The sequence below is a fragment of the Echeneis naucrates genome, chromosome 15 (genome assembly GCF_900963305.1).
Source record: "Echeneis naucrates chromosome 15, fEcheNa1.1, whole genome shotgun sequence".
NCBI lineage: Eukaryota > Metazoa > Chordata > Actinopteri > Carangiformes > Echeneidae > Echeneis > Echeneis naucrates.
The window spans coordinates 20,362,025-20,467,624 of NC_042525.1; the positions used below are offsets into that span (position 1 = coordinate 20,362,025).

Consider the following 105,600-nt stretch of genomic DNA (forward strand, 5'->3'; position numbering starts at 1 on the left):
ACAATATCCCAGGTAGGAACCTCATACAAAGGCTCCTGCCTGGGATATTAGGACTTACCACTACAGTTCCACCTTATTTTTTGCTTTCCATTGCTAGGTCAGCAGGATATCAGTACACCGACAGAGTGACTCGTCCCTGGATTTGATCCTAAAAATACCCTACACCAAGTATACGTATCAAAGGGGGCACCAAGACCTTCACGAATCCCTCCCCGGTATTTCACCTAGAGCCGCTCAGAGGAGGAGCATGCAGCGTGAGCCAAGGCAGCAGGAGCTGTGCGGAACAGAAGGCTGGCTCGGGTTTCAGAGACGCGTACTAATGACCGAGCAGCGGCGCGCAGAGGGACGCTCCGAGCGAAAGCAGCGGATGGGACAAGCAAAGCGGGGAAACGGAGTGTACGAGTCCGTCCTGTGAGCCAGGAATATCAGTGACTGACTGATAACAGCCTACAACACGTCTCCCATTTTGACATAAATGTAGACGTAAACTGGATGCAGTAAGGCAGAGGAGAGGACTGTGAGTAGAAAAGGGCATCTGCAAATCCCTTTACCCAACAGAGACAAAGTTCCAAAGTTGTCTGGAAAACTCTTGCGTGCGTCTCTTTGCCAGATGAAAATCGGAATATCTGCGTGGATAAAATAGAGCTTGGCTGTTTAACATGCAACAAGATCGGAAGTGGGGAGTCACTGGTAAAGTGGGTGAGGACTCGAAGAATCTCGGCGAGAAGGAGCAGAAAAGGTGGAGAGATATGTCTGCTGTAGCGATTTGCATCACAGTGTCAGTCTTGTGCCTTGGAGTTTGTGTTGTGGTTTTTGTGCGCTCCTCGGAGCTGCAGTCCAGGATACTAAGTCTGGAGCAGCAGCAGCTCTCCGCCTTGAGGTTGTCTTTGGAGCAGGTGGAGCCCATAATCATGGGCCAACTGGAAAAGATCCTGGAGGAGGTGAGTTTTACTAAAGAACTCAATCTGAGCGTTTTAGGGATATCAGTTTCTCATGACTGGGTTTATTACTTCTTTAGCCTATTAGGAACAGATTACATAGAATAATCTCACAAATGATATGTATGAAACCAGGACCCTGCAACACCCTGAGTGGGATGCCTGCTGACATTGGTGGGGGTGGGGGTGTCATTGATTTATTGACTTCGCTGTTTTGACCCAAATTTTAAACCATTATTTTTGTTTTAATTCTCCCTTTTAGCTTAATAACACTTAGTTAATGTGTCCAGCAAGTAATGCAACAATTATATAACCTCAAATTCACATCATGCTTACATGGAACATAAGTAACCTGGTTTATTTGTCATTCTTACATAGTGCGAGCAAATGAACCCTAGAGATGTAAAAGCAGAAAAACAACAGATGAGGTGTGTGTCAGGCTTCATAACAGACCGTGTCAAATATTTTGTGCTGTGTGAAAAGCATTTTTTAAAAATAATTGCAGAATATTAATGGTTGATTTTCTATTTTGATCAGGGTAATCAATTGAAGTAACAGCGTTATAGTCATGATTTCGAATGGGCCTTTAGCGTTAGGCCATACCACATTAAGTTGATGATGACTAATGTTCAAAGAAAATCTCCAAATGATTTTTGTAGGTAAATCACACGTCAAAAGAATTGCCAAACATTTTTATTTCTGGTGTCTTACTGAATTATATCTCTTTATTAAATGTATCATTTAGCAAGCTGTCAGTAACTTAGACAGTTCTTAAAAGCTGCTTCATTAGAAAGCACTTCCATTTTGTAATTTGTCTGTTGTCATCTTGGTCTTTTGAAAACAGAACAAAATATAATTGGAGGAATAGGTGGAGCTTAGGAGTACTGAGGGGTTGACCTGAACTGCTCATGACTTTCAGGCAGATTGCTGTGTGTGGTACAGTCAGTCAGTCACTCACTCAGTAGCTATACCCTAATGCTTACCCTTCATTAAACTATATTTACCTCTATCACGAAAAAAATGAAAATGAAATGAATGACTTGAAACTAGAGACTGAGACAGTAAACACAGTAGGAAAAATACTTATTGAGATAATAAACCAAGTGAGAAGTAGGGCCATTTTTACATAGAGTAAAATACAATTGGAACCATTTGAATCCCTTCAAAGAGTCCTTCGCTAGAAAGCAGGCGTAAAGCAGAAACTTACACAAAGTGATTCAACTCCTGCAGCAGCTCTGTTTTACTGTCTTGCTTTGGCTTGGACCAACATTTATCACCCCTCTCTGCCCAGACTTAGTGTAATGCATCTCTGTAATTGCAAATAGTAAACTAGCTGGTTTCACTGTAATTGGATAAACTGTTTTAATTTCTCATAAAACGTCTAACTGACTGGCTTAAAGCAAAACGAATAAACAGTGCCATGGCTTTCTGATGCTTTTCGCCTGCTCTGAATGGTCATGATGGAAGAATTAACTGCACTCATGTAATATTCTACTGTTGTGTTGTGAGCGCTCAGGGACCAAAATTACACACTGTAGAAGAACCAAAAAGCAAGCAGAATAAGAACGGGAAGCAAAATAACTCAATGAGCTATGGCAGTGATCATTCACAGCTGCAGGACAAAGATATGGACTTTTGTCGTTCTGTAAAATGGGAAACATCCAAATTGTGCACCGTTAGCACACTTCCTTACTAAACGTGATTTTTTTGGAGAAATAACTTTGTCCCAAGGTTTTTTTTTCCATAGAAACCATTTAACACTCTGTGATCCAAGGAAGTTATTTCCACAATATTTAGATGTCGTACTCCTCGACAAACTGATCTATTCACGGTCATAGCTATATTCAATCAATCATGCTGTTGTTAATTGTAGTGCTGTTTTAGGGCCTAGTGGGGGGAGAAGCTATTAGTTTTCATCTCCAAATTAACCTCAGGTGATGCAGCCTTTTTGTTTAACTCTGTGTGTATAAATAGTCCTTATTAATGGGACTCATGTACAGATGTGGTCCTCTATAGAGAGAGCGTAAGGAATCTTTGGTACTTACATCTAACAATGACCAGAATCCACCTCCTTGTCTCCTTCAATGATGACCAGTTTTCCCTGTTATGGAAAAAGTGTCCCGTTCCAGCAAACAGAGTTGGTCCTGTTTTTAGTTATGTTTCCACTTATTTTTCCAGGTTTTAAATATGTTGGGTCTCTTTTAATAATTTTATAAAGAGTTTGGTCTAGACCTGCTCTTCATGCAAAGTGCCTTGATGTAACTTTGTTATGATTTGGCGCTATACAAATAAATCTGATTTGATTTGATTTGAAATATCTAATGCCCTCTAATAACTGCAAAAAACAAGTTCTGAAGTTAAAAAACTTTACTGTGATTTTTGAATTTATCCTCCTCTACAATAATTGTCATATCATCAACAACACACTGAAACCAGGATGACCCCCTTGACCGTCCAATAGTCTTTTGTTATCTTTCCCTCAACATGGCCCCAACACTTACAGTTAACCACGAAGAGCTGTCTGGTGCACAGGCATTCTGGGATCTTGAGACCACATTTTGAGTACTAGAAATGTAAATAACACACACTTTTCACGTTTCCTCTCCTCTCTATGTATTTGCATTCTATATATATGTGTTTGGGACTGTACAGGTAGGACGTATGTGCTAGTGTGCTGCTCTGACAGCCGAATGCAACTGGACCACTTGCTTAAAAGTGCTTAATCTCTGCACTTTGTCAGGACAAACATAATCATTCATTCACTCATTCCACATATATATGCACACACATAAACACATTGAGAGTGACTGATACATTAATATATTATAAGCAAGCTTGATATTAAGCAGATATACTGACAGATGCGTCCACAGTACAACAAGGATTTGTGGTGAGCTATCGTCAAATGTTTTCATAATGAAAAATTTTGATTTATGTCAACAAGAAATCAACATGTCATTTCAGGACAGGTTATTAAATACTTAAGACTGTGTGATAGATGACGTCTATGTGTCAATATTATGTTAGCTGGATTAATCAACTGTATTTGAAAATTGTTGCAATATGGTTGCAGTAGCCCGTAGCTCAGTGGTAGAGCATGCAGAGGTCCCCTGGCTCAAACCCCAGCCACAACTAGTGCTTGTGCCGGTCCCAAGCCTGCATACATAGGAAGGGTTGTCACAGGAAGATCATCTGGTGTAAACACTGTAGCCAAATCAAACCATGCCAGTTATGGAGCCAACTTGCTGTGGTCGATCCCAAACAGGGAAACGCTGAAAGAGGAAAAAAAAAGCTGAAAATGGTGGGCTGTCAAAACTCTCATTTGCATCTCTGTTGTATGAAATGAATGCTGAAACCAACCATTACTGACTATCCATTAATCTTCAGGATTCAAGAGTCAAGATAATTATTTGTCAAGTGTGGTGCACTCACAGTGAAATGTATAGATAGATAGATAGATATAACTTTATTGATCCCCAAAAGGAAATTCACCTAGTCAGGAGCTCATCAAAATAAAAATAAAAAATATTAAAAAAAAAAACAAAACAAAACATTATCCAGTCAGCAGGGGTTGAAATCTCCAGATATTAATACAAGTACCTCAGAATTTTTAGTCTGTATCCTGGCAAGAGTTTCATGGAGAACTTCACATGGAACTTCAGCAGTTGCCTTGAGTGGAATATACACAAGTATTGTTATGATATGACTGAATTCTCTTGGTACATAGTATGGTCTCATACCAACTGCCAATAATTCAATATCTGGACAGCACATCTTCTCCTTGACAGTAACAAAGCCAATCCTCCTCCTTTCTTATTTCCACTGGCTTTAGTGTCTCTGTCTATCCATATGAGAGTGAAGCCAGGTAGTTCCACACAGGAATCAGAGATGTTTTGATTCAACCAGGTTTCAGTAAAACACATAAGGCTGCACTCACGGTATACTTTCTGAGTCTTCACCAATATCTCCATCTCACCACGTTCGCATGTTCCATAGGTGTTTTAGAATCAGGATATGCATATCTGTATATGCATACAGAAACCCTGTGCAAACTGTGCATGTAGGAGAAATAATTAAATAAGATAAAATATGAAAATAAAGTATACATAAGAATACAATATAATATAAATATAACTATAAAATATGAAAGACAAAATATAAAATATACAATTTACATAAGGGAGGAGTGAAAATGGTGTGTGTTTGGAGGGACGGAGGAGCTAGGGGGGCTGAGTGGTTATCTGGAGGGTTGAAAGTTCAGTGTCCTGATGGCCTGGGGGAAGAAGCTCTTCCTCAGCCTAATTTGGGCAGCAGCCAAGAAACTTGCTGGAAAACATTGCGTGAGGGTGTGTATCTGACCATTTTTAGTAGCTGTGAGCTTTGTAAATGCCCAAATTAAACTAGAAACCTCTAGTGACAAATGTATATCAGTGCAGTATAGCTGTGCCATAAAGATTATAATGAAACTGAATGTGAACTTCACTTCAACTCTTCAACTTGAAAACTCATGTTTTTTCTATCATGAAAGGAAAGATGCAAAGTGAAGAAAGTGTACTATTAGTAAAATTAATTGTATCGAAAAGTGTGCCATGCTCCCAAAGTTGTAAAATTAGACCATTGCTGAGGCGCCTTCAACCTGCATTTTCTCTAATGACCATCAGGTGGTGGCTCACTTGGTTGTAATAATACCTCAGTTTGAGTTGAAGTCTATGTGAATTTTTCCCTAATTTTCACTTGATTGCGTGCCTATTACCTATAGCAACAGTGGCAAGGAAAAACTTCCCGTAAGAGGCAAAAACCTCAGACAGAAGTCCAGGTGGGTGGAATCATCTGCGTTGACTGGTTGGGTTAGCGGGGGTGGGGGTGATTTAGAGAGAACAAGAGGAGAGAAAATACAATAAAAATGCTAGTAAAAACATACAGATTTGAAGATGATAGCATAACTAAAGAGTAATTAAACTCACACAGACTTTGTAATAGAAGAAGGTTTTATGCCTGATTTTGAAAGCTGCAAAAGTCCCCTACAGACTGCTGATTTTACTGGGAGCCAATGAAGAGAAGCTTAAACAGCAGTTTGATTTTCTAGTTCCTGTTAATACTTGTGCAGTAGCATTGTGAATCAACTGAAGGATTTTCAGTGATTTAATGGGACATTCCGATAGTAATGAATTACAGTCTAGAACCTAGAAGTAAATCACCGCCTGCAGGATGAGGACAAGGAGAGGGAGGAGAGGAACTGGGTGAGACGAAGACGAAGACGAAGACGAAGACACACCAAGCACAATGTACAGTACAGTACATTGTGCTTGGTATGTCAGCGCATGCAAGGGGGAAGGAGAGAGACATACATCAGAAAATACAGACAGAGAAGATCACCATTCACCAAATATATTGGCTCAGTTATGTTATGATGTTGCTTTGTATCAGCACAGGGAGCCTAGAATCTGTGAAGGTACAGTGAAATCAGAAGATTATCAAAGAGATGAGAAATGCCGAGTGTCAGAGAGTCCTGTTGTGATGTCATGACTGCTCTAATAGGATAACAACTGCAATAAATAAATAAAAAATAGGAGGTAAGAACACAAAGAAAACACTGGACCATCTTAAAGTAACCTGCTGTGAGTCCTGGTCGTAATTCACTGTTCATTTAGTTGCATTTTTTGTATTATTTTGGAAAATATGTTAAAATCAGCGTAGCACGGTGGACGGTGACTGGTTGTGTACTTCTGGTTGTTGGTCCTGTGATACACTGGCAGCCTGTGTAACCTGCCCTTACCCAATGTCAGCAGGGATTGGCTCCACTCCTCTGCAACCCTGAAAGGACAAGCAGTTTATATAATGGATGAATGCGATGGCTGTTAAAATCGAAAGCAACATGTGTATTCTGTTAAATGTGAAATAGACAGCTAGTGTGGTCAGTTTGTAAATTTTCGTGTTAATTTTGTAACATTTTCGTGAAAGTAGTAAAACTGAAATGAAATGAAATGAAATTGAAAGTACATTTGTACTTTCTGAATCCAGCAAACATGAAAACATAAATATTACTTGCAATGTCTGACTGTGCAATTATTGACCTCTAATCTAGTGTAAATTAAAGTTCTTTTATTTGAACCTATTTGAATTAAGTCTCCATTATGCAGTAATCAGAGTTATCACAGTTGGAAAATGTGTTTTTCAGTTTAAGTTGGAGAAGAGAAAGCTCTGGCGTGCGTCCTCTGGATTGATCTTGCTAAAGACTTATCCAGTGGTGATTGGAATCTGCCAGTATCAGCCAAATAAATTCTTGTGAATATTCTTGTGACTTTTTTGAACTGGTCCTCATACCATATCATATTTTCTGTTCTGTCACAGTCAAAGACACACACTAACCCACACACACAGCTACACTTAAACACACTAACTGACTAATTTAGTTTTTTTTTTTTTCTTCACTCTCTTCTCCCACATGTTTACTCTTTGGCAATTGTTATACTTTTATTCACTTTTCTTGTTACCACTTAATTAAAAAAATACAAGTATATATTTACCCATTGAAATGTTGCATATTTAATGAGTCCTAAGTGAATCCATGGCTGTCAACTCTCATATCAAGATAACAGACGCATTGAGGAAACAGGCAGTACCCAGAATACTGCAGCAGTGCTCAGAATGACAGTGCCTTCATAACATTCCCTTCAGCACCTGTTGCAGCCCTCTAAACCGCCTGCTCTGCCATTCTTCAGCTAGTAATCTCCACCAGTGGGACCTACTGTTATGCAGGGGAGAATGTTTGGCTTTGTATTTTGCTCCTGGTCAAATCACACACCGGCAGTTGATGGTCTAATGAGATCAACTGTCACATGTGTGTTCACATCACAGGTTGTTTTTATCTTGTGGTTATCTCTCACCATAAAATATATTTTACATTTTACTAAGAGTCTGGGGTAACTACTTTTTCCATTTCATATATGGACTATAACAACAGAGTTGTAACAGAATTAGCTGCAAAAAATTGTCCTAGTATCCCATTAAACCCATCATATGTAGAGATTGTGGATACTTACAAATTGTGTTTTAACAATACACATTTCAAGTTGGGTACAACATGATGTTAAAATGATGCTTATTGTGTTCAAACGTTCACCTTCTTCACTCTTTTTTTGTGTAGAAGCTTGCAGAAAAACTGCCGAAGACTCGGGAGGTGAGGGAAGCTCCTTACAGCTGCCTGTGTCCCCCAGGTATGTTCCCCACATTTCATCCATTCAATTCCTCTCACTGGCACATTAATTTAGCACATAAATAACATGGGAAAATGAACTTTAGCTATTAAATATGTTATCACTACATATAATGCAAGATAAACTTCATAATGAATGTCTTGACATTATAATGACATCTTCATGTCATGTGTTAAAAATTTTTAAAAATTTTCATTTTAATAACAATGTTTTGAAATAAGAAAGTTGCAGGTTCAGTTCCCGGGCCTGGGGCCTTTCTGTACAGTGTGCATGTTCTCCCCGTGCCTGCGTGGGTTCCTCCGGTTACTCTGGTTTCCTCCCACCACACAAAGACCAAAGACGTGCATGTTTAGATTAATTGGGAGCTCTAAATTGTCCGTAGGTCTGAGTATAAGTGTGAGTGGTTGTTTGTCTGTCTATGCGTCTGTGTGTTGGCGCTGTGATTGACCTGTCCATCGTATTGTATCTGATAGTGTCCATGTAAGTTAGTTACAATGACTCTTTAGAAGCATGATAATGGCTAGACTCATGGACTCAGTAGTCATGTTTTTTGGAAAAAATAAAATAAGGGGTTGGTCAAATCATATTGTCTAATATGACAACAGCATAATTAAACAGCATAGGAGCAGAAAATTCTGGGCTACCATTGCTTAATTTTTGTGCATGTGACAACCCTAACAATGTTAGTATTTGGATGGGACAGTAGTCTTCTATGGGATGGCCCGTCAACACCTGCTAAGTAGGCGATTTGCTTGCAGCCTCAGAGGATGTTCTCCAGGTGTCAAAGTCTTTCATCTCAGAGCCAACAGATGGTTTGACACTGTGAAAGCTTCTTGACTGAGTGTGGGAAAAGGAGGTTTTTTGTATTGTCTGGCATAACTGACATACAATGTAAAGCAATTATTACAATGTAAAGCATTGTATAAAATGCTGAATACTTTTCATCTAGTTTTACTGTTGATTCCAAAACCTTCTGCAAACTTGATCCAACATATAATGTATTCACCATGTCAAGTTTTGAAATTACTTTCTATCTCTTTACCTGCAATACCAGCCGAACTTTTTCCTGCCAATACCAGTCAACATTCCAGGCAAGGGCAGGGTACACCCTTGACAGGTCACCAGTTTACCTTGGGGCCAACACAATCAGACTGACAGAGACATACAAAGATGAACAACCATTCACCCTCACACTCAGACCTACAGGAAATTTAGAATCACAATCAACCCTACTCTTTACAGACTGGACTGTGAGAGGAAACTGGAGTATCTAGCGTACCCACCTGCACAGGCAGGAAGCAGGCAAACTCTACACAGAAGGGCCCCAGGCCTGGGAATTGAACCCACAATCTTCTTGCTGTGGGGCAACAGCACTAACCACTATTGCATGCTGCCCCGTTTTGAAATATTAGATGATGATTTTATTGATGATTTTAACATTACATTAAGTGCCAAATAATAAATAAATTGCATGATTATGCACAGTAACTTCAGGAAATAATCCAATTATTATGAGAACTTTTTCTGAAATTATTTTATTGCACTGTTTACCTCTTCAGTAGCTCTGTTTAAAGTCTCTACTGTTAACTCGTTTTGCATCTAGTTTTCCTATTTTTGTGATGGTCTATCCTGATGTCTGAAGGGCCAGTACATACATACATGTATCCCTTGTACCTCATATTACTTATGTGTATGTTCCTTGCCTAAATAATATACATCTTGTACTATCATATACCTCATGTTCCTCATATTCATCGTATTCGTCATTCCTTTTCTTGTTCTTTATGCTCCTCATGTCCTGTCACTTTCCACCATTTGTGCAAGTCTTTTGTCACTTTCATACCTGATTTTGGTTTTTCCACTTCTCCATATCTATCAATTTTTTGCTTATTATAATACCTTCCCTCATTTACTTCTTCTTTTTGGCAGCCCTGAGGTCTGGTAAGTGTAATTATTCAACCTGTATCTTTCTTTTACTGTGGCTAAATCAAGCAGTTGTCAAAATGGCAAGCCTGTTTCATAATGCTGTTTTTCTCATATTGATCTTATTTGAACTTTGCTCTACCAAGTAATCAGACTCAAGGTTGGTGGGGTCTGCCTTGATTGGTTGGGTTTGAGAAGGCATAGGGAGATGTGGGAAAGAGAGAAGGAGAAATTTAAGTTAAATTTTTTTAAATAATTAACGTTTGGATAAAAATTTTATTTATTGACATGAATATAATTTAGAATATAAACCTAAAAAAGCATGTTATGGTAGCTCTGTAATATTTTCATAGCAGAAGAAATGTTCTTTGTGTTTGTGTTGCTGTGGGTAGGATTGATTTGTTGGTTGGGCACTGAGCAGGACCTTGCTTGCTTCCATGGTTGGTCGTATTAATTTGTATGAAGCTGAATGAAGACTTAGAAGGCTGGAGGTCCAGTTTCTTACCTCTTTTGTTAATGAGGCCAATGAGTTACGTTTAAGTTAAGGATAACTGGTTTTCATTTTCAAGTTCAAGAATTATGAAAGATTTATCTTGTTGTGGCATACCAGTTTATTAGTAAATTATTATTCTCTGTGTAATTAACAATGTCAGCCATTCTTGGTGTTCTTCTCTAATAATTAATATCAATAACAATAAGATAAATGCTGTAGTGCTGTGTTGTGTTTTGTACTAAAAGTAAAACAAGAGTTATTCTTACTTATTAAACATACATCTTGAGGCCCTGGACCAAGCAGATATTGAACAGTATCTGCTCCATGCTGATATGACTGTATCACTTAATTTTTTGTTAATTTGTTGGCTGCACATTCAAGCTGATCTCATGTTCTACTACATCCTCAAGGAGGTCTATTAAGCCCATGACTGAAGACTAACCGGAACTCAGTGTCATGTTGAAAATAGTTTGAGAAGGCTTTATCCTTGTGATGTGTAAAACTATTCTGCAGGATGTAACCATTCGAAGATGGCAAACTATGGTTTTTAAGGAATGAGCAGGGTCAGCACTCAGATAGACTGTGGAATTCTGACAAGGACAGTAGGTATAAAGGCTTAAATTGAGTCAGAAAAAATCCCTATACCATCACACTGTCACTACTACTATCATGTGTCATCGTGTTGTGGTTATTTTTTTTATTGCAGAACTGTAACATGATTGGATGAGGTGTGTTATCTCTGTGTAATTTTTAGAACATAGCTGTGGAAAATCTAGACCAGTGTGTATCTTGAAGTTCAATGGATGTCTTTTTTTCACTTGAAGGGCTAGGAGACTTATCCTGAGCTTTACATGTTTGTGAGCATGCTTTGAAAAATGAACTGAGCAAGTTGCTAAAAGCAGAACAGCAGAATGACTTCAGGCCTCAAAGACTCTGAGGTCTCTGAAATCAATTTATCATCACCATGACAACAATAGGCTTAAATACATTATGCTGATGGAGATGACTTACTAAACACATGGCTTACTGTATAGTTGGTGGCTGTCATCAATATTGAAGGCCGGGAATCAAACCCGCAGCCTTCTTATTGTGGGGCGACAGCGCTAACCACTACGCCGCTGTGCTGGCCCCGCCCTAACTTTTTACGCAAAAATTCATTTCTGAAAATTGAAATTTTCTAAGTTTGAAAGGTAGAACTTAAATATATTGATTATTAGATGTGTTAAATTTGTACTTACTGTTTATGGTATGAAAAATATTTGACAATAAAAAACATTACCCAAATTATTATTATAATATGCCAAATTGGAAACTCATAAAGAAAACATTTTTCTTTTTCTGGTTGTTGTGAGTGATACAAATAGTTATTAGATTTGATGCCTAATCCCAATTGTTTCATAATTGTGCATTAATATAGAACTGGAAACAAAGTCAGATGTAGGTGGGAACTTCAGCTGCCTAGTAAGTGAACTTTAAAACAACGGCATTATAAAATAATGCAAACTTTGGTACTTATTTTAGTTGTGAGAGCACAAAGTTCTCTTGTGCAGTGTAGGATTATGAATGACTATTGCTTTCCAAAAGGCAGGCCAATAACATGAACTCTTTGTGGCTCAAACACAGCATAGCTGTGAGGATGGATTTGTCCTGTTTAAAGACTATCATGGATTTAGTGGGAAAGAGATGGAGAGGCTTGGCGTGGGCTTAAGGACACTTAAAGACCCCAGCTTCTGAGGAAGGAAGTGGGCTTTGACAGTTTATCTGGCTGGGATCCCAGGGAAAGCAATGTGTGGAAAATAGAAGCATGCAATCTGACCCCAGCCCTCTCACCCCATCCCTTCCATCCCCTCCCTGCCAGTCGTGCATCTTGGCTGCCTGGCATGGCAAGCATAGTTCAGGCCTCATCCAGGACTGTTAACTACTCACATGATACAGACAACACCATCATTGATTGATAATTTTTCACCCAATGTCAGATTTGAAACCAAAATAGTGGACAGAAAAAAACAGAAAAATCATGTGTGATTTGAAAGCCTGTGGATGCATGTGCACATATGTGTATCTTCATGTGAGTGGATAGGTTGTTGAATTGTTGTGTGTGTGTGTAAAATAAAGGAGGTGAGATACATAGCGTTGGAACTGTGTGCTTCTTTAAAATATAATTTGAGATAAATGGACTTTAATGTTACCTGAAATTGTCCATTGGAATAATGGGGCTATTTCTGAAAAAGCTTTTCAGCCTTTACATATGTGAAACATTGTGAGTGGAAACATTAACAGACTAGGTTTGTTGCGCTCTGCTCCTTGTGACTCAGTTATGGTGTGGAAGATTTATGATCAGGTACAGCCCTGGTTCCCCAAAACACTACATGTGACAAAACAGATGGAGAAACAGACAAACAGACTATAGCTAGTGATGCTTTTTCCTACAATGTCCATTAAGGGGCTTAACTGTACTTGTATCTGTGAGATGTAAATAGCACAGTGGTTAGGACAGGAGAACAACCTGTGTAGATAGTGCTATGCAAGAACAATGTGACTTTTTATATTGCTCAAAGTATAAACACTGGACTGTGAGGTGCTGGTGCTGTTGGAGGGGAGCTGGATCTTTGGGAACTCAGAATATTCCCAGCAGTCTGCCAGCTGACAGGCTGCTGCGGTCCACAGCCTGGGATCAAAGAGAGCAGCATAGTGTGTGCGTGTGTGTGTGTGTGTGTGTGTGTGTGTGTGTGTGTGTGCGCGTGTGCGTGCGTGTGTGTGTGTGCGTGCCTTGTGTGTCTTGTGTGCTGAATTTAATGGGTGAGGCTGTGTGCCTCTTGAAAACATGGATTACAACACTCAAAGCATAATGGCATTTAACCTTCAAACTTTAGCAATACATTTGTAATCTGAAAAAAGTGGGCTCAGAATTTCTGAAGACAGACATCTCTGCACATATTTAATGCACATTGATGAAATGCAGCAATGAGTAATTCTACTGTCAGCATCTAGCCTTATTTCCTATGTCACTTTCCTAATTTCTCCCAGTTGAATTTACTATGCCCAAGGACATGAAATAGTAAATAATAAGGGGGTGATGATTACCTGATATAACCAACAAAAATCATCTGCAAAGATTTTTAAGAAAAAAAGATTCTTCTTTTTCTACAAACTGTCTAAATGTTGTATTGTGAACATGGTACATTTATTTGCCTTTTAATTTTGTGGATACTATTTCCAGACCAGATATGTGGGATGACATGCATCAAAGCATCCCCAGATGGACTCAAATTAGGGACGTTGCAATTACAGAGACAACGCCTTAAACCCTTAAGCTACTAGACCATCCAACATACTGAGCCTCAAGTGTATCACCTCTTATGTTAACTTTTGTTCGGACGGATTTATGCTCAAAGTCAAAGAGATTTTAATTAATAAAAAATATCAGTCTCAGACTGATTACTTTTTAATTGTAAGTTGTGTTCAGCTGTTATTGAATCACTGCACTGCACCCCATGGTCTGTATTATCTGTATAGTTTTAGAACCAAATCACTGACCATATCAAATTGTTTCTAAGAGTAATACAGCCATACTCATTTTTGAAAGTTTCAAAATTTGTTTTTCTTTACATGCTGAAATAAAACTGAAATAAAACTGATATTATTCATCAAGGAAATTGAAAATATGTTGTATAAATGTTGTGTTGGCTGTTGAATTAGCTTTAGCAAGAAAAGAAACCCTATGATGTCCTTGTAAACCAGAGACTTCCTCTAATATGTGGAGCTGACAGCCAGTGGGGTTGAGTGTGTTGGGGGGCTCCCAGGGTCTTGGAGCCGGTTATTTAAGGAGCCCAAGTTCACCTTGACATCTGTGCTGACAGGAAGAGAGCACAGCAGATCCCCTTTCTTCTTTCATGATAAGTTTACAGTGCAGCTGCCAGTGCGCAGCCATACTTGGAGGAATGTAGCAGGCAGAGACAGATAATGTCAGTTAAACAGACAAAGAGAACAAAAAGAAATGATTAAAAGTGAAAAAATATAGGTAAAAACAAAAAACTGTATGCACCTTTACTGGGCTCTCTGGTATTTGGAGGAATTGCAATTTTCCATTTCTAAATCATACAAGCAATCTCATTACAAATTGTGTCATAATAAACCTGTTTTGTGATTGGTTTTTTGTTTCAAGATAGGAAACTGTGATATGCGCAAACACGTGCTAAATACTATCCAACTTCCAGCTGGCTCAACTCAAAGCCTTGCTTCAAGATGTGGTGTGGTCTGACAGCAGGGTGAGGTGTGGATGTTTGGGAAAAATCAGCAACAGTGAAGTCACTCATTGGCAGCTGTTAATAATGCTTTATTTGTTAGTTTTTACTTCAGAATGGTGGAAACATTTGCAAAAAAGTTTGATGAAGGATTTTCTTGTTTTTGGCACAACATTTAGCAGGTGCTAAATTTCCCACAGTGGTCAGTCAAGTCAATGAAATAAAAAATCAGTTTAGTTAGATTATGAGGTTACCAAAGATGAGACCATTTGCAGCTTCGTGCTATCATAAATGTTGGTAGAAATTACTGTGGTTTAATATTCCTGTTTAAATTAATTCACCATAACAATGGCTGATTATTGTATAGTGTATAGTAAGTTGACAGGTGACAGATGTGTTTAGAGTTAGGATTCTGAGAGACATTGCCGAAGATAGGTAATGTTTGGATATCGATGTACTTTTGGATAATGCTTTCTTCCTGGTCTTCATCTGCAACACTGATTTGTTGTTATTTTAATGTTTATATGCTTTTAGTTGTTTTTAGGGTTTGTGTTTTAAACCAGTTCAACAAAAAATAATACAGTGATAATACTGATAACGGAAAACTATAATCATATTGCATTCTAATACAACTTCATCTCTACAGGCTAAAATTTCTGAATCATTTATTGTTGAAATTATAGCAGCATTTCAAATTGTAGGTATAATTAAGTGTTCCTCTAGACTCAGGTTATGGTATTTCAGGGGCAAGCCCAAGATCTTCACAGACTCTCCTACAGCTCCTGGATTCCATTTGAAAGAAGTGATTGCAGTAGATGAATGAGGGAAATGCACCATCTGGTTTCCTCATAGTAAATTTAGTAGTGAGCTTTCAGCTACCCGATCTCCTCTCGTTCCCAGTGTTCCAACTTGAACACAGCACACACACACTCAGCACCACTTATGTCCTAAACATGTTAGCATAATGCTTGGAAAGTTTTTACAGCTAACTGTGTTTCGAGGTTTGAATTTATGAAATGCAAATGGAAATGTGTGCATTTGTGTGTGTATATGGCATCCACTCAGCAAGTTCATATCCATGCACATGAGGAAAAATGTATTCAAAAAAATGATTTGCTTGTTGTTTGATTAGTGTTCAATTAGGTTTTTTCCAAATAAAGCCTGTGGTATGTTTCATTTCATGTTGGCACATTCAATGCATATTTGTGTGAATGGGAGTAGAGTTGACCACAAATAAGGGGCTTTTCCATAAAAAAGCACGATAGTGAATACATTAATGTGAGATTAGATGTAATAGAATCCTTTCCCCTAATGCACACCAATCCCCAGCTACAATAACAATTTAGTTGCCTCTTATAGGGAAAACAGATTCCAAATTGAGTTTGGCTGTATTTGGTTGTATTGAGTTTTCCTTGTGGTGAACAATGGAAAAACAAAGGGATAAAAAAAAAAATATCTGATAAATTGAATGCATTTTTTAAACTGGCCATTCTAAGCAGTTCGGCTCTTGAAAGACATTTTCAGCAAAGTGGAAAAAACAAAAACAAAACACGGCTTAAGATGTTTCAATGTAATTCAGGCTTGTTCATTTTTGTTCAAACAGGTGTCAATCAGCCTTATACAATCAAATATACAAAAAAGACTGTTTAGTAAGTATTTTTGTATTTTTCTTTTCTTTTCGGGCGGGTTGTTTGGCCGGGAGATTGACAGATGAATTGGTACAGTGTCAGAAGTAATGCAGAGACTATGCCACTGTCATGGTAAAGCGGGAGTTGAGCCAGAAGGCGGGGCTTCTGCTTTATCAGTCAAATCTTTGTTTGAAATGGACTTCCCCAGTAAGGTGGCCCACCTCAGCATTTCAGATAGGATAAAGAGCTTCAATATTTGGAGGAAACTTGGAGAAGCATAGATGCTCCTTTGCGTCCAAAGGAGCTAATTGAGGTGGTTTGGGCATCTGATACGGATGCCTCTGCAGCGCCTTCCTCTGTAGGTTTTCCATGAAAGACTATGGGGTAGACCTAAAACTAGCTGGAGGGGCAACATTTGCCATTTGGCTTGGGAACATCTTGGGGTCCCTCAAGAAGAACTTAAGAGCATTGCTGATGAGAGGGATGTTTGGAATTCCTTGCCTAGACTGCTACCACTGTGACCTGGCTTGAGATAGGTGAAGTAGCAGCAACTTAAAATCACTTTAAATCTAGGATTGCACATCTCTGTGAAACTCACTAAGACATCTACATATGGCTTTTGTAACCACAGTTTATTTTGTTTCTTCCTCTTAGCGTTGACAAATTCATCCTGCTGTTTTGTGTGAGATGTCTTCAGAGGTGTTGAAATTTCTAGTGCATTTGCTTGAAATTAGCCTTGGATACTATACACACTGACCTTTTGCTACGGCACGCTCTGTCTTTTAACCAAGAATAACAAAGAAGATTTGCTTCATTTTGATTTCTTCATTTTGACATTGGAAGCATTTCTCATGCTATTACCACAAGTAATTTGAACTCAATACAGCACAACTATAAAATAGTTTTGTTACTCTGCCTTACATCCTATGACACTACAGCGATAACAAAACTCCTCCACAGACAGAGAGACATAAATAAGTGTCAAAGGGCAATGGTTGTTAATCCACCAGGTGTCTTGAGGATCACATTTTGTCATGATGTCACACACAGTGTTCCCATGAATAGAATTATGTTTATAAAGAATACCTGGATCATGGGTGCTAAACTGTGTTTTGGTGTGGGAGGCAGGGAACTTATTCAAAATGGACTGCTTGTGCACACACACTCACACACACACCCACAGGTATTAGACAGAAGCCTAACGTGAAGGCGGTGACACCAGCAATCTGTCACAACATCTAGTTAAAGATGTTCAAGATGCATGAGATTCAAGACGAATTTAGAACAACGTGTTTATAATGAAAAGTAACCCTGAACCCGCTGATTGTTCCTTTATTTATTCATTCATTCATCTTCAACTGCTTTATTCATTTCCGGATCGCGGGGTGCTGGAGCCAATCCCAGCTCTCATTGGGCGAGTACAGGGTACACCCTGGACAAGTCGCCAGTCCATCGCAGGGCCAACACACAGAGATAGACAGAGACAAACAACCACTCACACTCAGACCTATGAACAATTTAAAGTCACCAATTAACCTAAACATGCATGTCTTTGGACAGGGGGAGGAAACCCATGCAGGCACGGGGAGAACATGCAAACGCAGCACAGAAAGGCGTGCAACCTCCTTATTGTGGGGCAACAGTGCTAACCACTATGCCACTGTGCTGCCTTCTTGTTCCTTAGTTTAATCTAAATTGAGCACAACATCATCTGAAAGTTCAGAAGTTCAGTCTTAGACTATTTAGAGCAGAGGTGATGTTGGGGCTGCTGTACTACACAGTAAAATACTGTCAAAGAAGAAGCCCTGTCGCAAATCATTTTGTACAGTATTATTTTTTAATTTCCATCATCAGTCTATGAAAAAACAAGATATTCAAATTTTTGATCACTTATAAAATAAAAAAGAGAAATACAAGAGCCGATAAAGAGCAGGACAGATGAGCAGAACTGATAGTTGTGCTCTTAACCAATCCCTACTCCCAATCCAAGATTTGGTGCTCTGTATCCTAACATAATTTTTGCTCCTCTAATAAAGTGCCCCGACAATGAAATATAACCAGATATAGGTTGCTTGCACAGATGACTGGGGTAAAAAGGTGTAATGCTAACAAACTATTTAGTTTTCTCTTCAAGATAGATTCAGGATTCAAAAAATCTGATGAAAATACAGTGTCTCTTTTTATGTGACATTCCAGATTAACTTGACTGATGTAAACATAAACATTAAACATGTAGTTCTTTCTTTGGCATTCTCTCTGCTGCTGTGTCCCCAGGCCAGCTCTGTTACCATAAACCCTGTATTTTGTATACAAGACCAAAATGGGTGAAACATGTAAAACTGGACTAAAGTCACATACCTTGTCTGCAATGTAAGCTCAGCCAATATCTGCCATTAAGATAGGTTTATTGTATAATGGCTGTTTACAGGAAGCAAAACAGAATAAAAATTGTGCAGTCTCTGAGGTCTTTGTTTGATTTGCTCCAGACATATTGTGGGTACAGAAGTTATTTTCCAAAACCCAGAGCGAGCATGCTCTCAAGTTAATAGACCTGGGCTGCCTGCCAACAACAGCACTTTTCAGAGGCATTTTAGGAGTGGAATTGAAACTCAGCTAGCATCAGTGAAGAAGGATAATAGTGGTTAAAACTGTAGCAGCTCATTTGCAAAGGGCTACATATCACATTCACAGATCAGTTGTAATTAGGGGGACTTGAAAGACTGGGCTCAAGGGCACACACACTAGTGATCATCTATTTTTTGATTTAGTCTAATAAAAAAGACCATGTTATTAATTTTTCAATCACACTTTTATTTAAATCAATTTTACTACATAGCATTTAAATCTAGTTAAATTGGATGAACACTAGCAGTTTTCTCATTTTTATACATCAGTAGACTGGCAGAAATTTTCAATCTCATTCAGTCGAGAAAAAAACGTTTTGAATCGGATTTCAACCCACTGATTTTAGTCCATCCATCAATCTTCTACTGCTGTTCCATTTCCAGGTCGCCAGAGAACATGCACAGAAAGGCCTTAGGCCGGGAACCTTCTTATTATGGGGCAACAGCGCTAACCACCACGCCGCTGTGCTGCTGTTGCCCCACAACAAGAAGGGCATTGGTTCTTGGGACGTAGGGCCTTTTTATGTGTAGAGTTTGCATCTTCTCCCTGTGCCTTTGTGGGTTTTCTCCAGGTACTCTGGTTTCCTCCCACAGTCCAGAGACATGAATGTTGAGGCTATTTGGTGACTCTAAATTGTCTGCAGGTATGAGTGTGCATGTGAGTGGTTGTTCGTCTTTGTCTTTGTCTATGTGTTGGCTCTGTGATGGACTGGCAACCTTTCCATGGTGTACCACCGCCCTTGCACAATGTAAGCTGGATTGGCTCCAGCACCTCCCGCGACCCAGAAAACGGATAGGCGGTAGAAGACAAATTCATTTCTGATGAATACAAAGAGTAAGAACAGGATGAGCAGTCTGAAAAAGTTTCCTCATATACATGACCTAAAGATATACCAGAGACATTCTCAACAGCTTATTTTGGAGGCTTTTTAATTCGAGAGGAAAGAAAGACTTGTGGACATGTCTAAATTCTTCTTAGTAGCCCAAGAATTGGCTGCCATGCAGGAGCTATGTATTTGTCCTGTTTTCATTAGCAAGGAGTTAAAAGCCCAAAGTGGTGGAACTCTTGATGACTTGAGCATTTTAATGTAAAAAGAGGGAAGTGAAAGAATCTTTATTTAAGCTCTCAGGTTACAGCGTCATGTGACACCGTACTGTACAGAGCTCAGTTGGGCTGTGTTGATCTATCATGGTAAAGAGTAGTGTGCAATGGACGACACATTTGGTATTTTCCATTGCACTTCTATTTTTCAGGTTTCCTGCTCACACAAATAACCCATCTGGAGCTTAAAACAAGCTTAAAAACAAGCTTGAAAAGTTTGCTCTTTTACTGGCAAGGTTTGAGAACCATGTCACAGGAGACTGGGGCTATAGTCAGGGTAAGCTTTTCTCCAGACACTTTGCAGTTGCCTAAGAATAGTTTGGTGTTTGCTCAGCAGCACCTCAGACTATGGGGCTGTGAAGTGACCAAAGGCTTCCCAGAGTCCTGCCATCAAATACCCCTCAGAAGACAGACAGAATGCCTGCCAGACTGGGGTCAGCTATTAAAAAGACCATGCTGGGGAAGTCATGTAAAGCAATCCATGACATGCTGATGTTAATAATAACTGAGATGTTTCAATAAGAATATCTTGCACCCATGCAGAGGATGTTAAAACGGATTAAAAAAGGATCTGATATTATGCTTATTCCTTCTATATTTAAAAGAATAATAGATGCTGTGTTATTACACTGTAACACAGAAGTTCAGTATATGTAGTATAATATTTTAAAAATACTTTTTTTGCTCTGTACTCAAACTATTAGATGGATTGTGAGCATGTGAAAATAGCTATACAATACACCCTAATTATTATCTTGTTTATATATATATATATATGTTTCTGTATTTTTTATTTGAGGTCAAGAATGGCTCCCTTATCCTCCATCCAAGATGTTCAAAAGTATTTGTAGCCCTGCTCACGGTAGAAAAGTTGCAATGTGACTTTGACGCAAACAGTATATTAATCAACATCAAATGTAAAAACATCATGCCCTGACTTATGACAACTAATGACATCCTTGTTATGAAAATACCATTATCCAGTATTCAGAGCCCTGTGTAGTTAACTATCACTTAATGCACCAAGCTGTTGACCTGTAGTTTGCAGGCCAGAGATCAAACCTGGCAGAGGCTGTGTGGGTGGATGGCTAGGGAGTGCTGTTGAGTGATGCCCTGCTGAGGGCAATCCAGTTGGTTTTCTCATTTCGTTGTTAAGCAGCTCTTTGATGTTCCTAACATAAACAGGCTTATTTACAGTGTCAGAGGAGCTGATGTTTTGTCAGACAGTGGTGTGTTTTACTCGTTTGGCATTGTGTGTACTCAGTGAAAGTGAATGGTGCACCATACTGTTATCTAGCAGCAATGTACTCCAGTATAACCACACTGCTTTACTGTTTGTCCTCAGCAGCAAGTTTACACAACGAAAAAGTCACCACATATTCAAAATTAGCATAAGTCATTCATTATTAATCATGTCACTCAATAAAGATTTTTCTTGCCTGGAATAACACATAAACTTAGAAAAAGTGTAAAACAAACATTGAATTTTTTTATTATACAGATAAAACAATGTCAGCTATAATAACCAGAAGGTTACTCGTGTTTACTCGTTGTTTTACACTATGTCTTTATTTGATCATAAATTTTGCTTATATTAAGTAATCAGGAAAAGTATGCACCAAAACCTGTAATGCTTTAAATATCTTATTTCCATATCTCTCTCATCAGTTATAACCTCCAGGTCTTAATCACTTCTCTGGATACACATGACAACAAACACACACACACACACACACACACACACACACTGTGATTAACAAAAAGAGAAAATATAGCAATGATGGCTAAGGGTGCTGTTCTTTTGAAGAACAGCAAATCTCATAAGGTTTGATGCTCGGGCACAAATTTGATTACATAAGATAATCACTTTGCTTTGTTTCTTTAAAAAAATCAGAAATTGATTTATTGCCAGGTATGTGTAAACATACTAGGAATTTGACTCTGGTGTTTCAGACTTGGACATGGGAAAGACAGAAATAAGATTTAAAACATATATATATATATATATATATATATATATATATATATATATATATATATATATATATATATATACATTGAAATTAGATTAGATTGGCTTATGTGGAAATCTGGGAGACAGCCTGGGGGAAGAAACAGTTTTTAAGTCTGGTAGCTTTGGCGAACAGAGGTCTATAGTGCATACCAAAGGAAAGCAGTCTGAATAGATTGTGAGTGATTGATTGATTGATAGTAACTGCCCAGCTCCTGACTGTGGACCCGTAAAGGTCCTGGATGGGGGGCAGGTCAGCTCCAATGATCTTCTCTGCAGACCTTATAGTTCATTTTAGTCAGTTCCTGTCCTGCTTGGTGGCCGATCCAAACCAGACAGTGATGGAAGTGTAGAAAACAGACTGGATGATGGCAGTGTAGAAGATGACCTGCAGTTCCTGAGGCAGCTTCCTGAAATCCACTGTCATCTCCACTGTCTTGAGTGGATTTAGCTCCAGGTGGTTCTGACCACACCAGACGACCAGCCACTCCACTTTGTGCTTGTAGGCAGACTCATTGCCGCCCTGAATGAGGCTGATGACCGTTGTGTCGTCTGCAAACTTTAGAAGTTTCACAGACAGGTGCAGTTCTTGGTGTAGAGTGAGAAGATCAGCAGGGAAAGACCACACCCCGGCGGGGGAGTCTTGGAGAGGATGCTACCCAGCCTCACCTGCTGTCTCCTGTCTGTGAGGAAGTTGTAAATCTACTGACAGGTGGAGGCCTTGATGGTTCCCAGGAACATGGATCCATGTGTATGGCCCTGGGGATTTGAGGTGTTGGGGGATTAAGTGCAGTCCCATGTTGATTACATCATCCACAGTGAAAACCGACAGTAGAAGATTTTCAGTTTGTCTGCCAGTTGTTTGTTCCCTACAGGGTGGGTGGACGGGCTCCTGTAGTTGGTCATGTCCTGCAGGCCTCTCCAAACTGAAGCAGAGTCACTAGCTGAGAATTTGCTCTTCAGTTCCTCAGAGAAGCTCCGATTAGCGGCTTCGATTTCTCTCGTCAGTGTGTTCCTGGCCTGCTTGTACAGGGCACGCTCCCCACTTCTGAAGGCCTCCTCCTTGCCTAGCTGGTGTTAAATCACAGTTTGTTGTTGTTGTATGTGCAGAAGGTTTTGGTCTGCACACACGAGTCCTCACAGAAACTGATGTAAGGTGTTACAGTGTCAGTCATTTCGTTGAGGTCCATTGCTGCATGGACCTGATGTTGCTGATATTTTTTCTCCACATCTGTTACCTGGTCAGCCAGGTGTTGTAAGGCCTCCATTACACAGGCCTGTGGTTTGCAGTTCATGAAAAGGGACTCCAAGTGAGGGCTGCATAATTTCTTCAACGCTGTGACATCGGTACACCAACCTTCATTTATAGAAACGCGTGTTCTGGAGTGGTGAAAGTATGAGTTTATGGAGTTCAGCAGCAGCAGTTCGTCCATCTTGTTGTGCAAGGAGCAGACATTAACCAGGTGTATCGCCAGTAGTGCAGCACGTAGTCCAAGCTGCCTCAGCTTTATGAGTGCTCCTGTGCGCTTCCCCCACCAGCATCTGTGTCTCCTGGCAACTCCGTAGAGAGCTGCTGCAGCTCCAACCAAGATCTCTGAAAAACTTTCGGGGTTTGTGAAAATTGGCAGGAAAATACGCAGACATGTGTCTCATGTTTAAGAGTGGAGAGAGACATTGAGGCCATCTTTTCAGTAATATTTATTGTATTGTAGTAAAGCGTTTAGCGTAGAGTGCTGAAGTTTGACCGTTGGTACTTGTCAGTGTTACTTTTCCAAAGCTGTGAGAACAGCCAAAAGCCTAAAAAGAAGAAGGGGGTAAATCACCAGAACATATTAGCATAGGCTACCATCCAGCCCATTTCTTCCTATTAATTTCACACTTTTAGATCAATATTTCCAATGCAAAGACAAACTAGCTTGAAAAACCTTCTTCAAAAGTGACAGAGGAAGTTGATGTGGGTTTTATTTGTTTGATGAGTTACTTGTGGCTGTAGCTTAATTGTGTGCAACATCACTATGGGTAGGAACATACCTGCTGCCATTAGATGCCCGTAGAGAGGCATCTATCACACATGGTAAATATCACTCACGACATGAAAGGGGGTCTTTATACAGGTGCACCATCTACATGTAAAGCAGCCAAAATTTTATTTAACACTAAGTGTGCTGAGTAGTTGTATATGAGCCATATGAGAATATTTTTTTCAACCTCTGCGTTGTCATGAGGTTATTTTCTGGATGATAGAGATAAAAAACAAGGAAGAGCAGACAGGGTAGCTGGTGGTAGATGAAGAAATGTTAGCGTCTTGCCTGTCAAAATGCTGCCAAACTGGAAGGAAAATACAGTGTTTGCAGCCAGACCTGTTTTTCTCATTACTGGCTTCTCCATACGAAACCTGATCCATCAAGTGATTTAACTTTTCATTCTGTTTGTCTTTGGAGTGGACACGCCATCTTTCATCAGGCATTACTGTTTATTTTGTAAGGCAGTTTGGGATAGAGATTGGGGCAAGCTGCTGGATATTGACCTTTAAGATTTGCCACAGAATCAGAATGCCCCACTACGTGGGTAAATAGTAATTTCCTATATCGCTGTTAGTGATTAGCAGGGATGTGTTGTGTAGGGTAGATAGGATAGATAAGGAGTACATTATCTATCCTAAACAAAAACAAATAGTCTGTCTGTCTAGCAGGAACACTGCTAGTGCTGGTATTAATCCAAGATGCACAATGTGGATACTGTTGCTTTAACCTATACATAAATCACTTGGAGAACACACAGGAGAATTTGTTATCTTACTATTTGTTGAGATGCCATATGTCTGGGCAGAGCAAATGTGCTGTCAAGCAAAGGTGGGGTTTCCCTCCAACACCCACAGACTGTTGTAAACGTTTGGCTAAGAGGAAGAGGGTGGTTCCTGTGGACTGCTCACATTAGAGCTGCCAATTGCTCGGCTTAGTAGAAAGTCCATTCAGCAGATAAGTAAGAATAAAGTTGTCATGTGCTTGATAGGTTTCTAGTGCTGGATACTCAGTGAAGATTACATTTTGAAGAAGTAAAGAAAAAACTATTGGACCTCTGTTATCTTATTTTTGTGGCATGAATCTGTCTGTAGAAATAATTTATAGTAGAAATTGCAAAATCTATAAATCAAAATAATTTAAGCCTGGAAAAAATGAATTGTGAAACTGATACTACTCAGGGTCTCTGAATGAGTTCCTCAGGTGTGAGTGACGTAAAGGAGATTTCCATTTGTTAAAGACATACTTCAGCTTTTTTTCAATATTCTCCTTCTTAACAAGAATGTGATGAAAAATTTGAAACCAGTTCCATGTTGCTTCATTATGTCCTGCATAAGAACCCGAAAGCTGTTGCTCTTTTAAATCACATTAAACTAAGAAGAAGCTAACCTGGTTCTATTCATAGTTTAAAGGTTTAACTCGTGCACAACAAGGCATTTTGTAGTTTGAGGGAAACTGCTGGTTCATGCTCCCTGCCTAACACATCTCATGAGGTAAAAAATAATACGCTCAATTTCCAGAATACATTTATTGTATTCACATTGTGCTAGTTTTATTTTGCAATGATAATAACTATGGAATACCATCACAATTAAATCATCTGCCTTAATACAGCTTCTTTTGAAATGTCTACCAGTTTATTCTCTCCTCCACCCATGTAGAATTTCATTTTCGTTATCCCACCTCAGACATCCACCCACCCTCGTCCCAGTTTCTGGGCAGCGGCATCACTAGCCACAGGATACATTTGAATAAATTTTGCAGATTTTAAGACTCCAACAGTTGGATTGTGGATTTGTCTCTCCACTGCTCTCTCTGTTTTCTGTCTGTCTCTGACCTGCGGCTCTGACACTTCCTTTCGCTGGGTGGCACAGAACAGAGGAAGTGTGCGGTGGATGACATATTGGCTATCATGACAGGCCCGTAAACTTTTGAAGGTGATTTAACAGCAAAGGGGCCCCTCTTGGGTTACAGTCTGGGAAGTGGGTTCATCCTAGCCAAGTCTTTTTCCAGTGGCTGTTCGTGAAATCCTTCCTACTTCTTCCTTTTTCCACTATGTTTCTTCACACATAATCAATCAATATTGGGGCAGAAATGCTTTCTTATTCTCCTTGGCACATATTAATCCCTAATTGTAACCTCTTCTTTTGAGTTTACATGCCTTCCTTTCCCATTCACTGGCAGTTTAGATTATTTTACTTTCAGCTTGAAGGCAAGTTTTCTGCTGGAAATCAAATAATATTGGTCAATTTCCTAGACCACCTACCTTTCATTTTGTCAAATCAAATTAATTTCCTCTCCTGCAACAGATCTCTGGTGTCCTGAATAATTCTAACCCTAAGGTACAACAGGTCACTGTGCACAAAGCAAAGTTTTACCCCCCTGGTTGCAACCCCACTATTAACTCACTGGGACTGCAGGCTCATTAGAATCTCTGGACTCTTGCAAAAAGGCACTGACTGTATTTCTAATTGTTAGCTATATTAGTAAGTCAGGGAAATAAAACCCTGTATCCTGCAGCACTGCCATTTAGCCTATTTTCTTAATGATAGAGCTTGAGAAGGTAGTGAAACCATTGGTCTATGTTAAAGTGCTTGTTACATGGGAGGATGAAACAACTGTAGTGAAAAATATTACTGAGGACACCCTCATTGTAAAAGTACTGATATTACTCGACAGAGCTTGTTCTTGTTTATGCTGCACATTTCTAAGACTTCACCAGCATTTACCCACAAAATGGAGATTATTCAGCTTTTGTTCATTTAGTTTGTTCTTTGCTTAAGCTACAATTTGATTCTACTTTTTAAAGCTGCTTGAGGTTTTCACAGATGCAACTCATTTGGGTTTACACAGCATTTTAGTGTCTTTTCTGTGCGTTAATTTCTTTTGCACCACTGGTACCCAGGAGCTAGACAAGAGCAGACTGACAAAATGAGCTATTATTTTGAGAAGGCCCAACAGCAGTGGCCAAAGTTACAAAGTTTCCTATCATTTTCAAAACTAAGAAGTAAGTGAACATTAGAGTTCATTCATCAGATGGCTAGAAAGATCAGTTTTTGATTAGCATTCACCAGCAGGTTTCGAGGTTGATAATACATCGCATGTGTCCCACTGAAAATATTAGTGCGTGTTTATGTGGTTAAAATTGAGGAAAGGGAAATGGGCTAAGTTAAGAGGTATGTGCCTCTATGCCAGTCCTACTCATTTTTATTTTTTTGTCTTAACAGGAAGCTGCTTTTCAGTGAAGATGTAGACAGGTGGGATTTTATTAGTAACTACTTTTCTCCCCCCAGGAAGCAGTGACACTCATTCATTTCCCCCCATTCAGTTCCACTTTGTTTTGGGGAATGAGATACCATAAGGTACTTTCATTGAAACAGTAGTTTTAATAAATCAGCATGAAAAACATGTTCTCAGTCTAAATGCATATTGTTACGCAGCTGCTGAGAACTGAACCCACAGTGCAGACAGGGAGGCTGAGGCAGGTTAATGATTTTAATTGCAGGAACAAAAACAGGGGAAATCTCTGTGCAGAATGTTGACAGAGGCTTGAGGCACAAGGCTGAGGATGTAGCTGTTGTACACCTGACTTGGTCAAGGGCCCTCTACATTCCACCTCAGCTGACTTGACCACCAAAAAATACCCTCCCTTCAACACTCAGCAGTGAGATTGTCTGGTCGACATTTCTTGAGTTCCCCTCTGGGGATCCATACTCCTTCAGCATCTCTTCCTCTTTGCCAGATCACTTTCAAGATCTTCCAGAGGTGCCGGAGAAGGAGAGGTAGGGTAAGCCACTTGGGTCTGGGATAGATGCTGATCAAGCTGCCTTTATGACCTCTTCAACCTCCTTTACTCTAGGTTCCTTCTGATATAACTTTCTGAACCTTCTGATTGTTGTTGGGAGGATGGGATTGATAAGGGCTGAATTGGCACCCAACTCTCCCTCACTGGATCATTTGAGATGTCTTAAAGGAAGTGATTCACTTCCACTGCTGAGCTCTCAAGGTGACCACTGCGTCTGTCCCCAAACAGTTGTTTTATAAAGCCAAAGGGATATGACGTGAAGGCTGGTGGCTTCCTGGCTGTCTCTCTACCCCATCTCATGTGCCACTCTGCTCTGCAGAGGACCATCAGCTTCTCTTGCAGGATGTTTTGCAGTTCTGCCAATGACTACTTCTTCTCACCAGTAGACTGCTTATACTGTTTCTTGAGGGCACAAAGCTCCTGACGCAGGTGGTGTATTATGGTGGCCCTGCATTTCATGCTGCATGAGGTGGTCTTGGTGTTTGCCTTCTCAATCAGGCCAAATCTCTCTGAAGCATAGCTGATGTTGATGGTGATTAGTGTTCAGAGTTTACTTTCATCCTCTCTTTTGGTTGTTTCATGGATGATGTTGGACACATAGTCAAACTGCAGCCGTCCACTCCATTTGCTGGCTGGCCACTTAATCCACTGTAGAACTACTCTGCCAGGATTGGGAGGATCTGTTACGTTGAGGGACTGGGTATCTGTCTCTTGCCAGCCTCCTCCTGCGTCTCACAACGTACAAGACCTATCTGTTGTGTAATGGTAATGTCACTTCCTTACATTTGACCTACTTGGGATACCCAACTTCCTTTTTCCTCACCAGGATGTCAGATCCTTTTGGGTTTTTAATTGCAATGTCTAGACCTTTTAACAGCAACATACAAAACCCTGCAGGATACCTCAGGTGTAGACCACACCCAAGGGAGTCAGCACCGGCATCTACAGCAGACCAGATGGTGTGAAAACACACCTTTGGGTTGGGGGGTGTTCCTCCAAATATAAATGTTGGGTCTTTCTTCATTTTTACCGCTCGTGTGATGATCGAACTTTTCTTTGCAAAGAAAATAAAAACTTGTTGGCTGGCAGAAGGCTCTATTTCATTCTTCACCAGCAGCAGAGAATTGACAGTTGCACCTTACTTCCACACTCCAGACATTTCATTCTTGTCTGATGGATTCTTAGGACATGTTGGATCTTACACCGTTTTGCATGTTCTGTACGTCAATAGGTCTGCCTAGGTACACCTGATTGGAGATTTCATCCACCCCCATTCAGGAACTCCTGTGTGTATCTTTCTTTAGATTAAGGTGGTTTAGGCACATATAGGACAAAGAGTAAATCCCCCCACTATATGCACAACACCATCTTAAATTCATAAAGCATGAGAGCATGAAAAAAATTCCATAGTCTTTGATTTCTTTTTTCCTAAAGTTCCCTTAAAGTTGTGCAGGTGTCAGCACATTTGTGGATGACATCAGATGGAATGTTGCTTGTTTGCAGTTGTGCCACTGCACCATTGTGCCATCCCAATAACACCAATTTTAGAAATTTAAAAATTGTGTAATTTTGTCAGAAATATCCCATAACCTTGTACTACATTTGAGAGCATAAACACATTGAACTGTATAAAATGAACACTTAATTGTCCATATAAAGGCATACTGGCACCACTGCACAGCCGTAAAGATGTCAGTATGCCTGAAACTGTTACACGATGGCCACTCAAATTTTAACTGAGGATTTTCCGAATAAGGTATCAATACCTTTTTTTATTTGATGCATTTTTCTGGTTTTACTATCTACCATCATGAACTAGAAATTTGTCAACAAATGCATTTGTGCTGGTCAATCAAGCATTTACAAGGGCAACTGGAAAAGTAGGCAGTCCAAGAGAGCAGTGGACGGTGGGGAGGTTTTGCTGAAATATTGTCAGATATTCCACCTGCCAACCATACCAGTTTACTCTCTGCAACATAAAAGGTTAAGTAAACTGAGAATACAAAAGGCATTTCCACCATTGTTTTGTATGTTGTTTTGGGAGGTTTAGAATTATTGCATGTCTTATTTTGGTACAGAAACTTGTTGTCATGCTCTTCACTTCCTTTCCATTATTTGTATAGAAAAGTGAATAAAAATCAGAAGTGGCAGTGATTGACTTTAAACAGGGAGGGGGAATTCCCGTGACTGCATGTTTGCATGAAATATAGATCTCCACTTCCATCAACATCCATCCTGGCACTGTAAAAATAAGCATAAACAACAGGTGTTAGCAATAGATAGACAGCATTAAGCCAAGCAGAGGAGAAGTCATGGAATAGATGCTATCAGTGTAGTCCAGCAAGTTCCCTTGTAGTATGTGTGTCTGTGTGTGTGTGTTTATGAGCGTAGAATTTATTTCATGTTGTTGCACAAAGACCTGTTGCTTCAGTGGCCCCTAGTCAGGCGCCAGTCCATGCGCTATATTTGAACTCCCTTCCCCCAGGCCCCCCAAAGTGCCTTTGGATCAAGGTGCTTCACTGTATGTCCCCTGGGTGAGCAGTTCCTGCCAACAGGATGTAATGGCAGGCCCAGAATGCAACAAGAATCTTGCATCACTGTTTGCTTCCCCTCTCTTGCATGCAGAGAAGGTTTAAGCTTGCTTTTTAAAGAGTGGATCAGAACTGCACAAGTGATTGGAATAGCCACGCACTGCTGTAACAGAGAATTCATTGTGCAGATCTCTTTTCATGAAAAAAAGTTCACAAATTATAAGATTTTTTGTGCTTTCATGTGTAAAAGGTAAGCAAATTAATGTACCTCTGTCAGCCAGAATTCCAAAAGTCTTGTAACGTTTATGTCTGCCTGTAACTAGCAAGTGCCATTTAAATCACCCCTTAGAAATATATAGGTCTAGTTTAGAAGTAACTACTAATTATTGCAGTCTGTACATGATATTTTGACTTGATTCACTTAATACAATCTGGAAGCAATTAAGGTACCAATGGCTGCGCTTTACCTCAAAATCATACTCATGACCCACATCTGTTGAAAACAGCAAAACTGCTTTACATTTTCTCTGAGGAGAAAACAAAGTGAACACATTGAACTGACAGTGGGTTTCCAAGCTGGAACGGTCCTCAGGAAAGGCAAGCAGAATAAAACGGGATTTGATTTGCCATAGAGGTATATTTGCTGTTATATGATTTTCCATTGTTTCCAGTGATTGATGTAACTGTATCTTTAGTGACCTCTCTCTCAGCAGCAGCTGATTAAGACTGAAAAGGTCCAACTATCTCATTGTGCTCAGGAAAAGGTCATGAGGATGTGTATTGGTTTTTGTGAAGGTTTATTTTAAAGCATTGAGTGAGTCATGGGCTGGGTCTGGCAGTCTATCCCTTCGTGTTTTTGAGCTGGGTGCAGTCTAACCTACCAGACAGGGAAGTGTTTTTCTGCCCCTGTTGAAAGGTACCAATAAATTCAACTGTGTAGTAAATTCGCTATTTCGTATTTTAAGAAATAGTATAAAGTTCATTTGATCTTAGGGCTCCACCAAAAGTTACCGGAAATGTTACCGTATGATATAGAGAAGATGATGTTATTGTCTACAGGGGAACTCACACAGGCAGTAATGGAGGTCCAAGCAGACGTTGCTATATTTAGCAGGGATCAAAGGAAATAATTATGCCCATAGGCTCACTTATATAACACCGAGAGCAGATGACTAAAAGTGGCTCAGAAATAGAGAGGCAAGGGACAATGCAGACATGAAAAGAAGAAGAGGTACAGATAGTTGATAATTTACTCGCTGAACCATTTATAGACAGGGCAATGATTCCTTTCTCTGGCAGCTTTCACGAACCAAAGATTACACAAAATCCAAGACCATAAAAGAAATAGGTTAAACATAACTGTGAAAAAGATAAGTAAGATGTGAACATTACAACTCCTAAAACAATCTAACATGAGGGAACATATATATAGTGGCTTAAACAAAGCAAATATCCATAAAAAGGGGTAAACAAGAGGCGCACTAACTGTAATTAAATGCTAGTGATAAGGAGTCCACATTAAAAGATGGATGCCATTGTAAACATACCGAGACAGGGATAGCAAAACCCATATTCATGTAGAATCAAGTCAGTGTATCAATCAATACGTCATGTGGTTAGCGCTGTTACCCCACAATAAGAAGGTGGCAGGTTCAGTTCCTAGGCCTGGGGACTTTCTGTGTCTGTCTTTCCCATGTGCTTGCATGGGTTTCCTCAGGGTACTCTGATTTCCTCCCAAAAACGTCCATGTTAAGGTTGATTGGTGACTCTAAATTGCACCTAGGTATGAGTGTGAGTGGTTTTTTGTCTCCGTCTTTCTCTGTGTGTTGGCCCTGTGATGGACTAGTGACCTCTCCAGGGTGTACCGCGCCCTCATCCAATGTGAGCTGAGATTGGTTCTAGCAACCCCCGCAACCCAGAAACGGATACCCGGCTTTCTTTGCACAAACTGTCTTGCATAAATTCAGCCTGTGTGGTGAAAATTGCTTGATTGATATTTTTGCTTTACTTTGTTCTCAGCCCAGGCTACACATGATGATGAACAGTATGACCTGGGATGTCCTTTGATTTGTTTTTCCTTCTAAGTTTCGTGGCTTATTGTTTTTGTGGGCTTTTCGACAAAGATGATTAAGACCCCTGACAGTGATTCTGTAATTCATTGTTGGATGTTTAGGATACCAATCTAACCTGACTGCAGCTGGGTACTGTCTGTGTCTTATTGTTGAGGGAACAAATTTAGCACAATTTTTGTCAGGTACAATATGAATCTATTGTAATGCACAATACTAACCAAACACAATCAGACTGGCTGCATGTAGTGTTTGTTGTCAAAAGTTGTGAATGTTAATGCTTGATTCTTTTTCTCTCTCTTGTCTTGCAGGACCCCCAGTAAGTAGACCAGTGCCGTGTGTGACCTGCATGTGGTAAAGTGTGGCTAATTTTGTATAATGGTGTGAAGATGCATCAGACATATCTGATGCAGGTTAAATGCCTGATCCAGATGTACTATTATGAACCTAAACTCTTATGATTTATACTAGGGGTGGCAGGGCGATTGCCTAGAAAAGTGCATACTGTGCCTTGATGGTTTTGTTAACCTCACTGACACAAGCTTGACTCTGACAGACAGTACTGCATTTCATCCTTGCCTTTTCTGCCTTGTCTGACTGACTGATCAGTGAAATGACTCGTCTCATGAACTGAATAAGTGACTTACATATTTGCTTGACTGCGTGAAAATAGTTAAATTCAAACTTTTGGTTTGTGGACCCCTGACTCCTTCAAGAATGTTGCTTCAAGTGTCAGGACAGCACCTACATTGTTTAAGCAGCAAATGCACTCAATTATTCATAAATCTAGAACATTAGTGTTCTAGATTTATGAACCGTAACAATTACAAAATCAAATGTCAAATATCCTGTGGAAAATTTGAGGGATAATTCCTTCAGTGGAGGTTTTGAGTTATTAGGTCAGGGAACATAATCCATTCTTGATTTTGATATGCTTCCATCTCCTCAACATCTATGCTCCAAGAAATATTAACATTCCACATGTGTTAAGTCTCGCTTGACACAGTATGGCATTCCACCTCTACCAACGGGGTGATATAGCCCAGCATCTGAGGCTTTTATCACTTTTTAATTTTATTTTACAAATAAAAGTAATTTTCATCTGGTCAGTACTGCAGTAGAAAGAGGTCTTGGGTCCAGAGGTATGAATGGCAGAAGCCAATTTTATTTAAAGAACAAAAAACCACTCCAAAGGAGGGAAACAAAAAAACTCTCAGACTGCGAGGCAAAAGGTAACAAAGCAAAAGGGCTAAGCAGGTTAACCAGGAGGATTAACTGTGGTTGCGGTGCTGGCAGGACGAAACAATCTGGCACTGGACAAAGGGAGGTGCAGACCATATACCACTAAATATTGCCTACCCCGGTCCCGGCAGCGTACTGCCAGCAGCCGCTTTACCTTGTAGACGGGGCCACCATCCACAAGTTCAGTTGGGGGTGGGATGGACAGACTTTCCTTGGCTGGCTTGCCCCAGCTAACATGGGAGGTCGGATGAATAAAAAGAGACTGGGGCAGTTGAAGACGTTTTGCTGCAGGACCGATGGCCTTGATGATAGGAAATGGACCCACAAACCAAGGTGCCAGCTTTTTGGAGGGATCCTTCAAACAGAGATCTTTAGCTGATAGCCACACCCGCTGACCTGGCTGGTAGGTGGGGACTGGCTGTCTCTTGCGATCTGCAGCTTTCTTGACCCAATCCCCTTTGCAAATCAGTACCTGCTGAGCTGCTGCCTAGATGCAGTGACAGAGGCAAACCATGGCATAGGCAGATGGCACAGACACTTTGGGCTCATTGTCTGCGAAAACAGGTGGTTGATAATCAAAAGCACATTTAAAAGGAGAGAATCCTGTGGCAGAGGTGGGCAGTGAATTATGGGCATATTGAACCCAGACCAGGCCAGTTTTCATTTGCTGGTTGAGGCGTTCCATCTGGCCATTGGCCTCTGGGTGATATCCAGAAGTCAGGCTGGCCTAGACTGCAGAATTCCTTTCAGAACCGTGATACTAATTGGGGTCCCTGGTCAGAGGATGTCCTAAGGGAATCCATGGACTTGTGATTCATCATGATCTCAGCAGTTCCTTTGGCTGAAGGCTGTTTATGCAGAGCAATGAATCTAACCATCTTGGAGAATCTATCCAACACTGTGAGAACAGGGATGTTACCTTGTGAGGCCGTGTGCCCTGTGATGAAGTCCATGGAGACTTGGGCCCACGGTCTGGAAGGAATGGGGAGCGGTTGTACCAGTCCCACACGCGACCTGGAGGATGTCTTGTTCCTGGCGCAGACCGAACAAGCCTCAATGTACTCCCAGACCTCTGGTTCCATAGATGGCCACCAGAATCTCTGTGAGACAGCGAACATCATTCTCCAGACTCCAGGATGGCAGGAAAGCAGCAAAGTGTGGGCCCAATGGATCACCTGTGGGCGCAACTCTACGGGGACAAACAGTCGATTCTCAGGGCATCCACTAGGTGGCGGAGCCTCACCATTAGCCTGCTTTGCCTCCTCTTCTATCTGCCAGGTTAGCACTGCAACCACACAGGTCAGTTGAAGGATGGGTTCAGGTTCCTTGGAAACAGGTTTGGGGTCGTATTGTCAAGACAGGGCACCAGACTTGATGTTACGGGATCCTGGCCTGTAAGAGAGCACAAAAGAAAATTTGTTAGAAAACAGTGCCCATCTGGCCTGGCAAGAGTTCAATCTCTCAGCTTTTCTCATGTATTTAAGTTCTTGTGATCATTCGAGACAATAAAGGGATGGTCAGTGCCCTCAGGCCATTGCTGCCACTCTTCCAAGACCACTCTCACCACCAACAATTCACGGTTGCCAAAATCATAATGTTGTTCAGCCTTGAACAACTGTTGTGACAGGAAGGTGCAGGGATGCATCTTTCCATCCTCCTCCAATTGCTGGGAATCCCCTTGTTGGAAGAGTTTACCTCAATAACAAATTGCAGCCAAGAGTCAGGTAGGGTGAGGATGGGAGCAGGGTGAAGCAACGCTGGAGGACCTGAAAGGCCATCTCCACCTCTGGTGAAACCGCACCCGAGGAGAGGTAAGAACATTGAGTCGGGCAGCTATAGTGCTGAAGCTTCTAATAAACTGCCTGTAAAAGTTATCAAGCCTAAGAAACTGCTGAACCTTTTCACGACTATCTGATTTGGCCACTCAGTCACAGCGCTCACTTTAGCTGGATCCATATGTACTCTTCCAGGGGCTACAATGAAGCCTAGGAAGGAGACAGTGTCAGCATGAAACACTTCTCTAATCAGAATCAGAATCACCTTTATTGGCCAAGTATGTGCACATACAAGGAATTAGACTCCGGTTTTTTCTTTGCGAGCTGTACTTAAACGTGAGCATGAGCAAATAAATAAACATAACTTAACAAACATTCAACAAAGAACAAGGACAACAAGAACAATAAGATCAATAAGTTACAGAATGGAAAATTACAATTATGTACAGGCATAATCTGACATTGTGAGACATATAAAGTGCAAGTGAGTGATTTGTTTTGGGGTCAGGGGGTTACTGAAACCTGGTGACTGATTAGGTGTTTATCAGTGTGACGGCCTGCGGGAAGAAACTGTTCTTGTGTCTGGATGTTTTGGTGTACAGTGTTATGTAGCGCCTGCCAGAGGGGAGAGGTTCAAACAGGTTGTGTGCAGGGTGTGATGGGTCTGCAGAGATGTTTCCTGCTCATTTCCTGACTCTGGAAGTGTATAAGTCCTGGATGGAGGGCAGGTTTACACCGATGATTCTCTCTGCAAATCTCTCTTGCACTGTAGAACAGAATCAGCTCCTGAACTTCCTGAGCTGACGCAGAAAGTACATCCTCTGCTGGGCCTTTTTGATTATAGAGTCAATGTTGGGTGCCCACTTTAAGTCCCAGGAGATGGTAGACCCCAGGAACCTGAAGGTTTCCACAGCAGACACAGATCTATTGAAAAAGGTGATGAGGGGCAGTGTGTGTGTGTGTGGGGGGGGGGCGGGGGGGGTTTACTCCTGAAGTCCACTGTCATCTCCACAGTTTTAAGCGTTTTCAGCTCCGGATTGTTCTAACCACACCAGAGGGTCAGCTGTTCCACCTTCTCCTCAACATGAGTCATGACTTCATGACCACAGACGTCAAGGTCCACGGGCCTGTAGTCATTAAGTCCAGAGATAGCCGGTTTCTTTGGGACTGGGAATATTGTGGAGCATTTGAAGCAGGAGGGGACTTCACACAGCTCCAGTGATCTGCTGAAGATCTGGGTGAAGATGGGGGCCAGCGTGTCAGCACAGAGCTTCAGGCAGAAGGGTGACACGCCGTCTGGGCCTGGAGCTTTCCTGGTCTTTTGTTGCTTGAAGAGCTGGCAAACATCCTCTTCACAGATCCTGAGTGTTGGTGGGACGTCAGAAGGGAAGGGGGCAGGGGGTCGGTGATGGTTGTTTGATGGTGGAGTGGGTGATGGGTGTGAACATTGGCTTCTCAAACCTGCAGTAGAAGACATTCATGTCGTCAGTCAGTTCATGGTTCACTGCAATGTGGGGGGATGGTCTCCTGTAGTTGGTGATCTCTTGTAAACCTCCCCACACTGACGCAGGCTTGTCAGCTGAGAACCCGTTTTTCAGCTTCTCAGTGTACCACCTCTTTGCCAATTGGATCTCCTTTGTCAGCATGTTCCTGGTCTTGTTGTACAGGACTCTGTCCCCATTTCTGTAGGACTCCTCCTTGGCCTGGCGAAGAATCCTGAGTTTTGCAGTGAACCAAGGTTTATTGTTGTTGTATGTGCAGAAGGTTTTGGTCAGCATACACAGGTCCTGACGAAAGCTGATGTAGCATGTCACAGTGTCATTGAGTTCATCCAGGTCTGTAGCAACAGCCTCAAAAACACTCCAATCTGTGCAGTCAAAGCAGGCCTGTAACTCCAGCTTTGCCTCTGTGGTCCATCTCTTCACAGTCTTCACTACAGGCTTTGCAGATCTGAATTTCTGCCTGTAGTTTGGGAGACGCTGAACCATGCAGTGATCAGAGATCCCCAAGGCTGCACGGGGGACAGGGGTCTAGAGTGTTTTTGTCCCTGGCAGGACACTTAACCTGCTGTCTGTATCTTTGCAGTTCTGGCCTGATGTTTGCTCTGTTAAAGTGCCTAAGAACAATGAGCAGGGAGTCAGGATGTTTCCTCTCCATCTGGTCGGCCAGGTGTTGTAACACCTCATTTATACAGGCCAGGTGGGATGTAAACACCAACCAGAATGAACGAGGAGAACTCCTGCGGTGAATAAAACGGCTTGACAGATGTAATGTTGTGTCCGGGATGAGCCAGGTTTCAGTAAAACACAAGGCGGCAGATCTGCAAAAGCCTAGTTTCTACTGTTAATAAGCAGCAGTTCATCCATTTTGTTGTTCAGGGAGCGGACTTTTGCCAGGTGTATTGACGGGAGCGCTGTTCGAAATCCCCGCTGTCGGCTCGTTTGACCCGTCTGCATCTCCTGAGCATCCTACAGAGAGCTGCTGCTCCTCCAACTAAAAGTTCTTTAAATATCAGGGTAAGAGGATAACAATTTTTAATAGTTATATCATTGAGGGGGCTTTCACAAGGTGTGAGAGAAACATCCTTTTTTTTTCAACAAAAAAGAATCCTGCCCCAGCAGGGAAAGGAGACAGACAGATGAGCCCTGCTTTCAGAGAAAGCTCAATGCACTCCCTCATGGTCTCCTTCTCCGGCCCCTGAGACCAAGTACAGCAGTCCCTTGGGGATGGTGAAACCAGGAATCAGGTTGATGGCTCCATTGTAGGGTCGGTGAGGAGAAACTGACATGGCTTTTCCTTAATCATTTTTATTTATTTTATTTAAAGTCTTGTGCATTCTATTACTTAAAACATTTTAAACCTTCACATTTCTAGACATTTTATCATTATTGTCTGTTTTTATTCCATAGTCTTAATCTTTTAGTTTTTAGCTCCAGTGTCTCCCCCTGGGGGCCCTCCACAGAGGTAGTTGTTTCCGATCTGCCCATTGGGATGTCGTCCTGGAGATCGCTCAGACCTAGGGGACTGGGGGGGTTCTGCAGTGGTTGTGGAGTCTGCCCTGATCTGCCCGGGCTTGGGGGCGGGGGGGGGGTACGGACTGTGGTGCCTCTCTGTGTGGATGGCCACCCATGGGTGGATTCTCCTCACCTGGATCCTCAGTGCCATGCCATATCACCAGTGCGTGTGTGCGTGTGTGTGGGGGGTCTGGTCTATATGTGGGGTGGTAAGGATGGGCTTTCATTTTTTATTGTTGTTTGTTTTATTCTGTGAAGCACTTTGGGTTGTATCTTCCTATGTATGAAAAGTGCTACATAAATAAATAAAGTTTAAGTTTGTGAAAAACTTCCTGGAGGTGGTGGTAACAGAAAGGGTGTCAAACTCAATTCAGGGTATTCAGAGTCCGGAGAAGAGTTATCAGAGACAACATTAAGTTCAGTCAGACTTTCCCCCCAGGTTGCAATGTTAAGACAATGGCTCTTACAACCCTCCCCCTACCCCATGACAACACCAGTTTACCAGTTGATGAGGGTTGTGGTGGAGTAACCATGGATGTCCCAACACTAGAGAGAGTGAGGTTGAGCGGAATAGATAAAAGTTCATCCATTCATAATGTCTGTCAACGTGTATTTCAAGAGGTTCTGTGGTGTGTGTAATAGTAAATAAGGGGCTTCCAATAAGTGCACAAACTTTGATGGGTTGAACCAAACGTTCAGTTGTCAGATCAAGTTTCTTAGCTAACTCCCAGTCCATCATGCTTTCATCAGCCCCCGAGTCTATGAGCGCTTCCAGGTGTGTGGTGGTGGCGTGATGTATTACCTTGATAGTGGTGGGCTTTCGTGAAGTGGATACTGAGGCTGTGAATTGGCTCACCATTGAAGGTCTCTCGGCGAGACATGTGGCGATGAGGTGACCAGACTCCCCGCAGTAAAAGCAGCGGTCCTCCTGCGTCAACCGAGCCCTTCACAGCTGCATGGGTTCCCACTCTTCTGTCGAGGGGAAGTGACATTCCCCTGGCGGCAAACGTCGGCGAATTGGCCATTCAGGTGCTTCGGAGCGCAGGGGTCTCTCTGTAGGTGCCATCCTGGCACTGCTTACTGACTTGAGCTCTTGCACCCAGTTATCAGTCTGGATAGCGAGAGCAATGAGAGAATGTAGGTCTGGGGGAAGATACAGCAGCACCAGGAGCTCTTGAATGGAGAATCACTTGAGGAACACATCATACAGATTCACCCACTCTCTGCAGCTAAGGTGCGGAAGTGGATGGCATAGTCGCAGACTGATCGGTTGCCTTGCTTCAGGCTGCTCAGCTCTCTGGCTTTTTCACAGTTGGTAGACACCAGGTTAAAAATCATCTGTAGGGATCTTTGAAAGTCCGTGAGAGAGCTGAAAAATAATGAACCTTGGGACCACTCTTCAGTGGCCCAAGCCTGGGCTCTGCCTGCCAAGTGGGATATCATAAAAGCTATCTTGGACCTGTCAGTCGGGAATGCCAGGGGCGAATGTTCAAAATGCATAGAGCAATCTACAATGAATGGTTTGCATTGTCAAAATCTCTCCAGAGAAACGTTCTGGAGCAGACAACTTAAAGCCTCTCCCAACTGTGGGCACAGCTGTGGCAGGCTCTGCCGTGACTGTGTTCGGGGGGGCCAAAAGGTGTGGGGTTAACTGGTACCTTGACAAGATTTTCCAGCAGGCCCTGAACACAAGATGACAGATGACTAAGTTTGAGAAGCCATGGCTGTCTGAAACTCATCCTGACGAGAGATACAAGTTTAAATAGCTGCCGTCATCAGACCCATCTCTGCTGAATCCATACTGGCCAGAGTGTACTGTCAGGTCAGGTCAAGGCAGGCTGACCGGTGACGCTAGAGGGAAGGGCAAGTGACCTGCAACGAGAGGGCAGTTAAATTTCAAAATAAAACAGCAAGTCACGAGACAGGACAAGAACACCACAACATCTCACTACGTTTTGACACATCTAAAATCCATTTGCAATAGGACAGTTTAGAAAACATGCACAGTATACAACAACTGCAGAGATTCAAATATACATCTGGATCATAAAGTTTGAGTCTTGCTTTGGACATTATGGTAATACAGTCCAAATTCAGTCAGATAATCAGAAGCTGTAAATCTAGTAGGGGTGGTAATGTATTCCCATTAAATGGCATCCTTGGTAAAACATAATATCCCGACTGCTCACCAGTCACATTTCACAGTTTGGACATTGTTTGCTATGGGCGCTGTGCATATAACACACTTAATAATTTGAGATGATTGGAAACATTTTCAGATTAAGAAGAACGAAATAGCGACAGGGCTCCCTTGCAAACTGACAGTCAAAAGCTCAAAACAAAAGCACAATGTATGATATCGATTGGAAGCCAATATTCCCTTTAGCTACACAAAAGGCAGCATTACCTGATTATTTGCTAATGTTTTCCTTTTTGCTGATGTATACAGTTGTATAATAACAGAAGTCAAAAACATCAATAGCAGTGCAGGAAATAAAAACTGCCATCACATGAGTTATTGAGTTGAGAGGTATCCAGGACGCCACATTTCCCACACATGATGGCCAAATATACCCCCCGCCCCCCCACCCCACTTTTCAACTCATTCAGCAGTTCTTACTAAATGGGAGCCATATGTTTAATTGTTAGTCTGTAATCAAAGTGTAAGGTTCCTTTTGGGATAGTGTCATTTTTTCCCCCCTTCAGAAAGCCCTTTAAGACACACTAACTAATGGGCAGACACCTCAGTACAGCACGTTCACACTCATCAGCTGGCTCTACACTGGCCTGCACTGCCCTCATGTTTATGCTCACCATATATGCAGCAGAGTCAGGAGCATAGCTGTTTTGCACTTTCCTGTGTTTGTGATATATTTCAACAAGGATCCCTGTGTTTTCCATCCATCTATTATCAATATGGGCTATACATCAGGGCTATTGGGGTACTAGAGCCAGTCCCAGCTTCTCTGGATCAGAGAGAATCAGAATTGGAAATACTTTTTTAATAGTAGGGGAATTCTCTTGTTTGGTAGCTTATCCTATAATAGTTAAGGAGTTGTGAAGTCTAATGGCAGTGGGAATTAGAATATGGAAGAGCAGGGCACAGAGATTACAGCATATACGCTTTTAACACATGTATCATTATTGTTGAAGGAGGAAGAGGAATGGTTTAAAACCCAAGACACCAAGTAGAGAAAGTGGAGAGAGGGAAATGAGAGAGAAGTCATGGGTAATGAGGCCTCATATTACCACTGTGAGCAGTTCAATTCTTAACTTTAAATAGGGGGACTTAGACAAAATAAGTTTGGTATCTTCTGTAGTAGTAAATAAAGACTGAACTACTGTGGATCCACATGACACATGACAGAGACAAGTTAAAGATATTTAGTCTGAGACAAAGCCTCACTTTGAACAGCATATACATTTTGTTTTAAGTCCTTTCTCCAATAATTTTTTTTAATCACCAAAGCCAATCAAAACTCAGAATAATATTTGAAGTTTCTTCCGTGTAGGATTAGAAAAAGATATGAGAAGGATTTCTTGATCTCTCCTGCTGCTGGCCAAAACACACGCACATAATCACTCTCTTGTTCTAGGAATCATGGTACCCTCACTGAACTCCTCATTGAGGAATATTGATGACTTTCAGGCAATCAAGAGCAGGCAATGATGATTTTTTTCATTTAATTGACAGTGCCTCAGCGGTTTTGTCGGAAAATGTGAAGAGTTCCTGTTTTGACTTCTAACCAATTATCCTTCCATGCCTTGCCAAAGAGCAGCTCACATAGGAAGTTTTGATTTGGGTTCTGCTTGCTAAATGAAACCTCAAAACTGCAATGTGCTCTTTATTGACCCTGAATAGATCTGAGAGCCTCGAAATGTGCCATATCCACATTGGTATTTTGATTGTTTTATGTTCTGAAACAATGACTTTCATTAGTTTTCTTCCAAAAACTAACCGTTGCATGACTTGCCATGAAGAAATTTTTCAGAAATGAAAAGGTTAAAATGTGATTAACTGATACCTTTTGACCAGAATTGAAAGCAGCATGTCACTGCCCAGGAGTGTTTTTGAGTGTGCATTTACTGATATGAAGAGGCCAAAATAAAACAGAAATTGTAAGAGCGATGTGGTAGTACCACGTGGATGTCAAGATACTGATAACCTGAAGGTATCTGCTTACCAAATTTCTCGTAATGTGACATCCATAGCTGGCTTCTCTCCCACTTATTTTATTCTGGCCTACCGCAAGTATCTTTCGTTATGTGAACTGTACATTAACTAAATTACCTGTGAAATTTACTCTTTCCACATTGTACCAATTCTCTTCCACCCCTTTTTCAGGGTCCACCGGGACGAGCAGGCTTTCCGGTAACTCTCTTTTTAACTGGTGTTTTTCTGTTGCTGCATAGAGCATTTGCATATGTGATCACTGCAGTATTGATCTCTCTGCTAACTCCTTTGTTAGGATTACTACATTGGCTTACAAATAATATACAACGTGAAGTTAAATTTCTCCAGCTGTTGTTATCATATTCTTCTAACACAACAATGTCCCAAGCAAACCTATGGTATAAATCTAACTTGCAAAATTAAACTTAATTAAACTTTGAAGGAAACATAATCACTGCTTTAAGCCAAGTAACGTTTTGCACGTCAGTTTGTTGAATTATCAAGTACACGAGTACACAAGTACACAAGTATAGTAGTACACAACTACAGTAGTACAAACAGCAGAAAAAAAAAAAAATCTTGAAATAATCATAAATCATCAGTCAAATCAATAATCAAAGGGAAAACTGGATTATATACAGTCATGTTTTTGTGTCCTGTAGTGTGGCATACACATCACTTTGGGTATTCCTGTACAGGAAACCTACATCTTCCCTTCTTGTCAGACAGTACTGTCAGTGTGAGGTATTGTCCCAGCAGTCATACTTAGCTATATGAGCCGAAGGCCCCTCCTCTTCTTGTCACACACGTGCACTTGACAATGTGCAATTTAAAACTTGAAAGAAAGGTGCACATGTTCACGTCTCATCATTCAGTTGTCAGCACAATCCTCTAGTTGATCCAACATCTCAACATTGCCATACACTTTAATTTGAAAACAAAGTAGTGGTACCACTTCTTTGACCTGAAGCCGGTGTAATATGAATCACTCATTGAATCCAACAAGTTGACACCTCCCATGTGCTTACTGAATGGTGCTACAGCTGCGGGGAAAGGCACCTTGATGGTTTTCTTTTGGCGTCTGTCCCACATGGGTGGCTGAGCTCCTAGATAGCTACTGGGAAAGGTGACTGCCATGTTTAATATCATGTATGAGTATCTTAAACACATTTGGACCCATACTCAGATCTTTTCACGTTGGTGCCTGGCATTACAGTATGGCTCTTGAATGTGTAGAGATCCCTTGCTGGGAGCACAAGAGCATCAGCAGACCTGAGCCTAACCTGTTGTCAAAGTATACCATGAAATTTCCTTGCTCTATTGGTTATACCTACAACAGGACAATCAGGCAGTTTTTCCGGGTATAAAATTGAAGGAGCAAGGACCAGTCTTACCTACCAGATAGGAGTTTTGCTTGCTCAGTAATGACTGGAATTGTGAATGTGTCTAAAAAGGTAAATAAGGTAGGATAGAACTTAGAGCTGCGTGATATGGAACAAAATCCTATCATATTTCATATCAGTTGATATCGATAGTCGATATATCGCGATATAAATCAAATGACTATAAGTTTAAAGGTTCTTTTTTACTCATGTGAGATGTGAAGATACCACATTAATGTTGGTTTAAATATTATTTATTTTCTGTCAGAGGTAAATATGAAATGTACCACAGACCTTGTAGAACTGTATTTCAAATAAATAAAATGATTATATAATGAACTAAAATCTTAATTCTGGCCAGTCAGAATTCAGACCAAAAATAAAATAGGTTATACAAAATAGAAAAGTCCCAATCTGACGATTCAAAAGCTTTCAGGTTTTACAGGAGAACACAAACTAGATTCTTTGGTCAGTTCCAAATAAATAAAGTAGGTATTAATACAAAATAAAATCTATTAAAAAACAACAACAACCTCACCGTATCCTTTGTATATATTCAAATAATTGTAATTGTTAGAAAGCAAACCCACAAATAAATAGACAAAAAACAAAAACATTCTGTACATATCCGACAATTTGCAGTGCACACTACTCTGCTTCTTGCCAGACTTTAAATAGCTAAAATATCCCCACATTACCGAATTCCTCGGACCTCTCTTCTCAACAATGTCCTCGTCTTTTGAGCCTTGGGCTCTGTCTGTTGGGGTGTCTTCTTCAGGGACGCTGCCGCTTATGTTAACATTTTGTCCCATTTTCACGTATTTCGCTCCCACTCCTAACGTAAGCACGTGTGCTTACACTTAGGTACTGGTGGTAGGTACCAGCTTCATCACCGACTCTCTGTATGTGTGTGTGAACCGAGCACGACGTGGCTACAAATCTATTCCAGCTGCGTGATTGGCTCGGCTTCTCGTTATCATTGGCTGTTCGTGTTGTCTGTCAAAACATGGATGGCATGAGTTGTATTGACCGTGTTTTATATTTCCATTGAGAAAAAGTTATTTCGCGATAATTATTATCGTTTTATCGCCCAGCCCTAATAGTACTTTACTTATCCCACGTATGTGGAATTTGTCGTTACAGCAGCAACCACAGGTATAGAAAAAATACAATAAAAACAAGTACTTGAAAAAAATATTAAAGAAAACCCAACAAAGTGGCAGTGATAATGATAAAAGTGACAGTAAAGTGATACAAAAAAATAATATATATAAATATAAATATATTTAATATGGCGGAGTGCGGAGTTTGCATGTTCTCCCCGTGTCTGCGGTTTTCCTCCCACCATACAAAGACATGCATGTATAGGTTAACTGGAGATTCTAAATTGACCATAGGCGTGAATGCCAGCATGAGTGGTTGTTTGTCCTTGTGTGTTGGCCCTGCGATGGACTGGCGACCTGTCCAGGGTGTACCCCGCCCCTCACCCGATGTGTGCTGGGATTGGCTCCAGCAGCCCTGCAACGCGGATAGGGATAAAGCGGATGAAGATGAGTGAGTGAGTATATATAATATTTAAGATGAAAACACAGAACAGGTTGAGCTTCGTAACAATAAAAGAGGTTCTGCTAAAAGCTTTTCTCCATTTCTCCCCTTCCCCTCATTGGGGCCTAGCACTCACTATCCCAACTTGCAGTTTTTCATCCATTAAACAATCTTATCACTATGTAAGTGTCAAAATTTGCTAAAAGAAGCTAAGTCACTTTGTCACTGGAAAAGCTGAACAAAAAAAAAAAACTTTCAAGAAACCATGCAGTGCTCGTCCCCATATATTTTGAAAAGGGTCATAAAAAACAAATTATCTCACTTCTTTCAAGTCACAACTGTTTCATCTAAACAGGATTATGTTTCCTTCAAAAACACACTTGCTTCTGTACTTTAATTGTGTATCAGAGTATTTTTAGGGAAACAGGATAAAAATTAAAATTATTTGGACAGAAGTGTCCAAACAAATTAAACTTGACTTCATAATAATATCTGATTTTTATATATATTTTTTTTTTCTGTGATCACGTCAGGAACCTCTGAGATGTCAGTACAGCAGTGGAGCTAAGCACTTTAAAAACTTAACAGTATCTATTTAACACACCATAGCTTCTTGGCTGTTGTAATCGTGTTGCTTTCCTGAAGTCATTCTGAATCTAACATTGTCCTACTTTTTCTGCTGTCAAAAACTAATGGCTCTGATCATGAAATCATTAAAATAGGTGGCCATCTACTATCTGACCCTTGACTTATGATGCCAGCTATAAACAGCAAGCTTGTGACATTTTATGTCAAAGCGAGCATGAGATCCTTTGTGATCGATTGTATCTGTAAAGTAGCAGGAGATAAAATTACAAGCAGGTTGAAAGTGAGAGGAGAAAGTTTTTTTTTTTTTTTTTTTTTTTTTTTGTGGGCCTGGAAGAACTGAAAATCAGGGAGCAATATTCCATTGGAGGTGTATATGCAAGTCAAATCAAATCAGATTTATTTGTATAGCGCTGTAGTACAGAATTCATGAAATATGGGACCAGCAGGTGTTGCAGGAACATGAGATGGAGATGAGTCACCACCTGCAGGATGAGGACAGGGAGAGAGAGGAGAGGAACTGGGAGAGACAGAGACTTTGGCAGAACATGGTTAGTAAATGCAGTATAAATGCTTAGAACTGGGTGAAACTGTGTTTTTTAAGAAGGATGGTTCTTATCAGCGCATGCAAGGGGGGAGGAAAGGAGAGCGAGCAAGAGGGAGGGAGAGAGAAAGAGGGAGAGGGGGAGAGACAGACAGAGAGAGACAGGGAGAGACAGAGAGAGAGAGAAGCTCAGTCCTTCCCCCAGCAGCCTAGGCCTAAAGCAGCATAGCTAAAGAGTAGAGGACTTTAACTTTTTAACTATAAGCTCTGTCATACAGGAAAGTTTTAAGCCTGGTCTTGAAAATTACTAAAGAGTCCGTCCCCCGGACCGATGCTGGAAGTTGGTTCCATAGAAGAGGAGCCTGATAACTGAACGATCTGCCTCCAGATTTACTCTTGGAGACTCTAGGAACCACAAGTAAACCTCCATCTAGAGAGCAGAGTGGCCTGCTAGGACAGTAAGGAACTATGAGCTCTCTGAGATATGATGGAGCTTGGCCATTAAGAGCTTTATATGTTAAAAGAAGGATTTTGAAATCTCCTCTATATTTTACTGGCAGCCAATGAAGAGCAGCTAACAGGAGAGATGTGATCTCTTTTCCTAGTTCCTGTTAATATTCGTGCAGCAGCGTTCTGAATCAACTGAAGGCCTTTCAGAGATTTGTTTGGACATCCAGATAGTAATGAGTTACAGTAGTCCAGCCTAGAAGTTACAAATGCATGGACTAGTTTTTCTGCATCATCCTGAGAGAGGATGTTTCTGATTTTCCTAATGTTTCTCAGGTGGAAGAAAGCTGCCCGACTAACTTGTTTTATGTGAGGGACAAAGGACATGTCCTGGTCAAAAATTACTCCAAGGTTTCTTACAGTGGAGCTGGAAGCCAAAGTGATGTCGTCCAGACTGATGAGATGATTAGATAGTATTTTTCTGAGGTGCTTAGGACCGAGTACAATAACTTCTGTTTTGTCAGAGTTGAGAAGTAAAAAATTTCCAGTCATCCAGACTTTTATGTCTTCAAGACATGCCTGCAGTCTGACTATCTGAGTGACTTCATTTGGCTTCATTGATAGGTACAGCTGAGTATCGTCTGCATAGCAGTGGAAGTTGATGCTGTGTTTCTTGATAATGTTGCCTAGAGGAAGCTGATAAAGCGTAAAGAGGATTGGTCCAAGTACCGAACCCTGCGGGACTCCATGACTGACTACAGTACATGAGGAGGAGCTGTTGTTTACATGAACAAACTGATGTCTATCTGATAAGTAGGATTTGAACCACCTTAGTGCAGTTCCTTCACTTCCAATTTCATGTTCCAGTCTCTGTAGTAAAATATTATGATCTATGGTGTCGAATGCAGCACTAAGATCTAGAAGGAGAAGTATGGAGGCTGATCCATTGTCTGAGGCCATTAGAATGTCATTGGAGACTTTAACCAGTGCTGTTTCTGTGCTATGATGGGCTCTAAATCCTGACTGAAACTCTTCAAACAAACTGTTCCCATCCAGATGCTCATGTAGTTGTTTTGCTACAGCTTTCTTAATGATTTTAGAAATAAATGGAAGGTTCGATATGGGTCTATAGTTTGCCAAAACATCTGGATCAAGATTAGGCTTTTTAAGATGGGGTTTGATGACCGCAGTCTTAAGTGCCTGAGGTACATAACCCAGAAATAAAGTCAGATTAATCAAATCTAGAATGAATGGCTCAATTAAATAAAAGATCTCTTTAAAGAGGATAGTTGGTACTGGGTCTAATAGACAGGTTGACGGTCTGGATGATGAAACTATAGAAGCTAGCTCTGATGAGATTCAGAGGTGAGAATGATTCCAGATGTAAAAGAGGCATCGCAGCTGATTCAGGAGTTGCTGTATTCAGTAGGAGATTTTTATCTAACGTAGACAAGAGCTGATAAATTCTTTCTCTGATCGTGACAATTTTATCTGTAAAAAAGTTAATAAAATCATCACTGCTTAGAGCTAAGGGGATCACTGGTTCAACTGAGCTATGGCTCTCTGTCAGCCTGGCTACAGTGCTGAAGAGAAACCTGGGGTTGTTCTTGTTTTCTTCTATGAGTGCTGAGTAATATGAACTTCTAGCACTGCGGAGAGCTTTTTTATATGTTTTTAGGCTATCTTTCCAGGCTCTGTGAGACTCTTCTGACTTACTGGAACGCCAGTTTCTTTCTAATTTCCTTGATGTCTGCTTTAAGGCACGGATTTGGTAATTATACCAGGGAGCCAGCCTCCTCAGATTGAATACTTTCTTTTTGAGAGGGGCGGCATTGTCGAGATTCGAACGCAGTGTGGCCATAGTGCTAGTCACAAGGTCATCAACCTGCATATGGGAGAAATCCTCATTTGAATTTAGATATGACATTGTTGAGAATGAAATGTTCTCTTTAAATTTAGCCACAGCAGCTTCAGATAAACATCTTCTATAGCTGAATTTATTCCTCAATGCTGTGGAGCCCATGAAAGTAAACTCAAATGTAATAAGGTAATGGTCAGTCAGGAGAGAGTTTTGGGGAAGAATTGTTAGCTTGTCAATTTCAATGCCATATGTTAGAACAAGATCAAGGATATGATTGTAGAAGTGAGTGGGTTCATTCACATGCTGGGAAAAGCCAATTGAGTCTAGTAGGGAAAGAAACCCAGAACTAAGACTGTCGCGTTCTACATCTACATACATATTGAAATCTCCCAGTATAATGATTTTACCTGTACTGAGTACTAACTCTGATATAAACTCAGAAAACTCTGATAGGAATTCTGAGTACGGACCAGGTGGACGGTATACTGTAACTAACAGAACTGATTTTTCACCTTTCCAGTCTGAGTGGGAAAGACTAAGAGTGGCTTTCAAAAGACCTGCAGCCAGATTTTGGTCTGGGGTTGATTAATAGGCTTGACTGAAATATTGCAGCCACCCCCCCTCCTCGACCTGTGGTACGAGGGATATGAAAGTTAACATGAGTTGGGGGTGTAGCTTCATTAATGCTAACATACTCATCCTGCTGCAGCCACGTTTCAGTTATACAAAATAAATCAATATGATGATCAGCTATGAGATCGTTAACTAGTAGAGATTTTGATAATAATGATCGAATGTTCAACAGTCCACATTTGATCGCAGTGTTATTTGAGACTGACTTTGTGGCTGTTTTAATTTCCGTTAGATTTCTGTTTTTAGCTCCTCTTCTGTTTAGTTTGGGTTTATTAACTTTTCTAAATTTAGGTGGTCGGGGGACAGACACACTTTCTATAGACCTAAACATAGACAGAGACTCTATTCTATTCTCGGCAGGTGACCACTCTGACCACTCTGACTGAGGTACAGAGGAGCGTGTTAAACTGTGGCTCTGCCTCCTGGTCTCTAATCGGGATTGTCGGGGTTTTGGATTTCTAATAAAATCGGCCATATTCCTAGAAATGAGAGCGGCCCCGTCAACGGTGGGATGGACACCATCTCTCCTAATTTCACCAGGTCTCCCCCAGAAAGACTTCCAGTTATCTATGTAGCCCACGTTGTTTTCGGGACACCACCTCAGCAGCCAGCGGTTAAATGACGACATGCGGCTGTACATGTCATCACTGGTCCGATTGGGGAGGGGGCCGGAGAAAACTACAGTGTCCGACATCGTTTTAGCAAAAGTACACACCGATTCCACATTAATTTTTGTGACTTCAGACTGGCGAAGTCGGGTGTCGTTACTGCCGACATGAATAACAATATCAGCATATTTCCGTTTACCCTTAGCCAGCAGTTTCAGATAAGACTGGATGTCGCCTGCTCTGGCCCCCGGGATACACTTCACTATGGCCGCCGGTGTCGCTAACTTCACGTTCCTCAGAATAGAATCACCAATCACTAGAGTCGGCTTTTCAGCAGGTGTGTCGCTGGGAGGGGAGAACCTGTTGGAAACGTGAACTGGTCGGTGGTGAACCGGGGGCTGCTGCCTACGACTATGCCTCTTGTCTCGGACAGTCACCCAGCCGCCCTGACTAGATCCCGGCTGCTCAGGAGCCACTGATGGGAAGGAAACTATCTTAGCTGCCGTATGAGCTCTTCTCGGTCGGCCCGCACTGGCTACAGGGGGAGGCTAGCTAAAGTGCGGAGCTTCTAACTCATTAATTTTCGCCTCCATTTCTACCATCGTCCTACATCTATGACAAGAGGTGCTATCATAAAAGGAGGCAGAAGAATAACTACACATGAGGCACAAAGAACAGGAGAGGAGAGGAGGAGGAGGAGAAAGAGGACATGGTTAATCGGGTAGTTTGATTAGTGGAGCAGAAGCGGTTATAATCTTTGGAGAAAGGGGAGATATTGACTTTTAAACCTAGTGTTGGTGTGAAAAGAATTTGCTATCAGATTAATCGAGTGAATTAGGAAATAATAGCAGAAGAACAGTGGAAACAACACACGAGATGACAGAGCACAACCGCCAGTGACCGGAAATGACGCAACATGCTTACCGCCACGCAACCTCACTCACTACCAACCAACCAGCTGTTCGCACCAGGCAAGTGATATTGTACTTATTAAAGGAGGACACACACACCCTCTCTCCTTGCGTTGTATAAACACTCAATTTATCCTCAAGAAAGCTCATTGTGTCTTCACTATTTCAAAAAAACTTGAGTGCAATTTATGAAATTTAAGATTCAATAATTTATTCCTTTTAAGGGGCAAGGTTAGTATTAAGCTTAAATTCGGGTTAGGCTTAGATATGCATTTCATCAACAATTACCCCCAGAACTAACATAGCTCATGCATGTGTGTTGTGTGTGCATTCTAGATCTAGAGAATCTAGGGTCTGACAGGCACTACTTTGGGCTGTAAATCTGCGTCACGCAGCTTGATCTTCCACCCCCTTGCAATAATCTCTCTGACTAGTGTGTTCATCAGCACAAGACCGAATGTCTTGTATGTACTGAGCCACCAATGAATGTAGAACTTCCAAGGCAGTAATAATAATAATAAATAGAAAAAAAAACACCAAAGAAAATTGATGACACTTTGAGGAAATGGTGAACTGGTGGAATGATGTTTTCAAGCAGGAGTGGTTTAAAGAAGACATGCTCAGGAGATTTGGCATGAGGAACAGTGCAGGTTTGTGCTTGTGGAAGTGTAGTAAGACACATGAACTGAAAGTACATTTCCAAAGGACTTGTCTAATGGTTACTGAACCTTATTTAATGAAGGATCTTTTTTGTGGTTAGACTGAATTACACATTAGGCCAATACCATGCATTAGAGAAATTTTCGGTGGGCCATTCTTCCAAGGTCTTGGTTTAAATCAAAGAACCCATCAAGTACTTCGACTATTTCTGGTTGTAGAACTTTTATTTGAAGAATATGCCACATACTAATGGCAGAGAACCCACCCACCAAATCTCCCAGTCTGAGAATAAGTGACGCCCTGTTCAACCTCAGTCTACACAGGACAAAACAGGAGTGGTATAAATTTGTTTGAAGTACCTTCATTTATCATAACTCTATGGGTTTACTGCTTGTGAAAAGGCGAACAACAACCATTCTTTGAGCTGCTTGCTCTGGCCTTGACATTCAGGGTTGCTATTGAGGCAAAACAGAGTCAAATAATATGCATTGGCTTTGTGGTGTACTGGGGTAGTGGCTTTAAGGTATTTAAAGCCATACATGCATTGTCCAATGCCAGGCCATATGTAAGGTGCCAAGCTCAGTGATATGATTCTGCTAAGATTAATATTAAAATCTTCTTGTTTAGTTTGAAATGATGCATCCACATGCTATAACATTGTTTAAATATAAGGCAAACATGACTTTATAAACTGTGTAATGTGAGGTATCCTCCATCATAAAATTTAAAACTCAAATACAGAGTGCCATGAAACATATAATAATGTGTGTAAATAATGTATTATTATTATTACCAAGTAGCACGGCGGAATAGTGGTAAGCGCTGTTGCCTCACATCAGGAAGGTTGCCTGTGGCCTTTCTGTGTGGGTAATCTGGCCTCCTCCCACAGTCCAAAGACATGCATATCTAGGTTGATTGGTTACTCTGAATTGCATAGAGGTCTGAGTGTGAGTGTGAATGCTTGTTCGTCTTTGTTTCTATGTGTTGGCCCTGCAATAGACTGCCAACCTGTCCAGGGTGTACCCTGCCCTCACCTGGAATGTTGCCTGGGATTGGCTCCAGCACCCCCATGACCCTTACAGATAAGCGGTAGAAGATGAGACAGTATTATTATTATTATTATTATTATTGTTGTTGTTTTTGTTATTGCTGTTGTTATTAACAAAAGGACAAACCTCACACAGACATCGTGATTGATGTTGATGAATCCATATATATACTGTTTGCTTTTCTGACGATAAGAGAGCAGCAGTTTTTGTGTCATTGCCATGGGCCATTTTGAGCAGGGAGTGGATATGCGTTAGAAAAAGAAGCAAAGTCCGCACACCAGCCACAGCTCCAGAAAATAAATTTATAATCACTAAAAAAGTAAGTAACGTTTCGGGTCAGAAGACCCTTCTTCAGACTTGAGACAGGTGAAAGTACAACCTCTACTTATAACCCAATGATGGGTCACCTAATGAATCATGTGACTTCTTTTTCTAATGCTTCCTCTTTTTTTTTGTCTGGCACCCAGCATGGAGATTTTGGGATGTACGTGCTTTTTGTTGTTGTTTTTTGGTGGATTTGGATTTGGTGAAACGATAACTTCATTTTAAATTAATTTACTTAAATTTTTTTTTTACAATTTTTTTTTTTTTTTTAATTTAATTAAAAAAAATGTAATTTTTTAAAACTTTTACATTTGCAGATATGTTTCATTGCACCATCAGTACTTATGATAAAACTGATCTTTAAAAAAATTTGAAACAATGTTTTGCCATTTAATATTTGAAGAGAACCAGTTAATGTGTCACATACTTTCAGAAGCATATGATGTAAGTTGTTAGTTCATTATTGAGCAAAGTCACAAGCAGACAACAAGCAGATTCTTTTCAGGTTTCTCAGTCAGGCCACAGGTTGACATTAGGCCCGACCTGCAGAGAAAGAAACATAAAAAGGCTTCATAAACATATTCCCTCATTCAAGTTATTTTGAAACAACCTAAAATTCGTATTATCTCAAGTGGTGTGAAGACAAGCGCAAAGTTTAACAAAGTTTCATAGAGCTATTGTAAGACTAAAACTGAGTATGTGTCAGAGGGCGGTTTTTGTTCTGGCCATTCAGGCCTATCAGGAGTCTTGGGTTGTGCATGACTGCATCAGAGTAGCTTTTTCAGTCGCAGTTAAGTAAAAAGCTTTTCTAGTCTTGCATCCAGGAAGTCCTTTCAACACAAATAATTGTATTATTAAATAAATAAACTGGATACCATGGCATTAGGACTTTTGCAACTGTTTACACACAGTATTATTATCCCCTTCCCAAAAGTAAGTTTAATAATTAAAAACAGTGCTGAAAATCAGTGCTAGTTAATTCATTTTTATAAAATGAGATTACATTAAAAGCCTTGAAAATGACAAATAGCCTAAGTCTAAATGGCAAGGTATCCCTTTAGGACCTCACATCAGTAAAATGTTCTTATTGACCCCTTTTTCTTTTGAATTTGTACTGGTCAATAGGGTGGCAAAGGAAGTATGGGAATTCCAGGGAAAATGGTAAGTAATTTGGGTTTGTCTATAAAGCAATTGCTTCATTCATCTGCGGGCTCCAGTGGAAAAAGGGAATTGGTGACTTAAGATGAATGCTCTTAGTTTTATGACTAAAATGTATTCAGTCGTAAAAGCCTTACACCTATAGTACATAGGATACTGTTAAAATACTCATAAGTGGTTTCCTTCACCCTCTTGTCTGCTGAGTTGCATCTATACAGTTACAACCATTGATTGCACCATGAAGGCCTGAAATATTTTATTATAATATTTTTCTACAGTAAACAAATGGTTCTAATGTTATTGTAAAAAGCTCAACTCATATAAAAATGTGTGTATTCATCACTGTTCTGATAGGGGGTTACCAAACAATTTTGTTATTTTTTTAAATTTCATTTGGTCATTTGAGTACAGCCACATTTCAAAGAATTTCAAAATTGCCATACATGGATTATATTTAACACTGGTCTTTCTAGATTGCAGAATTAAGGGTAGGTAAGGAATTTTCACAGCATAAAAACTAACCAAAACAAGAGATTGAATATTTATTGCCAAGAGCAATGAGTAAGGGTGTTAGTATGAGATGTTTTATATTAAACATATCCTTAATGTTATTTGAAAGAGCTTTTAAAAGATGGATAGTATTAATTAGAAAAAAACAACTAAGTACAAAGTTGACCCTACTATAGTTGTGCTATTAACCAAAATGTATTGTATTCAGTACATCAAGGAGAGACCAGTTTTAGTAAACTGACATTTTGTCTGATTTTGATCCCAAAATTGAAGTACATTTTCTGTCTTTCAGAGGAAGAGAAATGTAATGGCATGTTTATCCTGTAATCGCATTAGGTTGTGCGACAGCATCTACTGAAATCCAATTTCATGCTCGCACATCAGGTGAAATCAAGGACCCTTATTCACCCCACAATGAAATTTATTTGCAGTCAGGACCTCCAGAATGAGTGTCTGAATACACATGGGTAATATTAAGTGCAAATAGAGCAGTTTGGGCCATAAGTTGTACAATCTGAGCATTTAGGAATTATATATTTAGCATTTTAGCAATTTTATTCAAAGACAGAATAAATGAAATAAACAATTCACTAGAATAAATTAAATTCCATCTAACAAGAGCAAAGACCAAGCAGGAAGAAATATACAGACAGCATTTAACTAAGTTGCTCACCTGCATAGCTTTGTAGATGTAGTAGGTAGTATGTAGGTGAGTAATCTGTTGTGCTGATCAAAATGCTGTTTGAGGACAGCTTCAGAACATGGACGGAAGCACATGCTGTTTGTTGAGTCCAGTTACATGTAGCTCCTTACAACACAATAATTCTAAATGTCCTCGTGTGTGACTATAAAATTCCATTACACCACATCTAATTGCAAAAAGTCTTCTCTTGAACTACATCTCTTTTGCATGTCATGTTCTATTGTGATTAATTTTACCACTTACAACAATGCACTATATATCTCTTTGAAAGCATTAAAGCATTATTTTACAATGAATAGTTGGAACATTGATCCCAATGCCAGAAAAGATGTTTTAGATGCTGTTTTACAATTTCATGAGCACTTATTTTGAATCGTATTGAGGTACTGAGCCTGTAGTTCGCTTCACTTAATTTACATATATAATAGTGTCTTTCACTTCCCCTTCCCAGTCACTAGTCCTGGTGGATACTGCATGTCCTGAACCGTCTCCATGACTCACCAGTTCCTTTCTCTCTTGTGTCTCTCTCCACCCTTCACACTTTTTGCATGCTACTGTGTCTGCTGTGACTGATCCCAGGGCTTAAAAGGACAAGCAGGGGAGAAGGTAAGTTTAGGGGCATGTGCAGGGTTTTGTAATTTATGCCTATTCAAATACAAACTACAAATTTGCTCTACAAATGCCTTGGTTTGTCTTGATCTGTATTGAATTTGGTAACCTATGGTCAATCCACTCAAGTAGGATGAGTGGTAGAGAAATTAGGAAATAAAAATAGATTGTCATTTGATACATTGCTTGAATGTGGCTTAGTGGGTGGTGGGGTTGGTGATTAGAAGGACTGTATTGTGTGTACAGATAGCATGTGATTTATATTAGGAACTCAACTAAACTCAACTTATATCTGGAAGTATTTTTAAACAGCAACAGGATTACATTGAAAGACATACTGAAAGTTCTGTGGAGAGATGTTTTAGAGAGATAACAACGGAACACAAGAAAAGATTCTGAAAAGAAAGACAATTCTGTTAGTGGTGTATCATGCTAAAGTTAAATCTTACCTATCTATCACGTTGAAGTTCCAATAAATAAGAGATGCCAGCTGGGAACAAAAATATGGTCTCAATATTGAAATTACATGAAAAGCAACTTTTGCTGTAGGTTTCAACATCTCTCATTCAGGTTTCAAAATTGTGAAGTATATCAAGAGAGATGGTGTATAAAGGGTCTCAAGTACAGGGATATAAATATCAATTCCAAGCAAAAATAATGAATGTTACCTATTCCAATGTGTGATGTCTGCTTCTCTTCAAAGCTTGTCAAAGCTTGATTTTCAAGTCAGTTCAATATTCATAAACACCATGTGTTGATTGAAATACAACCCTGCTGTTTGAACCTTTGATCAAAGCTTAAACTAATGTAAACCGTTGAGTTTGTCAGTTAGCCTTTGAAGCAATGCTTTTAAAGTTCCCTACACATTTTTGTTCTTGTGCACGCATACAAGGACACAGATGTTTGTGCATGATGCATAGTAATGGCTTCATCCCATTCCACAGATCAACAGGAGATAGTAATGTGCCAAGAAATGCAGTGAATATGCAAAAAACAAAAACAAAACGTGGCATAGTGAAGGAGCCAATAAATGCAAGGAAGACAATATATTCTACACGGCTACTGAGCCTCAATGACGCACACAATGATTTCTTTGTCTTTACTTACCTAACACTGACTAAACTGACCACATGACTTATTTTAATGAAACTTCAGAGATTATCAATTACTGTCCACTCAACCCAACATTTTAGCATCTTTAACCCGCACCATTTTGCTTCTCAAGCAAGCAAATTTATTTTCTTAACGACTTTGTTTACAGCAATATCACCTGCCAAGGGGCCAACAGCAGACACCAGTATGTTTTTAGCTGATGAAGAAAATGAAACATTTAGTACCTATCCTTTTCTCAGAAATCGCTGGAGACCAAAGCAGATTTTTGATATTGGAAATATTGGATTCATTCATTCCAAGGGGATGATTATGTTGCTCCCTGTAACAAGATGGTATATAGTCACTGGTCCACTGTTCTCAGAAAAAGCAAAAATAAATGGAACCATTAAGTAATAAATTTACTGAATGTAAATTAATTAATCTAGCAGTCTTTGTCCATTGCGGCCTTAGATTTCTGGCCTTGGTGACAAGAAGAGGAACTTATTGCTGTCTCGGCAGTTTTAATTGTGAATGTTTTCTGGTCAAGACAGTATGAAAATACTGGTTGTTTGAGTGAGTAGCTGATCTGTCAGCTCTAAGTAGTCTCTCCATCAGTGGTGTGCAGTGGTGTAATTTTAAAGGTCAGATCAAGCATGGGCAACAGTGTTTACTTAGTTAAAGCTAAAAATAGACATCAACTACAACAACAAAGTAAAGTCATGTGTCTCTTTACATCTGACCTAAGAACAGTGTTCTATCCAGTTGTAAGACCAACCATTCATTTCTGAAATGCTTTTTAAGCCTTGAGGTAACAAATTTGTTGTCGCCAGTTGGCTTTTAATGAGAGAAAATAATATTTGGAGAAAGTGGCACTTAGCAGGAATGATGGGTGTAATTAACTGCCCTCTTGTGGCATCTAGCTTGACTTTCTGCCATAGTACCTATTTTTTCACTCATGTTTATGCCTCCACAGAGACTTGTGTATGAAAGGTCAGGTGATTGAACATTTTAGAAGTATACAAACCAGCCATCTAACAACCAACAGTAAAAGACTGGGATCGCTTTTTCCTATTTCACTATCTAACCTGATAAATTGTCATTAAATTATTAAGCTTCTTTTCCTATTTCACAAGAGCACAAAGATTAACTGCTGTTGAACTTTCTAGACATAACAGAGCTTCACATTTTGTTGGATGTCCATCATGGCTGACTGAGAGGTGGCATTTATATGTTAGAATTACATCCACAAAGATGTGCCACAACCTCCAATTTAGCTTCTAGGAATGTACTGATGTGCTGAATTTCACTGATCTCTGGAGTGGCTGCAAAAGTAAAACAAATCCTTTATTCAAGTCAAGCTTTTTTCTTGTATCTGTTTACAGGGAGCACCAGGCGAGCCAGGTCTGTCTATCATTGGACCAAGAGGACCTCCTGTAAGTGTCCCCACCTGTTCATACACCTAATAACCCTCTGACTGCCTGCAGCCACACTCTACCATTTTATTCGTGGCTGGGTTATTATGTGGTTATCAGATAGAAGACATTTTGCTGAGACAAACACCTACATGAGCAATAGAAATGAGGCATGCAACCACACATGAAAAGTAGCCCTAAAACCTATTGTTGTGGAAACCGATTTTATTCTCAAGACATTTCCAAAGCTACTTTCTGTACTGGTACCTATCTTTCTTTCTGCTTTCCCTCACTTAACTTGTTACCAGGTTGAGTGCTTTGTTTGCCTTTGAGCAGAGGTGGCAAAAATATTCATATTCTGTACTTAAGTAGAAGTACAAATACATGTGTAAAAAAATACTCAGGTAAAAGTACAAGTACTGATTCAACTCCTTTACTTAAGTAAAAGTAAGAAAGTAAAGGCTCTGAAATGTACTTTCAAAGTAAAAGTAAAAAGTAAAAATGAATTTTTGCCGTTAATGAAACACAATACATCCTTTGATAATTTCTGCTACTGTACAAGTTCTCGGTTCTCTCTCTACCGTTGCCTCACTCACTCGACTTCTTCCCGCAGTTACCTGTCCCACCCTCTTCTTCTCCCTTTTTCCTTCTCTAGTTCGTCACGTCTTTTACAAATGCTTTTACGTCGTGTCGTCATCCATGGAGGTTTTAAAAAAAAAACAACAACTAACGAGTCTGTATGTATGTAAGTGGTAGAAAAGTACATATTTTTGTGTATAAATGTAGGGAGTAAAAGTAAAAAGTCGTCAGAAAACTAAATACTCAAGTAAGTATTTGCACTTCATTACTTGTCGCCTCTGCCTGTGAGCATGGGAAAGATACATCTATCTATCTCCTTCTGTTAATTGACACTAAACATAGGGGGAGCTACTTCACAGTCCTCTGCATTTACCTCGAACTGTCTGTCTGTGTGTGACATCTTAAATTTGACAACTGGAGAAACTTATACCTCCTTTCAGCCTTGTTGAATACTTTTTTCAGTTTTAGTTATTCATGCAAAATTGTCTTCATTGCCCGGGAATGGGTGAATGCAACACAAATTCTCGAATAAAAACAACAACAACACTGCCATAACGTAGTCTGTGTAGTCTGTATTATCACAGTGTTGTTGTTCAAGACGTCTAGAATATGAATTGGACATAAGATAGACATAAGACATAAGATAGTCTTATTTGGGATGACATTGTAATGCAGTGATTTCCACTGTCTAACTGTCTTGCCTCATAGCAAGTAGGTTAGGGATGTGAACCCTGGGCTTTGGGCCTTTCTGTGTGGAGTTTCAGTTACCAAGACACCAGACATTAATGGTTCCTTGATTCTGATGTTGTTATATCTCAGTCCTGGGAGGACAAATGAGTTTAGTGATTCATCAGTTTCACAGTGTTACCTAAGAAAGAGAAAATGTATGGAATATCCAGGAGTCAAGCTAAGTTAAATGGAGTACACATCGGTTGACGGAGTTGATCGTTAATACAATGTTTGCCTGCACGTGCCCATGCTTCCTGGATGTCAACTTGCATTTCTATTGAGTAACAAAATCCTCAACACAGCGAGAGCTAAGTCCCAAACTTAGACAGTTAGTCAGACGAAAACCCTTTGGACTAGGCCAGACTGCTGACTTCACTTATGAATTTCAGGCTTGAAAGTTCTTGTTTTCAATTTTATCACCATGTTGGCAAACTAGAGTTTCTTTCTCTGTCATTTCTCAGCAAAATTTTTAAAAAAACTGTCGACAATCTTACATCAGACTCATATCAACAGCATAACACTGAAAATTTGCTATAGTTTCATTGTCAAGGCTGAATCTGAAAGTATCAGTGACATGAGAAAAATACACTTTTTTGGTCTGCATTTGTCTTCATAATTTAACACCACAAGGGTGTTACAACTTTTTACGAGATTGATGCAAATATAGTCTTGCAGCTAAATATTTCATTATTTCAGTGCATGTGTGTGACCAGCCCTCTCTAGTTTGTTGATCTTTATTGAGTGAAATGACCTTTGTGTGGCTGGGAGGGCAATGCTCACCTTTTAATATGGGGGGCAGGCAAGATGGTGCTGGTAGGAACTGGTGGAGTGAAAGTTGCTGTGCTTTTCCTGTCACCTCTGAAAAAATATACCATTTAGTAATTGGATTCATTCATCTTCTACCACTTATCCGTTTCTGAGTTGCAGGAGATGATTAGCCAATCCGAGCTCACATTTGGTGAGGGTGCACCCTGGACCCATTGCCAGTCCATCGCAGGGCCCACACACAAGGACAAACAGAGACAAACAACCACTCACACTCACATTCACACCTACGGTCAATTTAACACCACCAGTTAACCTAGACATGCATGTCTTTGGACGGTGGGAGGAAACCCACGCAGACACTGGGAGAACATGCACTCCGCACAGAAAGGACCCAGGCCGGGTAACCACTACGCTGCTTTTTTTTTTTTTTTTTTTTTCAAGGAGAAGGAAAGCGAACAGTAGTTTTTTTCACTAAGGTTTTCTTGGGAGCTGTCTACACTAGACTTTTAGAAGAACAAACACACTGACTGTTTTTTTTTCTGCTTTGTCCAAGGGGCAACCTGGAACAAGAGGATTTCCAGGATTTCCAGTAAGCGCTGAGCATGTTTTCTCCAAGACTGATACAGCAAATAATGCTTGATCTTTTGTGTAAAGGCTAGAAGTTCTGGATTTGACTTTACTTAGTAAAATACAGTAAAACTCCTCTACAAAAAGTATACCAAATGTGCAGGGCACAAAACAACGGCCAAGGAATATAGTTTAACAGTATATAGCAATCAAAATGTAACTGCAAATAAAAACGTGAAAAATAATTAACTGGTAGTTTGTAAATAGTTCCTGAATGTGTCATGTTATTGCAGATTGTAAATAGAGTGCTAGAAGATATGCATATAAATCATGACATATGGACCTTGAACTACTGCATCTTACTTCTTTGTTTGCAGGGCAATGCTTACTATGTTACTGATATTATGTTAAAGTACAAAAAATTTAACATACTTCTTGTCAATATTTGAGCTCTTGAGTAAGTGACATATTGATGTTCTGAGTGTCCTATGCAGCCCCCTGATAGGCCTACAGATTGTATGACAATCATGTTTTAGGACTAAATGTAATTTGAAATTCACTTTACTTTGCAACTAAATTTTTACATTAACTAATGTATGTATGTAATATAAAATCTAACTATGTATGTATCTTTTGAGATTGAAAATCGCTGCTATCGCTGATCCTCCTTTTTCTTTTATCCTAGGGTCCAATTGGGTTAGATGGCAAGCCAGTGAGTCAAAAAGGGAAATAACTAAATAACTCCTCTTTTAATTCCCAGATCCCCTCACTCATTTTTATTTATTTTTTTTTTCACAGGGACAGCAGGGACTGAAGGGAGACATGGTAAGTGTTTCTGAAATTTGTCATGAAAATAGTTTCACTATAACACTAATGATAATAAAAATAAGTTAATTGAACCTTGTTTTGCCAAGGTCTGCCAAGGTTGCGTAAGGTGTTTACTCTGAACCCAAATATATTAAAAGAAAACAGGGTAAAGGTCTGACAGTAGGCAACAACAGTTGCATATACAAAAAGAGAATGTTTTTGTAAATGAGGAAAAGTCTATCCATATGTGAACATTAGTTATACTTGGAGTCATGGTTGGTGAATAAAACCTCCTGGGCTTCTTAGCCAACTTGTAGGCTCAAAAGTAACTCAGACAGCAATAAACACTGGGCACGCCAAAGGCCTGGTGGAAAATCAAAGAGTGCTATTGCCCATAATAATTGCAATAGGCAATTATTACCTTGATTGATTACCTTGACCTTGACAATTAATACCTTGTATATCATCACCCTCTTAAAATAATAGCCTAAGTCATTTTTTTTTACAAAAAGTATATATTTTTCTTTGCATAAATATCATATATTCAACAAATGGTTCAGTTTTTTTTGTTTCCTGAAAAATCTGAAAAAAAAAAAAAAAATCACTTAGGCAATTATTTTAAAAAGGCGTCGATACTTATTTGAATAGGTTGAATAGAAAATTAGTGCCTAAATCTGACTTACTGTTTTGCTGGTGTCTTTCAGGGTCAGCGTGGTCCTAAAGGACAGCAAGTAAGTTTACAAAGTCTGAAATAAAAATCTGTTAGTCTTTCAGGCTAATTGCATTGTGACTCACTTGTTTTTCTTTTTAGGGTGAAACTGGACCCAAGGGGGAAAAGGTAAGACATGCTTCACAGCAGTTTTCAAATGTGGCTATTCGATAATATAATCCAGCACTCATGAGAATGTTTTCATTTACTTTACTGAAGAGACTATTAACATTTTGTGTATTCTTATTCTTTCATATTGTAGTTGTGGCAACACAAAAGAATGAGAAAGTGAATTAAAAAAGACAGAATCAACATTTCATTTTGACTTTAATGAAGATGTTCACACAGATTTGTCAAGGCCTCTCGACACGTGTCTTTCCAGTGGGTGAATTTCTCTCATCATAACTGATCAAATTATGTCAATTTGGAGGAGGACAGGAGGGGTGAGGCCAAGTGTGGGAGAAAGGGAGGAAAAAAGAGAGACTGATGAGAGAAAATGAGAACAGTTGGAGAATGCAATAAAACTGCAAGCAAAAACATACAGGGGAAAGGAGGGATTAATGCCTGGGACCACTAGGTCCATGTTCATAAATATGAGCAAGAATGGTAGTATAGTAATGTAGCTATTGCAGCACCAGGTATTGAGCAAGAACTGATACTCACATCTTCTGCTTCATTAAATTCTAATCTGATATAACAAAAAGTGAAAAAAACATGACAAATTCCTATTTCTGATTCCTCTTTTTTTGTTGTCCTCAGGGTGTATGTGGCGACTATACACACCGGGTAAGAAAGTATTATTTTATGTGTTGTTATTGTAAACATTGATCTGCTGTTCATAGTGTTGAACATTATGCACCACACGTCCTGTCAGAACAGAAACATCTGTAGAATTCCTTGGCCCTTGATCTGCAAGGTATGAATTGTTGGAATACCAATGAAGATAAGCATTAATAAGAATTAGACATCTCAGTTATCAAACATGGGCTAGGGGGAGTTTACATTTGTTTAAATTCTTAAATGTTTTATGTCTTGATATTAGGAATATGTCATGTTATGATGTACATCTATCAGCAGCAAATGAGTGTGGCTAGATCATGAATGATAAAGAAACACCTGGAGAGAATTTGAGGTTTATGACAGTAAGATACAAAGATTTCAAGGAATAGCTCCAAAATATCAAATTACAAGTTATTTTACAGTCTTATTCCCATAAAATTAATGTGATAACTTTTGAATTATAGTTTTGGTCGGCATTTTTCCACTATGCACATTGTCATAGTTATTTCTTTTAGCTGAAACAATATTAAAATTAGATGTTAGAGTCAACTCAGACATGTCGTCTTTTGTGCAGCTGAATGATGGCTTGTCACAGTTATTTCAAGCACTGAGCGAAATTACCAATTCTTTGGTGTGCGGGGACTCTTTTTGTAAGATCTTCCATTGAAAACCCTAGGTGCCTTGCACTCCAATCAAGCTGTGATGTTCAAGGTTTGTGGATGCCTTCAAACACACTAAATGATTTTCTGTACCCAAGGTATGACCTTGTTGTGCCACAAAGAGAGCCAGTGCCCCAGAGCTAAGGCTCTCCTTAATCCTCTGCTCTGCACCCAAACCAGAAAAATCAATGTATTAACAAGGATCTTGATAGGTTTTCATCACATACTCAAGCACAGCGATGCCAATATTCAATAGATTACTGAATTTATTTGGAATAGATTTGCAGATAAAAAATACATATGTGCACACATAGATTTTTTTATGGATTTTTGGGTCATTGTTTTTAAGTATAAGTCAAGTAGGTTCCAAACATAATTACTTCATTGGTATGGAATTCTTGGTTGGAAATTAATTGTGTTCTGTAATCACAAATCATTTGTGATCAAAGAAACTGGAAAAAAAATCATCTAGCCTTTTATAAATACATTGGTTCATGTACACACAGAAAAATGAAAAGTAAAATTTCAGTATTTGCTGCCCTTGACTTATTAAATTTACTATTTTTTCAAACTTTTTACCCGGTTTTGTGGTGGGTAGTTATAAATAGTGAGGGACAAAGCGGCACACTTGCCTACTTTTGTAAAAGTAAAACAATACTTACACTATATTTACACGTAACATGCTGTATATATTTCCATAAATATGCTTCTGCTGTTATTTTTAGTCTGTGATTGAATGTATTTTCTCTGGTAGAGATTGCTACATGATAAAAACTGTGGAAGTATGTACTCTTTTTTTTTTTTTTTTTTAAATTAAAAAGTAGGCAAGTTGCATGCAGCTGGTTCAATTTGTCGTTGGGGAAAGGTATGAGCGGGCTCTCACCTGGACTACCCTCTCCTAAACCTTTATGTGATTATGCTGGTCATCTCAACAGAAGCGACGTATTGTACAGGCCTGTGTTGGACAATTGGCTACAGTAAGTTTGGATGTGAAATGCATCTATCCTGCGATTCACGCTTTGTGGCAAGACTGGCACCAATCTCTTTTCTCTACCACAATCTAGGGGCCTGGCTTACTGCTGATGGGCAAACTGAAGCACACAAATTCAGATTAGGGAAGCCCTAATCTGTAACTAACTGACAGTACCACAGATGTTTGAATGCTTTTACCTTCTTTGGATAGAAAATTCACTTCAGTAAATTTATCTTCGAACTTTTCCCTCCAGGCCCATAGATTGCTGTGCTGGTGCCTCTTTACTTTCTTCATCCTTTTTCATTTTTCTCTTTTGCTTTTCAATTTTCTTCCTTTTCACTGTCATTTTCTCTTTATGTTTCCTTTATATCCCAATCCCTCCTCCCATCATTCTTTTTGCTATACCCTTTTTCTTTTCTCTGGCCTCGTGGTGATCCTTGCCCTGTGACATTTTTTCATCGGTGGCCACGTGTGCTTTGTGACACTCCCTGGCAGATGTTGCCCATCACCGTGCGAAACATGCCCTCAATAAGCCCTTTAATCTTAAAACGCCTCAAGGTACAATTCTCTCTGCCCTTACCTGCACCCTCCTCACTGTCTGCTCTGTGGATGCCCACCACTGTTATGCTGTAATTAACCAAGTTTTGGTTGCTACTACTTCTGAATGGTTAGTCATTTTGAAGTGAAAGGTCTGATAATGTGTAGCAGGTTCACAGAAAGCGGGCTTTGCAAATTGATTATTATCCGTGGAAAAGGTAAAAATCAATGATTGTCCAAAAATCATATTTAAATATTCTTCAGTCTTTCAGTCTGTAATATCCAAACATAAAGAACACGATTAATCCTGTGAAACCACTGTAAACTACAGAAATCATGCCAGATTTTCTTTAATTCTAGGGCCAGCTCATTTCAGTTGATATTCTGAAACTAAATGTCTTACAGTAACTTGGATATGCATAGGAAAGGGATCTTTCCTTTCTTGAATCCACCCCAGAATCAGCACCTGATTTAATAGGTTCTTTCTCTCATAGGAATTTGCTCAGTAGTTTTTATGTAGTCCTGCGAACAATCCAGGGAGCATACCAGATCAAAAACAAAGGGATTTGTCAAATATGCTAAGAATATGATATGATATGATATGATATGAAATGATATGATATGGCACTTACTATCTGGCATTGCAATAAGTGTACTTTCACATCACATCATTGCTTGCTAGTCATGGTCTCATATTCATAGACACCGTATATTCAGTGGTATTTCTTTGATAAATACCTGTTGCATGGGTCATTTATCATGTCCTGACACAAGATCAACTTATGTTCCCTGAAGCCTATAATATACTAAAAGTACTAAAGCCTAGGTATTAGAGTATTTAAATCCGAGAAAGTGTTTCCAATTATGAATTTTTGTGTTCAAGCATTAAAACCAATTGCCTGGCTCCCCATCTAATCTTCCCTGCTGCATTAATTTGCATTGTAGTGCAAGTTTGTTGTGTAGGCATGGACAGTGTGCAAGTTTCTCTCCAGCATGGCAGGTTGTAACTCAAAGTCTCTCAGCAGGGCGAGCCTGGAGCGCAGGGACCACCAGGACCTCCAGGACTTCCTGGGCCTCCAGGAACACCAGGTTTGAATGGAGCTAGTGGCTCACCGGTACGTTTATCCAGAAATTAAAATACAACTTATACACCATAAGAATTCATTCATTCATTCATTCATCTTCTACCACTTATCAGTTTCTGGGTCGTGGGGGGTGCTTGAGCCAATCCCAGCTCACTTTGGGCAAGGGCAGGGTACACCAGGGTCGCCAGACAGATGAACAATCACTCACACTCCCACTCATACCCATGGGCAATTTAGAGTCACCAATTAACCAAAACATTTATGTCTTTTGACGGTGGGAGGAAAATCGGAGGAAATCCACACAAGCATAGGGAGAAGACGCAAACTCCACACATAAAGGCCCCCGGCTTGGGAACCAAACCCATGACCTTGTGAGGCAACAGTGCCAATGTGCTGCCCAACCGTAGAAATCTTTTACACAAACAACAGATGTTATCTTTTCAAGCAATTAACAGATAATCTTCTTTCTTTTTTTTTGATTATTTTTTGTGCTTTTTATACATTTATTGTAAATGTTAAGTGCCAAGGAGGCTAACAGGAAGCAGGAAAGAGAGAGATGACTTGTAACATAGGTCATGGGTTGGAACCAAACTCAGGAGGCTGTGTTAAAGTGGCATGTGCTTCAACCACTCAACTACCCTTGCTTCCAGATAATCAATTTTTCTCTCATTTTTACATCAGTGATCATTCAAAATCTGTCTGTCTGTCAGTATTGACTGCCATGCTCTTTCTGTGGCCCTCAGCTCCAGGTCTACTGGTTCCAACTGCAATCTTTGGATTAATTACAAACTAAACACAGTATTTGTTCCTTATAAGCTCAAATTTCGGAAAGGTGAAAACACGTTAATACAGTGTATATTCGTCAATACAGTGCAATATTTGTCTACACAACTTCACTTGCTCAGGGACCATCAAAACCTGGACATGCTGCTTTCAAATATTCAGTTGTTTGTATACTGATACTGATATTACTTTTATGCTGGTTTGAAAAAACAAAATCTGTCAAAAAACCTTAAAGGTTTCCAGTGAGGGAAATGGTCTGACAAATTGTCTGTTGATGGGAAGAATTATTTTTCTCTTCATGCAGGGTAAGCCTGGTGAGCCAGGAAAACCAGGGAAAGACTCAAAAGTAAGTTAAATTTCTGGACTGCTTATTTATTTTTCCAGAATCTTGTCATTAGTGGAAGTTTGTTGGTTTGAAATCTAACTTTTTATGCTTTCATTGTCTCTGCAGCTTTTACCAGGACTGAAGGTAGGTAAACAGAAGTCTCTTTTCAGCCAAATGGTGAATTTACAAATTTGAAAACTTCACTTACGGCACAAGCCAAGAGCACAGGAAAGGACCCAAAAACATTCACCCTCACAGTCAGGTGGACAAAATAAATCACAGCTTAGGGGCAATGCTACTGGAGTGCCCTCGAACAACACTGGTATTGACTGAAAAATATACCCAGCATTCATATAATCCACTTGAGAATGAAAAATTATATATAGCTATAAAGAAAGCTAATAAAAATAAATGAAATGCTCGTGCTGCTTCCACAGAGTTAGAGGAAATGAAAGCTAACTTAGCTACATTTTCATAGCCATAGCCTGACAAGGCAGACTGGCTTCTCCAGTAAAAGGACGTTTCCTGCATTTCCTCAACAGAAGCAGGTAAACAAACTAATTTAACACAAAAACATTTAATTTACCTGCTGTTTTGGAGTGATTACAACCCACTACAGAATGGCAGCATCTTATGTAACTGAGGTGGATGTTTTTCTGAATTTGCTAATATGAATTTGCCACCATACAAACCACGGTAATATAAACACATTGTTTTGAAATCAGGCAAAACCATATATGCTTTGAGCCTTGTTAAAAACACTGTATAACACTGTATAAATGATATGTATGTTGTCTATGTACAGGATGGGTTTAGCACGGCATCTCTGAATGACGATAAATCAGATAAATCAGCAAATAAAATCAGAAAAGAATTGCTAAAAAAATTTGGGCTTTAAATTAGCAAATACTGGGAGCAAATCCAAAAACAAATGAACTGGAAAAAGACAGACTGTGGCTGAAACTGTGAGGTGAATTATATTTGGCTTAATCATGAGTTGTAATTGCTCAGCTGAGAATCACGATCAGAATAGAATCTTGGGTGAATACAGAACATTCTACTTTACAAATCAAGCATCATCCTCATTATTGTTTGCACATTTCCATTTGTTATACTAGCTGGATATATACTTTGTGCATACTGTCTTTTCTCTCCAGGGTGAGCCAGGTGTGCCAGGACAAAAGGTGAGCTCCCTCTTGTTTTGCACTTTTGTAAAAGGATATCCAGGATGTATAATCAGGATTTGCAAGAAATTGCTTAAACCTGTATACACTTTCCTGTACAAATTACTCACTGACTGTTTGATACATTTGTAAACATTGTAAACATAAGGCACTCTTTTTTTATGTAATGGTAGACTAATTACATTTTAAGTATGTATGGGGAGTAAAATTTAAATGGAAGGAAGCAGTATTTTACTTGTTGTTTTGCTTTGGCTGAAAAACATGAACTCTCTAAGCAGTACTTCCTAATAACTGTAGGGTTTCCTAGTAATTTGTGCACAAATTTATGAAGATGTAGGTGTGAAGCTTGAGTTAATATTCATTAACTCTGGGTTGATAAGTGCGGTCAGAAGAGAAGGGACATAACAGTTGGAGCTGATGGAAAGGCTACTCACTCAGGTAGCCATTCTCTAGAACTGCGGTAGGCAGAAATCTACAGACTCAACAACAATCCCAACTTTGTGGTGGTTGGACAACAAAAGCATAGACCAAAACAGGTTCCACGTCCTGACAAGAAACCTGAGATTGCAGTGGACACAAATCTACCAACAGTTGAAAACCCTGTCAGATGGATCTGGAGATCTGGAGGCAGCTGACATTAGGGGCAGTGACTGAATTCTTGGACCATGGTGGCCTTGTGTCACAATATCTTCGCTAGTACCACTCAATCCTGGCTAGTTTTACACCCTGGGTGAACCATCCATCTATGAATGAAATACAATTTATTTGGAAGCAGCAGTTTGTTTTGTGTGGCCTGCGAACATAATCATCCAGATCAATCATGGTTTTACTGCCACAGTTCAACTGAGTATTGTTGCTAACGTTGTAATTTCATTAACAAGACAGTGAGTTTAATGTCTGTCAGTGGATTCCCCAGCTACCAGGTGTGAATCCCACTGTACACGTTAAGGATATTGTAGAATTAGAGATTTGCAACATGATTATGCAGCTGACAAGTTTTCAGAATTCTACATCTGGAAAAATCTTGGTGTATTTCCAACATTTTGTGGAATCTATAACATGAGGAACTGAGGCTAAGGTTACTATTCACTTTAACATGATTTTCCTAACAAACTGCTTGGTGAATGACATGAAAAACTTTTAGTACTACTCAGATTTTTATTATTATTTAGATGGATTTGTATGCCATTATTACGTGATGATAGTGAAGATGGACAGAAAATGTGAAGTATAACAGGAATGACAAGCCCCAAATCTGATTTGGGAAGACTGAAAAAAATTGCTTTTACAAATAATTTGTCTCTTTGCTTCATTTATGCCCAATTTGCATAGTAAACTTTTTGAGATCAGTGTTAATATTTGTCTTTTTGTGTCTGCATAGGGTGATCAAGGTGACATCGGCCCACCAGGTCTGGCGGGCCAAAAGGTAATCCACCATGGGTGCTTTAGAACATTTTCATGTTTGAATATGGATACCTGTCTTCAAAATTCTGAGAGCAAAATCTCCACTCCAAATGTTGATGTGGCAGCTTAAACAATCAAACATTGAACTCCATTTTAGTTGAATGTTTAGAGGCAATATTTATATCTCAGGAAGCTACTATTGCTAAGTAAGGAGACAAAGAGCAACATAAGCATTAATTTGGAGCTGGCCAGCTATACCAGTGCAATATTGTTTTTCTTTCAAGCAAAAAAGTGTATAAATGCAGTTTGGTAGTGAGTACTTTGCACTAAATCATATATGTGTTGCAAGATGCAGCTACTTTCAGCGGTACTTGTTCTGCTTCAATAGTAGAACTGTACAGGAAATGATATAGTCACCCAAATCAAATCAAATCAAATCAGATTTATTTGTATAGCACTAAATCATGACAAAGTTACATCAAGGCATTTTTACATATAGAGTCGGTCTAGACCAAACTCTTTATAAAATTATTTAAAGAGACCCAACAGATCCCCCGATGAGCAAGCACAGTGGCAAGGAAAAACTTCCTTTAAGAGGCAGAAACCTCGGATTTTGAATTCTACTCTATATTTTACTGGCAGCCAATGAAGAGCAGCTAACACAGGAGAGATATGATCTCTTTTCCTAGTTCCTGTTAATATTCGTGCAGCAGCGTTCTGAATCAACTGAAGACCTTTTAGAGATTTGTTTGGACATCCAGATAGTAATGAGTTACAGTAGTCCAACCTAGAAGTTATGAATGCATGGACTAGTTTTTCTGCATCATCCTGAGAGAGGATGTTTCTGATTTTCCTAATGTTTCTCAGGTGGAAGAGAGCTGCCCGACTAACTTGTTTTATGTGAGGGACAAAGGACATGTCCTGGTCAAAAATTACTCCAAGGTTTCTTACAGTGGAGCTGGAAGCCAAAGTGATGCCGTCCAGACTGATGATGATTGTGCAAGATGATTAGATAGTATTTTTCTGAGGTGCTTAGGGCCGAGTACAATAACTTCTGTTTTGTCAGAGTTGAGAAGTAAAAAATTTTCAGTCATCCAGACTTTTTTGCCTTCAAGACATGCCTGCAGTCTGACTATCTGAGTGACTTCATTTGGCTTCATTGATAGGTACAGCTGAATGTCGTCTGCATAGCAGTGGAAGTTGATGCTGTGTTTAATGATAATGTTGCCTAGAGGAAGCTGTCGCTTTCTACATCAACATGTATATTGAAATCTCCCAGCATAATGATTTTATCTGTACTGAGTACTAACTCTGATATAAACTCAGAAAACTCTGATAGGAATTCTGAGTACGGACCAGGTGGACGGTATACTGTAACTAACAGAACTGGTTTTTCACCTTTCCAGTCTGAGTGGGAAAGACTAAGAGTGAGGCTTTCAAAAGACCTGCAGCCAGATTTTGGTCTCGGGTTGATTAATAGGCTTGACTGAAATATTGCAGCCACCCCCCCCCTCAACCTGTGGTACGAGGGATATGAATATTTACTTGAGTGGGGGTTGTAGCTTCATTAATGCTAACATACTCATCCTGCTGCAGCCACGTTTCAGTTATACAAAATAAATCAATACGATGATCAGCTGTGAGATCATGTACTTGTAGAGATTTTGATGATAATGATCGAATGTTCAACAGTCCACATTTGATCTCAGTGTTATTTGAGACTGAATTTGTGGCTGTTTAGTCATGTTTTTGTTTTTAGCTCCTCTTCTGTTTAGTTTGGGTTTATTAACTTTTCTAAATTTAGGTGGTCGGGGGACAGACACACTTTCTATAGACCTAAACATAGACAGAGACTCTATTCTATTCTCGGCAGGTGACCACTCTGACCACTCTGACTGAGGTACAGAGGAGCGTGTTAAACTGCAGCTCTGCCTCCTGGTCTCTAATCGGGATTGTCAGGGTTTTGGATTTCTAATAAAATCGGCCATATTCCTAGAAATGAGAGCGGCCCCGTCCACGGTGGGATGGACACCATCTCTCCTAATTAGACCAGGTCTCCCCCAGAAAGACTTCCAGTTATCTATGTAGCCCACGTTGTTTTCGGAACACCACCTCGACAGCCAGCGGTTAAATGACGACATGCGGCTGTAGATGTCATCACTGGTCCGATTGGGGAGGGGGCCGGAGAAAACTACAGTGTCCGACATCGTTTTAGCAAAAGTACACACCGATTCCACATTAGTTTTTGTGACTTCAGACTGGCGAAGTCGGGTGTCGTTACTGCCGACATGAATAACAATATCAGCATATTTCCGTTTACCCTTAGCCAGCAGTTTCAGATAAGACTGGATGTCGCCTGCTCTGGCCCCCGGGATACACTTCACTATGGCCGCCGGTGTCGCTAACTTCACGTTCCTCAGAATAGAATCACCAATCACTAGAGTCGGCTTTTCAGCAGGTGTGTCGCTGGGAGGGGAGAACCTGTTGGAAACGTGAACTGGTCGGTGGTGAACCGGGGGCTGCTGCCTACGACTATGCCTCTTGTCTCGGACAGTCACCCAGCCGCCCTGACTAGATCCCGGCTGCTCAGGAGCCACTGATGGGAAGGAAACTATCTTAGCTGCCGTATGAGCTCGTCTCGGTCGGCCCGCACTGGCTACAGGGGGAGGCTAGCTAAAGTGCGGAGCTTCTAACTCATTAATTTTCGCCTCCATTTCTACCATCATCTTGCATCTATGACAAGAGGTGCTATCATAAAAGGAGGCAGAAGAATAACTACACATGAGGCACAAAGAACAGGAGAGGAGAGGAGGAGGAGGAGAAAGAGGACATGGTTAATTGGGTAGTTTGATTAGTGGAGGAGCAGTAGCGGTTATAATCTTTGGAGAAAGGGGAGATATTGACTTTTAAACCTAGTGTTGGTGTGAAAAGAATTTGCTATCGGATTAATCGAGTGAATTAGGAAATAATAGCAGAAGAACAGTGGAAACAACACACGAGATGACAGAGCACAACCGCCAGTGACCGGAAATGACGCAACACGCTTACCGCTTACACAGAGTTAGCACTGAATGTTACTGATCATCTGGTTACCATGCATGCTCCTTCGCATTCCTTAGTGGATGATCCCAAACATGCACCAAGCAGCAAAGACAGAAAGATTTTCCAGAAATGTTGCTTGTTCATATTTTACAAAAACTGATTAGTGGCACTAATCGAATTGTGATTTACTCATTATCCTAAATTTTGATAGTGTTTTCATTTTCTTAAAACTGAATTGAAGAGCATGTATTAATAACAATTCCACAATATGTTGTATAAAAGACCAGGACATGGATACACTGGTTAAAGTATAACTCACATATTGCATAGAGCTCAAGTTAGTGCGCAAAATGTTTTGTTTTTTTTTTTTTTTAGTCTCTCCATCTTATAGTTTGTCTAGATTTGCTTCAAAAATCAGCATCTCTCTACCAAGCACCAGGTGGTTTGTATTACCTAGTTTATTCTTTAACTTAATGAATGGTGCAATAATTTTTTTGACTGAAAGTAGACAAACAAAGCCCTACCAAAAATGTCTTTATTAATTTGAACATGTGTTTCTTTCAATTAACCCTACGTTGAATACAGTATTATGTTAATGCTCATAGAGGATTTATTAGATTAATGTTGTGAACATTGTCTGTGTTCTTAATTGTAATATGTCTCTCTTCTCTGCTCCCAGGGGAATAAAGGTGACCAAGGGTTTAAGGTAGGAAGATTCTTCAATTTTTCTTTTGTTTCACAAAATAGTAAGGCCAGCTACCTGTCTTCTGTGTTGTCTAGAGTCTACCAGTGAGAGAATCTTTCTCACCCTCCGCTTTGTTGCTACCAAATTATTTTCTTGCGCTCAGATACTTTATATTTTTGAATACTTAATTTTTAAGGTTTTGTTGTATAGATTATTTTGAACACCAGGTTCATTCAGTTTAATCATAAAAGAAACCTTAAAACTAGGGCATGGAGGAAAAATAGGGCTAAGGTAGTCCTTATCTGTAAATCCTTTCACTGGATGTATGATAATTGAGTCTGAATCTACATCTAGAATAATGTAATGTAAATCAGCGTTTCATAATATATTCAACATTCATACAGTCACTTTACTTGTTTTGTATGGAAAAGTGGCTTCTATGATAGTTACTGTTTAATTGCTGCAAGTGCAAATGGACGTTGTGGTCCAGGGAACAGCATCATAGAAGGTTAATGTGATCTATTTGTTTCAGCCCTTACTAAAAATCATCAATCAGTCATTTATATTTCAAAACTCTGTATTCATTGGCTTTTGGACTACAGAACTTCAGGGGACCTCAGTGACCTACACCCACAGCTGCTCCCCCTGGTCATGGTAGTAAGGCACGAGTAGTTGCAGCCACATGAATGTGTGTTTTCTTCATTAAGCCTTAAAGATAGGGAAAGAAGACAAAACGTAAAAAAAAACTTCAAGGAAAGTGCATACTTGTTGGTAACCACAGGAAATTGTGGTCTGGAAATGCATTTTATTGTCTAATAATACAGAAAAAGTGCTTTTGCAGGCTGCTCCCTTGATTTTTGGGTACAACCTTTCAAGGAGTTGAGGCTTCGATCAAACTGGGGGAAATCTGTTCAATATATAACCTCTGAGAGTCACTGTCAGCATCTTGTAGGGGAAATAAAGTAGGCCAGGTAGAATTATTGTAGTGTACACAATGACCTTAATATCTATATAATGCAAACATTAGATAATGACTTTTCAAGACTTAAGACACTTAAGATCTAACTCACAGCAGGCAACATACTCAAATGCTTTTTTTATAGCTTGATCTGACAAAGTAGGTCTTTCAAAACATCTTTATCTTCAAGAACTGAGAGCAGTAACAGAAAAATTAGGATGTGTGCCAAGACTGACTGAATTAAAGCCTTTCACTAGCTAGGTAATGAGCTACAGTACTCAGAGGCTTCAACCTTCGTTCTTTCTAATGACCATTGTGGATGATGGCAAAAATATATCAGTCTGTATTGAAGTCTATAGGAAATGGTGTTGTTCACTTGATGTATTACCAGGGGCGGATCTAGAAAAATATTTATGGGGTGGCAAAAGGGGGGCAGGAATTTTTGAGGGCTTGCTATATATGGCAGATGTATATACTGAATTTAATCACAGTTATCACAGTTTGATGAGAAATAGTAGACTGATATAATTTACACTCAAGCATTTCTGTTTGCAGGACTTTATGTAACTTAGAACATGTATCTCATGTCTGGATATAAGGGCACGGGCTGCCATTTACAAACTCATACTAACTTAATCTCATGCAATCAGTGTCTTCCATTTGAGGTTTCATGTGAAACAGTTCATATTAGAAATAAGCGACCATACAATGGAATCTAACTGAATAAAAAATAGAACTTTGGTAGCACTGCTGTAGATGGGGCATTATCATAGGAAAGGCATTAGGGTCAGACACTGCTGACGAGGGACAGATGTGTGAGAGGGGAATCAAACTGTGTCAGAGTGGCAGCGTTGCAGGCAGAATTGGTAGAAGAAACTATACAAAGAAAAACTTACCCATGAAGATCTATGGAGTGAGCTGTACTAAGGTGAGCATTGCTACATAGATGATCTGATCCCCCTGTGTCACTGATAGTCCTGGGCCAACTATGTAAATAAATGGGTCACAGTACTCAAACAAGGTACTGGACATGGATTTTATTGTTTACTCAGAACACACATTTTCCCCATTTGTCCCTCAGTAGCTTGAAAGATTTTTTTGACAGATGAGGTTTTTACTGATAAAGTGATGAGAAATACAGTACAGTACAAAAAGGTGTGTTAAATCAAAATCTCCACAAACCTCAAAAGGGGTCACATGAAAATAAATTTTGCTCCCAGTCAGAAAAAGTACAAAAACCTTTTCTCTCTACCTCCGCCTCATATTCCTCTTTTCTGTCTCCTTTCGTCTCATCTCCTCCGTCTGCTTTGCTCAGTTGGTCATTTTCTATTTCTCTCGCTTTTCTCTTTGGTGAATAAAAACTACAAATGCTTCATTCCCTCTTCATTTCTGTAAGATTCAAAGTAACTTGTAACAGTGTTTGCTGCTCTGACGTTATCTCGTGCTGCATTCACTGCTATTGGACACTATTGGACATTCTCGCTCGAAAATGTCAAATTGGCCAGAACTTTTCTTTGAATTAATTGCTCTTAAGTGGGGTGGCAGGAGGGGTGGCAAAGCATTATTTTAGGGTGGCATATGCCACCCCGGTAGATTTGCCCCTTTGTATTACCTCTTTAAATGTTTTCCTAACAAGCTTGTTTTCTAGTTTTAAGTCTTCTTTAATGGGTTCTGCTTCAATGGGTTAAATGGGTTAAAACCCATTTAGAGAAGCTACATATGAGAGGACCTTATGCATGTTGATTGGCTGCACTGGAAGCAGTGACTGAACAGCAAGGCGGTATGGTTGTGAGCAGTGTTGCCTCACAGCAAGACGATTGTGGGTACAATTCCCATGCTTGGGGCCTTTCTGCATGTATGGTTTCCTCCCTTAGTCCTAACACATGCAAGTCGCCCAATGTGAGCTGGGATTGACTCCAGCACCCTCCACGGCCTGGAAACTAATAAGCTGTAGAAAATGAATGAATGGATGAATTTTCACTCTTTTTGTAAAACATATGCTTACAAGAGAAGGAGAAGGGTCAGGGAGGGGAGTGCAATGAAAGGAGGAGGTGGTTTTTATGGTATATATATATATATATGTGTGTGTGTGTGTGTGTGTGTGTGTATATATATACATAGACAGTATATGCAGTAAAGGCCAAAAGTGTGGACACACTTTCCTATTCATTTGAATGAGAAGGTGTGTCCAAACTTAGTTTGTGATCCAACATTCATCTTTTAGCACTTATCCATTTCTGGGTTGAGGGCGAGGGCGGGGTACACCCTGGACAGGATGCCAGTCCATCGCAGGGCTAATATACAGAGACAGACAAAGACAAACAACCAATCACACTCACACTCATTCATACTTAGGAGCAATTTAGAGTCACCAGTTAACCTACAAATACATGTCTTTGGGTGGTGGGGGGAAACTGGAGTACCCAGAGGAAACCCACACAAGCACGTGGAGAACAAGCAAATTCCACACAGAAAGGCCCCGGGAGCCAAATCAGCGACCTTCTTGTTGTGAGGCAACAGCACAGGAACAGGAACAACCCTTTTCTGTATAATAATAATAATCAGATTAAGCTCCTGTGCATTCTGTTTCCAAGAACCATGCACTGTTTTCATGCCAACAAATCCCTTAACTTTGCCTAAAATCTTAGCTTGTATATGCTACTACAGTATTTGCTAGGGATTTCAGAGAACATCTTCACCTAAAACAGTGGCACATCGCTCTTCTTAGGTGCCTAAAAGGTGCAACACCTATTCAGGGAAACCCGACAAAATAGAATATTTATTACATGAATCAAATCAAGTCAGATTTATTTGTATAGCACCAAATCATAACAAAATTACATCAAGGCACTTTACATATAGAGCAGGTCTAGACCAAACTCTTTATAAAATTATTTAAAGAGACCCAACAAAGTCCCAGATGAGCAAGCACTTGGTGACAGTGGCAAGAGAGAGAGAGAGAGATGCTCAGTCCTAGGCCTATAGCAGCATAGCTAAAGAGTAGATGGACTCTTTTTAACTTTTTTAACTATAAGCTCTGTCGTCCAAAAAAGTTTTAAGCCTGGTCTTGAAAATTGCTATAGAGTTCGCCATCCGGACGGATACTGGAATATGGTTCCATAGAAGAGGAGCCTGATAACTGAAAGATCTGACTCCCTATTTACTCCTTGACACTCTAGGAACCACAAGTAAACCTCCATCTAGAGAGCGGAGTGGCCTGCTAGGAGAGTAAGGAACTATGAGCTCTCTGAGATATGATGTCTCTTTTCTTAGTTCCTGTTAATATTCATGCAGCAGCGTTCTGAATTAACTGAAGGCCTTTCAAAGATTTGTTTGGACATCCAGATAGTAATGCGTTACAGTAGTCCAGCCTTGAAGTTACAAATGCATGGAGCAGTTTTTCTGCATCATCCTGAGAAAGGATGTTTCTGATTTTCCTAATGTTTCTCAGGTGGAAGAATAGGACATAGGAAGTATTAAATCAAAATCTTTCTGGCTTTGGTACCAGGAAAGAGACAATGCCACAATGAGACACTGAGACAAGGAAGAAAGTGGTCTTATCGCATCTCTATCCTAATTTCTTAGATTAAAATTGCCATCTACAGTAATGACAAATTATATGAAAATACACAGACAACACTCATTCCACTTAGATAATAATAATAATAATAATAGATAATAATCCCTTCCACTCAAGTGTCTCTATTTGTAAGGTTACAGCTGAAACTGTAAATCCACTTTGAGCCATTGACTAAGAAAAAGGTTGAATATGAGTGTGTTTTACCATCATAGTGTTCCTCATACTGTGACTTACATTTGACAAATGCTCAATAGTCATTTATACTATGGACAGTTTTGAGACAGTGGTTCCCCTGCCTCTTCAACCCTCTTACAAAGGAAAAAGACACTTTCAGTAGGTAAAAAAATGACTCTCGAACAGAGATACAGATGGAAGTACCTGTAAATGGTTCTGCATGTATTTGTTTTTATATCTTAGAACCCCCCCCCCACAGTGAGTGATAACTGTCTTTTTTCCTGTGGAAAGGGCACCCCTGGTATCCCTGGCATCCCTGGCAAGAGGGGCTACAGGGTACGGTTGGAATGGAATGAGCATCCACTGTCTGGCTGGGTGTTTGTCAATCAACCTTATTCCTCTAACTAACTAGACACCTGTGAAAGATTTCTCAAATCACCTTATGCACTTGTGAATGGAAAAGCCAAAATTAAAGCTTTGTTTTTTTTCTGTCCTATGTGTGGTGCCTCACTTGTTTGAATACTTTGATCTTTACAGATTTATATTTAGCTCTTTGATGTCTGGTTCATAAGTTCTAACACGTTTATTTTACTGCACAAACTGTATATAATTTTTTCTAACAAGACTTACATGCAATAATTTGTTCATGTGATCTATCAAAATGTATGGACATGCTGTTAAACCAATAAATCATATCAAGTCCACTTCCCAGTTTACTAATATTTTTGGGGAGTTTTGAACTATGCCGTCATGTCTTAATTAATTGTTTAGTTTGCCTTGTATGTATGACAGGGTGAGAAGGGAGAGCAGAGTATTGCAGTCCAAGGGTTTAAAGGAGAACCAGGTTCACCAGGGCCACCAGGCCTAATGGGGCCCAAGGTAAAGAAATTGTTTTGTTTGTGGGCTGATAGTGGACTAACACTTAGCAAAAGAAATTGTTAGCGTTCATGTCATGTCTTTTTGCCATTCCACTATAGGGTGAAAAAGGAGATCATGGAGACAAGGTAAGACATGTATAAAAAAATATTATTATACTATTTTCCAAATCTTGGAATAGTCTCATCAGTAGCTTATTGGTTTTTAATTCTTACATTAGACATTAACAGATAAATACATATCCAGATAGACAGATTGATAGATAAAAACACTGAATTAATTAGAAGTGAGAAATTTCTAGATATGAATAGAATCGGAGAGAGCTGGACACAAATGAAATCCTGTAAAGTCAGTGGCGTTGTGCTCTAAAGTTTGTTAGAGGGGAAGAGTGATTTGTGATTGTCCTTGATTTTCACCAGTTTTGCCAAATATCTGTCCTCAGCTACCTCACTCAGTGTGAATAGTCTCAGACAGAGAACAACTTCTCAATAATTCAATTTTTATTCAACACTTCTAGCAAGAATACACTGACATCTTATTTTAAAAATGTCTGCCTGCTCAGAAAGTAAAGTCAGCTCAGTCTCTGCTGGTGCAAGGCCTCTGTGCAAACATTTCAAAAGGCTTTTTATTCCATCTGCATTTGTACTTACAATCAAAAATAAGTACAGCTGTGTGTAAAGTGAGTGCCATACCAAAATGTAGAAACTCACAGATATATTCCTTATTTTAACCTCTAGGGGGCAGAAGGTCCTGAGGGCCCATCTGGACCAAGAGTAAGTCATGGCTGGAAATATTTACCTCATATACACAAATATCTAATTTACTTCCAAATTCCAATTATTTTCAATTTCATTTTATAGGGTCTTCCAGGCCCAACTGGGGAGCCAGGAAAAGCTGAAATTCTAAATAATGAAAATGTATGTTCCTCTAATAAAGTTTAACTTTTCTCAGATGTAGAAAAACTAAAGAATGACCTTAAGTATATTCCCCCACAGGATATTCACAACATACCCCTTATGGTAAGTACGTAGTAGTGGTTATGACAAACACAGTACTCAAAATTCTATTCAATAAAACAATCTTTCTGTTTAGGGTCCCCCTGGATTACCTGGTCCTCCAGGGTCCCCTGGCCTTCCTGGTGCCAAGGTAGTTATTTTAGTATGGTATTTGATGTTCTTACAGTTTATTACTACTACTTGATTTCAATAGCGAAGCATAATTTAACTTGACTTAACAGAAATTACAAGACATAGGCTTGTAATTTGAGTTCTTTAGTTTGTAATCCAGCCTTGGTGTGTCCTCAGGGGGAAGTTGGACTACCAGGTCCACCAGGACTGGATGGAGAGAAGGTAACACTCATTAGCATTCCATTTTCAAGCAATGCAATTGACTTGTTGCATTAATGCATATTCTCTTTGATATGTATTCATTGTGATGACAAAGTGTGTGTGTGAGTGATGATTAAAACTTGCCATGTAAGATTTTATCCAAACAATCTAACTATATTCCTTTTATTCAGGTTAAATTAAACAAGGTTATTTTCACCTCATGTTTTTTAGGGGCCCAGAGGAAAGCCCGGAGATCTGGGACCTGCAGGTCCCAGAGGGGATGGTGGTGTCACTGGCTTACCAGGACCCAAAGGAGACATTGGTCCAGCTGGATCACCTGTAAATAACTACATTAATCACATAACACATCACATCATTGCCAGAGGTTTTCTGACCAGGTGTCCACATCTGTCATTGTATTTGTCCTCTCATTATCTAATTAAGTAGTTTGGAGCTGACCCCAGTAATGATAAAGATGATAGCTTTTAAGTCCCCATGGTGCCCATAGGGGCTTAATATATGCAATGTGTAGCATGGTATTACAAGAACAGCTATTAGTTTTATATGTGTATGTTTGAGTGTTAGACAAGGGAGACACTTAGCCTGCTCTGTCTAATATATATTTAAATTTCCTCACTTTTTGTCTGTTATTGATATAGCACAGGGTGAGTCCATGTGTGTGTGTGTGCTAATGATTCAGCTACTTATGAAATTATATTAGGATTGGCATATCGACAAATACCCACCATCTGCGAGAAGATTGATGCATCACGTAGCTGACAATTCTCATGTTGCAGGTATAATGCATTACATACTGTAGGCATTAAATGCTTTGATTTTTGGCCAGAACGTGAGACCAGCCCTGTGACACTAGTCAGCAATTCTGAGTCACTGAATTGGAATTTCAGGCACAAACATGTTATATTAATGGGTGTTTACAATCTGCAGGGTTACTAATTAATCATATAATTTCTAGACAATTTTTTTCCAATAAGATTGGGTACAATGCTGTTCCATGACTGGAGTACTAGAGTTGTAGTAAATAAAGCTAAAATGGTCAAATGGGGAACATTTTAAGAATTTTTTCAGGCTTTTGCCTTTATTAAGGTTATACTGAAAGACTAGCTAGAATAGTTAAGGTTAGTTAATAGTTAAGGAGTTAGAAAGATGCTTATCCGATTGATATCCGATTTCTTATTATATCAATCCTTGTGTCCTTGTTGGGCTTGATGCATTCTAGAGCAGCAATTTACATCCGTTGCCTGGTAATGTTATCAGGCCAACCCGAGTGGAGGGTAAGAAAAGGGCTACCTCTCTGCGGGGTTAGGCAGGTTTATGCTGATTTGTGGCATGGACTGCAATTTATTGTTTTGGGAAAGCAAGGTCTTTGGATGCCACGTTCAGATAAAAGTCCAGGATGGCACTTAGCGGAGATCTTGGAAATCTCTGAGGCAACAATCTCTTTAAAGTCTGAGGGGTGTGGGAGATCAGAATCTCCACCCCCCATTTCCGGAACTCACAACACTTTTTTTTTTTTTTGCTAATTATATTGTTCAGGTAACAAATTATAGTATTTGTTCAAAAGGATTTGCTTCAACACCTTAACAAAACTTTCCCCCTCGTTTAATGTCAAGATCAACCGAGCAGTCCCTGAATTGTCTGTCCCCCCTTACTTTTTTTCTAGGGTTTAGATGGTGAAAAGGGGGCTGCAGGGTCTCCTGGTCCAATTGGATTACCTGGCGCAATGGTATGCATCAGTCTCCCTTCACGCTGAATCATTGTGCATGAAGGGGAAAATGCAGAATACATTTCACTCTTAAGTGAAAAACTTGTCCGGCCTAATTTTTATTCACATTATAGTTTGTTTTACAATTTAATGAAAACTTTTTGTGTCTCTCTGCACCTTTGTGTCATATTGTGACAGGGTCCCAAAGGTGAATGTGGAGAAGGAGCAAGGCCAGAAATGGTAAGGGTTGGTCATTAACCCGTAGGTCTGATTAGCACATTAGCAATATTTTCTGCACTGAAACATGTTGCTTGTGTTGTTGTATGTCTGTATTTAGAACTATGGGCCTCCAGGCCCCCCAGGACCTCCAGGACCAGTTGGTCCAGCAGTGAGTCAAATATTGTTACACACTTCTAAATCTAGGCTGCCAAGGCTAAAAAGCCTACATGCTCTAAAATATTTTAGTTCATTGGGATAATTAGCCTGAGTTTAGGGCCGAGCCAATACTCACCTGACCCAAGAATTTTCATAAAATAACATAAATTGAGGGTATTCTTTCTTACCCTGTTTCTCAGGGGGAGCCAGGTATAGGCATCAGAGGAGAAAAGGGGGCAACAGGCCAGAAGGGTGACAAGGGAGACAGAGGACATCTTGGACTTCCAGTAAGTTGACAATTTTCTGAAATTTTTGTCACACTTTCAGATTTTTTTTTGTTCCATTCCTTATTATTATTATTATTTATGAATTATATCTCTGCTCCAACACAAACATATTTCACAGTATTGGCCTTAATAAAAAGGTTATTTAGATGGTTTTGGGTCTGCTTTACTCAGCTGTTTTACCTTGATACTTTAATTTAGTACTTAGGAATTTGGTAATACTTGTCCATAGTTAAGCTGTCTCTCTTAAATAAAAGGAACAAGTTTTTATCATCTATGATTATACACTGATTAGCCAGTACTCTGTGTCCACTGGCAAGTGATGTGAATAACATGGATCATTTAACAGCGTACACAATACAGGCAGGATGTCATAATGCTGTGGCTGATAATCGTATGTTTACAAGTGCTGAAGTATAAAAGAGGACCCAGGGTGATAGAATTAGGTTGACTCAGAGAAACCACAAAAGGCAATATGTGTCGCATCATTAACTGAATAACAACTCACACATAAATAATAAAATGTTTATTTTTGGCAAAAGCAACTGAGCAGATGTTGAAAGACTATTAACTCAGGTCAGTGATATACAAAGTGACCAGGATAATACAGTCAATACAAAAAAAAAATAACACAAATGGAGAAAACTCGAAAGGAAAAATGGGTGAGCAGTCGTAAAAAAAAGCCAAGAAAATTGTTGATAATGATGTAAAATGAGCTTGCAGTGTTACAAACACAATATATTTTGTAATTATGATTAGGTTCATCGGTGTTTTTAGTGTGTGGCCAGGAAACTTTTTTGGTTTGCTGCATGGTTCTTTATTCAGTATTAAAGCAAAACAGGAAACACACTTATAAATACAATACGAAACACGAACTATCTAATCAAACTGCTGTCATCAGTAGATGGAATTTTCATATTTGACTGAGATTGGAAGATATAAAACAAAATTATGGACCATAAGTTTGCATTGTAACTTTTTTTTGACAGAAAACCCAGGCTCTCTTGAACAGTAATGTAATAGTGTCTTATTGGTGGGTTTTGCACTTCCAGTGCATATAGTTTCCTGACACTCCACTGTCAATGAAAACCTTAAATATCTTGTTCTTGGTAATCCAGTGCAAGAATCAATCTTCTTGGCCTGAGTTTTTCCTACACAGATACATTATACCTCCACATTTCTTTGAATTTAGTTGCTATTTTTTTAACAGTTTCATATGAAAAACAAACAATAAACTGATTAAACGTTCTGTGTATTACCCATCCCCGCACTAGTATTAAATTGTTTAAATTAATTTCAGCCTCATTATGCGCAACAGTAAAAACCTGTCAGTCATAATAATGTCATTGTGTAGTAAAGCCAATAATAGTGGGTATGTGACAGGGGTTACTTTTCAGAATTTCGAATGCTTTTACTTTTGATAATTTAAGTACATAATTTTAACATTTGAAGAAATTTGAAGAAATTGCAATACCACAACTATCAGGACCTAAAAACCTCTTCCAGCACCGATTAACAAATTCTTCCCCATGAAACTGGTATCTCACATTATTGTTTTTGTCATAATGTTTCCCTCTAGAGATGATTGTAATCTGTGTCATCATTGCCTCATGGTTTAAAAGGCAGCATTCCTCAATTTGTTCCAGCTCAAACACAGCACTTGTACTAACATGTATGTTGAAAAATCACTCAATGCAATACAACAACATACTTCTCAAAGCACAAATCTGAATTATTGTTCTGCTGAAAATAGTTTAAAATTAATATAGACAGCAATTTTAGGAGATTATTAATTGTTTTTTGATTGACACTATGTATTTCTGAGTTGCAAGCAATATGCCAAGAGCTCACAGACATACTGAGAAAGCACAGAGGAACAATATTCAAAACAACAGCCGATACAAAAGCATTGTTTGTCAGTATTGGGATAATGTACAGTATTTGTGTTGAGACGAAGGAGAATTGTTCTGGGTTGCAGATGTCTGACCATGTTTTGCCTATGCAAAACATTTGCAATGATATTATATAATGGCATATAATTGAATGTGAAGACCAAGTTCAGTATTACTATGGACAACATAGTCATAGACTTGATATCATCCATTGTAACCAAAGTCACTTACTACTATAACTGTCACTCACTTAACCACCACTACTTCCATCACCCTTCATTTGACTTCATGTGAATGTGTTTTTGGAGTCACTTTGTCACAGCTGCAACCTCCCCGCCCCCCTTCCCCATCACTTCCTCCACCACCACCTCCCCATCCCAAATCCCTTATACCACCTCCTCCTACACTCTTCCCCATCACCTCTGCTCTAACTGTGTACAACACTATACAGGGGGCTCATGGGTTAGACGGCAGACCAGGTCCAGTGGTGAGTGGCGCAAGCCCTGTTCCAGTCCCCTCACTCTTCGCCTTTTCCTCTTCCACCCCTCTGCTACAGTTTGCTTGATGTCTTCTAAGTGTACTTGCCATGTTCACTTCCCCTTCTGCTTCCCATCTTTGTCCTGTCTTTTTTTGCTTATAAAGTACCACTGTTAGAACAGAACTGTCCAGGGTTGAGTTCTGAGGATGCACTGGCAGAAGAATCTAGTATCATTGCAAAAAAAATGCAACTGTACACAGAATATATTATCCTATCACTAATTGCTATTATTGCTATTCAGCTAGTATGTGCATAATTCAGAAAATAAATATAACAACAAAAAAATCCATACAGAGATGCCAAAGGTGTACTGTATGTGATCATGTAGAAAGTCAAAGGTGCTCCAGCAAAGATCACTAACAGGATGACATAATACTGACCAGTCCATAGACAACAGATAACACCAGGAGTAAGCAAGTAAATTTGATGAGTAAATTGTGTTTTGACCAATGGGTCAAAATGTTATTTCAGACTATTTTAAGTGGGTCATAAATATATCTGGAATTGACTTGATTATTGTTAACATGTGAGGTTGTGGCCCTCAGTAATTAGTTTGACCTTTTGGTACAAAATATTTGTCAAATTAGAATCACAATCCTAATCTTAACCATGATCTGAACTCCACTCTGTTTCATTTTTCTGACCAGAAATTGGGACCTATATCTTTAGCATTGGTTCATTCTTTTTGGATTTGCATGGTCCATCTTTTATTGAAAAATCTTCTGTTTAGCAATTGTGTCACAATCAAGAGAGTATTTGTTTGGACAACACTGCTATTTATAGTTAATATCTCATTTATGGCAATGTTTTGACTTGAAAGTTCAGCTGCTGCTGATTAGCCATCCTCTGCTCTTCCCACCTGGAATTCCCATGCCTGTGGGCAGGACTACCATCTTGCCATTGCCTTTGCCTGGAGCTGCCAAAAGTGGTTCTTGGTCAGTTTAGGTGGAGGACTCGAGCATGTGCTCCTAAACTTGGAAGCGGCTGCAGAGCAAAGCAAAGACTGCCATCATCAGCTAGAGTTCACTGTTCAATAAACAATTGTCTAGTTTGTAGAGACTGAACTTACAACTGAAAGTAAATACCTAAATTTAGTACCTTTCACTGTTGCAGTCAAATGGTTAGTCAGAAAAATACAAGTGCGAAAGTAGTAGCACATCTGCTATTTCAGAGGTTTGAAAAATAAGCAATACATGTTTTCTGTTAGAACTTTTAAAATACCATAATTTCTGGACTATAGAGCGCACCTGAATATATGCCGCTAAAGTTAAAGAGAAAAATAATTTACATTTAGAGGCCGCACTTGTCTGTAAGCCGCAGGTATCCACGTTGTAACGTGAGATGTTTAAGCTTTTTTTAAACTTTTAATTAAGTAAATGTTTTGTTCAGTGCAGTGCAGAAGTTCAATTTCGTTCTTCAACAGCCAGATCGATCGCCTTTAACTTGAAAGCTGCATCATATGCGTTTCTTAGTGTGTTTTCCATGATAAGGGTGTGTGCGTGAAGCGCAAAATGAATGACTAATGTGAAGAATTTAGTGTGAGCGCGTTTAATTTAATTCAAACTGTTTCATTGGTCCACTGTGACCTGTTTGGTAATTTCATTGCTCTGATGTGATGCTAAATGCTTTGGCCTCATGAAGCTCGTTACTCGTAAAAATCCATAAATCAGCCGCATAGTTGTCGAAGGGTTCAAAGTGTTCAAGGGTTCAAAAATAGCAGTTTGTAGTCCGGAAATTACAGTAAGATAAAGCTATCTTAAAAACATACTTGAAAATGTTTAAAGCAACATATTAAAAAGTACGTTCATATGCTCTTATAGCAAAATTAGCAAAGTGACTCTGTGTATATAGATATGAGTCCTAGGTCATATCCACTGACAATGCAGTCTGCCGTGCCAGTCGTGAGGTGATCAATTTAAAATAATCTGGCAGGTAAAATATTGTTGTTGACATGTTAGTTTTGGCCCATAGCCTGCAAGATGTTGACTGCTGGCTTAAACCCAAAATTATTAGGTTAGGGTAAAAAATTTTTTGGGTAAAATCAGGGCCTAACCCTAATTTTAATTTTCCCAAATATTTTTTATTAGGCATAGCTTGTGATAGATGTACTTTATTGTTCCCAAACTGGGAAATTCTTCAACCTAAACATATTGAACATTGACCATCCTCTTTTCACATTTTACAACAGTATTCATTTAAATGTTATAGTTCTAATAATTAATTCTTCAATCAGTTAAGCATCCTTAAGCATCCACAGAAGTCATATGACATTTTTTATTTCAAGTGTCAACACAATACCTGGTTCAGATGAAAAAATAGTAATGGCTACTTTACTTTTGACATTTGTCATAGGTCTCAGGAAAATCCACGAGAGAGAAAGCTCAGTGCCATGAGAAACCCAAAAACAAAAACGTGTCTCCACATGTGACCACATTCCAGCATGATGTAGACATAGTTTGCACAGCTCAAAATAGTAATTTGTCAGCACAAGATAACAACATGAGCTAATTGCATTTATGTAAAAATCTCTCCATCTCTCACTGCTACCTATGGCCTGTGAAATGTAACCTTATAATTGTCACGTTGGGAGCAGGGATGTTCCGGGAATGAGGACCCAAAAGCAGGAGCTGTGAGAACCAGGTTGAGGTGAAAGTGGATTTTAATTGCAAAAAAACTAAAACTATAATATAACAGAGAGGCAGGCAGACCAAACAGGAAAGCATACGCCGAGGGACCACGAACATATCTGAGAGACCACTCACTCACTCACTCACTCACTCACTCACTCACTCACTCACTCACTCACTCACTCACTCACTCACTCACTCACTCACTCACTCACTCACTCACTCACTCACTCGGATGGCACGCATAAACCAGAGAGATGACATCAAGGACCTGACCCAGACAAAACAGCAAACAGGACTTAAATACAAAGTGAACTAAACAAGACACAGGTGAACCACATTAGGGCAGGGAAGGCAATTACAAGGGCACAATTAGGAAGTAAAGCAATGGGAAACACGACAGAACCCAGACTTCAAAATAAAACAGGAAGTGACAACACAGACCGAACACATTAGACACCAGACAGAACTCAAAACATGACAGAACTGTGAAATTCAAACCCTGAACAATGAAACTAAAACCAAAACGAACTCAAACCATAACAGGGAAACTCAAACCCATGACAATAATGCCCTTTAATTTGAAATCCAACTTAAATAAATGAAAATCAAAGTCCTCAGTCCTCAATCCTGCCTTCACAGTTCTCTGCATCATGATCATATACTAGCAGTTGGCTAAAGAGCTGCTATTGCCAAGTATTCAATAGGAGCATGCAGGGATGCTCGTACTGCATGCTTACATGAATTGTCAATTTAGACACCTGTATCACACACTGTACGCACTGGATATGCCTGAGATGCAAGGTCTTCTGCTCCAATTCCGACTACTACTCAGACAGAAATGCAGTTTTTGATATTTTATTCATCCCTTCAACAGTCGGGACAGTAGTTCAACAAGCTTGGTATTTGTTACCTGTTTCAGGACTGAAATTTATGATAACCTTTCATTCCAAATTGTTGAGTGAAATTGATCTACATTACATATTTTTTAGAATATTTCACAGCTATTCAAGTCCATCAAACAGCTTGTTGATTTACTGATTTTATCATGATGATTTCACTCGTGCTTGTCTGTTGGTATCTGTTAACAGGTATTTATTTTCCATTTTCTGTTTCAAAGGGTCTAATAGGACCAGCAGGTGTGCCAGGACCAGCAGGACCAAAAGGAGACAGAGTGAGTGTCTGTGCATTTGTGTTTTTATGCCACAGTGCCAGTGACTGCTGTGGCTGGAAAGCATTATGTTTTTATGTGGTCAATCTGCTCACCTGTTTGTTCATCTGTGACATTGATTACAAGTTTTCCCAAAGAAAACAAACACATTTAAAGATTTTGGACAACTGCACAAAACATATGTGGGAATATGCAAACTAATTAACTAAAAATTGACCCCTTAATGAATGCATACAATCAAAAACTGGTAATTCTTTTTATAAAGATTATTCCCAAATTTTAGCTTTACTATAGGTTTAACAAATAAACATTCCCTTTCTCAATGCAGGGGGAAAAGGGAGACACGGGATTACCAGGACCAACTGGACCTCAAGGCATCCCTGTAAGACTATATGCCCATTTTGTATTTCTAAGATTGAAAGCTATTTAGTTTCATTATTTTACACATTTATTATTTAATCCAAAACATTGCATTTCCATGTATGTATGTATGTATTACATGTTTATGTAAAAAGAGCTTTAATTATGCTATCACTCAAGGGATTATATTTAATGTTGTCTAGACTTGTAAGTGAAGACTTTTCTGGTCTTTTGTTGCTCTTAAAGGGTTTCTAATAGAGACCCAGTGTGCAAGAACTAGGTTGGGTGCAACTGCACTGCAATGTTATTTCTCCTTACAGGGTTTGGTTGGACCACAAGGATTCAAAGGCAGTCGGGTAAGATATCACCTGTAACATTTAAATGTTCTAAATGAAGTACAACAAGGGCTAACGTACACAAAAAATGTAATTGACATTGATGTGGCTCTTTATGAAATATATTATGGATTAAGAAGGTATGCAAAACATTATTTATTCTATATCAATAAATATTGCATAAGAAAAGACAAAAGAGTTTTCTTTTATGTGTAGTAAATGTTCTAAATGATGGCTTATTTCCTCTATGTGGCATGTTAATGATTCATTTCTGATTTAAAATTGAGAGAAGGTGGTTATCAGTCTTAAGCATTGCAATATATCAAACTGAACTATTTTCAGTTATTGTAAGTTCTATTTTAAAAAATGCTCCATGGACATGCGCCAAAGTAACAAAGTGTCCATACAACTTAAATAGTCTCTGCATCAGTTTTAGCCCTCTCTTGTAATTATACTAATGTTTGCTGTGTTACAATGTGTGTGGTCTGAGTGTTGGAAGGTGGAAAGGACAATCCCCAGATGAGATCTTAACGTTGATTCTCCTTGGGCAGTTGTATTTTTCTAACTTGTTGGAATATAGTCCATTACTTTTTTAGCTTTTTTTCCCTTACGAGGAACCCCAGCCAAAAGGCACATACAAGTGGTACGCTTTTGTCTGCCCGAAGCCCAGATAAAAAGGAGGGCTGCATCAGGAAGGGCATGCGGAATAAAACTGGAGCTAAATCAAACATGCAAGCTGTTTGCTAATGGCTGTCTTACACACCTCATGTACATTCATTACACATTTACCTATGACGGATACATTTATGTATCCGTCATAGGTTCAGAAAGGACCCAAATGCAACACAATTACACAGATGAAGATTTTATACTGAACTTTTTTCTACTTTACATAGGGTGAGTAAAAGTCAGTCAACAGTTCAGGGTGCAGTAAATGGCAAGCTGGAGGGCAGTTAATTATTCCTGGTGTTGTCAACACACTTCCAGCTGTAGCTTTAGGTAACAGGTGTTGCTCATGGTTGCTGGAACAGTGAAATGCCACACAACGTCAGGGAGACAAAGACCAGGAAACACACAAGCAAAACTCATGGTCAGGGTCAGAAGGTTGTCGCATTTAACAGGCCAGAGATGAGGAGATGTGGTAAGGGGCAACTTAAGTTGAAACCAGAACAGCAGTCCAAAGATAAATGCTAGTGAGTCAGACATATATTTAGGAGAATCTAGCAAAGAGAGTCAAAACTGTAGAGGTGAGTGGTCCCTGAACTGCGTGGGTTAATGATTTGAATCCTCGTACTGAATTCTGAAAAAATCCTCTGGTTGGATGCTGCTAAGTACACAAGGCAAGACAGTGGACTTACCAGGAGCACTACTGAATCAGTTGGTTCGGGTGGACTCGGGTAAGCCAGTAACTCACAAGAAGGTCATGGGTTCGATTCCCTGGGCCTGGGGGCTTTTTGTGTGGAGTTTGCATGTTCTCCCTGTGTTTGCGTTGGTTTTCTCTGGCTACTACAGTTTCCTCCAAAAGTCAAAAGACACACATGCATACATACATCGGTGTCTCGTTTATTTGGTGTCTCTAAACTGCCCTTACGTATGAATGTGAGCGTGAGTGGTTGTTCATCTCTGGCCCTAAAATGGACTGGCAACCTGCCAAGGGTGTTCCCCACACTTGCCCAATGTGAAAAGGTATTGGCTCCAGAAATGGATGTGGTAGAAGATAAGTAAGTGAATAAAGTTGATTCATTTTTTGGACTCTGGTCAATCTGAGTCACTCGCTAAAGTGATTCAGTTAATTTGAGTCACTTGAGTCAGTGTAGTCGGCTGGTTGGTTGTTTATGAAGCTGTTATGTTATGTTATTTATGTGCTGTTCCAGTTGCCAGATTTGAGTTATTTCAAATTAATGTACCCAACCTCAACAATGAACCTGAATGTACAAATCGCAATTTTAGTTGAATATACTGTAAGAATAGGTGCCTGGGACACAGCAAGGTCCATGGTTACAAGATTCTGCACTGTAATGAGAAAACAATAAAACAATCCTGCCCCTCTTGCATCCAGCTTTTATTTAGAATTGCTTATCACTCAAAATTGAGACTGATATCCATCTTCTCACTCTGAAATGAGTATAGATACTAAAATATTGAGATCTTCCTTGAACTGGCACCCCATATCACATTTATTTAATTTCCAGTATACAATCTGTTTCTAAATCTCCACATACCCCTCCTTTAAGAGAATGTCTGTTTTCTTCTCATTAACGTGTGACTCTTAATATTTCCACTCCCATCTTTTAAGTATTGACATTTCATTAGCTTTCTTAGCACATTCAACTGGTCTCAGATCAAAGGATATTATATTTTCAATTGACAGATACAGAAACCATAACCAAATTTTAATGCCAGTCCAGTTGAAGATGTTAAGGACAAAGCTAGGAAATAGTATTGGTGTTTTTACTTTTTGTCCTGTCTTCTTTTGTTTCCACAGGTCCTCCTATCCCCTTTTCCCTCCTTCCACCTTGCTCTGTGGCCTGTGGCTCTGTTTATTGCCGGGTTGCCCTCTCTCCCTCTCACAAACTGTTGCCTTGGTTAATCTTTCCGCTTTTACATCTCCTCTTTACTCTGTCTGCTCTTACATAACAGCCCCTCTTCCTTGCAAGCTTACATTTACTCCCTCCAACACTTGTACCCATTACCCATACTCCAAATTGGCAAGCAGTGCTCTCCCATTGCTGTCACATTAAATGTTATGCTTCACTGTCCCCAAATGTTTGTCCAAAAAACATTTTTTATGAGCTAATCTGGACTGGATCTTTTGTTGAGTTTCACTATAGCTATAAAGCTGAACATGAAGCATTTCCTTTACAGTATGAACTCATGATTAATTTTCCTAGCCTTTTAATTTTCCATGTGGGAAGGAAATAACAAGACTGGACCTATCTCTGAATGTGAACTTGTAGTACTGTACTAGCAAGGCCCACACTATATTTGTGATAAAAGTTTTTGAGTAATTCTAAAATATGAGATTCCAGTTGTTTGGGTGATTTGAATTTGAATTTGAATTTGAAAGTACTGGGAGAACAATGCACCAAGGTATATACTAAGTATATTATACAATAAATTTAGGATATGACATATATATACATATATACAGTATATATATATACACATGTAATAGTCGCCCCACATAATGTTGCAATTTTTTCATCTAAATCCTTGTGGCCAGTGACTTTGGTGAGCAGGTATTCTGTTGATCTTGTAAACTGCATACAGAAGGAAATTATGTCTTACCAAATACTCTAAACACGTTTTAAAAACACACAGAACATCGCATTGCTTTACACGGAGCCAGATGTTTTATTTACACACAAAAAGCACCACTTCACACACTACATTTATATTTGCAGAATGTGTAGTGAGACTATGTGCACCTCACTCTTCTTTTGACGATGTGTACACATTTTTATAACAAGCCAAGTAAAAAGTGGGAAACAAATAGACACTGAATTTAACTCAACAACCTATTTAATGGAGCTTGAATTCCTTATCATCACTAAAAGCTTTACTTCTACTACACAGGGAAAACTATGTGACAGTTCATAAATGGAAATAATTGTTTGTGGTCATGTTGCCTTCAGCGTTTAATATCATTAATATTATCATAATTCCTATTGATTCATGCTGTAAATTATTAACTACTTTAATATTTACTAATCACAATTTCAGATGACTGTCTGTAACCTTTTAATCATCAATCTACGAAGAGTTTTATGTATATCAACTAAAAATAGGCACTTATTTAAAATAAAAAAAAAAAAGAAAAGAAAAAAGGCTGAACCAGAGCTCCTGTTTCTTTCAATAAATTCTTTTTTTTTTTTGCCAAAACCTGGTGCCTCTTTACCACACCCATCCCATCCAGGCGGTAACAGCTATAAACGTACAATGTGGTTGGATGGTAGTGTTATTTTTGGGCATTTTTCTTATAATGATGATCTTCTTTGTGGCAATTGGATGAAACCTGCTTACTAAGAGCACTGGCTTATAGCCTCTTATACCCTCCCTGTACTTAGCATTCCTTTTAAACTACATTCACATTAAATATCATTGTCTTTTAAAAATAGCAAATCACATACCATTAGTGAATTAAAATTAAATGTTTTTATATTGGAAAACTCATGTGGCTTCATGAAGAGGACTAAAGTTTGTCTCTTTTAATACACTGTTGTTTGCAGGGAGAGAGGGGCAAGAAAGGCAACAGGGGGGCCAAAGGGGATAAGGGAGACCAAGGAGCACCTGGATTAGATGCCCCCTGTCCTTTGGTATGTCATTAGTCCAATGTATACCTAAGAGTCAAAGGGAAGGAGCACTAGTTAAGAATACAATATGAAGCTTCAGCTTCTATGAAGATTTGTATTCTCTTGTCAGCATCCCTTTGGCTCTGGTATTTAGTTCTAATTAAATTCAGGAATGGTTTGGTCCAGTTGTTCCCTGCAGCTCATTGGTATATGTAAAATTGTTGCTTCAATTCCTCATGAAGGTTTCATCAGAGCAAAGCAGATGTTACAATTTATATTTAAAACCAAATTTATCATCAAGAATATATTGGACCATAACTGCCTGAATAGCCTTTTTTTTTTCAGGAATTTGACTGACAGGAATCAGGAAGCCTCTTTTGAAGAGTATCTAAAAATCAGTTCCATTGTCAAAGTTGACTTTTATTCTCTGTTTGTTCCATTGAACACAAAGCAATGACTGAGCTCCAACATAACCCAAGCCAAAACAACATAACAAAATAATACAAGCCATATCAAAAACCCAATATATTGTTTGGACTTGATTCAGACTGGTTCAAACCTTTACATCAAACCCATAAAGAAGTAACCTTCAAGAATAGGAAACATCACATCCAAATCAAAAAAGATTTAAACTCATATCAATAAACCTAGTTCCTGTCTGTCCCAGGTTGCCTGCATGCTTAGGAAACCTGCATCCCGTCGCCCAGTGGAGAGAAGTGGAACCCCTCCTACCATCTAGCAGTGAAGGACAATCATGCCTCTGCTGCACATTAGCTGCAAAGTTGTTTTTTTTTTTTTTTTTTTCTTTAAATGGTTGATTTCACAAACAGGGTTTCCGAGGCTTTAAAGGGGAGAAAGGTGAACCAGGCTTGCCAGGCCTGGACGGGCTGGATGCCCCTTGCCCTGTGGTATGGTGCTTTCTCTTTCCCTTCACTTTTTTCAAGCATGGCTCTACCTATCCATAACCACACCCTGCCTGGCCACTTAGATGTTCCACCATAAATAAAAAAAATATGCATGTTGCATGGAATTTAATATTTATAATAGTTAATTTATGTAATAAGTAATTTTTCCAACTGACTTTCCATAGCACAAGCATGTCCTCCCAAGAACAAATACTTCTCAACCTTGTATCACAACAAATAAAACTATCTAGTCGGGGTGAGCCAGATACTCAGCTGAAACGAGTATCCAGTACGGATATTGCAATTTTGACAAGTACGAGTACCATACAAGTAATGAGTCAATATTGGTGCTTGGGCTGAAGGAAAATCCTCCTCAGGGCGTCCTGTAATAGAGAAAGACTGCAGTGTGTCACACGTGAAAGCCACACCCACCAGAGGGGAAAACTATCAACGGAACAATTTAAAAAACACTGTCCAGTAGTTAGCTTAAAACATTATTTCAGCATGTCAGATGATTATTTTAACACGCTAGCTGAACTGGAGAAAAACGGTACAATGAAAAACTCACATGTGTGGGTCTTTCTCATTGTCCATTCATTTTCATGAAGAAATTATCCCACTAAATGGCTGGAGGTGATGTACGTTGATATTTACTACTACCATATTGAGTCCTCTAGTAAGATCATCATTTAACCTAATAGCGATAAAAAGTTAGGCTACATCCACACTACTACATCATCATTTTAAAATAGCTTTTTATAACCCAGACGTTTCAAATCTGCCCCACTTTATGAGGTTGTGGGGTAAAAACTTGATTTGTAAAAGAGGTGGTGCTTGTGTGACGAGACAGGGCTACATACAGCCTGCATCGCATTTCTCAGTCTCACTGTTTCTTCATTGTGTCAGTTTTTTTTTCTGGTCGGCCCATTCTTCTTATCTTGGTGTAATACAAATTGAGAAAAAAGAAAGAAAGAAAAACGAAAAATATATTGAGGCTTACAATAAATATAGCAACTTCTGATCAACTCATATCAATTCCAGGCTTAAAAATATAACTTATATATAGCCACGTCCACTTCTGGTTTCATTCCCACCCCTTCCAAGTATGATACAGATAATGCAGATGGTTGAACAGATACCGATACAGATATGGATAATGGTGTACTCTCTCATTCCTACCATCTAGATTTACTTACTAACTGCAGTAATTGTAATTAGCCACAATCATCAACAACTTCATAATCAGAAATGATTATTTTTGTAATATAAAGCCTGTAATTGCATGGCATTAATTAAACTAGAACTAACTTTTATCCCTAGTTTTTCTTGCATGCCGCACCAGTTATTCAGTCCTCAAGGCAACAATACAGGTACATCTCAGTAATTAGAATATAATCAAAAGTTGATTTATTTCAGGTATTTGATTCTAAAAGTGAAACTCATATTTTATATAGATTCATTACTCACAGACTGATATATTTCAAGTGTTTATTTCAGTTAATTTTGATTATAATAACTTACATACAACAACTACCTAAAATTCAGTAGCTCAGAAAATACGAATATTACTGACCAATGAAAAAAAAAAAAAAAGATTTTCAACACAAAGGCCACCACAGTGGCATAGTGGTTAGACCTGTTGTCTCACAACAAGAAGGTCGCAGGTTCAGTTCCCATGCCTGGGCCCTCTCTGTGCAGAGTTTGCATGTTCTCCCGGTGCTTGTGTGGGTTTCCTCCCACCGTCCAAAGACATGCATGTTTGGGTTAATTGGTGACTCTAAATTGCCCGTAGGTCTGAGTGTGAGTGTGCGTGGTTGTTCGTCTCTATGTGTCAGAGACAAACTATGTGTTGGCCCTGCCACGGACTGGTGACCTCACCCAATGTGAGCTGGGATTGGCTCCAATACCCCCTGCAAACCGGAAACAGATAAGCGGTAGAAGATGAATGCTTTCAACACAGAAATGTGTTGGAGAAGAATAAAGAACTGCATTCTAATTGTTTACACTTTTTTCCCATTCTTTTCTGCCTCCTTTGGGAATGAGTAGATAAATCATAACTGGTCATTGCTAAGAAAGAGCACATTTCAGCCCAGGCAAAGCTGAAGTACAATTTAAAATTATATTACTGTCAAATAAACACAGTCAGTTAAATAATTGCTCAGATGCTATCCACAACCAAACTATGGGGAAAAACAAACAGGTACCTCTGATTTTACCTTAACTGCAACATGGTCAAGTGGTAAAAGGAAAAGAAAAACAGCAAGAGATTTTATTTCGACCAAAACAAGCCATCGATCACCTGAAATGATGAAGTATTGTTTTTTGCAAACTGTTTATGGCTGGATTGCACTGCCACTTCTTGTAAGCACTCCACTGTGGGTATCTGATAGAGGATGGATGGCCCACTATTAAAATAAAGCCTGAGGATAACGTTCTGCCTGTGGTTTAACTTAAGTTAGTAAAATCAGGATTTTTGTTAATGTTCACCTTGTTCCACTATTCTGTATATTCTGTATTAAGAAATTTTCTTTCAAATTTATCCAACACAGTAGCACAACTAAAAGAAAATGTTGTCATTTGTTATTATTATGGTATTAGTACACAGAATCATGAATCGCCCAGCCTTTGTTTATGAACTCCTCCAACTTAATTGGGCCTAAATTTGATGAAGATTTATCATTGGGCAGTCTATCTAGCCACCATACTTCATTTCATGAATAAATAAATCATTTCTTTGCTACTGTAAAAGGTAATGTCCTGGTATGAATTTGTTTTTTAGTGAACATGTAATTGTGAATTGTTTTTGTCTGCATTACTCCTTCACACTGATGTGCATTGCATGACAATGTTAATGTCTGCAGTTTTCAGTATTTGCTGTTTCACGTCTGGCTTTTCTTTTTCCAGGGGGATGATGGCTTACCTGTACCAGGATGTTGGAATAAAGTAAGATGAAGTTGACTAACTTGTTTTGCTGCTTATGACATACTGTATATAAACTACACAGTCTTGTGTGAACTAATGCTTGATGTGTTTGCATTTTGTTTTTTTTGCAGTGACAGTAACTGGAATGGCTGATGTGACTGTACATAGAAAATTTATTTTTTTATAAACGTTTATCCCTATTCTGTTGTACATGGGGAAAAAATAGAAATCCTAAAAAATTACAGCAAAATGTATAATGTACAGATTGTTTAAAAATTATAGTCTATGTATTTGGTTTCTATATCAATGTATTGTTTGAATATGACTGGATAAGCAAAACTATAATGTTGCCACACGTGCATGATATTTGTGCACAATATGAACTGGATAATGATTATTAACTTATTGCATTATGTTATACTTTTCGTTTGTTCTTTTGTAATAGACCGTGCAGCACTGAGCTGTGGGGCTGGAAAATGTGGGTCAGCATTTAGTCTTGGTCTTAGTTGAGCTCTTCTCTTTTTGCTGAAGTCATGGACATGCAGTGCATTACAATCAGTTTTAAATTTACTAAATGTTACTGTGAATTTGGTCTCATCTTTAACTTTAATGATTACCATACAGTTATGAAACTGAGTTAGCCACCCTGCCCCACCACCACCACTTCTCTTAACTTCAGATCCTGCTCTAGCTCATGATTTGTATTGCCTTTCTTGCCTTTAGGATCAGGGTTGCTCTCTTCCCCAACATCTTTACCTTTCTTTACCTGGCAGAAGATTTTAGATTATTCTTCATAACTGACACCTAAGGTATCAGATATGGAGAAAAGAGTATACATATCCCAAATCATTCATCAATTAATATTTGTCATTACCTGGCAATGACACACTCAAGAGACAGTGGAGAGCCTGCATCTCTGAGTGATTCTCTTGACCTGTCCACCACCTGGACTGCATTTAGGAAGCACAGAGATGTGAGAAGAGAACATTTATTTATTGACATAGCATATACTGCACATACATTGTATTGCTACATTTACAGCTATACGACTAAAAGTTAGCTGACAAGTTAACTCTCTTCATCACTGCTTTCTCTTATGCTATGCACACAACTAACATACTGAGCTATGCAAACAGGCAACAAGTCCTTTATAGGACAGAAAGTTGGTCTGAGCTCAGATGTAAGGAGGGACGCCAACGTCACTTCTAATTCATGTTTATTTCTCGCTCTAAGTTCACTTATCTTGCTTGTCCTCATGTGCACCAGTAACTGGTCATGCTATTAACTCACTAACCAAAAAGTTTCTAAGAGCAAATTCTCTGCTTTGGTTAAAAGATAAATATTTTGTTGTTGCTGGAGTGGAAGAAAGTGAGAGACAGTATGCTGGGTTTGGCACGAGGAACTTTATTTGTGGGGAAAGGGTCCTGGAGGAGCTGGCAAAGCAAGAGTGAACTTAGGCATTACTACTTTGTGCACAAGAGAAGTTTAACTCGACATTTTACAACCTTAAGGAGCCAAGTGTTAGAATTTGTATCAATCATTGGGTTATACTGGAGGATGTCAATCACAACATCAAAACTAAGCTTTAAACTTGTGCTATTAAAATCCTGTACTACAGGAAAGTCATTTCCTTGTTTCTTGTATAATGCTAGTGGTTTCATTTCACTGTAAAAATCTTTGTCAGATTTTATGAACAACTAATTCATGTTCAACAACTGTTACAGGCGTATTAAATGTGTGTATTAATTGTAGTGTTTGTAAATTTCCTTCTTTCATAAAGCCCATGTTGGAAATATCGCTGTTGACATTTCTGGCATACTGCTGAAATTGTCACACCGTCTTATCCATCTATGAAGAAAGCCGTAACTTGCTTAGACAATGGCAATTTTTTTATTTCAAACTATAAAGCATTTTATCCACAAGCATTTTTAATGAACTGTTATCTAACTACATTAACCTCAATAACTTGACTCAGTGTTGAAGAAAAAGCCAGAGTCACGCTTCTCTTTGAAAAACCTTTGTTTATGTTGTGCTCAGCCTGGATTGACTGTTAACAGATTGTTATTGATTGTAGACAGAAATCTATAATAAAGTAATGTGCTTTTGATGCACATTATGTCTGCGTCACGTGTAATAACTCGTATATTGAACTAGCAACCAAAATAAAGAGCACAGAAGCTTAGATAACAAACAAAGAAGGCGCGTGACTTCATTCTCTGCTCAAGACCCCATCGCTTCACTATATCTGTGCAAATGAAAGTCTTGTTTGCTGCTTTATTATTGTGTAGAGACAACCTTAAAGAACGGATATCTCTAAAATGTCAACTTCTTCAGTCTGGATGATTTTATGAAGACTTTATCAATGTAATTATGCAATTTTGTTCAAACCTGGATCTCACTGAGACTGCCAGTAGAATTGTGATCTTACACTCACCAAAACGCTTAATTTGGAAAACCATCATAACAGCATCAGTGTTTTTGTGGCGTAGATTGCTTCAGAAGTTAGAAAGGTTAATTTGAGGCTGTTCTCCATATTACATGGTATCATATATATTCTGTACATTTATCACATTTGTCTCACAGTGAATCTCCTGTTCTTGAACGCCCCAACAATTCTATGGGATTCAGATCTGGTAACCAGGGAGATTGGCAACTGAACTCACTGTGATCAATAAATCTGTTTGAGAATGCTAACCCTGTTTGATTTGAAGCTGATTGAGTGTGTCTCATTGCATGAACTGAAACAGATTGATGGTTGATAATTTGTCTAAGCTTCTCTATGCTCAAGAACCAGCACATCTGACATGTCTATTGCAATTCAGAACCTTGTACAGCAAACAGACTCTTCCGTTGGAGAGTAAAAACAAATTTAAAGTGACACTGAAGCTGTAGATCTTATACTATTATGGCAACAAGTTAGCCTAGCAAGGTTATGTCAGGTTAACTGTGGCAAGTCCAACAAGGTGTTAGTTGGTTAAGTTTCTGTTAGAGCTGAAGTGCGGCACCTAGCATGGACATTTCTGATGGTTAACTCACAATCAAATAAGCATGTATATGGCAGTGTATTTACATTAGCTTATTCAAATGATCAGTCAAGGTGGAGTAAAGGGAAAGTCAATACAATATCATAAAAAAAAGTCTGTAAAATGCACTGGATCTAGAAACCTCATTGTTCAAACATTTCTATTGATTTCCCTTATTTCTTTTGCTTGTGTTGCTGAGGTGATTAAATTGCATTTCCATATATATTTAAAGGGCCAACATCCTTTCCAACTGGCTAAGAAGTAGGGCTACTTAAGACTCTCCAAGAAGCTACAGAAGGAAGCTGAGGACATTTGGAGTTTTCTGAGTCCCATATCTGGAGTTGGCATTTCAACGTATTTCCAGGTGGCTGGACCCAGGCCCTGTAATGCTGAAGGTTCCAGTGGCAGAAGTGAGCATATTAACCTCAATAAATCTTAGCGCCACAGCCGTCACAGCCACAGTGAGACACGATAATGTGTGCCCTCTCCATTGATGATGACTGCATACACTTCTGCAAACTTTGAGTGAAAGCAAGTCACGGACATTTAGCAGATGGTATTTGTTGTGTGTAATGTGTAACCAATACTGCAACTGTGAAAGGATTCAGAGCAGCTCATAGCACAGATAGAAGTTTCTATGAAACCCTGCCCCCCCTCCCAGGAAAAAAGAAAACTAAGGGAAAGCCACGATGATTCCTCCTTGATGTTGCTTTTTAAAACTATGTTTGCCTGCAGCTATTATATCATATTATATTTTAAAGATGTCATATGTGATGCACACATATATATGTGTGTGTGTGTAAATACATATGACATATAATTGAAGTTTAAATTTAAATTGTAAGCACAACACAATTCAATAAGATGTAAGAGTATTCAAGTTCTAAAACATGGAATGAAATTATTGTATATAAACATAGTTTTTCTTTAAATATTGAGTCAAAAACTTACAGTAGGTAACATGGTGACATTTTTCAAATTGGTTATTGCTTAGTCACTCTTTGTTATAGAAGAAAAACACTCATCATCCATGTGTTGAACACAAAATAGTAATAGTAATTTTCTGTTTCATATCAAATGTACAGAAGCATTCCTTATGTTATATTGACAGCTGTTGTCAAATTGTGTTCCAGTTGTATTTATTTCTTGGTTTTCCATTTTCAGTTCAGTCGATTAAAAACCAAAAGTAATGTTTCCTTGTTTCAACAGGTGCAAATGCACTTACAGAGCACTGTTACGTGTAAATTCATTTATTTCAAACAAAACTTTGACAAGTAAATGAAAATTACAAAGACACAACATGAACAATAAAAGAAAATACAAAATTTAAAAAGCTTTGTTAGTTTATCAGTGTTCTTAGTAATTACTTGTGTTTTGAATGCTCTTTATTTGTTTATTTGTATTTTGTCTGTAAATGTGATTGCAGTGACCTTAGCTCTCTCAAAAATATGCAAATGGCATCATAACCAAAATTCAGAATTTTTGTTTTTTTGTTTTTCATTTAAATTACTTTATTTACTCTGTATTTAACAACTTAAATCACTAACTTATAACTTAAATAACCAAAACATGCAATAACCCTAACACCCCCCCCCCACACACACACCCCTTCTTTTTGGTTTCTGTAAACACTCACTTTTATGTTCAGAAAATTCTTTCAGAAAATAATATGGTTCCAGATAGCAAAAGGGAATAGATAGGAGTTGGGCAATTGAGGTTTCATGTAAAAATTCAAGCCCTGTATCCTGTATCATTTTATATCTTCAAGTTCCAATGTAGTTTCTGCATTAAATTTTACATTACTGTTTCGCACAAATATAGAAAATCATAATTTTAGGCAGAGAAACTAATCTTTCTTTGCCTGATGTACTTGAACGGCTTTACTTTACTCTGCTTTACTTGCATTACTCATCTAATTTGCTATCTTCCTAGAGTGCCAGCCTTGCACTCACCATACAAATATAAAGGAATCACTAAATTCTGCTATTTAACGCTATACATCTTTACATACAAAATATATGTAATATTTAAATATAAAATACATATAATGTCTCAGTTTTGGCCCTTGCAATGGACTGTCTACCTGTCCAGGGTGTACCCTGCCCTCACCCGTTGTGAGCTGGGATTGGCTCCAGCAGCTCCCTGCGACCCGGAACTGGATAAGCAGTAAAAGATGATTCACTGAATGAGTATCAGTTTTTATTTTATTTGAAAGTGAATTCAATTAACTATCCATCCAATGTTTCTACTTTTTTGTTTGTTTGTTTTATATTTTTCCTGGCTTTATTTTGGAAGCATGCTAATTACAGACAAAGACAAAAAATTAGATTTTAATACACACGTCTGACAATTTTATTCTCCAACATTGAGCAAAAAATGTGTGGTCATAAAGGTCTCAGACTCCTGGGGCATTACTTGCAGGGGCTTACAGGGGGATTTCATTACATGGGTTGTTTCATGCTACTGATTTTTTGTTCTTTAAAAGATTGTTGGCTTATGCACATTGTTAGCATAGTATTTACAGCTATGGTGGATTTGCACATGTACATCATGGTTTCTTAGAAATTACGATGACATAATTTAAACTGGTGACAATAACGTGTCCAAAAGTGTTCTTCCCATGTGAACTTTTTCATTTTTCTTTTTATGATGCGTAATGCAGTGCTGCTCTAAACTATGATGCAGGAACATCCTTGATATGGACATTTTTCACATTGTGAAAACACTTCCAGAACCAGCATTTCACAATTTAGTAGAGGCTATTTTGAGCATCTGGCAGCTTAATCTAACAATCAGCATTTAGTATTCCCTGTGGTTATGGCATTAAAGTTCTGACATTCTTTGATGACAATGTTTCAGAAAGTTCTTCAATCATCTGTTGTCAATGTGTGGTTCTGTAGCATATTTGGAATGTAAGTTTAAGTGGACAATATTTTATAAACTGCTTTATTTTGAGCAAAAAGAAATATAGATGTATAATTTGTTTTGATTTGAAATTTTGTAGGTGTCAGGCAACAATAACTGTAAATGGGCATTATACAGATTTTGCATGTTATTGTTCACCCTGTACCCAAGCACTATTTAACTTTGTTTTCATCATTTATTTTCTTGTATTAGTAATGGAACTTGATATATGATGGTGATTTGATATTTTTTCTGGATAATCAAAATAAATCTGACCTTTGAGCAGGGTTCTGTGCTAACACAATTTCAATTTGACAGGCTTTTTTAAATTCAGTCACTTCAGTGAATAAACTAAATAAGAATTTGTTTGTCTTTCAAAAAAAATATATATTTTACTTTTTATTGTCCAAACATGGCAGCTTTCTTAGTAAAGCTTTCTAAGATTTATTTAACTGAATGAATAAAAAAATCTAATTTTTGATGGATGTGAAAGGAGTATTTAATTTTCTTTATTAGTATTATTTTTTTTATAACAAGAATCCCATCTTTTACTGAGGCAGAGGTATTAATTTGCTCAAATGGCAACTCTTAGAACATTGGCCAGGATAGTGCATAGTCAGGGAATAGGAGTATATTAGTACTGACCATGCTACTTCCCCAACTATAGGACAGAAGTTGCATTCCTGCAACCCCTGCATACTGCCTAGCTGAGAGAAAAAGAAACTTTGTAAGGGATTTGATTTTACTGGAAGAATGGTTGGATTTCAGTACAGACTGGATTTATTAAAAAAAAAAAAAAAAAAAAAAAAACAGCAGATTCATAGTATAGACAATCACAATGGCACCATGATTAATTATCATTTATGGAGA

General features: G+C 39.2%; 1 protein-coding gene across 20 annotated transcripts; it reads left to right on the forward strand.

Annotated features, from left to right (window-relative positions):
- Positions 1-302: 302 nt before the first annotated feature.
- col13a1 (collagen, type XIII, alpha 1) lies at positions 303-105,141 on the forward strand. 20 transcript variants are annotated; one of them, XR_003841671.1, is made up of 41 exons: positions 303-941; positions 8,086-8,155; positions 32,918-32,925; positions 42,983-43,009; positions 54,486-54,521; positions 56,311-56,337; positions 58,815-58,865; positions 61,474-61,509; positions 62,173-62,199; positions 62,286-62,312; positions 62,999-63,025; positions 63,106-63,132; positions 63,763-63,789; positions 65,911-65,973; positions 66,975-67,067; positions 68,125-68,166; positions 68,272-68,289; positions 69,303-69,329; positions 70,711-70,755; positions 74,455-74,481; positions 79,464-79,508; positions 79,965-80,051; positions 80,150-80,176; positions 80,786-80,821; positions 80,909-80,965; positions 81,044-81,067; positions 81,141-81,194; positions 81,353-81,397; positions 81,608-81,715; positions 83,061-83,123; positions 83,301-83,342; positions 83,440-83,490; positions 83,678-83,764; positions 86,105-86,140; positions 89,939-89,992; positions 90,318-90,371; positions 90,670-90,705; positions 93,170-93,269; positions 94,914-95,000; positions 98,786-98,824; positions 102,059-105,141. XR_003841671.1 is itself a non-coding variant. In XM_029520867.1 (40 exons), exons 1-40 carry the CDS (start codon positions 660-662, stop codon positions 102,089-102,091), a joined length of 2,031 nt encoding a protein of 676 aa, XP_029376727.1. In that variant the 5' UTR covers positions 303-659; the 3' UTR covers positions 102,092-105,141. The 20 variants fall into 20 exon arrangements, 18 of the variants coding, with proteins under 18 accessions (XP_029376727.1, XP_029376728.1, XP_029376723.1 ...); XR_003841670.1 differs by lacking the exon at positions 102,059-105,141 and adding an exon at positions 98,935-101,771; XM_029520867.1 differs by lacking the exons at positions 65,911-65,973; positions 93,170-93,269 and adding an exon at positions 65,378-65,419.
- Positions 105,142-105,600: the final 459 nt, after the last annotated feature.

Excerpts from the sequence above, each read along its gene's own strand:
- col13a1 (XM_029520863.1), top strand. The coding sequence starts at position 660 with ATGCAACAAGATCGGAAGTGGGGAGTCACTGGTAAAGTGGGTGAGGAC. Across the intron at positions 56,338-58,814 it reads AAGGACAAGCAGGGGAGAAG|GGAGCACCAGGCGAGCCAGG; the intron begins GTAAGTTTAGGG and ends ATCTGTTTACAG. Across the intron at positions 83,343-83,439 it reads AAGGAGCAAGGCCAGAAATG|AACTATGGGCCTCCAGGCCC; the intron begins GTAAGGGTTGGT and ends GTCTGTATTTAG.